This window comes from Tachypleus tridentatus, chromosome 13 (genome assembly GCF_004210375.1).
Source record: "Tachypleus tridentatus isolate NWPU-2018 chromosome 13, ASM421037v1, whole genome shotgun sequence".
Classification (NCBI taxonomy): Eukaryota; Metazoa; Arthropoda; class Merostomata; order Xiphosura; family Limulidae; genus Tachypleus; species Tachypleus tridentatus.
Genome location: NC_134837.1, coordinates 219,614,938 through 219,758,044, shown reverse-complemented (window position 1 = coordinate 219,758,044; position 143,107 = coordinate 219,614,938). Strand labels below are relative to the sequence as shown.

At 33.2% G+C, this 143,107-nt stretch overlaps 2 protein-coding genes and 1 long non-coding RNA gene across 7 annotated transcripts; 2 read left to right on the top strand and 1 right to left on the bottom strand.

The window, feature by feature from the left end:
* The first annotated feature begins 38,556 nt into the window (after positions 1–38,556).
* Positions 38,557–40,997, top strand: LOC143238221 (uncharacterized). Its single transcript, XR_013020464.1, has 4 exons — positions 38,557–38,714; positions 39,326–39,433; positions 40,465–40,569; positions 40,701–40,997. It is a non-coding gene; the product is annotated as an uncharacterized LOC143238221 (long non-coding RNA).
* A 3,965-nt stretch (positions 40,998–44,962) lies between these two features.
* On the bottom strand, positions 44,963–107,581 carry LOC143236717 (uncharacterized). Of its 5 annotated transcripts, none has more exons than XM_076475149.1 (12): positions 107,445–107,577; positions 75,479–75,541; positions 73,327–73,546; positions 70,632–70,810; positions 65,150–65,343; positions 63,863–64,019; positions 62,024–62,059; positions 57,811–57,975; positions 54,505–54,708; positions 49,776–49,889; positions 48,112–48,354; positions 44,963–47,482 (listed from the first exon to the last, which is right to left on the bottom strand). In XM_076475149.1, exons 1-12 carry the CDS (start codon positions 107,497–107,499, stop codon positions 46,215–46,217), a joined length of 2,898 nt encoding a protein of 965 aa, XP_076331264.1. In that variant the 5' UTR covers positions 107,500–107,577; the 3' UTR covers positions 44,963–46,214. The 5 variants fall into 5 exon arrangements, with proteins under 5 accessions (XP_076331264.1, XP_076331266.1, XP_076331269.1 ...); XM_076475151.1 differs by lacking the exon at positions 107,445–107,577 and adding an exon at positions 78,235–78,390; XM_076475154.1 differs by lacking the exon at positions 107,445–107,577 and adding an exon at positions 74,573–74,741 and having other exon boundaries at positions 75,479–75,527.
* A 149-nt stretch (positions 107,582–107,730) lies between these two features.
* Positions 107,731–142,584, top strand: sicily (NADH dehydrogenase (ubiquinone) complex I, assembly factor 6 homolog sicily). The gene is made up of 10 exons (XM_076475155.1): positions 107,731–107,915; positions 115,937–116,036; positions 119,191–119,271; positions 131,266–131,307; positions 132,248–132,304; positions 133,208–133,310; positions 138,860–138,993; positions 139,480–139,581; positions 140,584–140,640; positions 141,661–142,584. Exons 1-10 carry the CDS (start codon positions 107,731–107,733, stop codon positions 141,787–141,789), a joined length of 990 nt encoding a protein of 329 aa, XP_076331270.1. The 3' UTR covers positions 141,790–142,584.
* The last annotated feature ends 523 nt before the right edge of the window (positions 142,585–143,107 follow it).

The window sequence follows — 143,107 nt, the reverse complement described above, 5'->3', positions numbered from 1 at the left end:
CTCCCTTTCAAAGTGGGTGGACATCATATGTTGGTGAATTCCATTATTCCATTGTAAAGACTAGTTTAATAATTGGCTGTATGTGGTAACATCTAGATTTATTTCAATACGTTACTCATGAATTAGCGATGGGAAGCTCAAACAACCATTAAGTGATCGAAACTCAACAAACAAAAGGTATAAAACATCAGATTCTTGTTTTTCTCTGATTTTCATTCACAAGAAGTGTATAATATGTTATTTTAGTTTTATTTAAACAAAAACAAGACAAATTAATGTAAAATGCTAAAGTAATGTACTGCCAAAATCACGTTTCATACTGTTTTCTGATACTTTATCCACTTACAGCTACTGTGTGTGTGTTTTTTAGAGCAAAGCCACGTCAGGCTATCTGCTGAGTCCACTGAGTAGAATCGAACCCCTGATTTTAGCGTTTACAGTTACTATCGAGAAATATTTTATATTTAATAGGTTTTGTTTGATAAGCGTTTATGCAAAGTTATAGATGTACCGTTTATGTAAGGTATAATTAGTCGCAATAAATACCAAAACTATTCTCTTTTAGCTTTAATAATATCCTACATCTAAAAATTAGATATATAATCAAACCTTCGAGCAGGCAACCAAAGAAACTAGGCAAACTACTAACTGCTTATTATTGAACAAATTTAAATGACATTAATGATACCCTTCATAAACAACATAAAACGCAAACAATATCACAAATTTTTGTCTTTACTCAAAAAAGTTATTCATTTTGTATATATATCACGTACTTAAAGATGTTTTGAAATGCTACTATATTTTCAAGAACTTAAATTGTCTGAATTTTCCATTTCATATTTTAAATTTTTCACACGTGTAATTAGCAAATACTTCTATCATTACAACTTATTTAATAGTCAAAAGCTTAAGCAAAACATTGACTATAGACTTTAAGTCAGGATAATTTGAAGAGTGGTTTCAAGCGACAAAACGTTCCACTTAAGTTGACCTTCCTTTTCATCTCATTGGTGTTTCAACAGATCTGTCAACCCATTTATCATTGGATCCAAGAAAATGAAAATCTCTTTTGGAAATGTTTAACACAGCTTGTTATGTCTTTGGTATTCACTGTCATCGTTAAATGGATCTTGTTTCGAAAAGGTAAAGTTGTTGACATTCTGGGTTCCCTAGAGAGACTTTGGATTTTCATTTCCAGAAAATCCAAGACTCATTATAGACCTACAAGATATCTACGTTTACATTTATTGTTTTATTGACAATTCTTATGATGGTTATCACTTCATCAATATTAACTGCTTGTAGCATGGAATAAACTACAAATGTTTTTATCTTGGAATTAGCTCAATTTTATTTTTATATTCATTCTTTATTTATTAATTGTGCTTGATTTCAGTTTCAACATGACTTCACCGTTTGTTTGTTTTGACAGGTGCTGTGATATTTCTACATATTAGTTAGCTTTGTACTTAAGAAAATATAGTTTATTTGGTGAAACCTATCAATATCTTGAATAGTCATTCTTTAACAATTGAAAACTAAATCATACGGAAACGTTCAAGATACAAAACACCATATTGAGCTTGTAGCAGTATTAATTTAATTAAATGATGTTTTTAGTCCTGCAGTTCTCGTTTTGTGTTCGTGTTCTATGGTTGCAGCACTTTCAGAGGTTACATGAACAAGTTGGCCTTATTTTAGTCCTTTGTATAATTGTTTCTGTTTTTGATAATTCTATATCCGCTTTCAGTTTCTTGTTTTTCTATTTGTGTAGCAACTACACTAACAGAGAGTCAAGAAAATATCTGAATAGTTTATGTTTTGTGTTTCGCAAGAAAATAAATATTTCTTGTATTAAGAATAATATGAAACTAATATCTCTTCTAGTACAAATTATGGGAAGGAACGTAAGTTTGACAGCCTGGAACATTTTTAGTTTAGGAAAAACCATTCTTATTAACAATAGGGTGTATTTTATTCTCAAATAACTTTATTCTGTATCAACTGGTTATCTCTGTGAAGTGAGAAATCACTAACAAACATTTTTATAATTTTTCTTAATTTTGCTTCATTCATCAGCTATTATTTAATATTTTGATTCTCTATAAAATCAAAAGTAATCACAATTCACGATGCATAATATGAAATTATAGATGTTTCTGATAATTTTTTTCCCCTACACGATATACTTGATATTTTTAATACCCGCGAAGTATATGTTTAGAGTGGAAAATACACTTTGCTATCATATTATTATAGAACTGAGAGAGCATGCAAAAAAGGACCAGATTTTTTTGGGTTATTCAGTTCCTGTTGGCTTGTTTTCTACAAATCTATTGTGCTTCTTCCAACATCAGGATAAAAGCAATGTCAATTCAGAATTAATATCTCTGGATACCCTCTGTCAGTTTGATTTTATGAAGTTTGTGATTTTTAGAAAATTTTATGTTCATGTCTAATATACCCCATTGTTTTAGCAAAATCACTGAATTAACAAACTATTAAAATTAAACTATGCTTAGAGTGGAAAATACACTTTGATATCATATTATTATAGAATTGAGAGAGCACGCAAAAAACACAGACCAGATACTCGCGAGTATTAAAAATATCAGGTATATCGTGAGGAGGAAGAAATTTGTCAGAAACATCTATAATTGCTAGTTTACTAGTTTTATGGGTATAAGTTAGATCTAAACCACGTCTATTTTGCACAGGGTTTTAGATGTGACGTCAACAGATAGAATATTTTCTGTATACTTAAGGAGACAAACCGACTGAACTATGTTTAATCCAATTATTTAGGTCTCACGTTCTTTTCATGGTTCTTGCAATTCCAGAAATTATTTTTCATTTCTATGATAAAGCTGTTTTATTTTTTGTGTTCTGGTTGGTGATAATGTTTTACATTTGTTCTTATGTTTGTCTCTTTCATTTTTCTAACGAAGATTTTTGATTGAAAAACAAATATACAATATATTTTATTATTTTTCAAATTATCTTTCCGAGCTTTAACATTGCCATTATTTATTTTGAATTAACGAAAGTAACCGAGTTATTAGATTGATAGTGTGTGTATTCTGAACCCATTTTAACAAACATATAACCTACATACTACTGTTGCTAAGCGACATAACATAAAAATCATTGTTGTAACGTATTATTACAAAAACGCACTAGTTTTTTATATATTAGAAAATGTTATATAAGGAACCACTTATTTTGTATGTGGTTTCTCGCTAACTTGTCTCATTAAAAAGATGCACACGCACGTACGTGTATGTGTATTTGTGTATGATTTTTGTTCGCTTGAGTCATTATGTTGGTATATCTTAGATAACTGTTTTTGAGTGTATTCTTGAAACCTCTTTAATCAACCGGGTCTCTACGAAATCAGCAAATATATTTTCAATTTTGAAGTTTATGCATTTTATTTTATACTTTTAGTACACAGAATAACAACAATATTAATTGCTAAGTAACGTAACGTAAAAGCCATTGTTGGAACGTATTGTTACCAAAAAAGGCACTGGCTTTTCTATATTTTAAAATCTGTTATGTCAAGAACCACTTCTATTCTATGCGGTTTTTCAATAACAAGCCTCATTAAAAAGATGCGCGTGCGTGCACGCACAAGGAAAAAATAAGTAATACCTTAGTATGGGTTCAAAATTCCAGATGTATAGGATCTTTCCACTTGGAGCTATTGCAGACACACTTCTTTTCTGTGTGGTTTCTTGTTAGGTTACCTCATAAAAAAGATGAACATAAGCATGAGCGTGAGCATATGGATAAGGTAAGTAATACCCAGTTGCATACTCTAGGGGTCCATATAGTATAAATGCAACATTTCAGTTTCCTAGATTCTTTTCACTTGTAGTTAAAGCAGTCACACACACACACACATTCATATAAACACGTACTGATAATATTATAGAGGTTATCATTATTTAGGAAATAATCCTGTCACTGTTAAAATGGTATCAACAGAATCGATCATTTCAATAGATCTAAAATATTTATCTTAGGATTTAGCCTCAAAATGTTGATGTAATGACAAACAAGAGTGTGAAGATGATTAGCCTAATTTTAAAATATTCACAACATTACTTCTAATTCACGGGTGAAAAATTAAATATCACGGAAATTCGAATCGATTAGATACGTCACTTGCAACTTACAAATTTTAGTGAAATATATGTCTAAAATTAACATCCAGTGAACACAAATTATACCTGTATTAAAAAGCTCATTTTTACTTTTTGTTACGAAATATTTTGTCCATCCAATCACCGTATTTAAAGAGTGCTTAAAATATATCTAAACATAATATATCTGTCAGATAACTTTGAACATATTGTACCTTATGTTTTACCTATGTTTGGAACAACTTTACATATGACATATTTAATATTTTAACTAAGCTTAGAACAACTTTACACATAACATATTCAACGTTTTAACTGTGCTTAAAATAACTAGGCATATTGTACCGTATGAATCTTATGTTTTCCAAATTTTTCTTTTTCGGACTAACAACAGCCAAACTGAAATATCACATTTTTTACTTGAATAATTTGCTAAAATATTATATTGAAATATATAAAAAATTTCTTTATGCTAATGATTTTTAAGTAGCCACCCCTCACCATTAATTAAGTGTTTTCTAGTGTTGTAAATCCGGAGACATACCGCAGTACTTACAGGGGGCCTATTAATTGAATAACGAGTAATGATTAGTAGTGCCTTAATAAGTCACGTTAATTCAAAATACAGATATGATTACTATTTTGATTATGGTATAATGATAACTGGATTATATTTAATTTCTCGTAATACATATAATGAATTGTTGAAACAAAAACTATAAAGTAGAGTTCCCATGTTCGTTTGTGTCTAAGTAAACTTAAAATGAAAATTTATTTATTTATTTACTGGATAAAATCATAAAGACTCGAGTCAAAACTGGGGAGTTAATAAATCTAAAATATATCATGTTTGTCAAAATTGAATAATATATATAATAATATATTGCTCTATAGGTTGGACTGATTTGAGTTCAGTATTAGGCGTTGTGCCAACAGACGCTCGCACTTTATGTGGAGACAGTCTGCTTCGCAAGAGATAAACAAGAGACATTCTGGTTGTATACATGTATTGTCTTATTCATCTCCTACCATTTGTGTGGTGTAGGTAGTCTAGTTGTTTTGCGCCAGAAAACGCTAACCAACCAACTTTATTGATTTCCCATCGTTTGGTTTTCCAAACGAAAACTAGGATTTCCCTAGTGGTTTCCCTCACTACTTTTGTTATCCACCAGTCTAATTCCTTTTTATCGTTTTTGAGCACCTTTCACGATTAGTTTTCGATTTACTTTGCAGAAGAAATCGATTTATCAGTAGCTGAGGTGTGCCGAATGTAAAAAAAGAAATGCTCTTGTGAGCTTTCCAGCTTTCTTGTTTAGCTAATGTAGACTCACGCCTCTTAAACTCTCACGTATTTAAGTATTAGTTGAAATATTCAATAGCGTGTGCTACAATTGAATTTAAAGTTTGTGTTACAAAGTTAAATTTTATTTTTGCTTCTACCATTGAATTTGCATTAACCGGGGTTAGTCTAGTTTAAGTTACTTATTTGAAAGGATAAGGGGTTATCATCTCCTCCGATGTTGTCGTGTACTTGAAAGTTATGTGTTAGGTGTATGATTGAGGGGGTGACGATATGTGGGTCAATAATTCTCTGCGTTCCATTGTGATGTGTATGTGTTGGTGAGTTATCACTGAGCAGATGTATTATCTTCTATACATCACTCGCATGAGCAGATGTATTATCTTCTATACATCACTCGCATGAGCAGATGTATTATCTTCTATACATCACTCGCATGAGCAGATGTATTATCTTCTATACATCACTCGCATGAGCAGATGTATTATCTTCTATACATCACTCGCATGAACAGATGTATTATCTTCTATACATCACTCGCATGAACAGATGTTTATCTTCTATACATCACTCGCATGAACAGATGTATTATCTTCTATACATCACTCGCATGAACAGATGTATTATCTTCTATACATCACTCGCATGAACAGATGTATTATCTTCTATACATCACTCGCATGAACAGATGTATTATCTTCTATACATCACTCGCATGAACAGATGTATTATCTTCTATACATTCACCAAAATCAATACAGCCAAGAAATTTAATTCCATCCCATTCTTCATTTTCTAACGGCTATTTCATCTGACATTAAAGTACAAATAATGTTATTGTTTCCTTAATTTCCCAGTTTTCTACATGTTATAATGTATTAAATATTTGTAAAACCTGATACCCTATTAAAACGTTGGCACCACTTTCGGTTGACAGATGAATGTGATAGAGCTAGATTGAAAGTATGTCTTCTAAAATTCTTGGGTTTGATGAAGATAAGAAACTCAGATATTAAGGGAAAAGACCACAAAAGGGGATATGATTTGTGAACCATTTTGTTTTCCTTTTAATAAAAGCAACGTTCTTTTATAGATTTAGGAATAGTCATCAGTAAAGGTACTGTTCAACATATCAAACCAACTGGTGGATATTACATTATTGGCAAATAATTTCATATCAACTTATTTCAGAGGGAAAATACACAAAAATATGAAATTGGAAATGAAAGACGTCAGCACTTGGTCACTTTTACAATTCCATGAAACATAGATTGACATTTTAATGTTAGGAACAGGCCACAACTTGAAAACTACAGTTATAATAGATTTCTCTCCGCCGCACATCACCTGCTTTATCTACGTATACAAACCCCAGACTAAAGTTCGCCCTAAACGTACCAAAAGACTAGGTACACCCCAGCTGATTTCTAACAACTTTGTTAACCTCGAAACTCTAACTTGCCTGTTCTCTTTCATACACTCAAAAGTAGTTCTGGTCTTTACGTTGTTTTCTTAAGGAATGTCCATCAACTTTTTCTACTGTTGAAATTCTCCTAACCTTTAAAGCAACTACCCACTTCAAAATACACACCATCAGCTGAATAACAAAGAAATTAGGACTGCTAGCTTATTTTCTTAACAACTTCTCTTAACTGCTGACTACATTTTAACTAACGGCTCTTTCCTTGATTACTATCATTTCAGAAGCAGAAATGTCTTCTGGTTAGCTGCTCCTCGCCCTAAACGTACCCAGCTTCCCTCCTCCGCCATTTTCATTTCTCTCCTAACCAATACTTTCCGTCAAACAAGAAATCCAAACCATCAATCTATAACTGATAACTTCAAGAAGCCAACAGACTCAGGCAACACTATTTGGGGCAAGCCAACTCAAATAATCACACAAAAAGGAAAAAATAAAACCAACCCCTGCAGATAACCAAGCTCGACCAGTTACCACCAACAACAAGTCTCAACAAACCAGTAAACTGCACGACCTTTCTCGTCCTGCAAGCCGAACCCACCTGCAGCACCCTCCTCGTTTAACTCACCCAACGCCCTATACATAGACTCCTCTTCTGAATCTCCCATATCTACAGACAAATAATGTGCTCACTCATTTTTTTCCTTGTGTTAGACCCCCTCCAAAATAACCTGTTACTCTCAGCCGCTTGTTCCTCAAAAAAAAGCTTTATCTCAAAATAGACTCACAACATGCAATTTTTTCCTTCTTCACCGATAGTTAACTAATCCTTGGTTAAGCTTAACAGGGCACTGGCTTGCAATTATTATCCGATGCCTAGAATTAGGTGTGGATCTATAGATCACCCGCCGCCATGATGGATCATAAAGCCTACATCGGCTGTTCGTTTTGTGTTGCGCTGTCAGTCCCTGGTTCCCCTCTGCTACTCATCGATCACCCATCGCGTGATTCTTAAAATTATCATTTATTTTTTTCACACAGCAGTTAAAATCTATATCAAGAGTGAGGGTGAGAAGAAAAGTTGTTTTTTTAAGATTAGAATTAAACGTTTTACACCAAATTATTGAAATAAAAACCTTATAACTCGAGCGCTTTCGAAAGGTGAACCTTTTTTCTTCAGGGGCAAATTATATTCATTATGATGATGACGTCCACAGAAATTTCCCCATTCTTCAGCTGAAACTGTTCAATCAGGGTCTACTTCTCTATGTTACTACCAAACCTCCTCATACCTTATCTTGGTGTCTTTTGGCAACCTCACAAACCAGAATACTGTTATCTCTCACTCAAGGAAATCTAAAGTACTTAAAGTCAGGTGCCGCTTAATGCTAACTCATAGAATGAGGTGAAGAGGAACAAAAGTTTCTAACCTCTCCTGGTTATATTTCATTCAATGAATTAACCTAAATTCCCGTCATGCTACTGATTGATATGATTGATGCATAGCATAACCCCTGTAACTACTTTTACACGAGAACTGTCATACTATAGAACTGTTATTCTATCTCGTACAAAAATTCACAAAATAGCTTTCAGTCCAATCAGAACAACTGGTTACTTTATATGGAGCTGAAACTAAACGTAAAACCTATGACAACGACACCATGCAATTATTGCATATAAACAGCAGCTACTGGTACTATAAAGTTTTACCAGTGGCGCGTAAGCAGACTTTTAATGCTATAAACCATATTCATGATGAGAAGAATGCAAATAGCTCAATGTGTAGCTCTGTGCTTAATTACAAACAAATAAATATTTAGTACCTCAGAAACGAACTTTGATGTTTGATTCGAGAAGTAAAAATCTAATACGTAAAAAGAAACTTTTGTCAAAGATATTTTGAAACGTTTTCTAGCACACCTCTAACATTAAGACGTTGGTAAATATCTCGATTTTAAATTCTTTTTTTATAAGTAAGGATGGTCCAGTAGCAGAAAACATAATATACGAACGTTTTTCAGGTTTCACCAGCATATAGAAACACAGAAAACTTAATAACAGTGGTTCAAACAGTGTTATTAAAATTCCAATATAATTTACTTGAGAGTTTACCACTGGGTTTATGTCTACCTTCTGATGATACAGTGTCAATATTTTAAGTTTATCGTGTGACGTAGATAACAACGTCAAGCGAGATTTAATGCAATATAGGAGAATTGTAGCATCTTTGTTTACATTTTTTTGTTGAAATTCAAAGACAGATTCTAAGATTTGTAATGTAGAAACAGGCTAGTAAGGTTAAGAAACAGTTTAACCCTTTTAATATGTTATCTCTTGTACAACATGTCCTCTGTAGGTTTAAGAAACTTTTATTTGGGGAAGTGACAGTTGGAAACGCAATGTATTCATGTAAATACAGGAATAGTTTTCCTGGCAATAAAATGTAGCATTGGCTTTATAACCTTACTTCAAATTCGATTTACTAATTGAGTAGAAGTGTGATTGATTTGGTTTTAAAACGCTGTGAAATCGAGAAGCTGATGTTAACATGTATTAATTTATGATATTTGCCAACAAGACTAATATATACAATTTTTTCTCTTAAAACAAATATATTTTAATATTCAAAACAACAATACAATTTGTACTAACGGTTGTTACAATTAGTTATTACAAATAATGATTTATGTATAAACATTTTCCAAACTCACAACCAATATTTATTCTTCTATCTAGAGTAGAACTGAATATTTTATAAATGGTCCAGGTCGACGAAGCGCAAATTATATAGATACACTTCTTTTGATAGGAATATTAGCTAGCTTTATTTCTCACACATAAGTTTTTTTGCTAAAGTTATATGATAGCTTCGTAGAAGTACTGACGTCCAAAGTTAATTCACTAAATTTGAACGGTTCTTAATGTTCGAAATCTATAAACGTTCCTGGTCAAAACGTTTGTCACAATTACAGCTTCCAAGGCTTATTGTATACTGACTGTAGCGACCACACAATATTATATTACTGTAAACACGTCTTCTGATAGCTAGATTTTACATCATCAAGCGAGATTCATCAATACTCGAAGATGCATTAGTGTGTTCGTAAAACATATATTGTTGATTCTCACTCTCAAGAATCTTCTACAGATTTAGAAAATAAGCGGGACTCGTACAATACACATCTAACAATATATGTCACATGCATCAAACGTAAACAAATGCAAATATTAAAATAAATGTATAACAGTAAGTACGTTACAATTTAAACTGCACATTTGGTCAAGGTGATTTGAAGAGTGGTTTCATGTGACAAAAAGTTCCACGTAGGTTATTTTTCTTGGCCCTCTACGTCAACCTGTTGGTGTTTCGAGACATCAACCAATTCACAAATCACTGGATCCAAGGATTACTTATGGAGAACTTTGGCAGAGTTAACTTTGCTTTCGTCTTTCGTTTCCTCCCTGGGTCGGTCTTGTTTTTAAAAACTAAAGTTGTTGATCTTCTGGAGTTCGTTGAATAAACTTTGGATTTTCGTCTTCAGAAAATCGAAGACTCTCTAAAGAAAATCTGCAAAATATTTACGTTTTCATTTATTATTTTGCCCATATTTTTTACCGCGAGTTTCACTTATCAACATTATCTTTATTCTGAGAGGGAACATCTTTATACATACTTTTATTTCAGAATTAATTTGGATTTTCTTCCTGAATTCATCCTTTATTTGTTCTATATACTTGAATTTATTGTCAATGATTCTGTGATGTCTCTCTACATATCAGTTCGCCTTGTGATTGAAAAACAGTTGTTTATTTGGCATTGTGAAACTTGTCAATATTTTGAGCTGTCGTTCTTTAACAGTTGAAAACTAAATCCAAAACAAATGTCCAAGATACAAACTATAAAACCCTACACTACTGCATACCTTTATTCTAACCTACGCAAGACCGACTCACGCACATCACAACTATACGGCACCCCCATATCACAAACTCTACGCATAACAAAATTATAACCAACATTTGGGAAAATCTACAATAAAATTTATCACTCCAGTAAACACTAAATTTATTCAAAAACCAGGTACAAAACTAAACTAACGTCCATACTATATAAAACCTAAGCTGAAAAACACAACACCAACAATGCAACAACTGCCACGACTTCTAAATTGAAGACAGAAGTAGAATAATGGAAATCAGATTCAAAGAACATAGAAACACCTTCGCACATTTTGTAACACTTCAAATCAAATAATTACAACATAACCATAGAAAACACCCAGATACTAAGTAGGGAGACAAATATAAACAAACGAAAAATAAAAAAACTCAAACCAATATAAAGAAACACTTCTATACCTACATTAATTAATAATCTAGCATCTAAATGCAACGCCCAGTACACCTTTGCTCAAAAAAGATTGTTACGTGTTCGAAAAATGTGATTTTTGGTCATTTATATCATTTTAAAACTAAATTCACTTTGTGTATTGTCCTTAAACTTTCAAGTTTTATTTCACTACTATTCTGCATTACCTGAGTTCATTTTGAGTCGGTTGAGCATGGGATTGTTCTGAGATTTGTCCCAAACGCAGTTTCTGGGGTGTCGTATAAAAGTCAGGTGTTATTTTTGTACCCTACCTTTTGGCGATGCGTTTTCAACTCTAAATATTTTAGACATTATGTCAGGTCTTACTGACGTAGGTTTGAGACATCAGATGGCTGCCTACGACAACACTGTATTGAAACAAGGAGATATTGCAAGACGACTTAGTGCATCCAGGCAGACCATCAACAGAGTTCTCAGTAGAAGAGCTGCAACCGGAAGTGTGAGTCCCAGCTGACCTACGGGCCGTCCACGTGCCATTACAGCACGCGATGATCACCTGATCGTCATCATTGCTTGTCAAAACTATATGATGTCCTCCAGGTTGATTGCTTCTAAGTTACGTGCGCAACAACTGATCCAGATTTCACACCAGACGACTAATCGACGGTTGGTGCAAACTGGATGCAGAGCAAGACGGATGGCCTGAAACCTAAACTTACAGCTAGACATTGCAACAACAGGCTGCAGTGGGCTCACCGATACCGTAATATAATAATCGCACACTGGAATCATGTTGTTTTGGCTGACGAATCCAGATTTCTGCTCTACCCCACTCATGGACGAATACGAGTGCGCGGGCTTCCTGAAGAACAGCTAAATGTTGAAAATGTTCAACCCAACGTAACAGGAGGTAGAGGTTCAGATGCATTCTGTTCTGCAACTGTCAGCCAGTTGGTCATTCTGGATCAAAACGTCATTGGTGCTGTGTATCAAAATAGCCTGGATCGCCACCAACTACTATTTGCCCAGGGTATTTTCCAGGACAATGCACTGGCTCATAATGCTCACAATGTGCAAGATTTCTTGCAACAACGTGGTGTGTTGGTCCTTGAGCAACCACCTGTATGCCCAGATACCAACCCGATACAGCATCTCTGGGATGAACTTGGCCGTGCAGTTAGGAATAAAATGATTACCCTACAACCCTACAGCAGTTACGCCAAGCACTGACTGAAAAGTGGAACAGAATACCAAATCAAAGACTGGTAAGGTTAGTAGAGAGTATGCTACGCCGCCTAGCGGATATTATTGCAGCACGTCGGGGCTTCAAAACTTACTGAATTAAATATTGTGATATGAATGTCATTGTTGCACGTTTACTGAAAGTTTCAGATTGATACTAAATATTTTCACAAAGTGACGGTCTTATTTGGTATGAACTTAGAAGTGAAGAAAAATGTCCATTTTTGGTGGTACATATCATAAGTTCTAAAGAAATTTCTATGAAAAAAACAATCATGAAATATTACACGATTGTTCATATTATAAACATACTTACCAATAATTACCAAAGGAAAGACATTGCACACATTAAAAACACAAAAAATAAGAAATAAGGGACAAACAAGCTCAAAATATCACATGTAACAACCATTTTGAGTAAGAGTGTACATTGTCTCAACATGTCTTTAATTAATCATTTTAACTCACTAAGTTGACAGTTAATTAAGTCATTTATAATTAAACTATCCCAAAAAGTACACTTAACTCGAGCTCATTAGTTAATTATTTCAATTATAATTAAATCAAGTCCTGAAAAAAGCACTCTTAACACAAATTCTTTTATAATTAATTTGTCCTAAAAAGGATGCTTATCAATTTACATTTCCTCACCACTTAAATAATCCTAGAACACAATAATTAAAACTTCCAGAATCAAATGTTTAAATATTTCCAATGGCATGATAACAAGACAATGGCATGTCAACAAAAGACGTATTCACATGAAATCGTCAGTCAATTACCATTATTTTAATAGCCGTGTGTTTTAACAAATCATAATGCATGTCTTCACCTCCCATCAAATAGGGACTAGTTTGACTTTATAACTTGAACTAATACTTCACATATGTTACTTTATTTTAAACTAGTCTTCAGAAAACTGATATTTAAATCTTCCACAATTGTATCATCATGTAAATTCAAATTTTCTCAAGAATGATCAGACTGGCATAAGAAAAACATACAACATACAATCATGCATCATCACTGCCTGTCATGGTAGCAAAACACGTTTTAAGCAACATCTCTGGTGTTAAAATGTGGAACTATGACATCATGGCCGCCTATCATGGCGGCCAAGCAATGACTTCCTAACGAATTTTGTAACTATAATGTGACCGTCTTCGATAAAGTCTTCCTCCCGATAATGACAAACTTGTAGCGCCCTTTAACAGTGCGTCTGAAGTGAGCCCTAACTACTTTTCTCTTCTTTTAGTTATGGGTAAGTAATATAGTTACATATTTTATTATTTTTGTAGACGCCATAGTAAACTACAGTATTACTTAAAATTAAACTAACAGGAATATGGTTGTACACACACAAACATCACGGATATAAAAACAAATTAAATAAAAATCATATGTTGTATAACTTTATACGTAACCTATACACTTGAAACACCGAGGTTTTAATGCCAGCATTTTATATCTCTAGTTAAACATTCTTTTTTTCTCGGTGCAGTTTCATATCACAAGAAATCATTTCTAACACAGCTGCCCAGCATGGCCAGGTGGGTTAAGGCGTGCGACTTGTAATCTGAGGGTCGCGGGTTCGTCTCCCCGTCTCACCACACATGCTCGCCCTTTCAGCCGTGAGGGCGTTATAATGTTACGGTCAATCCCACTATTCGTTAGAAGGAGTAGCCCAAGAAGTGGTGGTGATGACTAGCTGCCTTCCCTCTAGTCTTACACTGCTAAATTAGGGACGGCTAGCACAGATATCTCTCGATTAGCTTTGTACGAAATTCAAAAAACAAACAAACAAACAAAGCTCTTTATGTAGTTTGTGCTTAATAATATAAATGTCTTACTTATAGCAATTACCCTAGTTACAAAGATGGATAGTGTCTCCCTTGTATTCTCTTTTTTACAAAAATCGGAGAGGCAAGAATTAGGTATTTTGGTGGAGACATTATTCAGTAACTTCAATAAATACAAAGAGTTACTGAGCAGTCATGAAACGTATACCTACCACCAAGAATGTATTCACTGTACATCCTACACTAAATCTCAAGTAGATGATCCCAGTTTCGAATCGATTTACTTATTAATTAAATTGCTGATGATAATGTAAAAAAATAAACAAATCATCTTAACCATAATGGATGTCATTTTATATTGTGCAAGACATCTGATAGGTTTATGAGAGCATCAAGATGAAAAGTTCAAATACGCAGAGGTCGCTGATCACATTGAAGGAAACTTTATTGCATTAATTCATCTTATGTCTAAGCAGAAATCGATTTTGAAAGAGTATCTTCATTCAAGTCCAAAAAATAATAAAATAAACACGAAATCGTACATATACTTACAAATACGATTCGTCACCATTTTTTTAATGTACCTTCGTGCATGTCCTCACTACACAACAATAGCAGATGAAATATCTTCCAATAGACATGAAATTCTTTCAGTTTGTCTACGAAGTTTAAATTTAACTAGACAGCAGCTTAAAAACAAGAATTACTTCTCGACCTGATTGACCTTAAGCGAATAACAGAAGAAATGAATGCATCAGTAGTTATCGATACTCTACAGAATCGAAATGTTAAAATCGAAGACTGCAAAGGCCAAACTTATGGCACAACCGCCTCTATGAATTCTAACAGAAAATTAGTTCAAGCATACATTAAGAAGTTTACACAAAATACTGATTACCAAGGATGTGCACTTCACTTTCTAAAACCAGTAATATGCCATGGTTGTAACGTACCTTCCATTCAAAATACGGTGGATTCGTATTGACAGTTATCTTTGTTCTTTAATAATTCACCCAAAGGCAAAGTGTCATTGTTGGTCATGCTCTCGATATCAAGAAAACAACTTTGAAGACCCTCTCTAAAACGTGGTAGAAAGTGACACACCACTTCTGATACAACTTAAGACCTTTATGTTTACATTTTCAGAACACTACATGAAGTTGCTAACTCTCTGAGATACAGATATTTACAACAAAGGAGAGAGTTGCAACTAAGATTAAGAAACATGAAATAAGACAAGTGGATGGTATCATACATTTATTAATTTTATTCATATCGTCATTTTTCATTGCAAGGTGAGATGCAATACTAATGTAATAAAGGTAAGATGTAATACTAATGTAATAAAGGTAAGATGTAATACCAATGTAATAAAGGTGAGATGTAATACTAGTGTAATAAAGGTGAGATGTAATACTAATGTAATAAAGGTGAGATGAAATACTAATGTAATAAAGGTGAGATGTAATACTAATGTAATAAAGGTGAGATGAAATACTAATGTAATAAAGGTAAGATGTAATACTAATGTAATAAAGGTAAGATGTAATACCAATGTAATAAAGGTGAGATGTAATACTAATGTAATAAAGGTGAGATGTAATAAAGGTGAGATGAAATACTAATGTAATAAAGGTGAGATGTAATACTAATGTAATAAAGGTGAGATGTAATACTAATGTAATAAAGGTGAGATGAAATACTAATGTAATAAAGGTGAGATGTAATACTAATGTAATAAAGGTGAGATGAAATACTAATGTAATAAAGGTAAGATGTAATACTAATGTAATAAAGGTAAGATGTAATACTAAGTAATGTGAGATGTAATAATGTAATAAAGGTGAGATGTAATACCAATGTAATAAAGGTGAGATGTAATACTAATGTAATAAAGGTGAGATGTAATACTAATGTAATAAAGGTGTGAAAATAAAGGTGAGATGTAATACTAATGTAATAAAGGTGAGATGAAATACTAATGTAATGTAAGATGTAATACTAATGTAATAAAGGTAAGATGTAATACTAATGTAATAAAGGTAAGATGTAATACCAATGTAATAAAGGTGAGATGTAATACTAATGTAATAAAGGTGAGATGTAATACTAATGTAATAAAGGTGAGATGTAATACTAATGTAATAAAGGTGAGATGTAATACTAATGTAATAAAGGTGAGATGAAATACTAATGTAATAAAGGTGAGATGTAATACTAATGTAATAAAGGTGAAATGTAATACTAATGTAATAAAGGTGAAATGTAATAATAATGTGTACAATTGTATCTTCAAGGAAAAATAATTAATATTCATTTGAATTTTCTTAGAGTAGATCAGATGATTTATTTTTATATAATGCTTTGTGCATCTGCTGATTATTGGTTTATAACTGCTAACGTCAAAGTCAAAAAATTAGTATGATCTCTAAATTCTGAAGAAAAATGTCTCATAATTATATGTAAGCATCAGATGCATCGCCCTAATAGCCCTGTAAGAAGTAACCCCGACCATTACAAACACAACATGGTAATTCCTTTCAAGATATAATCTCTGGAGAATTGATTTCATGCTTTGGAGGAAACATGCGAGTGTTCTTCGAGCTGTGCTCATTGATACAAGATGCCATCATAAAGAAGGACAATGATGAGCATCAAACACTGACAAATCTATTGGTTATAAAATCTCAGCTTGTTCTCCCATGTCTAACTGCTTTCAACAGCGAATTACTTAGATAGCATCAGTTCTATAAGAATAATGAAAACAGCTGTGAATCTGTGATGCAACGTATATGGCAATCTAATGGATAGTGGTTATTTCAAGAATGAAGTCAGAATTTGTCTATCGTCTCTAGATTTTGAGTTATTGTAGTATCTCAATCTTTCATCAACACTGTGTAAAATATCATGCAGTCAACTCAGTACAAAGAATTTATGCTGTGAAGTTAAGATTACTTCAACTGTTTAATGGGTAAAAGGTATACATTTTTTTATAATTTCTTCAAACATTGACAGTAATTATATTGGTGTAAAATTCCAAATATATTGTTCATACATGCTATTTGTTCACCATATAATTGTAGTGAACTTGACCACATTTGCTTTATCCCAATACTTACCTGCTACGTCCAGGAAACACTAGTTTCTTACATTTTCAGTATGAAAAGGGCAGAGTCAGATGCTTCTCTCTCAGTTGCCTCTCACTCACCCGCTTGATCACTACGTCTTCATCTGTGTACAGTCTAAATAAAACCCGATCTTCTTCACATGATATCCACCAGATAATAAAATTCTGGTAACTTTGTTTTTTTTTTAAATCTTTTAATTTCTAGCTCTGTAAACATAAATTTTTCTACATTTTTCAGAAAAAAAACAGTGAAGATCTGTCTGCTTCCAGTTCAAGTAAAGTTCAAAAATGCCAAATTCCCCCAAACAATTTCTGCTACATTTATAAAAATATATAACAACTTCACGAAGGAGAAATATCAAACACAAGGTAATGTCATACCACTGTTTGGGGTGTAAAATTGATAAACAATAAAAACATTTGCCCCTCAATGTATCTTTTTACAGCTTGCACAACTGGCTTGACAGTGAATTAAAAGGAGGGAATTAAGTGCACTAGTTCCCATGATGCAACATGAGTCCACAAATCAAATAACTAACTATACATTTTCCATGACTAATGTTTGTGGATTTAAGGAAAACTAAAGAACACATTAAATATTCAAATGTTATTATATCAGCATGAAATGGTTCCATGTGTCAAACATTTCGAATATATTGTTTTTCTTGTTTTTCTACTTTAACGTGTTTTTTGGTGTATTTACCAAATGAGTTACCAATGGATCCAATAAAATATACAGGTTACCTTAGGAGAACGGGGCCCGGCATGGCCAAGCGTGTTAAGGCGTGCGACTCGTAATCTGAGGGTCGCGGGTTCGCATTCCCGTCGCGCCAAACATACTCGCCCTTTCAGCCGTGGGGGTGTTATAAAGTGACGGTCAATCCCACTATTCGTTGGTAAAAAAGTAGCTCAAGAGTTGGCGGTTAGTGGTGACTAGCTGCCTACCCTCTAGTCTTACACTATTAAATTAGGGACGTCTAGCACAGATAGCCCTCGAGTAGCTTTGGGCGAAATTTAGAAAACAAACAAACCTTACGAGAAATTTTACAGCTATCACATTACCTTCTGCAGACCTTGGATTGTGCTTTACTTCGAAAAGTTAATGTTTTTAATCTTCTGGAATCTGTTCAACAGACTTTGGATCCTCATCTTTATGAAACTAAGGACTTCTTCATGAAGAACAGTATGAATTTTACAGTTTCCTTTACTAATATTCTTTAATTATTTTTGTAATCAACATTTTAATATTGCTAAGGCTTGAATTAGAAACCAGTGTGTACAACATTTATGATAAAAATCACTCACACTACAGGTTTACTTCGATATTCTTCTTAGTTTATTTAATTCCTATTTGAAACCAGAATTGTGTGAATGTGAAATTTCAGATATTTTTGTTCCCAAAAGTCACAGCCCCGTAAGTGTTCATATTCATAATCTTGGCTAAACAATGAGATAAATGTTTCAAACGCCGTTGATATATTTATATGCAATATAGTAATTTAAAAGTTATACTTTAAATGCTTAAATTCGAGTATTAAAAGTTAATAAGCTTAAGATTTGTTTAAAGATCACTTATATAGAGCATTTTGCACATTTCTTTTCTTGCTTAAAAATATTATTTAATAGAAAATAGACGAAGACCTTCAAACAAATTTAATACCGATACCAACAAAGAAAAAACTGAAAAATAATTTAAAAAATAAAATAATTTCGTAAAAATGAATAAATTTCGAAACACTAGATATTTGATATCATATTTAACACTAATATCGTGATTTCAGTCTGTAATATGAATTAATTGATATCAAATAACTTCGAGTTCACTGTTATAAATCCATAAATTGCGTAATGTTCCAAGTACGTATTTTAAACGTTCGTTTCAATAATAAAAATGTTTTTTTTTCCTTGGTATCAAACGTAAGTATTTTATGCGGTTTATTTACATAATATGTACATTTGGTTTTCTTAGTTTTCTTTTTTATTATCTAAAAATGGCTTAAATAACACACTGTCGAACATGGCATTGTTATTATTCTGTTTTTGTTGCTTTATCGAAATACAATGTGCACTTACTATTTATGTTTGATAGGTAGTTATACAAGTTTATGTAACATATAACTAGCTGTGTTATGTATCAAAGTTATACTTTTTGGTTAGTTTTAATGATATTGTAGATGCAGATCTAAAAGCTACATATATAATTAAACCTGTACATAAGCAAAAGAGAAAACTGTACAAACAGCTTATTATCACTTCCAAATTACACCTGGTGGTTCATTTCATAAACATTCTACCAATCGAACAGTATCACATGCTTCTTTCTTTATTTAAAAAAAAAATCATTTTATTTATATATCGGGCATATATAAGAGATGGTTTGACGTTCGACCATATTCTGTATGAAGCGAAGACCTGAAACATTTAATTTCTTAACTTGAATTCACAGAAACACACATTTAGCAAATATGTATATCAATACAAGTTATTTAATATTCGACAGATTCAGAGAAAAACTGGGACTACGTTTTAACTATAAATTTAGTCAGAATGATTTGAATAGCGGTTTCAAGCGACAAAACGTTCCACTTCGACTCTTGGTTTTGGTCCTCTACGTCAACCTGTTGGTAGTTCGATACATCAGCCAACTCACTTATCACTGTCTTCAAGGAAACAACGAATACGTTTTTAGGACTTTAACGGGGTTGACGACTACTTTGTCATCCGCTTTCACCATTAACTGGGTCTTATTTCAAAAAGGTAAAGTTGTTGACCTTCTGGAGTTCGTTGAACAGACTTTGAACGTTCATCTTCAGGAAGTCGAAGACTCTCTAAAGAAGACCTACAAGACATTTACGTTTTTGTTTATCATTATGTTTAAACTTCTTGTCGTGGGTCTTGTTTTAGCAACATTCTTTTTTGTTAAAAAGGACTTCTTTTATGCGTTCTTTTATTTTGGAGTTAATTTAGATTTTCTTCCTAAATTTATCCTATATTTGTTATTTATACTTGATGTCAATGTTAGTATCGCGTCACCATTTGTTTTAATAGGATCTGTGATGACTATTTACATATCAGTTGGCTTTGTAATCGAGAAAAGGCTAGTTATTTGGTATCGTGAAACTTATCAATACCTTGAGCACCAATTATCTATCAATTCAATATTAAATTCAAAAGAATTGTCCGAGATACAAAAAGAACATAATGAACTAGTAACAGCAATAAATAAATTAAATGATGCTTTTAGTCCTGCAGTATTCATTTGGTGTACATGCTCTATGGTTCTAGCATTTGTAGAGGTTACGTTTCGTGTTAACAGCACCAGGGTTGGTATGCACTTTGTCGTTAGTCTAATTATTTCTGTTACTGGTAATGCTCTTCCCGCTCTTTGTTTCTTGTCTTTAATTTATGTAGCAACTACACTAACTGAGACTCACGAAGAAAGTCTGAGGAATTTACGTTTTCTGTTTTGCAGGAAAGTAAAAAATGTTACTTTTAAGGATGACATGAAACTAAAGTCTCTTATTCTACAAATGACGGGAAGTAACGTAAGTTTAACAATCTGGGACTTTTTTAATTTAGGAAAACCGTTTTTATTAACATTAGGAAGCAGTTTATTATCGTATGGTATTGTTCTGTATCAAATAGCTAACTCTGCGAAGTAAGAGATCACCAATAAAGATTTTGTAATCTTTATTAATTTGACTTGATTCCAACAGAATATGTAACAAGTGGAATTTTGGTTCCAGTGCAACTCCTCTTCAAAATAAAAAAATATATATCACGATTCACGATACTTACTATAGAATCAAAGATGTATATCTGATAAATATCTTCACCTTCAAGTTTCTTGTAACTTCAGAAATAAGAAACCTCACCTTAAAATCAATATCTCTGGATGTCCATTGTGGGTTTCCCTTTCTGAAATTTATATCATTATAAAGTGTTTATATCTAGTTTAGTCCATTGTTTTAAAGAAATTAACAAATTAGCTACTCTTAAACTTAAATGTCCCAACATCACCAGTAACCGATATTTTGAAAAATGCTATTTTTCTTTTGGAGTTTTAAAGGACTATTATATACGTCATTGGATTTTTGTGTTTTCTAATATTTTTTTGTAGGCCAAATGATCTAAATTTAGGTGATAGCACCTAGTAACAAATAGTAAGCAATATCAAAATAGGGGCAGCTTTTAGATTCATATTTGTCTATGATCGAATTTACTGACGTTGTTTAGATAGGAAATTAGTTAGTGGCTATACCAAGTTAGCCTGTTGTACCTTATCTAAAATCAAAGCAAAAATTAAATCATGTTTTAAAGAAAACGAATAAAACGTGGGAAAATGGTGATTTGTTTCATAATATTTTCTACAATGAAGTTATCTATTCAGTATGTCTCATAGTATTCAAAACCCAATTCATTTTTACTGTTACAATTTACTTTGCTGATGTAAAAACCACAGATTTTAACTATTTGATACATAATATTTCAAACAGATGAACATTATAAAATGATCCACGTTCCGTGTTTGGGCTTGTATTTATATACAAACTCAGAAATTTGTCTTTTATTGTTTTCTCCTTCTTATCCATTTATTGAAATCGGTTAAAAGTTCATGTATTTTAATGTTTTCAAATATATTGGATGAATTCAAATTTTTCTTTCAATGATTATTTTAGTTTGCTACTTTACCTTATGAGTATCAGTTGCATCTAAATATAAATACCATTGAGATTACAGCCAAAACTAACGTTAACTAGTGTTAAGTTATAATAAAATATATGTTAATCACTATCAAATTTGAACACTCAAGTTGGCTCACTTTGTGCTATTATTGTCACTCGTCCTATCTTTAACTAAGTGACATAAAGTTCTAAACCGTTCTTCGGAGTGTTATTTACATAAACTTTTGTACATCAAATTAATAAATGCTGACAGATTATGTTCCAAAATTATTTTCTTACTTCGTATTATGTTGTGTTTTTTTTATCTTACTTTATTTTATGTGTAGAACTTATGAATAAATGTATGATTGTAACTTCTTTTTATTTCCCTGATTGTTCTACATGAAAGTTCTTACGTTGTGATGTATATTTGTGAAGCTAAAAATAAACAGTATTGTGTGTTGCGTAATAAATATATAAATAGTCGTACGATAATTGGCCAATTTTATTATAGTTGAATATCACTTCCAAATGAGGAAGCCTAATCTATAATTTTAAACACTTTCATATAACACTTTCTTAGCGTTAATTCTTTGCATAGACTTGATTATGATAATGATAAATACAGATATTTTATAAAAACATTTACTGAGCATGTTATCGCAAAAATAATCAATAATAATGATTCTAAAAATGCTGACGTATGTTCAACGTTATTAGTGACATTTCTTATTCACTGGTGTAAGCTTCAAGTGGTTATAAATGGTTTATAACAGCTTAGCTTTAAACTACTTCAATGTCAGTAACATTGAGTACATAAACATTCAGCCCTACATGCATTCACACAAACAATAAAATAAAACTCATGTCGCAATTTATACATGATAAAGCTCATTTGAAAAACATTTGCACATGAAGAAACTTTATAAATTGGGGTTGGTTAATATATTAAAAAGTAGTTCATTAGTGAGCTCCACAAGGGGGGTTTACACCTGGGAAATTCAATGGCGGAAGCTAAAAATGAAAATTAATTTTCCAGCATAGGCTTTAAGTTCAATTTTGACAAATACCATCACACTTTCCAAAAACAAACAAACAGACTTAGATACGCCTGTATTTAAATAAAGTCCACAGTTAAATTTATTAGAACATTTGAAAGATTCTTTCATTTGTTCAATTTCACAGATCCGTTAACTGAAAACCGCAACAGTCTAATGACAATTTTTAATAAATAATTTTGGAAATATTTTCTGTTATAAAACAAAATTAGATTCATCAGTTAACAGTCATCGCCAGACAACGAACGTATTCACCATAAGATTCCATTAATTAAGTTTTGAACTACAATCAAATGGGTGTAACAACAATACCATACTTTTGTGTCCATGAAATATCCTTTGACGAACAAATTAAGCCAGGATCACTTCGAAATGATGCTGTTGTTAGGTTTTCTTATGGCTGTAATAACAAATCTATACTTCAACAGTTCGCGGACGCATATAAATGATTGCCTTTTTTTTCATGAACTAAAACCAGCAGGAAACTGCACTGCTGAGGATAGGAAGTCAATTTTGCATGTCATAAAAGGTCACTTGGCATTTTATAGTGGTCCTACAGATGTGTTAGACATTGTTTGATACTCAAGTATTATCTTGACGTATGTAGGATGGTTCTGATCACGAAGATACATCAAACTGCAAACACCTTTCTCCTTCCAAGGAAGTAATCATAGCTGGTGATGTAGTTAAAATATAACAAAAAATAACGCATTGTACAGGTAAACAGAATGAAAAAATTCAGAGACCCGAATTTTAAAAGCTTTTCCATTTAAAAGAAAAAGATGACGTTTGGTAAAGACTTCATCAAGTGTAAACACAATATTTCAGGTAATAGAAAGCTGGACACTCGTGTAGAGAACAAATGGCGAACTTCCTGAAGCAAATACTTTAATTTTGGAATATAGACTATTGTACGAAAAGAGGTTATTTTCAGTAGAGTTTTGTATGGTTCATATGCACACGTGTATGTGTGATCGTCATAGTTCCAAAGGGAAAGAACCTACAAACCTGAAATCTTGCACCCACAGCATTATTACTGTGTATTTGCGTGCGTATTTTCTGATGAGGCAAATTAGCGAAGAACCACATAGAAAAGTAGTGTTAACACCACAGCTCTAAGAAGAAAGAACCTAGAAAAAAAATGAAAAGAAGTGGTTTCTTATATTGCAAATGCAAATAATAGACAGCTACAACCCACAGTGGTATCTCTACGAACTTATACTTCTGGAAACCGGGTTACGATACCTGTGATGGACAGAGCACATAAAACTCCTAGTGTAGCTTTGTGCACGATAACAAAACAAATAAACAGACAGCAAGACCACAGGCTCAAATCTGCGTGCGTGCACACGTGAGAGTCTCTGTGTGGTGACCGCTATTGTTCTAACAGTAAATAACTTAAAGACCCATATTTTTGCACCTGTAGTAATTGGACCCTGAGGGTGTATACCTGGCTATTACATTTGTTATTTACCTGCATACACGTACACATTTTTATAATGAGACAAGATAATGAGAAACCACATAGAAAATAAGTGGTTCCTCATATAACAACTTCTAATGTATAGAAACGCCAATTTGATTTAGTACCAATGTCATCCTGCTTAAGAACAAATTTATGCACACATGTATACGCGTGACCGTCATAGCTCCAAAATGTGTTCAGAATACATATACTATAAACCTAAGAGCCCAAGTGAAGCCGAGTACTTTTGCTAGTATCTCTATACTTTTTGGCATTGTTTATAATTGGCAAAATGTTCCTCGTTACAATAGCAGTTTAGCCTATTACTCTCCAATGCGACATATGGTGCTATTCTACATGCACGGATGACGATTTTAGCAACCTTTTATTCATAAACTTATGATGATATTCAACAGATCAATAATATTTATACTTGTAAGCTGATTTACTTTTTATATTAAAATGGACTTAAAATGCCATCAAATAATTCCTATATTTTCACATTTCAAAGTACAACTGAAATTGTGTAAGCTGATGACGGATCTGGCTCAATACCTCAGTTCTGTGATGATAATTTTGAGTGTAATATAACAGAAGAAGAAAGCGCTTAGAGGGTTAAACTTGATGAAGTATTACATTTGTGATAACGTGATTGATATTTGTCTAAAATTCACTCATACCTCTGTTCTCTAGCCCGCATATCAAAATATTAATATTACCTTATATAAAATTGAAACAGTTTTGTTTGTTTTTAATGTCGCGCAAAGCCACACGCTAGCTGTCCCTGATTTAGTAGTGTAAAACAGCTAGTCATCATCACACACCACCAACTCTTGGGCTAGCATTTTACCAACGAATAGTGGGATTGACCGTAACATTATAACACCCTCTCGGCCGGAAGGGCGAGCATGTTTGATGTGACGAGGATTCGAACCCGCGACCTTCAGATTACGAGTCGAGCACCTTAACCACCCGGTCATGCCGGGCCTAACTGAAACAAACGAATATAATCATTCCATTAGCATAAAGGAAAACTAAATTAAAAAGAATGGATTTTTGACACATTTAATATCAGATATTACATTAATAATTAATTAATTACATTGTACAATGTGAGTTAATGGATTCTAAGTAATATTAACGTCACTACTATAATTTACAAAAAAAATAAAAATATTCGTCCCAAAAAAAATGTTTAATTTTCTTCTATCAAAATTTACCTTATTCTACGGTGGTTTAGTTAAGTGATATGTATATTAGATTGTCTTAGTTTTTCATGTTTTTTCATGAAAATAAAACATAAGCTAGTCGAAAAGCAGCTTAAAATAACGCAATACATGTTTTTATTTGTTACATTGTCGATAAATAATCTATATTTACTACTTTATATTCGATAGGTATTTAAACATAGTTATTGATGCCCAGTTTATGTAACATATAACTAGCTGTATTACACATCAAAGTTATCTTTTTTTTTCAGCTTTGATAACAACCTACTTGCAGTTCTGAAAGTTACATATGTAATCAAACCTATGCATGACAACACAAAAAATTGAACAAAGTTTTAACTCCTTATTATTACGCAATTAAAAACGATTGTGATGTTTCATTTTATATACTTTGTATAAACCAGAATATTATAAATTTCTTTCTTTACTCAAAACTACCATTTCATTTATAGAAAATATTTTGATGTGCGATACGAAGTAGAGGCTTGAAGCATCATGTTTCTTCATAAGCGTTCTTTTCAACACACACAAAGTTAACACGTAATATGTTTGTTTTTGGAATTTTGCACAAAGCTACTCGAGGGCTATCTTGTGCTAGCCGTCCCTAATTTAGCAGTGTAAGACTAGAGGGAAGGCAGCTAGTCATCACCACCCACTGCCAACTCTTGGGCTACTCTTTTACCAATGAATAGTGGGATTGACCGTCACATTATAACGCCCCCACGGCTGGGAGGGCGAGCATGTTTGGCGCGAACCCGCTACCCTCGGATTACGAGTCGCACGCCTTACGCGCTTGGCCATGCCGGGCCCCAAATATGTTTGTTATACAAGTTATCTAATCGTCGATGGACTCAAGACAAAAGTGGGACTACGTTTTAACAAGTTTAGTCAAGATTATTTGAAGAGTGCTTTTAAGCTACAAAGAGTTCACAAAAAAGTTATCTATATTCATTTTGTTATATATTGTCATGATTTTTGAAATTGTACAATTCTTTGACAATGTATTGCATTTAATAAATTGTTACCAACGTGTGTATATATAATATCTTAGTTGAAAAATCGCGTTACACAATTTTTAATTCTCTAAGAAGGGAAGTGTAACAAACAAATTTACTGTCCTACATTTATTTTACTGTCTACGCTTGTCTCTGTATAGTTTTTTGTTTTTTTTTGCGTGTGACGTAAATTGTTGGTTGTTTATTCCACACGCTACGCCTGTTCTTAAAATGCATCGAAATTCTTGAAAGTAAGAATCAACAATATTTATTTTACGAAAACTCGCTAGAATATTGTTGAAAATTCTAGTCTCGCGTGATTCTTATATAAAAACCGACTCGTTGGGAAACAAATAGTATTATTACTGGGCAGCTAGTCTGTGTGCTATAGACCAAGGAAACTTTTATTGTGATCAACGTCTATTAATCGGAAGACTATAGAATATGACGAGAAACGTTAAAGATTTCGAACGTTACAAACCGTTCAACTTGAGTAAATTACTTCGGATGTTAATACTTTTACGTGAGGCCAGCCGAAAAAAGACAGCGTTACTTCAGGCGAGGTATAACATTATCAACTCAGAATTAATTTGCTCGTCGTGGACCTGGGCCATTGATAAAATATTCAGTTATAGACCGGATGTAATACTCAGTAAGTTTGTAAAATTCTTAAATATAAACATTATTAGTAATAACTGTTATTATAAAATGTATTTTTGTTGTTGTTGTGTATTAATATATATTTGTGTTAAAAAAGCAAATTGTATGTGTATCAATCTTGTGTCTACTGCTGGGACAACGGTAAGTCTTCGGATTTACAACACTAAAATCAGCGGTTCGTTTCTCCTTGGTGGACACAGCAGATAACCAAAGGTAGCTTTTCTGTAAGCAACAGACACACACGTCAATCTTGTTGGCAAATAACATAAATTTAATACATATTAACATTTAATTAACAACTAAATTCAGATTTAAATTTCTGGTTATTGAAAACAGTAATACGTAACATAATAGATCAGATACTCGTCCGAAATAAATTATAATACGTAACATAATACTAACATCAAACAATTCAGTTATCACTAGATTCAAGAAATTAAAGGTCACCTGTTTAGGACTTTAACTGAGTTGGCTAAGTCTTCTTCATCAACTTTGATCATTATCTTATTCTTATTTTAAAAAACTAAAGTTGTTGATCTTCTGGAGTTCGTTCGAAATGTTTTGGGTTTTCACATTCAGAAAATAAAATATTCTCTACAGAAGATCTACAAGATATTTACATTTTCGTTTGTTTTTTTTATTATTATTGTCTTTGTTTGTTTGTTTTTGAATTTCGCACAAAGCTACTAGAGGGCTATCTGTGCTAGCCGTCCCTAATTTAGCAGTGTAAGACTAGAGGGAAGGAAACTAGTCATCACCACCCACCGCCAACTCTTGGGCTACTCTTTTACCAACGAATAGTGGGATTGACCGTAACATTATAACGCCCCCACGGCTGAAAGGGCAAGCATGTTTGGCGCGACGGAGATGCGAACCAGCGACCCTCAGATTACGAGTCGCACGCCTCAACACGCTTGGCCATGCCGGGCCCATTATTCTTGTCATGACCTTCCTTTTAATAACATTTTGTTGTTAAAGAATCCAGTTGTGGTCATTTTGTTAATCAATTAACTTAGATTTTCTTTATTCATTTTATCCTTTATTTGTTAATTATACTTGAATTCAATGTGAACAAAACTTCATTTCTTCTGATTAATGCTGTGATGTCTCTTGACATATAATTGGTTTTCTAATTACGAAAAGATTGTTTGTTTGTTGTCGCGAAACCTATCAATACCTTGAGCACTCAGTCCAACAATTCGTAACAAAATCCAATACTTGTTCAATGGTTCTCGCGCTGTCAAACGCTACATTTCGTGTTAACAGTAAAAAGTTTGTATGCCCTTCGTCATTAGTCTAATTGTTTCTGTTACTGTGCGTTCTCTTCCCGCCTTTTGCTTCTTTAATTTAGGTATCAAGTATACTAACAGAGAATTATAGGGGTAAAAAAAAATTTACGTTTTTTGTTTTGCAGGAATATAAATAATGTTAGTTTCAAGCAGGAGGCACCAAACATTTATCATAGGGGGCCAGATTACTTGGGGAATGAGAAGCGCGGGCCACATGATCATTATGTTCAATACTCATAATCTAGAACGAAATCTCTCTGTGAAAGACTTAACACTAAGTTTAGGATGCCACATTAGCCATGTGGGAGTAACATCAATACACACATAATAAAAAACAAACAAAAATACAAGCAACATTTTTATTCACCAAAAGGTTATCAAAGAAGGTGACATTAGCAAAAACAATTGTCACATCGCTCATAGTGAATACGTATCTGAATTTCACTAAGCCGCAAAAAAGTTAGTGAGATTTATGAAACTGGCGTTTGGCTTTCAAATTATCTTCAATGTTCGGTTTTGAATTGCTGCATCCAATCATTAGAATTGCTTTCAAATGTTCATCAGTCAACCTTGATCGATGTACCGACTTCACACACTTCATTTTTGAAAATGCTTGTTCATAGACATAAGTTGTTCCGAACACTGATACTATACGAGATGCGAACTACTTCAGCTTTGGAAAATCATCTTCAGGTATGCAGCTGTAATATTCAATAAGTTGCCCCTCTCTGTGTTTTGCTTTCAACAAGCCATTTCCTTGCAAATCGATGACCTCCAGCTGAAGTTCCACTGGCACGTCACCAATTACACAATCAAAAGGATTCTGAAAAAGGAGAATGTCACTTTCAATTCTATCGAGATCCGAAAATCTCTCTAAAAATGCTTATTTAAATCACCAATAATCTTTTTCTGAAACTCCAGGTTGACATCTTTTGTGATTCCAGCATGAAACTCATTGAAACACTGAAGATGAAAGAGGTTTCCTCCTTCCAAATGTGCTTCAAACAATGACAGCTTTCTCCAAAATTCTTTAATGATTCTATAGAGATCACAGACAAAGTTATTATTCCCCTGAAGTTTCAAGTTTAATTAATTCATGTGGGATGTGATGTCAACCAAAAAATGACAACTTTGACAACCAGGTTGGATCAGACAGAAGTGGATCGGCTCTATATTTCTCGATAAGAAATATATCTATTTCTCTTCTCAGCTTACAAAAACGAGACAAGACTTTACTGCAGCTGAGCCACCTCACCACCATGTGATAAGGCAAGTCACAGAAATCCGAATCAATTTCTTCAAGAAACGCCTTGAACTGGCGATGATTAAGTGCATGACCCCGAATGAAGTTCACTGCACAAATGACTGGTTTCAGTACGCAAGAAATATCTAAGTCTTTTCCACAGAGTGCTTGCTGATGTATGATGCAGTGTATGAACAGAGCGCTTGGGAGTTGAAGATCTTCCAACTGTTTCCTGATCAGCCCCACCAGACCCTTCTTTACTCCAGCCATGTTTTTTCCTCCATCAACTGTTACACGTCTAAGCTGATTCTACTGAAGGTTATAGTCTTGCAAAGTTTTATGCACTTCCATGAAAATGTCTTCTCTAGTTATTATTCTGTGCATGCTGCAAACTCTCCGTGATCTGAAAGTCCAAATTAACTCCACGAATGAACACGAGAAGTTGTGACGTACTCGAGAGATCAGTAGACTCATCCAGTGTCAGATAATACCATAGGAAGTTTCTCGCTTTTTTGACGTATCTGTAATGCAATGTTCTCTCCAAGTTCTTCTGCTCTCCGTACAACTGAAGTTGCTGAAAGGCTGATACTTTAAAAGAAATTGGCTTTTTCAGGACACAAGTATGTTTATGGTTTCACTTTCCACCATTATCTTCCTGCACTGTATTTAAGACGTGACATAATTAGTCATGTTTCATACCTATGTATATTATTTGTCAAATCATTGTTCCATACTCTAAGATCTACTCTAACATCGCTATTATTTATCTTGTATTTTGTTTTAAGATGACCTCCCTTGAACATAATCCTGTCACTGTAAGAAAAAATATCAATAGAATCCATTATTTCAGATAATCTAATGTTTTTATCCAAGGGTTTAGGTTCAAAATGCTCCTTTTATTAAACTATTGTTAACGTAATAAGGATGTGAATATTTTTAGCTTAAAGTTGAGGCAATTACAGTCTTACATCTAAATAAGTATGTTTTCAACCAAAATATGGCTAAAACATAAATTATTACTGTAATTATATCTAATAATGTACATCACTAAAGCTTTACGAATTTTAAAGATATTTTTATTTGAATAGGTCAGTTGAAATACTGTTTAAAAATATCAATAAAAACATATAAGAAACTTCTATATGTATTAATGTTTCCATGTAGCTACTCCTCACCATTGAGTTATCGTATTATGATAACTGGTGTATAATCAGTTTCATCAGATATACTCGACAAACTGATGAAGCAGAAAAAACGAAGTAGTTAATTTCCAGTAATCACTTACATCTAAGTAAACTTGAAATGAAACTAATTTATTTGTTGTATAAAGTCATAAAGCTGTAAATCGAAATCGGGGAGTTAATAAACGTATAAAATATAAGATTTAGGCCAAGGTTACACAACATATTTGTCTATAAATTTGACTGAGTTAAGTTGCATCGCTAAGTTCGAAGAAGATTCATTTTACTAATGCTGTCAATTTGTTTGTATGCAATTTTTTGATTCTCTATCTTTTACTTTCTGTAGCTATGCTTTTCTGTACTATTATATTCCTTTAATACCCTCGGGCAAATAATGTAGTCCAGTAGCCTTATCATTCTTTAAACTTTCTAATTTTATTTTAACCAGCTCAGAATTTATGCAGTTGTCTTGTTCAAATTGTTTTAATCTATCAGTTGTTCAAGATGAGGAGTAATGCTTAAGACTTCATTAGTAAAAACGCAAGAAAAAGCAGAATATAATAACCTAGCCATTTGAGTAATTTGACCTATCCACTATCTAGGGTAACCACAGCCAAGGGAACGATATTGGATAAGTCATGGTAATCATATAAAAGTCTTTCTTTATCACATCTTAAGAGTCCTACCTTTCCTCATCCCAGAATTTTGATTACACCAAATGTAATTTTAAAAATTCTTACTATTAATTTTATGCTTTCAGCCAAATGTTTTTCATACATCCTTTTGAATCTCTTAATTTCGTGTTTGACCAACTTTCTTGATCTTCTTAATCATCTATATAATACCAGTCAATTTATTTTTTATTTTGTTATACTTTTCTTTATTTTTTTATCAAAAATAATTTCTACATTTTCTCAGTATCTCCAAATAACTAAGCTGCCCAAGTTACAATAGATAATTGTTGTTACATTCCTCCAAAATTAGTTTTTGAAATTTTAAATCAAAATATTACTCCTGATTCCCATATGCAGCAAAACATCAAATCCAATACACTGATGATCATTTGTACCTAGGTCTTCCCCATTTCAACCCACCCTCTCAACTATTTGTATATAAGAAGTTAACAATAAATCTAAAATAGCATCATTTTAGTAGATTTCTTGACCAATTGATCTAGAAATCCAACTTGAACAATTTTCAGAAACCTTTCTCCCTCATGGTTTGGCTATAGCATTTCCCAATCAATATGTCAGAAATTAAAATTTTCTATAATTATGACTTCATTAACAGCTGAAATATTAATCTCACTGTAAAGTTTCTCACTATTTTCATCAGTTTCGGCTTGTAGTATGTAACAAATCCCTACTTAGAGCTTTTTCTCTTGATATCTATTAATAGAAACCAAAATGGATTAAATTTCCTTGTTATTACCCTTAATATTCTCAACTTCTAAAGAATGTAACTCACGCTTTACATATAGAGCCATTTCACCCCTCTCTTTACTACTCTGTTCCTATTAAGTAACCTACAACCATTATTTCAAACACATTCTGTCCTCAAAATCATCTACATTTAACCATGTTCCAATTATCCCCATTATTTCAAAATATTCTATTTCTGTCGTTACCCTAAAGTCATCTATTTTATTTCTTATACTTCTAATAAAACAATAGTAGCAGTTAAACATATCCATACATCTACTTTTGTACTCATTTCCTATGCGAAACTTTCCTCAACATCTTAGGTTTGTTTCATTTAGTTTATCTTTGCCCTCCTCATTATATCGACCCAGTTTAAAACTTTCCTTTGCCTTACAATTGAGTTAATAACCCTTCCAAACATGCCAGATCCTTTCTTACTTTTCCACTGCAAAACGTTCTCTCCTTTCACTTAACTGATCCCACTAGTCTGACAAGCTAACCTGCTCATCCTTAGATATCAATTTTAGCATAGAATTTAGCCCTAATGACCAACTCGAAATTTCATCTACATAGTTAATTCTTGGAAGTATCCCTGATACAATTAACTTATGGCTTTTATCTTTAAATGCTTTTATTAACACATTGCATTTATTAATTAACCCCTATGACTTACTCTTCCCCATATAATTAGTCCCTATGTGCACAGAAAATGTGCATTGTTATCAGTTCCGTTTATTACATTTCTCGTTCTGCGAGTTGTGTCTTCCACATGTGCCCCAGGATAGCACAATATAACACTTTTCTCCCTATTTACCCCACATACTATTCTATCCACATGCCATGTCAAGGACTCGCGTATAATTGTAACATATTTAAGTTCCAAATCTGTAATCTGTATCCTTCTCCACCCCTTTTGCTTTCTCTCCCTCCAATCGTTTCTCGTCACGTAAACCAATAGCTGAAATCTGTTGCTCAATAGAATAGGGTCTTTACAATTAAGTTCACCACTTTTAACCCTAAAACATCATTTCTACTTCTTGAATGTCATTGTTAATCTTAGTTAATGACATCCCTACAAGTAAAAGCTAGAGCTCCTCTTGAAATTCTTCTGCCATTTCTCATAGTTTATCCTTCTAATTTTCTACTTCCTTCCACTGTAGTTAGGATGGGCTTCAACTTTTTTTCCAACCTGAAAACTCTACATATAAGTTAAACATCCTTACTACTAGCTTCCTTAAAAGTTCATAATAGTGTAGCATTTCTAAATAAATTCCACTCATATCACTTATCGCACCTAACAAACTGGGAACGCTTAACTCCCAAAATAGTCTTAACCATTATACTATTTGTAAAATTAGAATAAACAATCGACACTGTGATTAAATGCCAGTAGCTTTTTGTTAACACGTTAATCCTAACTTTGACAGTCTACTAGTTTTATACTGTGTTTATGAAATAAAACGATGGATTTAACTCGTCATAAAATCACACTGCATGTTGAATTATAACTAAGCCTAAAGAACCGTTACGCGTACTAAACCTAATCTAACGTTATACTACACGTTACACTACTAAAATTTAAATCAATAGCTTTTACCTAGTACTTTAGTTCCCAATCTTACTAAATCTATTTTTTGTTTTTTCTTCTTGTTGTTCAACTCTAATTTCAAAAATTAAAATAATAAAACAAATTTCAATATTTAAGATCGACAGTGTAGCAACCACGTGTTACCATACTGAAAATCGTTGAGACTTTAGAAATGCCGAGATTTCTCATTAAATTTTTAACGTTAAACTAAGAAAACAAATGTCAATATTCAAGATATACAGTGTAATAACCATGTGTTACCGCACTGAAAATCGTTGAGACTTTAGAAATGCCGAGATTTCTCATTAAATTTTTAACGTTAAACTAAGAAAACAAATTTCAATATCTAAGATCGACAGTGTAATAACCACGTGTTGCCGTACTGAAAATCGTTGAGACTTTAGAAATGCCAAGATTTTTCGTTAATATTTTTAATGTTATTTCTTTATCTTCCCGTTGCTGTTCTGTATTCATGTGCGGAAGAAAACTTGTTTAAATCAAACCTCAAAAAGTTGAAAACCTGAAAGCAGGTGTTGTTTCAGTAATTTCAAAATTAAAGTTAAAAGGACAAATATGAATCTTCTGATTTATAATTCACCTGTCAATCAGGTTGTTTGTAACAGTTAGTTAAATTAACAGACTTCTGTGGTTTATGAAGGATTCTATGATTCAGGTTTTGTTGCACACATAACTTCACACTTGAATCAAAATGATTACTTCAGCTCTGAAATGCCACTAATTCGGTTATTACTGTATGCTAATTCATTTTTTTATAGTTTGTTTTTAGCTATGTTGTTCTCTTTGTGCTAAAACATTTTGTTAAACAAGTTAGAAGGATAGCCTGGCACGGCCAAGTATGTTACGACGTTCGACTCGTAATTCGATGGTAGCGAGTTCGAATCCCGGTCGCACCAAACATGCTCGTCCTTTCAGCCGTGGGGGCGTTATAATGTTACGGTCAATCCCACTATTCGTTGGTAAAAGGGTAGCTCACGAGTTGGCGGTGGGGGTGGTGATGACTAGCTGCCTTCCCTCTAGTCTTACACTGCTGAATTAGGGACGGCTAGCGCAGATAGCCCTTGAGTAGCTTTTCGCGAAATTCAAAATATTAAACATAAACTAGTTAGAAAGTTGAAACGCTGTTCTATACTTTATTTCAATTAAAGTTTTAATTCCTATACCAGCCGTCTTGAGAACACATTTTTACTTCAAGTGGGTTTCTCATCATCACGAGTTTTATCTTACATTGTTTAAACTCAACATAAATTAAAAATAGTAGATTATGATTTTGCCTTACTAGTAGTAGTTCTTATAATGATTCAAACATATATTAGTTTAAATATTTGATACAAATCAGAAATTCTATTTCAGTATATTTTCAAATTTGCAGTTTATATATACTACAACATTTTATTAGTTCACCAAAGCATTGAATAAATTTTCACAAAAGAACATAGTTTGTTTGTGCTAGTGTATTTGCAAGTATTTTTTTAACGACTAATTACATCAGTAAACTTCCTTAGTGGCACAGCGGCATGTCTGTGAACTTTTAACTCTATAGCTCAGGTTTCAATACCCGTGGCGGGCAGAGCACAGAAAACACAGCATCTTTTCTGATATTCTCACAAGTATTTTTAGAAAGTATTACTTATTAACAAGGAAAATACATTGGTTCACTAATGATCCTCGTTTCTTAACTTTACATTCAAGTTTGTTTGTTTGTTTTATCAAATAACACTTGGAAATGCTTCTATTGTCTTCTTATAGGATCTTTCTTCCAATCACAAGTTGTAAAACATGTGCAAAGTTTACAAGATTTAAACCATATGGTTGATATCTTCAAATCTTGCTTTCCTATTATACTTATAATTTGTTGATAATGTTAAGATATAACATTTTAAAGGATTCCTAAGACTAACCATCAGAAGCCATTACATAAAGTATATTTTGGTCCAAAGCTGAGTACATCTCTAGACTTCTTAGCAACGTCACAACGTTCATTTATTGTTGCTGTAATCTTAATTTGAGAAGACTAGGCTATCTACTAAAGTACCATACCATCTTAAATCGTGTACACAGTCCAACAATGTGCTGTCTGGTGCAGGAAATTTTAAAGCCATACAGTTTGTTAAAACATTGTTTAAGTAAATGACTTTTTAAATTTGTGAAGTTTATCTGAACCTATTTAGTGATTACGTTTAGGTTTTGTGGCGCCGGTCAGATTTTTTTCATCTAGAACTGCTTAATGACAGATGAGGTTTAGAAAACATAGTACGGAAAGTACACTGTACTATGTGATTTTTGTATTTGACAGGTGATTATCCTTGCATGGATTGTCAGTTGCATGCATCTTGAACATTTGTTAAGGTGCACATAAGTTTACAAAAAACGAAACTTATAATCTATAGAGGTTACAGTTTTACTGGGATGTGTGATAACCCTAATCATCAATTGCATAACATTTTATAAAACTTAACTAAGAAAGAACAGAACTGCAAATCAACATCAGCTATACCTAGAAACTACTAATAACTTATGGTATTTAGTTTTCAGTTTTAAAGGTTCACTGTACACTTGTAGTAGAGAATGTTATTGTGACAGTTAATATAGATACAAATGTACTAACGCAAGAAAAAGCCCAAGGTGACAAAAGTCAATGCAAATGAAATCCAAGGTAATGCCGACTCAGTATTAACTTGTGACACCGGTTTGTGTTATTTTGAGTTTCATTTGTATGTTCGATTATTAACGAGAAACTTCTCTGGATTCTCCTCAACAAAAACGTCATCTTTAGACAAAAACAGTAATCGGTTCACTAACCTTCTATCAACAAATTCCACCCAGCCTAATCGTTTACCAACAATGATTACACACCCTTAACTGGCAGTATATGTCTTACTCCAACCACAACTAGGACTGATGTTAAACAAATATTATGAAGAGAAAAATTAACAAAACCACTCTCAATACCCTGAACAATAACAAACTCGCCCATGGCAGAACTCTAATCTAAAGGTAATACACCTTCTACCAACAGTGATTGCGCAGTCCCATTATCACGTAACACATGTATTGGTATGGGATTATCAGTGTTATTTGTCAAAGACACAGAACCAACAGACACAAAAAACCTAAATTCCTTCCTAACTACACCAGTCTTTATAAATGTGACCAAATCAACAACATTAGGTGATCTGGTTAAACTACGTCCATATATGGACACAAACACTATGTGTTTGTTTGTTTGTTTTTTGAATTTCGCACAAAGCTACTCAAGGGAAGTGGTTGTAAGAGTAGAGGGAAGGTAGCTAGTAATCACCACCCACCGCCAACTCTTGGGCTGCTCTTTTACCAACGAATAGTGGGATTGACCGTCACATTATAACCCCTCCACGGCTGAAAGGGCGAGCATATTTGGTGCGACGGGGATGCGAACCCGCGACCCTCAGATTACGAGTCACACGCCTTAACACGCTTGGCTATGTCGGGCCTATAACACTGTGTGTTGTCTCTGTTTCTTTTATGTTGTTCAAAGTACAAGTATCGGACATAACACGACCAGGTATTTTATAGAAATTGCAGAATAAAGAAACATCACTTAAACGGTAGTTCTCTTTTATAAACAGAAATAAGAAAAAGTTTGTTTGATATAAGTACAAACCTGAACACAAGAGGAATCTAACTCCAAAATAATTTAGTTTTAGAAGATTATCACACATTTTGTGAAAAGCTGGAAAAGGGGGAGTGATCCAGCCAACAAGACGTTTTGATATTAAAAGTGTTCAATGACAAGTCCATCAATATTTAATACAGCCGATAATGTTCGCATTTTGAAATTACAATAATTTACTGGTCGGAGAAAATATAAAGAATGATTTTAATAAACTATTTATCATTAAATATAAACCAGCTTTCTCTATTAATTATTTATATTATTAACAATGGAGCTTTTATAACACTATAGACTATCCTTATGTAACCGCTTCATTGGGTCTTGGTAACTCAATTATTGTTTTTAAATCAATTTCTAGCACTTTGTTAACGTCACTTGACACATACATAGTAACTTTCATCCTTTTAATTTTGTGTAGTGGTTGTTACATTGTTGTTTGTTTATATAAAAATCCGAATTTTGGCGTTCTGAGCTTACAAACTTGCCTCCGATGGGGTGGACAGGAGGTATTACTATTATCTTTAGGTTTAAACACCAGAAGATGGTAAAAATTTGAAACCGATACACCTGATGTGTAGTTACGTGTGTTTTTATCACCAATAGTAGATGTTACAGTGAAGTAGTTTTAAACTTTTTTTTTCAAGTTCGAACCAGTTATATTAAATATTTAGATATATTATAGTTTATACTAATCATGACATGTTTATTCATCATGATTGGCTAGAAATTACTCACGGTACGTAACTGGTCATTTTGCACACGAATCTTGTACTCGGTTAAAATAAAAACGCCACTCACAGAAAGATTTGACGGGATTAGAGTATAGATTGTTTGTTAATCTTCCCACTATGGCAGAACTTGGTTGTAAATGTGGAGGTAATTTGTTTTTATTATAGTGTATGATAAAAGTAATTGGTAATGTGTTTATATTAAATCGTTTTATAGTGAAGTAATGGAAGCTGGAAGTATTTGTAGAGTTTTGTTAAATATTGTTTTATATCTGAATTGTTCGGTGTAGATAAAGACTTTGAAGTTGGGTACGCATAAGAACGTATATTTTAAGCTACTAATTCAATATTTAAGCTTTCTTCTGTACTTATTTCACTGTAACTTAAAACTTTGATCGTAAAGTCTGGGTAGGATGTTCTTATTTATAACAACACTAGTAGCTTGCCAACGTCTTAAGCTACGCTTGAACCATTAACCTTAACCGTACTCTCAAATCCTATTGCAAAATCTAACTTCCTTAAATCGTGAAGTTTCCCCTCAAATTCTTTTCCAATGTTGTACTTATCTTAAATGTCTTCTTACTTATGAAAAGATCTAGATGTTATTGGAATGAATATTTAAAGTTGAACATCGCTTGACAGACTGATCTCTACATTAGTTACTCTTTAATATCTACAAATAACTATGGTTTTAATAAACTCGTAACTAACGTATTACTACAGTTATAAATTCTAATACCTACGAATATTTCCTTAAAGACCAAATGTGCATGTGCATCAAAGAGTGCACGTGTGGTAAAGAAGAGGGGTGTAAGTGCACCGCGTGCAACAAAAAAGACGAAACTGAAAGAAGCTGCAAGTGTAAAGGTATGAAAAGGTTCTCTTATACAAAGTTGTTAATATCACTTTACTTTAGGAATAGTTGAATATTAATACTTGCAAACTAATTAGTCTCAAACTCTTTGAGCTTACCCTTCAAAGAAAGTAAACTGAACATTGCAGGTTGACTAAACATTGATTTTTGTTTTACTATGTCTTCACTGAAACTACTTATTTTTCAACACTCCACATAAACTAACGTGTATTAACCGATGACGTCAATATATTGATATTTAAGTTGTTTGTAGAAAACTCTATCTTACTTGCAAAGCATAAAACTAGTTTCTAAACTAGAACTGATTCTGTCGATTAATGACGTGACACATTCCGTATTAAAATGACCTGTAGACAAGTATAAAACTACTTGATTGCATAGTAACAATATAAGTGGCTGTCGATCATTGCACCAACAATATAAATACGTGTATGAATAATTACTCTCTCAATGATGTTTGAGTAATGGTAATCTACTCGGTTCTTCTATACTTCCTCCCCCTTGCTCTTAACTCCTACTTCACCACTGAATATTTTATTTCCTACGTTTAACACTAAACTTGCACATTTCTAACTTGTTTCGTTCCGCTGAACAATATGACCTTCAGACATGGTGAAGGCTAAACCCGTTATCTAAGGACTCTTTAATAGGTAAGTTTCCTTTACCAAACTTGACATAACTAACTTCCAATTGCAACCACACTCAACCATTATCTTTTTTAACACTTTCGTTAACAAAAACAAAAAACGTTACTCGTATCTTGACTCTGTTACTTAACAAAACTAAACCATATAAACTTCATGATAGGAGTTAACTTACCGTACATTACAAATAATAAACAAGTTTTTAACTAGCGATATAATGTAAATGTGCAACTTTCAATGTACGTGTTTTTTCTTAGTTTAACACCAACCACTAAGTTTGTTATTAGACTTGACCATTAACTAAACTTTCTGACATAATCGGCTATTAATCTACACATGGATCTCTCATAACGCCTAATTTATGCCATATTTCTTTAAAGATCCTACATGCACATGTATCGAGAAGTGCACATGTGGTAAAGATGGTTGTAAGTGTACTACGTGCAATAAAGAGGATGAAACTGAACATCGATGTAAGTGTACAGGTATGTAGAATCTCCAGTGTGTGAAGTTCAACTTTTTACCCACAATCAATTGTGTAATTTCTTCATTATCTACTAAATTATCACCTGGTTAAATTTCGATTCTTATTATACATATTTTCCTCCTTTTGCAGAAGGAGAACCCTGCAGTTGTACGTCATGCACGTGCAGTAAGAAAGAATGAATTTTTCCTGTGTTGGGCTGGTTCCTGTCTTAATGCTTTTTTTTTTTTATTTATTATTATTATTATTATTATTGTTGTTTACTTTCTTTATTACATTGATTTGTTTTTCTTCTGCAACTTAATAAATTATAGTAATATTTACTACTGTAGTTATTAATCGAAGTCTCATGTCATTGTAAGTTCATATATACAGTCGTTGTACACCTTAATTTCAACTATTGTAGTAAAACCTTAAGTTTTTACTTTCGTTCGTCCACAAGCCGAAAGTTTAACTAACTTAAAATGACTTACACTTTGTGTAAATAGTGTCTAAACCTTGCATTACTAAGGTCTTTCATGCTGGCATGTTTAAAAAATAAATGCCACTTAAGTTTTTATTTTGAATCCATAACCGTAAACATTACATCAAAACTTTCGAAAGTGTATGCGATAACATAACCTGATTTATCTTACAATTTCACTCCTTTACGTAACTTTTTTACAGAAAATAAGACTTCTTTTTTCTACCATTACATCCCACGCGTTTTAAATACTGACCTTCTCAAATTACAAAGATAACTAATATACACTAAACGTTTCTGAACATAACAAACCTAATTTGAATTTAAAATGCACTTGGTTGTTAATAACTTAACATTTACTCTAACTGTGTTTAACTACATAATATATTTTTAACTAGTGCACTCTTTTCATATGGCGAAGATATGGCTAGACTCACTATAAAATAACTTATGCAACTTATGCAGGTATTAATCATGAAAAGATTTTATAATAGACTATAACTACATAACTTAAAATAAACTTCTTTTTTTAATAAAAGAAAACATCGTACAACTCAACCAAATTAAGTTTTGACGCACGACTTTCAAAACGTTGATCATAATGTCTGTTTATGTGATTTTAATATCTTAACATGAGAAAGCGTAACGGTTATTTCAAAACGAATAAGCGTTTTGGTGTTCAAGTATTTCGTCTGTTCGAAGCTGCCTAAGGAGACACTTGTGTTAGGCCTACAACTTAAGACTAGTATATTTTTGCCTCTGTATATTTCAGTGGAGTTTTCGACTTTTAATTTATTCATCCATGTTTTTCTTTTACTTCCCTCTTATTGCACTTTCAATTTACTTTGTTCATATAAGCTTGTACTGTTTTGTATTAGCACTGCTTACTTCATTTTACCGATATTTTGTGTGACTAAATTTCTTACAATTCTGTTCAGCTCCTGACATTTATCTGGCCACCTGTCTGTGAGTTGAACCTCAACCATAATATTTCATTTTCTCTAAACTGTCGTGATAAAATAACGCTGTGCATGGATAACGCGTGGCTATTTCTATGTGAATTGTACAATATGTACTTTATTTCAGAGTGTGAACAAATGTATATTGAATCGTATATATCCAAACGACAGGCCTAACACTTTTTTTGATAAGGTTAACGAGAAGGTAACCCAGGAAGATCGAAACGTTATCAGTAAGTGTTAATACACATACCAGCTGTCCTGAGACCCATTTTTATTTCAAGTGGGTTTCTCGTCATCAATAATTAGATAGAGAATCATGTTTTTTAAATGACAGTACTGTTAGCAGTGGATCTTCAAGAATTGTGTATACTAAAGCTTGTCTAAAATTAACTTTTCTTCAACCTGACTCTAACTTTAATATGTGGAGAATGAATTTAGAAAATAATTGTGTGATAAATCAAATTACCTTATGTACGTTTTGAGGTGTTTGCCAGTAAAGAATAGATTAAGTCTCTAGCCTCAGTTTGTTTTATGTTTCAAACAAAGTCTTTGTAAAAAGGTTTTTTAACGTACTCTGGTTGAACTGAAAGGTTATCTTTCCTGAATTGATACAGAATTATTTTTCTCAGTCCAACTCGTTACGCATGACTATATGGTTCAAATTAGAAAATCCACGTGCAGGTCTACTAAGCTTTTAAAAGTAATTCGTTTATAAATGAATTCACTGTTGATTAAAAATAAATGAGTTAAGTATCTTTTTGTTTTGCTGAGTTAACCAATGCTGTGTGTGTCTACCAGGGGTATCGAAACTCTGCTTTATTAGCCTTCCTATTATTAATCAAATGGGGCGGTTCGTTACAAGTAAATTTACGTTGTTAAATAGAAGATAAGTTACATAAACTATATACATAATTTTCACTGTTAAATCTCCTACCAACTTTATTTTTTTCTTAACTTGTTTGCTAAGAGCAGATCTACACCACTTGAAGAAACGCGAATTTAGTGCTACAAACTTACCGCTGTGGGTTTTCCCTTGTGGAACACATATTGTAACTTCACCGAACAACTAGGATTAGATGAAATCATTAAATATCTGAGGTAAGAAGGGGAAAACTGTATGTTAAACTTATGAAGAAGATATCGGACAAAAATGCATCAGTTGTATTACTTCGCATATTTCGTAACATCTTATTGTTTAATCGTTTTGGACTCCGAACGTGTATCATACAACTGGAGGTTCATTACTTGTATATTAAAAGTTGCAATTAGTCGGTCATATGTATTTAAATGAGTGTTTAAAAGCCCAAAACAAATACTACATATGTAGTAGTAGTATTCCATTTAGTATGGTGTTTCATTCTACAGAATATTATAGGTATTTCGGATTTAGCTCCACTCTATTCATCCGCAAGACCAACATTTACACACCTAGGAAATAAATTATCCATGACAGAAGTACAAAATGAAATTTAATTTTACAGCACAAACTTTAAATTAAATTGTAGCAAATGTTATCGAACTTTTCAACAAAGACTTAATTGCAACTGATTTTAAGGAAAGTGAATTTACAGTTAAATTTATAAAAACGTTTGATACTTATATTTGCCTAATTTCACAGACCCTATATCTTAAAACTGCGACAGTCCAATGAGAATTTGTATCAAAAAGAAAATTGGGTATCCATTAACAGACATTGCTAGGCAATGAATGTGTGTACATGAGATTTCATTTATTCACTTTTGAACTACAATCAAGTGGGTGTAACAGTAATACCATACTTTTTGTCATCATTTACACTGTCTAGGAAAGATCGTTTGACGAACAAGTTAAGCCAGGATCACTTTAAAATGAAACTGTTAGGTTTTTCTTAGGGCTGTAAGACCAATCCTATACTTCAATAGTTCACGGAAGCATATAAATTATTCCTCTTGCTTCATGAAATAAAACAGGAAACTGCACTGTCCAGCATGAGACATCAATTTTGCATGTCATGAAAGGTCACATAGTATTCTATAATGGCTCTACAGATGCATTAGACGTTGTTTGATACCCGTGTATGATCTTGATGTACGCATGCCCCTATGCAGGATGGTGATGATTACGAAGATACATCAAACTGCAAACCTTTCTTCTTCCAAGGAAGCAACCATAGCTGGTAATGTAGTTAATGTAGAACAAAAGGTAACATTAATATTTTTAGAAATCTTTGAATGATGAAAATGCTAAAACCTTGCTTATCTTACAACAAAGAGAACAATAGGGAGGATTTAATAAAGACATCGACAAGGGTAATCAAAGTATGCCAGCCAAGAGGGAGTTGTTCAAAGAAACTCCTGTAATGAACAAATGGTGAAATTCATCAAGAAAATGCAGTTAGTGCAGGAAACAGATGTGTTTTTGAAGAGAGGTAAAATCTCTAGAGAGTTTCTTCCGGTTTAAATGGATACATATTTAAGTGTACACCAGACGAAAATCACATTATCAGTTTGATAAAGTTATTATGTGTTTTGTAAAAGTACTAATACCTCACGTTGCTCAAAATAATCTTAATTTACAGGTAAGAAACACAGAGAAACGTATAAGTTGATTTTATATAATTATCAATAGTTTTAAATTGTATGGAGTATTAAAATATTTATGCAACACCTAAGACATATAGAGCACTATCTTACAAATGCAGAAATATATTTCAATGTATGCAGAACATTTATCAACTAATTATTTAATAAGTTATGATATTAAATATAAACATATTCAGGAATCCTTACACTTTATTAGCCTAATCTTTTAAATATATGCTTTTCATTGTAACACTTTTAAGCTGCATTAAGAAATACTGAAATACGACACTTAAAAGTTTGTGCTGTTTCAATATTAATCCTTACCTTATGTTGTCACTATGATTCCCACTTTACAACATTTTGTAAGACTTACACTAAAGTTTATCAATTTATTACTAATAATATATGAGACGACAATAAAATAAATTCAGTCCAAGAAATATTGTCTTTATTTTTAGAACAACAGCTCTATATACAAATATTTTGATATAGCTATTTTCTTTCATTGTTACTACAAAAACTGAAAAATAATATACAAATAAATTAAAACGCATGCAGAGAATCGACAAAAAATACTGAAAAACTTGAGAGCATCACAAATGAAATAGATAAGTGATTACAAAACATTCAGCCATCACTTGGATACCCATGTGATTAACGCTGTTAGAGTCGCACTCGGCAAGCTAAGGAACAACAATATGGCCGTAGTTTAACGTCAAGTGTCAATACATTAACCCTTAACGTGAAGTTAATGGTTACTCCAGATCAGTGATTAATTTCTTTGGTAGGTTTTGACTCATAAATAATATTATTTAATAGAATATAAAAAGCTCAAAATGCTATATTTCAGCTGAAATCTAGCTACAGAAAAAAAATCCGAATATTCCATTTTATAAGAACAGAAGTATTAAATTAAAGTATCTTATGATAGTTGGACATTTATTTTAAAAAAATTAAGAAATGTTAATAAAACCAAATGAATTGTTTACGTGGTACTATAACGTAGCCATCGTAGCTGCTTTTATACAAGAACCCTCATTTGATAAAACTATTAATTTATTTGGTACAAGCAGTTACGAAACCGTCTTTGGCCCAATCAAAACGATTGTTTAGTTTATCTAGAACTGACACTACCCGAGAAGTTTGAGACAACAAAACCATGCAATTATTGCACAGAAACGGATACTGGTACAATAAAAAAATAACTCTGATTTCTAATTCGAAAAGTACAAATTTAATACGTTGAACGATTAATTCGTAAGATGAAATTCGAACGGTTTGTACCACACATTCCTAACATCTTCATAATACATTGGTCTTTTATAACTAAGGATGGTCCAACAACTAAAAGCATAATACACGAACGTTTTTCAGGTTTCACCAGCATAAAGAAACACAAAAAAACTTAATAACAGTGGTTCAAGCAGTGTTATTAAAATTCCAATATAATTTACTTGAGAGTTTATCCCGGGGATTGTGTCCACCATCTGATGGAGATAGCGACAATGGAGAAGTTTTACGCCTATCTTCTGATGTGGACAACAACATCAAGCGAGATTTAATACGATCTAGAAAAGGTTTAGCTTCTCCGTTTAAATTTTGCTCTGTTGAAGATTTACAGTCAGATTCTAAGACTTGTAATACATTAATGCTATTACGCTCAGAAACAATTCTTGAACTTTTTTTGTTCTTTGTAAGTCAAAGAAACTGTTTTTTGGGGTGACGGTTGAAAACCCAATGTATTAGTGAAAGTACCGGAATGATTTCCCTGACTATTAAACATAGTCAAACATTTTACGTAGTCATTGGCTTTGTGACCATCATTCAAACTCGATTTTCTCTTTAAGAAGATTCGTAAATGATTTGATTTTAAAATTTCTGCGAAATCAAAATGGCCGAACGATCGAGAATTTCTTCTAGATGGTTTCTCTTTATAGATTTTGGTCAAATCAGGCTGAGATTGTGTCAGTTCAGACAAATTCATAACTAGCAAATTATTGATTGACGAAGCAGTGATTGCTGACGAAGAGCAAGAGGAAATTATATTATTTACACCTGAATCTTCAGTCTCCTTCAACGAGTTTCTTGCACAAATTATTGCAGAATAATCTTTCATAAGCGACGAATTTTTATTTCTTTCAGTTTCATATGACGTAAAAGAATGTCCTTCATCTCGATCTTTTCTTCTAATTTCGCAGAAAGATCTATCTGCACAATGGTCCGATGGAATGTCAAGCAGAAGTCTTGGTATTTGTCTTGGTACTGAAGAATCAGGGCATAAACAAATGCCATTAAAATTGCACCTGTGATGAGTTTTAACTTGTGTTGTGGGCATAGAGACCTCAGAAATACCAAAGAATGAGTTGATGGACGTACTATTGGCAGAATATGCATGTCCAAGATTAAAATGAAACTCAGCTTGACCTTCTGAACTTAAATTCTCAGGACAACCTAATCCACATGGGTCGAGATTAACAAACTCAGTTTCAGACATATTGGCACTTTCGTCTGTAAGTGTATTACACTTTTCTTGGCTAAGAATGACGGAAGGTATCGTACGTTTTTCAACTGTAACATAAGAATTGGCAGAAATCTCTCTGGTATTCTCATCCGGTCCTCTTTCACTAGTAGCTGAATCTGTAAGAATTGAACCATGACATCTTTCAGTTTGGTCAGCTTGTAGATCCTGAGACGTTTCCATTTCTTGGTCATTTGGACTTTCAGACCCATAGGCAACATTATCAATCACGAATAAATTTCCAGAAACTTCTCTAAGATTTCTTTCCTGGTTACGTCGATTCCCAAAAACACTAATGTAGGTTGGTGGTGGTGATAAATAAAATTTTAAAACATCTTCATAAGATGGCGGAGGGTCATAACGTGGAGGATCTGACATCACAATAAGTCGACTTGTTATTCGACTCTGATCTGAAACGTTTAAAATGCTATTACTCGTATTGCTAATAAGTATAATCACTGTATATATCTAAACATTTGTCACAGCAAATGACATTTATTATTATGCCCTTCCAAAAGTTATGATATCTTTACTCCAAAATTTCAATGAAAACCCCAATATTATAGAGACATTTTTAAATTTCGGACCCCAACTAGTTCAGTGACAAGTATGATGGCTCACAATAAATAAATGAATATACAAATATCAAATATCGTCAGCCCTCTAACGGATATACTTAAAAGTTGTTGAAAAGGGAAACTTTTTATACTAATAGTTATTTACTTCTTGTTCATTAATTATGCAAAGACCAATCTTAGATATTCATATTCTTTTTGTATATATAATTTATATGCATCTCACTGTTGTTGTATTATCATAAAATTCTCGATGAAGATAAGCCACCAGTTAAAGTTTATTTCACAATCCCTGTTATATTCTACAGAAATAATAAAAACAAGAAGCTAATGCGTTTATATATAGTTCCTAATATATATTGTTTTTAAATTTTCGCAGAAAATAATCCAATTGAGCGGCTTGTTTGTATGCCAATCCTCTAACAACATAGACGTAATAAAACTATAAAAAAATTGTTACTTGCCAATTTCTCCACTGATTGTATGGAGACTCCCTCTGTTGGTATCTACATTAGATCGTTTCTTGTAAAGCTTCACCAGAATCATAAGAGTGGTTAAGATAAAAATTCCAATTCCAGCTAAGCTAGCTATCAAAACTATAGTATTACTCCCTCTTTCTGATATTTTAGCGTGGTTAGGAAAATAGTAGTTGGGGGTTAAAATTTCCCACCAGTCGCTGTCCGATGAACTTGCTGAGCCTTTATATCCTACAAATAAAAATGGATGATTATTTTGAAGATGGAACTTTTCATTTCAATACTATTGACATCGTTTAGTTTATTTATTATGATTCAATAATGTCGTATACAGACTAACAATGTTTCTTTACATTTGATATTTTTGTTTCTCGGTTTTAGTTTGTTTTGAATTTCGCGCAAAGCTACACGAGGGCTATCTGCGCTAGCAGTCCTTAATTTAGCAATGTAAGACTATAGGGAAGGCAGCTGGTCATTACTACCCACTGCCAACTCTTGGGCTATTCTTTTACCAACGAATAGTGGGATTGATCGTCACATTTAACGCTTAACGAAAGCTTAAATATAATGAACATTAATAATTATTTGTTATGGTAACTTTATTAAGGTCAAGTGTTCCTAAAATTATTTTCTACAATATCAGTGTTTATTGAGCTAATCTAGTATGGGAAACGTGTATACATATGTAATTTTACCAACATAAAAAGATGCGTTGAATAAAAATACTTAAATCTTTAAAAGTAAAACTTAGATTTCTTTCACTATTTGTATTTTTAATGCACTTATACTTTAACGGTTGTACTTGATCATGTCTCACTTTTAGAGATAAAAAGTTGTAGAAAATTAAATCTATCATCCAACGAATATGACCTTTTGTGAGTTTTCTTATAGCAAAGCCACATTGGGTTATCCGCTGAGTCTACCGAGTGGATGACCTTTTACTATCTTCGTTTGATTTCACACCAACCCTTGATGTGTATATTTAGGGCTAAAATCATTCACTGATCTAAATAAAGCAAACTTTCTAGAACTAATAAGTGTGGAAAATGACTTAATATTGCAAATTTTCAAGGCCGTGTGATCTTTTGTATGAATTATTTTATTTCTCATTTCATGTATTTTCAGTGCAACAGAGTTATCTAGAAAGGTAATGGTGTAACACATCATGCTAATTTCAATAATACTGATAAATATGCATCCTCATTTAAAGCAGTAATTAGTAGTTTATAGTTAAAAATTTTGGTCAACTATGAACAGGGAGAGCTTATACAATAAAACGTATATGAATCATGTGGATTAAAAGAGGTACTCGATAATAGGAAAGTTGGTAATAGAAAACAAAAAGTGTGTTGAATTCTTTATCTTCGTTTGCATTTTAGATAACAGACAATTACAAATTTGTTTAAAACGTGAAATTTCAGTTCACGTAAATAATATTCATCTCTCTATTCTAGTAATTAAATTATTCGGATAATTTAATTTTGAATATAATGAAATGTATTGGAAATTAGGAAACTTTTTAATAACAGTTGTCTATAAAACGGATAATAAAACAAGGTTCTAAAATTACAAAGTATCGTTTTGCACCACAAGGTTATAAAAAATATTCTTCCCAATAAGAAACAGAAAATCTTCATTACTCTCCTACCTACCTGAACAAGAATGTTCATCAGAACCATCAGCACAATGATTGAACGCATCACAACGAAGTCTGTGTGTCAAACAACGACCGTTCAAACATTGAAACTCTCCAGTGGAATAACATTCTGAAACGTTCAAAAAATATCATAAACTTCATTTAATACTCAGTCATACCATATCATTAGAACGAGGTCAAGGTAGGTAACGGGTTAGAGGAAGTTCAACTAAGAATTAAAAACTTACTTATTCATTAAGCCAAACACTTGATTCAAAAGTAACAAAGAGTAAAATAAAAATAATAATTGGAAATCATATTTTAATCATACTGTGACGTATTTCCTATCATATAGCTGTTTTAATATATCGATGTTTGTTTAAGTTATATTTACATTTAGAAACTCTAAATATTTGATCAGGAACGTTTATAAAATTCGAACATTTGAAAAACCATTTAACTTCAGCGGTGAAAAACTCGACATGTGACTAGCGAAGAGCGTAAAGCTAGCTAGCTCCCTGTTAAGTGAACTGCAACTACCTCAACTCATGATAAATTTGCTTTTCGTAAATTTTCGATAAGATATCAAGAAATTTTTAGACAAGATAGAGGCCTCAACACTCTTTTTAAGTCTTTAAAACTTGTCTACATAAATCCTTCTTCGTAATAACTGTCATCGTGAATTGTATTATTTTTTGTATATTAAAGTATATTTGTATTAAAAAGAAACTGCTTGTGTCAATCTTGTTGGTAAATATCATAAATTGGATGCATATTGACATTTAAAAACATTAATTCAAATTATCCTTTAACTCAGTTTCATATCATTTGAAATTTCAATATGTGACATAATAAATTGGAGACTCGTATCCAAGATCTAAATTGAAAATGAAGTTCGACCTAAATTCAAATGCAAAAGATAATTCAATTTGTATTTATCAGCACCAAGAAGATATATCTGATTATCAAGGTTTTCTTGAATCACCCTCCCTCAAACAACTGAAAAGATAAAACAAAAGTGAATTGCTTAAACTTTTCAAGGTTTTAGAACTAGAGATTAAGAAATCAATGAGAAAAATGAACTGAAAAAGCGTATTATGAAATACATTCGGAAATACAATTTGGTTTTCGAACATATTGTTTGAGTACCTCGGTTCTCGAACATAAACTCGGTTCCTGAACCAAGCTGTCGTGGCCCGAACACCCGAAATAACTCGACTGATGACCTGAACGACCCTTTGGCCATTTTCAGTCCACGCCAAGCTTGCCCAAAACATTTTACCCGCATCTGTCGCTGAGTCCACACCCCCGCTAAAATCTGCTGTGAACGTTTTCGTTTTTCTTTTTGTTTTTTGTTGTTTTTCTAAATATTCTGATTAAATAAGCCACCATGGGGTCAAAGAAGGATAATAAAAGCAGCAAACCAAAAATAAAAGTTGTTAGAGCCACAACAGAGGTGAAAAAGATCTCATAGCGAAGTATGAGAGTGGTGTTCGCGTATCTGACCTTGCTACACAGTTTGGTATGGCGAAGTCTACAGTCTGCATCATACTGATAAATAAAGATATTATCAAAAGAGCTGATGTTGCAAAAGGAGTAACAGTGCTTACAAAACAAAGATCACAAACAATGGAAGAGGTAGAAAAACTGTTGTTGATTTGGGTAAACGAAAAACAGTTAGCTGGTGATAGCATTTCTGAGACCATCATTTGTGAGAAAGCAAAGCAGTTGCATGCTGACCTCCTGAAAAACACCCCTGGAACGGGTTCTGATACAAGTGATGCCACTGCTAGGACACAAGCCAATGAAGAACAGGCTAACTCTTTTGTTATGTAGTAATGCAAGTGGGGACTTAAAACTTAAGCCTTTGCTTATGTACCATTCTGAGAATCCGAGGGTTTTTAAGAAAAATAATGTCCTGAAAAGTAAACTAAATGTCATGTGGAGGGCTACTAGTAAAGCATTGGTAACCAGGCAATTTTTTATGGAGTGGGTCCAAGAAGTGTTTGCCCCAAATGTAAAGAATTACCTCACGGAAAAGAAGGCCCTTCTAGTGATGCACAATGCACCTGCTCACCCACCAGGCTTGGAGGACGGGTTGATGGAGGAGTACAGTTTCATTACGGTGAAGCTCTTGCTCCCTAACACGACTCCTCTCATTCAGCCCATGGACCATCAGGTCATATCGAACTTTAAGAAACTCTACACCAAAGCGCTTTTTCAAAGGTACTTTGAAGTGACCTCTGGAAAAAATCACTTTAATATCCTCCATTGCTTGAGGATCATAGACATAGCTTGGAGGGAAGTGTCTTTGAGGACCATGAATTCAGCCTGGAAGAAATTGTTGTCGAGGATATTGTCTCACTAGGCAAGTGTATGGGTTTGAATGTGAGTGGTGATGATGTGGAGGAGTTGGTAGAAGATCACAACACTGAGCTCACCAGAAAAGAACTCCAAGACTTTCAGCAGGAGCAGCAACAGAAGGCAACCGAGGAAGTGTCTTCAGGAGGGAAGGGAGGATGTTCCCAGTTCAGTAATCAAAGAAATGTGTGGAAAATGGGGAGAATTACAAAGTTTTGTGGAAAAATTTCACCCTGACAAAGCTGAAGCAAACCGCAGCATAAATCTTTTCAATGACAATGCCATGTCTTACTTCAGAAACATTTTAAAATGCAGACAAAAACAAACCTCATTAGACAGGTTTTTAGTGAGAAATAGGTCCAGTGAGTCTCAAGCAGGTTGTAGTGGTGCAAAGAGACAGAAAACAAAAAGAACCCCAGAAGAAGAGTTACCTGATGTTTTTATGGAAGGTGACTCCCCTTCCAAACAATAATAACCCTCCTACTCTCCACGTTCCTCACCACCTTTCATTTACGCCATCAGCTCTCCTCAGCACAGGTAAAGCGCAGTTAAATTTTCATTTATTGTTTTTTTATTGTGTTTATAGTTTTTGTAGTTGACTTTATGCATGTAAGTATTATTATACAGGTATAAATAAGCAATATTTTTACTTAAAATGCTTCATAATGCGTAATGTTTGGAGGTCTGTAACGGATTAATTTAATTTACAGTATTTCTTATGGGAAAAATTGATTAGGTTTTCGAACAGCCTTCTGGAACAGATTTAGTTCGAGAACCGAGGTTCCACTGTATTAGTCGATGGTGGTTTGTTGTCTGAAAAAGCATTAGGGGAATATTCTAGTGTCCCTATCGGCCAATCGACGTTGCATGATAAAGATAAGTCGGAGATCCAGTTAAAACTCAAACAAACCAAGCTTGAACAAGCTCGTATCGAAGCCAAAAGAGAGAGAAAATAAACGTCTGAAGGCCGAGAAAGCTCTCATTGAAACCGAAAGAGAAATCAGACTGAAAGAAATGGAAATTAGACTCAAATGTGATCGACCAAGATAAAATAACAACTTTAAATTTAATAGATATGTTAAACTACCACCTTTTAATGGAAATAAAGTTGCTAAATGTTTCCAACATTCTGAGAATTTCAATGGTCCACTAAAATATGGCCATTATTATTACAAAGTGTTTTATCTGGTAAAGCACAAGAAACTTACACCACTCTGCCTTTAGAAAGTTGTACGAATTGTGATAATGCTTAAATAGCTGTTGTCAAGATATATAAGTTAGTATTGCAGGCTTGTTGTCAAAATTTTCGCAACCAGGATAATCAAACTTATATAGAATTTACCAACAAAAATGAGGTATATTTTGATCGACGGTGCAATTTTATGCATATTAGTAACAGTTTTGACAAACTAAGACAATTATGTTTAATTGTGGAATTTAAATGCTGTACAAGTGACGACCTCAAAACTTATTTGAACGAAAAGAAAGTTGAAACACTACAGGAAACAGCTGCTCTTTCCAAGTATAACATATTAACACATAAAACTACCTTTCATGAAAAGGAATTATTATCATCTCAACAAAAGCCTGTGTTTGATCAATGTAATAAAGTTGAGTACTCTTCTATAAAAACAGTTCTTATAGTCCGAAGTCTTCTTACAGTGAGGATGAAATTTCATTTAAACCAACGAGGCCTATTTGCAATTTAGAAAAAAAATAACTTTGTCGTGTTATGTCAGGTTGTTGGTATTTGAGAAAGATAAAAAGAGAAGGAGGAAAAACCCAGTGCCTTCATGTCCACACATGATGTAGTTTCACCAGATCATCCGATGTTGCTTACTTGACCACTAATATAAAGGTTGATGTACTTAGAGAGGAATTAAGACCTTTTGTATCTGTTGGTTATCTGTATTTGATAAATGACACTGTCACTCCTATGCCTAATTTGACAAATGACGCTGTCAGTCCTATGCCTATACGTATTCTACATGATACTGGGGCGACTCAGTCATAGTTGTTAAAATGTGTAGTGCCTTTGGATTCGAGTACTGTCACTGGTTACAAACACTGGAACTCTCCAGTTGTGTAACATTCTCAAACGTTCAAGAAATATAAGACACTTTATTAAATATCCAATCAAATCATGTCATCCGAACGAGTAACGGGTTTAAGGAAGTTCAACTAGGAATTTAAAAACTTACTTATCCATTGAGCCAGACATTTGACTGAAAAGCAACAAAACGTAAAAAATAGAATTTATAATAACAATAATTTGTTATAATAGTTGAATTATACAAAAAATAATTTATCAAATTAACTTATGATACAATCAACTGAACAGTGTTGTTATTTTGTTACTGCTGTCTTGTTTGAAAACTAGTTACCTTCATAACGAAACGATCCGTATACGATTGCTAGTCTAGACTTGTTACTGAAGAAACCCTTTAATCTGACATAAAAACCTCCATTGGCTGGAATTATGTATTCTCGTCCTCGAGGAATCTTGTGGTGTCGATAACTTGTAACTGTTTCCAGTACGTTGGACTTAGATGTCAGTCCCTGGTGAATTATTAAAACGGACTTTGGTCCTGATACAAAAATAAATAAAAGTATATATTTTTTTTTTAGTTTTGTACTTCTAGGTAGTTCTACCGCAAATAGCTTATGTTTCTATGTTATTATCAATAAGTTCTAATCAAATCGTGATACCGAAATAGATCAGAAGTAAAAGTAGTTCTGTAATTAAATTAAATTATCTTCCTTACGAACATTGTTCACAGTTATACAACAAAAACTTATTATTACCAAAATGCTTTGATTTATCACTTAGTTACCCTCGTTGTTACCAATACTTCATCCATAATCCCAATAACATTTTACTGAGTTTGGTTAAATAAGAAGATAGCTTCGTAGCTGGATTTTTCAAACAATCCCTGTGTTCAGGCTTTGATCGTTGAGACTCCCAATTATCTGTATAAAAATAAAAATATTCACGTGTTTCTTGGCGGAACTCGTCAATGTTCATCTCAGACACCTCGAAGACTCGAAAATGCAATACATTGTCAAAAGTACGTGAACACCCCTTCCAATTAGTGGGTTAGGCTATTTCAGCCATATCCATTGCTAACAGGTGCGTAAAATCAAGCATACAACCATGCAATCTCCATAGACAAACATTAGCAGTAAAGGAGCTGAAGAGTTCAATGGCTTTCAGCGTGGCACTGTCATAGGATGCCACCTTTCCAACAAGTCATTTCGTCAAATTTCTTCCCGGTCATCTGTAAGTACTGTTATTGTGAAGTGGAAACGTCTAGGAGCAACACCAGCTCAGCCACGAAGTAGTAGGCCACATAAGTTCACAGAACGGGACCGCCGAGTGCTGAAGCGCGTAGCGCTTAAAAATCGTCTGTCCACAGTTGCAACACTCACTACCGAGTCCCAAACTGCTTCTGGAAGCAAAGTCAACACAAGAACTGTTCGTCGGGAGCTTCATGAAATGGGTTTCGGTGCTCGAGTAGCCACACACACAAGCCTAAAATCACCATGTGCAATGCCGAACGTCGGCTCCAATGGTGTAAAGCACACCGCCATTGAACCCTGGAGCAGTGTAAACGCAAACGCGGGTGATGAATCACGCTTTACTATCTGGCTGTCTGACGGATGAATCGTGCGATGCCAGAAAAATGCTACCTGCCTGAATGCATAGTGCCAACTGTAATGTTTTGTGGAGGAGGAACAATGGTCTGGGGCTGTTTTTCATGATTTGGGCCAGGATCTATAGTTCCAGTGAAGGGAAATCTTAATACTACAGCATACAATGACATTCTAGATAATTGTGTGCATCCAACTTTGTGACAACACTTTGGGGAAGGCCCATTTTTGTTTAAGCGTGACAATACCCCTGTACACAAAGCAAGGTCCATAAAGACATGGTTTGCCTAGATTGGTGTGGAAGATCTTGACTGGCCTGCACAGAGCCCTGGCCTCAACCCCACCGAACACTTTTGGGATGAACTGGAATGCCGACTACGAGTCAGGCCTTCTCGCCCACCATCAGTACCCGACCCACTAATGCTCCTGTGGCTGAAGATGAGCGAATCCCCGCAGCCATGTTCCAAAATCTGGAGAAACGTCTTCCAAGAAAAGTGGACATTGTTATAGCAGCAGGGGGGACAATCCATATTAATGCCCATGGTTTTAAAATGAGCTGTTCAACAAGCTGTTAGACCTTACTATTAATAATAAACTACAACGTCAAATAATCATAATTATAATTATGTAAATTAAAAATAGTGTGCGTGCATATATATCTATACACACACACATACTAAACATTTAAATCACGACTATTAATAAAATTAGCATTAAAGTTGATTGAAATAGTGTTTACATAAAATTTAATGAGACGACGTTTTTATGTGCTGCATCTGTTTATAAAGTTTTGGACAACATTTCAAGCTTCGAGAGAAGATATTCGGGTTAATATATGCGTTAGCAACTCGAAACGTCTTCGAAAACTTCGTGAATAGATTTACTGATTAACAAAGTTTCCTCTTCCTAAGTTCTCTTATAAGCTGTAAAATAAATGCCGAGACCAGCTAATACTTCTTTAAAACCTATTTTATATCCATCTGTAAAAAAAAAAAGGTCCCCGCGGTAAGTCTTCGGACTTACAACGCTAAAATCAAAAGTTTGATTCTCCTTAGTGGCCACAGCAGATAGCCCAATGTGGCTTTGCTATAATAAAAACACACGCACATACACATAAAAAAAACTACTGAAAAATAAGATTAAAAACATATCAGAGCAATTAAGAAATGATTTATAGCAATCTGTACATAATTTCAAAGGAAGCAAGATTGAGTTAAAGGAAAAATTATTAAATTGTTTGTTTTAGTTTTTGAACTTCGCGCGAAGCTACACGAGGGCTATCTGCGCTAGCCGTTCCTAATTTAGCAGTGTAAGACTAGAGGGAGGGCAGCTAGTCATCACCACCCACCGCCAACTTTTGGGCTACTCTTTTACCAATGAACATTATAACGCCCCCACGGCTGAAAGGGCGATCATGTTTGGTGCAACGGGATTCAAACCCTTGGATTACGAGTCGATTGCCTCAACCACCAGGCCATGCTGATCCAGAGACATAATTTAAATTTATTTAATTAATTATTAACTAGCTAGAAGAAAGAAGTAGAGATACATAATGGAGTGAAAATATTCATCTGATATATATTATCGTATTCAAATATCGACATTTAGAAACAACAACAATGCAGAAAATAAACTTGTTCACGATTACAGTTAACAGATATTCCTTTTTACCTTAAAAATCTAAATTATCTATTAACTCGTTTAAATTTACTAGCCTAATTACGAAAAGCCCATAAATAAAGTTATTAATTTGATGGAAAATGCTCCATTTCTTTTAACGAAACGTAATGGGAAAATCAGATACTAAAGTACAAAATATTTATTTTGTGAATTTCTTGTTGAGCTGTTGTCGTACTTATATATATGTATGTGGATACTGATTTGTATAATGGATATTTAATACAATAACACAAAACACTTTATGTCAGTCATAATTAAATATTAATACTATCTTCACTAATCTGCATAATATTTTGTTTAACTCTTAATGAATGACGCATCAACTTATATAACTGATTTTTGAAAATACAAGTACGCACCCATGAACTCGAACTCTGCAACACGAATGGAAAGATGAGTTTCATAAGTTTCCGAGATCCTTGGTCGTATTAACCATATGCAGTCATAAGGTTGAAGCTCAATGCCGCTCGACATATTCATCATGGTTATAGCTCCGCCCTTGTCATCAACGGTCCCGCCACAGTCTGGTGGAAAAATGATATACTGACATTTATACACTGACATTATATATAATAATATACTGACAATTTTATAATCACACCAGTAACTTTTGTTGTTGGTGGTGGTGGTTAGATTCGTAACCAATACAATAACATTTATCCCCTAGTTTCGTAACCAGTCCAGTAAATTGTAGTGAACTCTGTGTAATATAATTTGGAGAAAGGTTCCTCTCTGGCGGGTTATGCCAGTAAAGTGCCATTTTGTCAGAAGTATAAGTGTTGGAAGAATGTCTCATAACTGTTGTGTATTTCGTTGTTTCAACATCTTCATAGAAAAGAGAGATACACGTTTGTCTCTTTTCATTCATAAATGTTAATAACCTTGCGTTGAGTTTAAGCATTTTAAAATTCAAATTATTCATAGTCTGTATACGTATTAGTAAATTACTAATGGTTTAATTACTGGTATAAATTAATGACTGAGTGTAAGATATAGGTTTAATTAGTAAAGTTCAGAAACAGCAGAATTACTGTAATGATTCCATGAGGCCAGGGAAACTGGTAGGACACATAAAAAACGTAAATCCAGAACACACAGAGAAAACCCACGAGTACTTCAAACGCCTGAATGAACAAAAATCAAACAGCGAAGAGAAGTCGCTTGATGCGATGTTCAAAACACAAACTAGTATGAATGAACGTGGGCGTCAAGCTAGTTATGAACTCAGTTTTTTTTTGTTAAGAAGTCTCAATCGCACACCGATAGCAAAGAGTTGCTACTAAACCAGCCTTTGAGGTATACCTTTGAACAATACAAGACAACAAAATGGCTGACCGGGAACTTGCCACCTTACCCCTCAACAATGACACTGTTCGCTGCCGCATCGATGAAATTGCAGGCGACGTCAAGACACAATTGACCGCGATCCTCCAGACAATTAAATTTTTACTGGCTATCGACGAAACAACCGTCCAAGACAGTGAGCCATTCTACTGGCCTATGCTAGGTTCCAGCACAACTCAAAATTATATTTTGTGAGTCGTTAACAACCACTACCACATTTCAAGATATCTATAGTCAAGAAGAATCTAACTAACAATGAGATTCAGATTACCAACCTTGCGTCCACTGTTGCAGATGGTGCTCCAGCAATGATGGGACAACATAAGAGAGTACTTAAACTTCTGAAAGATGATAAACCTGATATGATGATTGTCCACTGTATCATGTAGGATGGGAATGACTTGGAAGAGCCTGAGATCGGTAAAGGAGGAATGCATGCGATGAAAAACACTGGCCTAACTAATTTTTCACGACTACGTGCTTGAAGTACTTCTATAAAGTATAAACCAGATTATTTTCTGAGAAATGTCTGGACGTTTAAAAAAAAGAACTAATAGTAAATCATATGTGAAGATTGTACTTTAACACTCCTACGAAAAGTGGGGCCTATTAGGCCCTTCTAATAGGCCCCACTTTTCGTAGGAGTGTTAATAATTGTTTCCATGGGATTGGGAATGCAAGCTGAGTTGGATATTAACAGAGAAAACACTAGATGTATAAGACATCGTGGTGCTGTGCCTGATGACGTTAAGTTTGCTTCAAAAGTCCCCCCCCATTGGCTCAACAGACTTATAACTCTAAGAAATGGGTTTTGGCACACGTGCTGGATATAGTTTTGAGCTTAACAGCAAACAAACATTTGTCTTTCTAATTATTGGTTTGATAGGGAACTAGAAGACACCTGTTGTTTGTACTTTTGATGGTAAAACAGACAGTAATGTTTTAAGTCGAATTGTTAGAACATATTTAAACTTTCTTGATGAAGTACATTTCAGTATCAGGAGTTTTACACGTGATGGGGCTTCAGGAATTATTTCCATTCTAAAAAACTTGACTTGTAAACCTAGAAATTCTGTAAATGTACTGAAGGGTCATTTATTCATCTTCAAAAAGAGTAATGAATTAGGTCTCAGGCATATATAGTGGGCTAAGCAGAAAATTAATGTTTCTCTTGCTTACCAGACATTCATCACCTGATGCTGTTGGTTCTTTTAGTCGTGATGTCAAACCTCTTTATCTTAAAACATCTTTACTAACTGATATTGACTTGTCAATAAGTTTATCTATTTTATTCTGACGTTATAAAGTGAGATATTGACTGCACAATTGACTTTGATAAATTTAGCATTAAGTACCCAATGTTGTTTTTTTCTTTTGATGACAACAGTTAATTAAGACCATTTACATCAATAACTTTTAACTTTTCTAATTCAAAATTTTTATATTATTTAGCTTGACGTGGTTTTTCGTTTGCAAATCACGTAGTTTCTTGTCTCACAAATGAAGCGGACATTGAATTAAATATTTTAAATTTCACAGTCATCAAAACTTCGTCTCCCTCGATAACACAAGCAAGTTTGAAAACTTTCGGTTTTGTTGTTTTTTGTCGGTTTTCAGCAATGTAAACCAAAAGCGGCACGTTATCTCAAGGCATTACGTGTGACTGGTGTATAATACACAGGATGGTGGTTGTTTCTTAACACTGGTTTCGTTTGAATTTCATACAAAGCTATACGAACGCCACCTACGCTACCGTCCCTAATTTAGCAGTGAAAGACAAGAGAGAAAGCAACTATGCATCACCACCCACCGCCAACTCTTGAGCTACTCTTAAAACTAGCACGTTTCCTGTCTCCACTTGTCACTTGTTCACCATTGCAAGTACTCGTATCGTTTTTGTTTGAGACCTTGAAACTGGGCCTACATATACATCTGTATTTATTTAGTTACAAATTAACAATGTTTGGTGTAAATCCTAGTAAATCGAACTGTAAAGTGTGTAGATTTGTCTCGTACGCAGTTTATGTAATTATTCTTGTATAGAGACGATACCTGCGGTGAGATGGCAGCAGCGTAGACATAGACAACGTATCTACTGTGAACTAATAAAAATAGTAGGTGTGCGAAAAGAGTAGGTGCGCCATCAAGAGGGAAATCAAAGCGTCAATGCGGGAGAGGGGGTACAATTATGACTGTAGGAACATATTAATTTTATCTGACGGTAAAATTTTAAAAATGAATAAGCTTTAAAAGGAACAAATATTAGTGTTATTAAGTAATACAACAACTAATATTGTACAGTTTATTTGTCAAACCAAGCACTGACAGAAGCATTTTTACGATGTTGTCAGAAAATTCTACATTTAACTTAAAAACATTCTGATAAACATTTTATAAAACTGTAGCCACCATAAAAATCATATCTGATTTCTATAAGTGGATAGCAACTTGTGTTATTCAATGAGTTTTTTTACACCAGAACAATTTAGGAAAGTACATTTGAAAACCGTGAAGACAAATAATATTTTCATTAAATTTATTGATGTGCAACTTAAAGAGAATGTTATTCATTTTGCTGTTGATTTATCTAAAATTTTAATATTAAAAGTAACTTGGGATCTTCTACATCCTTTCTACTTGGACAAAAATGTTACTTCTGTACAAATGACTGGGTCAGAAGGTAATAATAGAAACACAATAAATAAGAAAAAAGTAAAATAAAAAATATATTAGCTGAGATGCCATATACGTAAAATAAGAGATTAGTCTTAAAATGATGTGTGTTTGTATTTTTTCTTATATCAAAGCCATAACGGGTTACCTACTGTATCCACCAAGGGTAATCAACCCCTGATTTTTGCATTGTAATGCCGAAGACTTATTGTTGTCCCAGCAAAGTACACGTTCATGAAGTCCATTATTTAGACTTATTCATAAGAGTAGGATTAAATTACTGACTTTTCTTTCCAATAGTTCTGTGAAGTCAGTTAATCAGATTAAAACTAACTCCCATCAGCAGCTCGAGAGAAGCCATGCATTTACTGTTACAAATAAATATTGAATAAGCTATCTTCGTTACGTAGCTTCATGAGGAACGTAATCTGTTTTAAATGTCAAAAGTGGAGATATAATACAAGATCTCAGAAGAGTGAGGAGGAGATTATTTAATAGTAAAATACCAAGACAAGGATAATGAGATTATGTAATATTTCAGATGGCGCTACTTACCCGTTGATGGTTGGGTCAGCCAGTCTTTGTGAGGTGCTGTAAATATGTAATAAACAGAAAGATGTTAAACAATTCATGTTCTAGCAGGCGTAAGACAATGCAGTATGTTGGCGAATAAAACTGAAGAAAGGGAGATAAAAAAGATCATAAAAACTAAATATACAGAAACAAACAAAACTACAGGGTGTTAGGAACACATTGAACTATTGAAACAGATTAGAGAGAAAATTGAGAAGGGAAGTTCATTGTTTGAATATAAAGAACGAAAAAAATATTAGAAAAAGATAAATAAAAAATGAGGTAAATAAAAATGTCATAACATAGGTGAAAATAAAAAAGGAGAGACGAATAACTACAACGAGTCGAAATTTAATACAAATTAATAGATACAGTAACAGGAAACAAAATATAAACAAATAAAGAAAACAGTCACGTTAAATCATGAACTAATCTTGTAGCGAAGAAGAAAATAAAAGTAGTTTGAATAACAATTATATGAATATGTCTCGTTGTTTTGGACGAAACGTTGTACAGAAATAATTCTATTATCCCACAAATATCTCTTTCAAAAGTTACTATTGTTCGTAAGTAAAGTGGGAATCTCTTGAAAAGCAAGGTTAACCTGATGACCTAAGAAAGTCAAAACGTTGTTCTGTACTTTATTTTAATTAAAATTTTAATGCCCATACCACCAGTCTTGTAATACATTTTTACTTAGAGAGAGTCTCGTCATCATGATATTTTTTTACAAAGTTCTCAGTGTCCTATTTATTTCTTAGCCAATCAGCTACTTCCACTGTTACTCTTCTCTAACACTGCTTTTAGTTTTGTCAGGAAAGAAATGGTTCAAATAAAAATCAAGACAAAGAACCCTTTACCAGTACAAGTAGACTTGAAACATCATCGAAGAAAGTAAAAAAAAAGCTTATGTGTTTCGATGACACATAAAACAAGTGAATATCTTAAACGTTGTTGTTTAACTGAATGTGAATCAATAATAATTTCATCTGTCAAGCATTTTTCCTCTAGATAAAAGATAAAACCAATTGATTAGAGTCATCAAAGATGTGAGTTTAGTTTTAAAATGAGATATAAATATATATATGTAGAAACAGCTGGTTTGGATTGAGAAATTTTTATGTAGAGGTTTGTTTGTTTGTTTTGAATTTCGCGCAAAGCTACTCGAGTGCTGTCTGCACTAGCCGTCCCTAATTTAGCAGCTAGTCATTACCACCCACTGCTCACTCTTGGACTGCTATTTTACCAACGAATAGTGGGATTGACCGTCACATTATAACGCCCCCACGGTTGAAAGGGCGAGTACGATTGGCGCGACGGGGATGCGAATACGCGACCCTCAGATTACGAATCGTACGCCTTAACACGCTTGGCCATGTCGGGCCCAAAATTTCTTTTCATAACGTTTTTAACTTTGCCTGGGCCTAAATAACTGTTGTTGTTTTGAATTAAGCACAAAGCTACACAATGGGCCATCTGTGCTCTGCCCACCATGGGTATCAAAACCCGGTTTTAGCGTTTTATGTAGAGGAGCGAACAAAGTTTCGACCTTCTTCGTTCATCGTCAGGTTCGTTGTTCGCTCCTCTACATAAAAATTTTCTCACCCATACCAGCCGTTTTTACATATATATTTTTCTCTACAAGTGAGTTTTCTCATCATCACTGATTAAACATAAATATAATGTTTATTCTAACAATTCTCGATACTTTATAACATAGGTGTGATAATATTACAGATTTGTCACAGTTTCTCATATAATTATTCCTGGGTGTATATATGTTTACGGCTGATAATTATTTCTGGATGTTTTTATACTTACGGCTAATAAAAGTGTATTTAGCACGAAATCCAGGCCTGGGATGTCCATCGCTAGCTTGGAACTTCAAAGTTAAGATAGGCCCTGAAGACATGATGATTGGTGGTCTGAAAATGTTACCCCTGTACACATTGATCCGAGTGCTGTCGCTGTCATATACCTATGAGAAACGTTAGCAGTTTATTAAGGGTTCCATTTTTCAATTAATATATATATATATTGAAAAAGTTTTTTTATAATTAATCTCTTATATAATTATTCGCTAACTAAAGAACACAACCGAGGATGGTAGGTGTGTAGAACACTCTTTACTAGTTTACATGGCTTCTAATTCCAGTCTCGTTTGTTTGTTAACGTAAGTAATAATGGCATTTTTAAAATGATGCAGAATTCAGGCTGTTGGTAAGTTTGAAATTTCTTTAATTAGAATTCAACTTCATAGTGAATGATACAGTTTAAGCTTTAAATAACTCTACATTGTTTAAATTATCTTTCAAGGTCCAGAAGACTCTGCATAATGTCTGACCATATGCGTTCAAACTGCGTTAGTTTTGTTTTGTTTTTTTTCAACCTTTTGTTTGTGCGACTTCCTATGGAAGGACTGCTATACTACATGACAGTAGTAACTCCAGTTTAGTGTGCACAAACAAATATAATCCATGTCAAACAACAACAATAATAAAATATTTGTAATATTAATTGAATAATTAGTTTATCGTTAAGAACAAAGTTTCACGGAGTTCCACCACAAACATCGAATCCTAAGTTTTATGGAAACATTGACTGAAGGTTACGGTAATGAGAAAAATTTTCTTCCCACGTAATCTGAAAGTTTGACCTAGTCTGTTAGAACGTAAAACAAACACACATGTATGTACTTCTTGGTGGAAAAATAATATTTCGCCACTTATATATTATCGTGCCTGAGTAATAGATAGACTTGGTATACACAACGAGTACAAGTCTATCGCTACTTATTTTCAAGTAACAATAATGTATATCAGCTCTCTCCACTACTTATATTCCAGACACAGTAATATATATTTAATGTCCCCTTTAGTTATACTCGGAACAAATAAGACCTATAGACTCCATCCATTACTTATACTTGGAACACAATAATGTATTTCAACTCCAGCAATTATTGATACTTGGAGCACAATATTGTATGTTAACTTCATCCATTATACTCTGGACAAATAACACCTATGAACACCATTATTTACTTATACTTGGGAAACAATAATGTATATCAACTTCATCCTTTACTTATACTCGGGACATACTCACCTCAATGTAGGACCAGTAAGAGAGCTGGAAATCAGTAAATATCAACTGTATATATCCTTTATTCTCGATGTTTCTAATAACGTACTCGGCACTGTAATCCCTGGGGTAGTCAACAGGGAAGTGAGGAGACTCAAAAAAACCTGTGATATTTGACTGGTAAAAGTCGTGATGGCCTTTCAAAATGTACAGGTTTTCTATTAGGAGTAAAATTATAATTAAAAGAATAAATAAATTTAATCACCATAGGCTCATAATGTATTACAAAGAATTTTCAGGAACTACCTGTTATGTTAGTTCATTTAATAAAATATATTGAGTGTAGTATTTCTTAGTAAATCACTTTTGAAAGTTTTACGTCTTTCATATAACGTAGCATATGAAACACTTCCTTATTAAGAGAAAGTTCTATATGTACTCGTAACTAAAGATTCTCTTTTTCTACAATACAATAGAGGTTTTGGTATAAACAAGATACTTATAAACCCAATATAAACCAGTATAACCAGTATAAACAAGATACTTATAAACCCAGTATAAACAAGATACTTATTGACCCACGGTATCAATAAACAACTTTCTTTGTTGCAGAAGATTCCGAGATTATGAGGATTACATGTGATTTTATATAGATGAAGGTCTTGGGGTCAAAACATAAACATTTATTATAATTATTTTGCTTTTGTTTAAATCTCTAGAAGTAAAATAATAATAGTGAATAGGCTAAATAATTATCAATTTATTTTGTTTTCTTGCAAAAATATTCCTTAATGTAAAAATAATTTCCCAGTAAAAAAAGAATTCCTTGCTACGCTAAAATTTGTAATTACAGCTTAAGTAAGAAGGCGACAAAAACGTACGTAACGTGAATGAAGCAAAATAATTTCATTTATTACTGACTAGCATAAAATACCCACGCTTTGCTGTGGGACGCTAAAGTCCCCTTATGGTTCACAGGGATCTCAGTGTACCAGTCAAGCGTCTCTATCATATTAATTACTTCTATAGTTACCCCAATGCAACAATTCAGTAATTTATTTGTCTTTTGCCATTTCCCGAACTGAACTCAATTCAACTGATTTTAAAAGCAAATAGCTATAAGTTAGCTTATCAGATTCATTTTATTTTCTTCTTGTGTTTTCGTGTGAATTATATTCATTCTCCGAATTATCCAATATTCTTCATTAATATTTTTTCTTCCTGTTATTTGTTGTCATTTCTCAAACTTTGTCCAATTCATGTATTGTTTGTGCAGCAAGTGAGAACTATATTTTAAAAAATTACAATTTTATATGGAAATTGAGGAAGCAGAATTGTGAGTTTAAGGGCTATTAGGCACAACTATAGAGCAAAAAAATTGAAAATTTTTTGTGAGTCAAATCTATAAAATAATATACCGGTCCACACCCTTGGAATTCCCTTTGTATGCATACAAAGTTTTAGGTCTCTTGGTTCTATCCTCTTCGAGCTATGGTGATCATGCAGACACAACACACCTAGATGTGCATGATTAGTATTATAGATTTACCAAGAAATAAATAAAAAGAGAACGACTCGAACTAATGTCTAAGAATACAATTTATAAAACTTTGCTTAACAGTTTGGACTTTTTTAATAGTTGGTAATATATTAAGCCTTTATTAAAGCATAAATAATTGGTGGGCTAGGTAAATGAAAGGAAACCGTCTATATTACATTCAATCAGTGCTGTCTCTTCCCCAAAACAGGATCAGGACATTCAATATTATTAAAATTAGTATATTTTCCAGTAAGATTACCGTTGGTTAAGAAAAGAAACACTATGATCAAACCAGTCTCTTTATCAAAATATTTTGCTTCAGCAATGCTACCTACATTTTAGGGCATACTGGTGGACCAAATGGCCATTAGGATGTATGTAAAGAAGGCTTAATGAACCTACGTATGAAAGTTATTCAAATGATATTTGTGAAAGTCTCCACTGATATTAAAACTTGACATAAACCATATAGATAATATGAAGAACAAATATTTCACCTGTACAGCTTTAAAACATGTTTTATTGAATACGAAGGACTGCAGTCTAGTAATATTACTAACAATGAAGTACAATTTCCTTTCTGTTACACATACTTAAGAATTATCTTTTTTTTCACTTCATTAATATATGAAAATATGAATCCTCTACATTTAGGTATGACAATCACGAGTTCCTTCTCAAATAAAGTTTGTTTATTTATTTGTAGTTAAGTACAAAGCTACAAAATGGGCGACCTTTGCTCTACCTACCACAGGTATCGAAACCCACTTTCTACTATTGTAAGTCCACAGACATACTACTCTACCACTGGTGACCTTTTGAGTAAAAAGTCTGTGTGTGTGTTTTCTTATAGCAAAGCCACATTGGGCTATCTGCCGAGTACGACGAGGGGAATCGAACCCATGATTTTATTGTTGTAAATCCGAACACTTACCGCTGTATCAGGTGATAGTAAAGAGTGTAAAACGGAAGTTCTCAGAAACTTTAGTAATCTCATAGTTTCATTTGATTTGTAATTTTCACCTTTTTTTTTGCTGTTCTATTGTTTTTCATGTTTTAAATTTATTGTTTTGAAAACAAGAGAAAATATAAAAATAAAAAATTAGAAAACCTAAAAACAAACTAATATTAAATAAATGTTAAAATCATCTTTAATTACAGACGTTTCGAAATTGCTTTAGATTCCATCGTTAGTATTAAGATTTCAAAATGTTAGCTGACAATATTCTAGCTACAAAGAACAATGTTAGCTACCGAGCAAATAGTTTTCACATTCCATCGGAAGGGGCCCGGCATGGCCAGGTGGTTAAAGAACGCGACTTGTAATCTGAGGGTCACGGGTTTGAATCCCCGTGACACCAAACACGCTCGCCCTTTCAGCCGTGAGGGTGTTATAATGTTAAGGTCAGTCCCACTATTCGTTGGTAAAAGAGTAGTCCTAGAGTTGGCGGTGGGTGGTGATGACTAGCTGCTTTTTCTCTAGTCTTACACTGCTAAATTAGAGACAGTTAGCACAGATAGCCCTAGTGTAGCTTTGTGTGAAATTCAAAACCAAAAATTCGATCGGAAATTTGAAAAAGGATTTAATCGGTAACAGTATAATAGACTGTTTGATAAAATATGCGGCATACTCATGATTAAAAAATAATATTGTTCAGAGGAAACATTATTAAGAAATTCTTAAATATAATTATAAACAATGCAACTTTAAAATAATAATTATCAAATAAAAACACTGAGAATCTAGAATTGATTAGATTAATGGTAACACGGGGAGTTATTATTTAGTTGGTGTTTTCTTAAAGAAAAGCACATCGAGCTATCTGCCGAGTCGAGTTGAACCTCTGATTTTCACAGTGTAAATCCGTAGACTTACGGCTGTACTAGCAGGAGACATCAAATAAAAACAATGAGAATCTGGAATTGATTACATTAGTGACAACAAGGGGGAGTTACTGTTATTCCTTAGTGTTGGTTGATCATTGAAAACGTAGAGACTTTTTTAAATAAAGAGGTTCTGGTGCCGAGAATTTTAAAGTTTACTGGAAATATGAAGTAGTTGTTATTCTTACTGTGCAACTGCACAGAAAACTCAAGTGGATTAATTAGCTTATATCCGCTTGTATCTGATAATTCCATTTGCTGGTACGCACATATTTGCTGATGACGTGTAATGTTACCAATATAGATAGTTTTACAGCTACTCCTTGTTTGTTTGTTTGTTTGTTTTTGAATTTCGCACAAAGCTACTCGAGAGCTATCTGTGCTAGCCGTCCCTAATTTAGCAGTGTAAGACTAGAGGGAAAGCTACTCGAGGGCTATCTGTGCTAGCCGTCCCTAATTTAGCAATGTAAGACTAGAGGGAAGGCAGCTAGTCATCACCACCCACCGCCCACTCTTGGGCTACTCTTTTACCAACGAATAGTGGGATTGACCGTCACATTATAACGCCCCCACGGCTGAAAGGGCGAGCATGTTTGGCGCGACGGGGATGCGAACCCGCGACCCTTAGATTACGAGTCGCACGCCTTAATACGCTTGGTCATGCCGGGCAAAACAGTTACTCCAAGTGCATTTATATACAACCCACGAGCACACAGGAATAGGTGGAGTGCCTTTAGATACAAATGTGTTTTAAATTCTAAATGTTTGTGGGTAATATCTTGTGATCAGTCTTGAATTTGGGATTTGGGTTTAAAATGTTGCTAATAAAAGAAGTAATAAGAAGTATTGGGTATTCTGTGGTATTGTTTGTCTTTTAATTAAGTTCTATCATATTTGTTAAAATATTGGTGTGACATAGAGTACTACATTAATGTGATAACCATTCCTTCGTAATGTGTTATGAAGTTTTGAAATTTATTATTGAAGACAGAAGTAATCAGAACAGTCTGATTAGATAACATTAACAACTTTTTTAGAAAAAAACGACAATTTTGTATACACGATTCTAATAATCAGACCGTTGTCTCACTCAAAATTACAATGAAATACAAATAACTTACTACAGAGGATTAAAATAAGTATAGTATCTGTGAGTCTGAAAAACATTCTAATAAACCCAACATGTTTCAAGTATATCAATGTTTCATCCTCAGGAATGTAATGCTTTGCAGAAAAAAAAAATGACCCTTATTTATACAATTATCATATGACCAGTTTCCACATTAAAGAATTTCACTTCGTCTGCTGACACCATCTCCATCAGTTCAACCTACCTTAGTTCATAATTTAAGTTTACTTTTTATATATTTAATTATTTATTTTTGGAAAAGATTAAAGATGATAAACTTCGTTGAGTAATATTGTGTTGGAAGATAAAGACGCGTCCCAGAAAACTATTTGAAAAAGTGATACTTGAATATGAAAGCCGAGAAATAAAAGTTGTTGAATGTTAACGTAGACACTTTATCACAGAGTTTCCTGGAATTTCCGTGACAAAAAATAATAGAGTTTACACAATTGACTTCGGTTCATGGTTTCGTCTTTATAACACTTTGAAAACATGTAGGATTATTAAGCCTCCTGTTTTGTAATTTCTCCAGTTGATAAAACTACTTGTTTCGTAAATTTCTATTAGTAATTGTCTCGAGACGTTCTACATTAATATTTTCAATATCTATTAATATTTCAACAACGGCCCGACATGACCAGTTGGTTAGGGCGTTTGACTCATGATCTGAGAGTCGCGGGTTTGAATCCCTGTCACACTAAACATGCTCGCCCCCGTTGGAGCGTTATAAATTCACGGTCAATCCCACTATTTGTTGGTAAAAGAGTAACCCCAGAGTTGGTGGTGAGTGATGATAAAAAATGCCTTCCTTCTAGCTTTAAACTGCTAAATTAGGGACGACTAGCGCAAATAACCTTCGTGTAGCTTTGCGCAAAATTCAAAACACAAACATCTGCACAGTATATTACTTCCAATTTAGCTATTATATGTTTTTATCAAAAACAGCTACTCACTGACTGCCTTGAAATGCACAGCGAAACTGTCTGTGTAGGGGAAACCATGTAGGAACTCCATGGTGATTAGCTTGGTCTTTGATTCATACTGCACAGTTGAGGACTGATTACTTGTGGTACCACAAAACTCCTGACCGAATTTAGTGTAGGCTGGCTCTTTAATCAACACATAATCACACCTGTAACGCAAGATAAAGTAATGTTGGTACATCTTTCATTTTCTATTAATCAAGTCTTAATTGCGTATGTGACTTTTAAGGATACAAGTCAAAATAAAACTTTAGAAACCATAACTAACCGACCAAACAAAGCAAACATAGTAAATGATCCAGTAGCAGAACGTGTATACATTACCATATGTTCCGCAATTTTATGTATTTTGCAAAATATTTTTGCTGTACTTAACCGCTTGTAGCATATAATATTCGTGTATCCATTCAAAGCGTGAAATGTTATATGTGCAAACTGATATAAATAAACATGATAAGGAATTTTACAATTTATTGGTTTACTATGTAACTTTGGATTTGTTAATATTGGATGTAGTAACTCCTTTCTTGAAGTCCCCTGATAGGACGGAAGTAACACTAAACTCTTGGGTTCGACCTCTTCTCGGTGGACACAGCAAACAGCCCAACATGGCTTTGCTCTAAAACACACACACACGCAAGAAAAATTTATATGAATGTTTCTGTCCTAATAACATCTATCAAAAGGTATTTTTATTAACTAAGTGCATCTTACCAGTTGTTGGTGATATCAAACTTACATTTTGCAAACTTTCTCCACGTCGTTTAAAACTACGTTAGTTTAGTATCTAAACACTGTATTCCACCTATACAAAATAATTACGTAAGCATCTTTTCCAAAGGATAATTTGGGATATTTTTGTAATAAGTGTTGTCTCGTATACGTAGATTATACTACTTTGAAATTATCGCAAAAAACAAAACAAAAACGTAATATGTTTCTTTTCACATTATTGCGCGTCTGGATATGAATAAACTATTGCCTGTGTTTAATCTGGATTTTTTCAGTACCTTAGTATATAAAGTTACGCGCATGACCACACATACTTGGAGTTAAAATCGCTTTAAATCATGATGTCCCCATATGGTAAAAATCATATATTATATTATCAATGTGTGCCATTTCTAACAAATACTGTTTTACAAAACACCTTGCTTCAAAGACCTATTTATCAAGTAGAAAACTGTAAAAAGTTTATGACATCTACAACCTGTCTTGTGAACTTGTTCTATATTTCATTCTGATGCTCTTTCAATACATTCATCAGATCTGATGATGTAAAGGCAAGTGTACAAAAATGCTGTCTAAACACAAACTACTAGGCAGGTTTCCCATGTTAACAACCCCTTACAAATCTGCTAAAAAATTGATATTGACTACATTCAAATTAGTTACGTAAGAAAGGTTTTTTTTATTTTAATGGCTTATATTTATGACGCGCCCAGGTGTTCCAAATCAGATACTTTATTATAAAATTTTAAAATCGTTTGGATGTAAGGGAAAGTGGGGAAAGATGGTTCTCTTTGGTAAAATGGGCAATCAAGCATATCATCGGTATGGAATGCAGTCATTTATAGTGAATTATATGTAACTATTTTAACGTGTCACCGTACATGGACATATTAGCGGATGGGCGCAAATTTATTTATTTATTTTTTTGTTTTCATTGTTTTATTAACTTTATTATAATGTAAGTACTGTAAAGTTTTATGGTGTATATTTCAAGGAATTTTACTTTGTTAATTTAAAAAAAAAAAGCAGAATTACAGACAGCCGAATGTACCGCAAAGGTAGCACAATTCAGGTTCACTGGTACTTTATAAAGTGTAGTGTCTTATCCTCTTCTGATGTCTGCATTCTTTAACGTTATTATATTTGATAATAAGCAACTTTAGCTTCACGAATGGCTTTCCCGAGTTCTATAGGGAATATTTAAGTGATTAGGAAACTTATTCAAATTCAATTGCTAAATACAGCATTTATTTAATATTGCAATTATTATAAAGGGGTCATTTTACCATATTTTGGGTGGGTCTATTTTATCCACTCGTACATGTTACACGACTCTCAAACACAAGTTGTTGCAGTTTAATATAGACATTGTTTTGTGATATTACATAAAATACTGTTGACTAATATCTTACTTTTTATATTAAATAGCTGTATAAATATACCCATGACAAATATATATTTGGTAATAAAACAGTTAATGGGTTTTTTAATCTAAGCATAATATGAAATACCTTCATTAACATCAAGACAAAGTAAACAACTTTAAGTTGTTATGCTTAGAATATTTTTTCAGTTTGTTATCATAACATCGTTTGTGGTACTAATGTACACACCTCCCAGTAGCTCAGCGGTGTGTCTGAAAACTTACAACGCTAAAAACCAGGTTTCGATACCCGTGGTGGGCAGAGTACAAACAGCCCATTGAGTAGTTTTGTGCTTAATTCAAAACAACAACAACTAATGTACATGTACCTCCACCTCTCTTTATGTGTTAGGGAACAGAAAAGAACACGCACTGCGTTAATTTCTTATTTTCGAATGTAATGAAGTTTATATCAGAATCAAACATGAGACAAAACAGTTAATATGTGAATATCTAACTGTTAGCATTAAAACATATTTTTATACAAAATAAATAGTTAACCTGTTTTACCTGCATGACTCAACAGAACTACACTTTGGAATGTTCTCGCTGAGTTTCGTGACAACAATATGGCATGATGGGCCTGTAACTAGTTCCACACTGCACCGCTGTAGGGCAGAATGAGCCAGTTTTTTACCAGAGACCTGGCTGCTTGCATTTCCTCCTTCAATGATTCCTGTCTTTCCGACGTCAATAAAATACTTTTTTCCATCCAGTGAGCTACAGAAGTCTAAATGTACAAAATTTTTATAATAAAGCACTTTGAAAAACACTATATAGGTAATAATCACATTTATTCTAGGAGTTACATATCCGTTTAACTTCAAAACATATATATATATGTCTTCACAAACTCGCCAGTCGCTCAGCGGTACGTCTGCAAGCTTACGACATCAAAATAATTCAAACTAAAAATCGGATTAGCTTATAATAACTTTAAAATATATTTAACCAGTCGAGTAATTCACTAAGCACCACTCACAATAGAAGACAATTTACTTCTGGATTTTATCCCAAAGAGTGATCAAACTAAATACATTGCTTTTGGCTTTGAACCCAAAATTACTTACACCTGTACATATGAGATGGATTTTTATCACAGAGAATCTAATGTTATTGTTTCTACACGTTTTTTTTTAAAAAGTTCAAATACTACAAGCGTTAGACACAAGATAGACACAAGTTAGACATATATGATCCCACCTGAATGGTACCACAGAAAGACAAAGTATATTAATAAATAAACCTCGCGCCTGGACATTCTTATTCAGGTCATTGTAACAGTTTTATTAAACAGAAAATTTAAATCGCTGAAGACAAAAGTGTGAAAAATAAGTTTCTTTGCAGTCCTCTTTATAGATAAACCAAGACAGAAAAGAACATATTTGCATTAATATTAATTGAAAAGGTATCAGAAAAAGTAGAAGCCAAGAAAAGTCTTGTATTGTGAAAATCCTTTTGATGTGTTCATTAAAATCACTGGTGGGCGGGCTTAGCGAGTTGTGAACCCATTATAAAAGTATTAAATCAGAACATATGAAATTATTAATGTAACCTACTATTAATTTCTTCAGAGTACATAAACACCTGAAAAACGGAATTTAAATAACTTGATAATTGTTTTAACCTTTAATAATTTCACTGTTTCCTATTTGTTTGTTTTTGAATTTCGCGCAAAGCTACATGAGGACTATTTGCCCGTTTTTAATTTTGCGGTATAAGACTAGAGGGAAGGCAGCTAGTTATGACCACTCACCGCCAACTCTTGGGCTACTCTTTTGCCGACGAATAGTGGGATTGATCGTCACATTATAACGCCCCCACGGCTGAAAAGGCAAGCATGTTTGATCCGACGGGGATTCGAACCCGCGACCCTCGGATTATGAGTCAAACGCCTTAACCTACCTGGCGATGTCGGGCCCACTCTTTCGTGACGCGGGTATAGTACATGTGATAAAAAAAGGTATATTTATCATATCACTATCAGTAAGCGTAACATATAAACACAAAATTTGAAATTATTATATTTTTCAATAAAACACAAAAACACCAAAGATAAACTGTACATAATTTCATAAATGGAGAATCGTTTCTCCTCTCTGAAATTTTTACAGAGATCAAACAAGTTGTTTTGTTTAAAATATAACTGACTATAAAAATACTAAAGATTTTTCAAATGTTTTATTAGCTTTCGAAATAATTATTTTAACACCTCCCCCCGCTAGTACAGCGGTAAGTCTACGGATTTATAACGTTAAAAATAGGGGTTCGATTCCCCTCGGTGGGTTCGGCAGATAGCCCGATGTGGCTTTGCTATAAGAAAAATACAAACACACTCTTAATAACTGTTCGACACTGTTTGTTAACACAAGTAGCCTAACAGAAAAGAAAGTGAAAAAGGTACCTTTATCAAGACAAAGCGTCAAAGCATACAAGTTAATATGCTTTTTATGGATTAGTTGGAATTATCCCTGTATGCTTGACCGAATAATGTAATTTCTTTTCGATTTTACGCTCATGGAGAAAGTGCACTTACTAATCACTGCGAGATATTTACTCACTAGGCGAAAAATAGTAATACTGCACTCTTACGCAAATTTCATTACCTTCTGATAGAAAAATGACAATTATTAATAATGCTAAATTGTTAAACAAAACCCACCTCCATCTGGCAGAGAGTTACTTCCAGTTGCTACGAATACCAGTAGTGAAAATGTCTTCAGAACTAAAATTTACAGAAACTTGTTTATTTGTGGTTCAAAATCAATGAATGCATTAAAAAAGTCAGTAAATTAATTACATTTTTGCTGTTTTTCATTTTTCTCTTAACTAAAATATATATATTTCTCAATGTTCTGATAAAATTAAATGTAATTAATATATTTGAGAAAAGTACAGTTTAATTAAATAGATTATTTTATAACTACAAGTTGAAAATACAGCAACAGTTTTATTTTCCTCTGGTAACATAAATGCTGCACATTTTCTGAGTTTCTATAGTACAGAAGAGTATCTATCTAACATACACAGAGATGCTCTATATATTCCATTACTCTAACTACTCTTTGACTGCTATTTTCTGCTTTATCCCAGCGTAACGGATAAGTGTTGTTATTCAAGATTTAGGTTTAAAGCAAAACATTAAGCCTGTAATTGAAAAGAAAAAAAAGCAGAAAATCTCCTATTTGTTTGTTCACTGTTGTGTGCCAGACTACGAATCTATTGATCCAGTATTCGTTTCCCGTTTCTGGAAAAAAATGTACTTCGCAATTTGTGGTCGAGGGTGTGTTATAATGACAGTCCGAGAGTTGGTGGAGGGTCCTATTGACTAAATCCTTTCCCTCGTATCTATCATTTCAAAATCCGAAACAACTAGATAAATCTTGAGCAGTTGGAACGAATATTATAAAAGAAACAAACCTGACAACATTAACAGTCACGAGTCAAACGTGGTTCAGTTGATAGCTCCGTATATCGAGATGGTGAGTGCCAAATAAAGGCCAAGATAAAATCTCACTATCGCATCAGACTAGAGTAGGTGGGTGCTGTTGACCAGCCTCCCACCATCTAGAGACTAGTCTCTGAGCTCAAAATTATTAAGGATTGTGTAGTTTTGCTCAAACATTCTAAAAACTTAACTTACGAAAACACTAGATATTTTATTACTCTCTCATCAGATATTCCATATAAAACCTTTGATAAATCGATAAAATACTTTACAATTATTCATATGTGTTTTAGGTAAAAGTTATTTCCACCTGGTTGAATTATGATAAAGTGGGTGAAACATACATTTCTTTCAGTTACGTAAAGTTCACATGCGTTTTTCATCTCACACAAAATACATCTGTAAATGAGAAACTGACCAACAATATACAAATGATTGAAGAATGACGACTAGGAACATCTGACTTACACTCCACCTAGTGGCTTACCACGTTAAGCCAAGACTAAAACCTGTTTTAGAAAAAAAAGTTAACCAATAGTGATTTAATTATTTCTCGAATTAAACTTTAGAGATGCGAGAATTTTCATAAGTTTCGTGACATATAGTTTAGATTACTAGGCTGTATCAAGTTAAATTAGAAAAAACGTATTTAGGACACACCATTTTAATTAGTACAAATTATTCCACGTTGGCACATATTCAAAATTATATATATTATAATGATGCATCAAACAATCTTAGGAAACATGTACACTGTATTAAGATACTGCAAAACGTAGAACCTCTCATGCACAAATATTTTTTATTAGGGTATGTTAGATTTTCCAACGATATTTTGAATAATTTAATCTCTCGCACCTAGAGAAGAACCAAACACTAAACAATTGGGAATAGTTATTGATATATTTCTTCTGAAACCGAAACCTAAACAACATTCAAAATCCTTCATAAATAAAAACAGTACAGTACTACTTAAAATTTCAAAATAGCTGATGTGTTCAGAGGGTTCTAAGAATTTGAAAAACCAGAAGAGTTCGAAATGTTTGGACGTAAAGCTAGAAACTCAAAGTTTTTTTTGCACTGTCACCCCCAACAGCAACATTCGGAACCAGAAACTCTCTTATACATGTATTTGTTACTCATCTCGTCAGAAATGATATAGACGAGGCACTTCGTTCTCCTTTAATTTCATTTTTTTTTTCACAAAATTAAAGCATAACCTTACATTTCCCAGACAGATAAGAACATGGGGCTAAGACAAAAGTATTCAAAAGCCGTCGTATGCACATGTAGATATAATACAATTTGTATTCGTAATCAAATATTCTGTATAAGCTTGCACGAAATGTATATAGAAAAATGAAGAATACACCACGAGACACCAAACATTAATCAACTGTGTCAAACTCTTAATACTAAAAATATTTTTTTGGATTACGTGGTTAATATAAATTAAGTGAATAAAAATCTTTCCTTTTAAAGACTTGACAATTGACTATTAAATTAATACATAGCGCAAAAACGAAATGAACAACACCAAAGTTAACGATTTCTAGACATTTCTTCTACAAGATAGGGAACTAAATTAGATTATGTGCACCCCTCCTTCATTGTATTTCTTTACAAGCATGCTGTTGTCGTTAGTTGTATAATTATGTACAGGATGCAGGAGACATTTCACTGTAACTTTACCAGTTTGAGTAATAAAACTAGCTTTCGTGTTTAAATAATGAAAGCCACCATTTTCTCTGAAAACTATAAACCTGTTTACTTTCCTTTTTAACTATTCTAAGGAAAAGTGAAGTTTGTAATTTCAGAAAGATTATCCAGTTTTGTCAGAATTTGCTATTTTAGCTGTTAACGATCGATATTTTGCATTAGATGGGACAATCGGTATAGTTTTCATTATGAGAGGTATACAATAAGCTGAACTCCTGAAACACAACCGAAAAGGCTTAATAAAAACTTACCTGACCACAGCTCCATCACCAGTGAGTTATGACGGTTGTGAGAAGTTGAACAAACCTAGATTACAGTTTATGTCCTTGAAAGTTTCGATTATCACTAAGACCGGAGCATATCGTTAGTGGACTTGCTTGTATGGAAGCTACGCAACGTGTGTTGAGTTACAAGGCAAAAGCAAGCCTTATAAACGTGATAATCTTATTTCAGTGAATACAAGTACTGAGCAAGCAGAAAGGGGTTTTGTCATGTGACTCATAATAGGATTAAATACCGTAAATATTACACACAGGTTATCTGCTTTCACGTGTCTTGACAGGTGTTCATTTGAGGGCTCTAAGTATGGGGAAACTACGGGAAAAAAAATCTGTCTTTTTTATTTTAGATAAGTGTTTCTTATATTGTTTCTAATGTAAAAAAGTCTACTTAAATATTAGCCTACACTTCGAGAAAATGCAGCTTCAGTGTTATATTGAAAATGGTACATATATCATATTCGATGTTTAGGAAACATTGCTTGTTGTCTTTTATATTAAATGTAGTGCATATATTACAATTAAAAGAAATTCTACATATATATATATCACATTTCATATGAAAAACAAAATGCTGCTGCATTTTCATTTGTTTTCTTTTTGAGAAACGCAGAATAAAAATTTCATAAATCAACTTCAAGTTGCTCTTTAAAAAAATAAAAAGAGGGGAAGACATCGAAGCGTTTTATAAATTTGATTGTTTGTTCTTTTTTCTTAAACACAAAGATACATAATGGGCTGTTTTTGCTCTGTCCATCGTACATATCGAAACCCGATTTCAACGGTTTAAACCTTCAGACTTACTGTTGAGCCACTGATGGACCATTTCATAAGTTCAGAGCTGAACGTTCTCTTTTGAACGGTAGTTTGTTGACTAGTTTGTACACTAGCATGCTCCCCTGCTGATGCAGCGGTAAGTCTACGGATTTACAACGCTAAAATCAGGCGTTCGATTCCCTTCGGTGGACTCAGCAGATGACCGGATGTGGCTCTGCTATAAGAAGACACACACTAGCATGCATTATAATTATATATTCCTTTTTTTTCATAATTAAAAGATTGCGTTTTGAATCCTTCTATTACAAGTTAAACGATCAAAGTAATGTATATCTCCGATGGAAAATTATGTAAATTTAACACTGTCTTAAAGGTTTAAGGTAAATTTGGCTTCGTTTACTCGTGCATTTTTCACACGCTGTTTAGAACGTGTTTGACGGAAACACGTGTGAGCTACAACGTGCTCAGCAGCTTAATCTTTCAAAAACACTTCTCGCGCTTTCTAACGAGAGCTCTCAAAATCACGCGCTGTATCAGTGTCTAGCAAGAATAATGATTTTATGAATAAATTAAAGTAAGTAAGAGATGAAATTCCCAGATTTAACGTGATAGTCACTTCACCTGAGAAAATGTTTGAATTAGATACAGAAATTTTATTCGAGAAACTCAAGAATCCATCACGTCAACTTCCAAAATGCAGCTTGCATTCAGATAAACTAAACACAGCACATAATGAAACTGATACAATACAGACCTTAACATCTTCCAAGCAATGCCCTAATAACATTAACCAAAACGAAAGAAATGCTTTAAACAGTTTTAAGTCGAATAACAATATCACAGTAAAGCCAGCACACAAGGGTGGAGCCATTGTTATCCTTGACAAAAATGACTATCACGGAAGCTAAATGGCAACTAGAGGATATTAATTTCTGTAAAAAAAACTCTCACATGATCCTACAATTCAGAAAACCATAACTAATAAACCTAAAGAACTCTTCAAAGACAATAAAATAGACAAAGAAATATTTCCGTATTTAATACCCAGACAAGCTTCTCCAGGTAAATTTTATCTCTTATCCGAAATACACAAACCAAACAATTCTGGTCGACCCATAATTTATAATATAAATAAGACTACTAAAAACCGTCCGCTTTTCTTGACCAACACATAAACTGTATTCCCTGTACCCTCCCTCTCTTACATAAAGAATACTTCCCACTTTCTTAAACATCATAGAAGACATTAACACTGACAGACAGTTACCACAAAATAGTCTTCTCTGCAGGATGGACGTTTCTTCTCTTTACACCAACATCCCACCTGATGAAGGGCTAGAAACTCTAAAGTCCGCATTACACATCTCTAACCCATCAGAATTTCAAACAATAACCGATCTTGCCAGCCTAGTTGTAACTCTGAACAACTTCGAATTTAATAACGAGCACTACATTCAAGTTAACGGTACTGCAATGGGTACAAAGATGGCTCCCATTTATGTTTTACAACTCGGCCATGTAAAACCCCATATATGGAAACGTTACATAGACGACATATTTTTCATTTGGACAGCTGATCTTGAATCATTTAAAGAATTTATCACACTTGCAAACTCCTTTCACAAAACAATCAAGTTTACTTGCGATTATTCGTCTACACAGATTAACTTCTTTGACGTCACAGTTTTTCTAAAAAACGGAACTTTACAAACTGACTTTTACAAAAACTCTACAGACAGACCGCAGTATCTTCATTATAAAAGCTGTCACCCCTTTCACATTAAACAAAACATTACTTACAATCAAGCTCTTAGAATAAACAATATATGCTCTGATGAAACAGACTACAGAAAACACACTAAGGATCTAAAACAAACCATGTTACAGAGAAGGTATAAAGATACCCAAATCGATAAACAAATTGAGAAGGCTAACAACTTTCAGCTGAAAAATATCCTAAATAAGAATAATACTAGGCTTTCAGATAGAATTCCTCTTGTTATTACCTATCAGTTTAAACTCAGAAATATTTCACAAATTCTGAAAAAAAAAAACATTTCATCTAATACAGCTTGACAGTCGTCTTAAGCAGATATTTCCTGAAGTTTTCATTTTCTCCTTCCCAAAAAGCAGAACTTTAAAAGATATCTTTGTTCACACAAAAATAAATTACATCCCATCCCAAAATGGTTGTTGTCCATGCAATAAAGCCCGTCGTCAAACCTGCAAGTTCATATAAAACCACTGACTCATTTTCCGACAAGCACATTCAAAGAAATTTTAAAATACCTAAAGAAATCACTTGTGAAACAAAAAACACCATTTATCTTATACAGTGTAAAAAAATCAATTATCAGTATATAGGACGTAAGCAACTCACAGAGACCGTATTAACACTCATTACGATGTTACTCTCACTGGTATTGAAACAGGTTTCAAAACTAAAGCAGACAGAGAAATAAAAGAAGCATATTGGATTGTTAATGTAACTATTGTTCAACCTTTATGAATTAATCTAGATCCCAGGAATCAGTGATCTCTGGTCATTAGTTTCATCTCTGTCAGAAATATAACTTTATTCTTTACCTACTTTTTCATGAAATAATATTTTTTTCCCGTTTTTAAATTGATTTGTATGCTATATCTTTCTCAATCATTTTCCAGGGCCAGTGATGTCGAGAAAACCCACTTGAAGAGAAAAAAATGCAAAAACGGCTCGTTTGGGTTGAGAAAATATTCTACGTAGAAGAGCGAACAACGTTTCGACCTTCTTCGGTCATCGTCAGGTTCACAAAGAAGAAAAGAGGTAACTGACCGGAAGCTGACCACATTTTTGGAAGGGGTTGTGTAACTGAGTGTCGGATTGTAGAGGGCGGTGTTAGATGTTTGAATATATAATTTTATATTATATATTTTATTATATTTAATATAGGTATAAAGGCGTTCCTTTATATTGGTTTATTTTTGGTTTAAGTTGTTGTATAAGATTGTTGGACAATCTGGTTTATGAGGTTTGGGGATGCCGTATATCCATTACGACCAATAATGTACACATATGGATCGTTTAATTACAATCTTGGTAAATACATAGCATGGGCATTCTCCAAATATGTTACATCAGCCAGCTCATTCATCAAAGATTCTTTTAATTTCAAGTCTAATCTAAATCAACTTAATCATAAAGCCTTAATGGCCAGTTTCGATGTTATATCCCTCTTTACAGAAGTTCCAACCACTGAAGCCTGCAAGATAGCCTTAGAACTCTATATCCAAGACCCGAACCCAACTATAGACATTCCCAGCAACCACTTAGCAACCCTCATAGAATTCACCACGATAAAGACAAACTTCATGTTCAACAACCACAACTATATACAAACAAATGGCCTAAGCATGGGCAACCCAGTATCACCAGTTCTAGCCAATAGTTTTATGACACAAGTTGAAACACAAGCAATTAACACAGCATTACATCCACCACTATACTGGTACAGATGTGTAGATGGACACGGTTGCATAATTCAGACCAACAGAACACATACTTAATTTGTTCAATCACATCAACTCTATACATCCCAACATTAACTTCACATGTGAACAGGAAGAAAGCAATCAAATATTATTTCTTAACCTCAAAATTACAAGAACCGACACACAATTCAAAACATAAATCCACCGAAAAATAACCCATAGTGGACTATACATTCCTTGGGACTCAGCACATGAAACAAAACAAAAACTTAACATACTAAGAAACCAAATAAACACAGCCATAAAACTATGCTCACCAGATAAAATTAACGATGAATTAGACAAAATAAAACAATACTTCATCAACATCAATAAGTTTCCTCCACAAACCGTAGAAAACATTATACGCACACACCTTAGAGAGAAAGCAAAATCAACCAACAAAAGTAAATATATCTCACGAATCAAAAAATCACGAAACCATATACTGCTACATACCATATATTCCCGACATCAGCAGACAAATAACCAACATTTGGCAAAAACTGGTAACAAAATATGACATTCCAGTTAATACTAAATTTATTCAAAAACCAGGCACAAAACTAAGGTCTATACTATGTAAAAACTACACTGACAAACACCACGCCAACATTATTTATAAAATACAATGTGATAACTACCACGACTTCTATATTGGAGAAACAAGGAGAAAAATGGAAACCAGATTCAAAGAACATAAAAAGTCACCTTCACACGTTTTCTAATACTGCAAGTCAAATAAACACAACATAACCATAGAAAACACTCAAATACTAAATAAAGAAACAAACATAAACAAACGCAAAATTAAAGAAGCCTTATTTATACAACAACTTAAACCCAAAATAAACCAATATAAAGGAACGCCTTTATACCTATATTAAATATAATAAAATAAATGATATAAAATTATATCAAACATCTAACACTGCCCTCTACATTCCGACACTCAGTTACACAACCCCTTCCTAACATGTGGTCAGCTTCCGGTCAGTTACCTCTTTCCTTTTTTGTGAACCTGACGATAACTGAAGTAGGTCGAAACGTTGTTCGCTCTTCTACGTAAAATATTTTCTAACCCAAACGAGCCGTTTTTGCATATATAATTCTCCAGGGCCCTTCACTAGTCTAGCGGTAAGTCTACGGATTTACAACACATGAATTCAGGGTTAAATTCCCCTCTGTGGGCTCAGGAGATCGCCCGATGTGGCTTTGTTATAAGAAAAAAACACATACACTCTCCAGGTACTTTTTTCACTTAAACACCTAAGCACAGTTTATAAAAACACACACATATTTTATCCATTCTAAAATTAAAATACCACCAACATCTTTACATGTATATTATCGCCATTGGCTACATAACACCGGAAATGAGACGCTTACAATACTACACAGAGAAATAGACAGTTCTCGGAAAGTTCTATGACCTCTATGACGTTACTGAACTAAATCTTTATATATCACTTGTTCAATTACACTGGGCATTCCCAGATTGCTCCTGAAGAAGAAAGCTCCACCTTTCGAAAGCGCTCAGGTTGTAAGGGTTTCTATTTCAGTTTTATCTAGATTTTTTGGACCTACGTGTTTTTAGCACATTATGAAAATATTTGAATGTTGTAGGATATGGGTTGTTTGAAACCTTAAACAAAGCATATGTAGCAAATCACTGAAAGCAGCTTAAACTAAATAATTTGTGTATAATAATCAAACATTAATCACACAAGTCTTTCTGGAAACTGGATTGTCCTTTATTTCACAGTCTATCTCAGTAAAAATAATGATGTGATAAATTAATGGGTATTTGTATATCAGTTAAATGATAATCGCTTTCAAACAAAAGCTTTAAGTTCTAAATAAACATCTCCAGTCATCCACTCAAAACCTAAATACCTATTATCATAAAGAAATACTTTAACAGTGCTGTCATCCTGATAATCTGGATATTTGAGTTGTTTAATACAAATAATTTAAAATGGGCAGATAATAAAGATGAACTTATGACCATACGAGGTCTGTTCAAAAAATACGCGGCAGGGGAATCCGCTTGGTGTCGCTAGGTTTGCACAGATCAGCTGATTACGATGCCATTTCCCGATTGCAGATATCTTCATTTGTGTATTAGCTACGCGGTTTTAAGTGAAGTGCAATTTTTTCGTTTGGCGGATTTCAGAATGAATGACCTGAAGGAGCAACGACTTGCTGTGAAATTTTGTGTTAAACTTGAAAAATCTGCGACTGAAACTTTTGCTATGCTTAACACGGCTTACGGTGATGTTGCTATGAAGCGTACGGCATGTTTCAAGTGGCATGAACGTTTTAAGGATGGTCGACAGTCCATTGAAGATGATGAGCGTCCTGGACGTCCTTCCACGTCAACTGACGACCCACACGTCGACAAAATCAACACCCTGGTGCGAGCAAATCGACGTCTGACTGTCAGGGAGCTTGCTGAAGAGTGTGGGATATCAGTTGGATCTTGTTACGAGATTTTGACCGAAAATTTGAAGATGCACCGCATTGCTGCGAAATTCAGCCCTCATAACTCGTGAGTTTTTGGCCAAACACTCGATCACTGTTCTTCCCCACCCACCCTACTCATCTGACCTTGCTCTTTGCGATGTTTTTTTTTCCCCAAACTCAAAAGACCCTTGAAAGGAAGAAGATTTGAGACGATTTCCGAGATTAAGGGAAATGCGACGAAGGAGCTGGAGGACAATACAAAAGAAGCGTACCAAGACTGTTTCAACAAGTGGAAACACCGTTGGGATAAGTGTGTGCGTTGGGGAGGAGAGTACTTTGAAGGGGTCCCAGACCTGTAACTTCTAAATAAAGTACATTTTGTTTTATGACGTCAGTCCGCGTATTTTTTTAACAACCCTCGTACAGCCAATAAGAGAGGCCGTTATTGATTGGCGGTTAGGTTCTGCCACGGTTTCATCTCTTTGTCTAACATTAACTGCAGTGAACCAATCCACCGTAACTCAGAGACGGAACTAGCAAAGCGTACAAGTCTTTAGAGAGTAAAGCTTAACGAAACACGTTAACAATTGGAAATAAACTTAATTTTAGCGCACGGAAATAGTGAAAGTCTAAACAAAAATAGCACTTTCATTCTGCAGTTTATGACTAAAACAAATTAGATGGGTCTTTGGAAAACGATCACTTTGAAGAAATTAGAGTAGCTCTGTGAATGAGTACAAATAAAGATCACATAAATAATTTCAGGTTTACATTAAACCTCCACAAAGTCCTATGCAAATAACGTAGATCATGGGGACGGTTTGTACATATTCACAACAATAGCTAAACACAAACGCACTTTTTGTCTTTATACGGAAATGTAACGTTTAAAAGGAACAATATCTGGACTTATAAAGATTAAAAAGGAAAATATCTTGGTAGCAATAAAAGGTTTTTTCCCATTAACTTAATAACTTAAAACAATCGCTTTGGCACTTATCATGAAATTATAGTTGTAACTACATTATCATACGTGTTGTATATACAAATTTCAAGCAAGCAGGAAGAAACAAATCCTTTATTCTAACTAAAACCTAATGAAATACAAAACGTAGAACGTATTTTTTATTCGTTTGACACGTCCTGGAATTAAGCTTGCAAAAGTAATGTGAATGTCTTATATATTTCATATGGATCAAGAAATTTAGTGACTCTTTTGTGTATCTGCAATCGAGAAGTTAACTTTCCTCAGTGAGGATCTGATAGACGTGAGTCAAGACAATTAATTTTTTAAAGAATTAATTCTTTGCTGTTTTGGTTTTAGCGTCTAGTGAAGAACTGTAAATGTAACTGTTAGACCTGAAACCACAATTTCTGCAGTTTGTGTAATCTTATCTCTTCTATATCTCCAAATCATTTACGTTATTCTAAATTCTGCAACATTACTTGTAAATTTTGTTTACTCTTTCAACGGTAAGTTTATAGGCCTCTTCTTTTAGAATTTGAACATGTATATTTTGTACATCAAAACTCTACATTTCATGTTTTGCACACAACATTATTAAGGATTCAATAATTCTTTTTTTCATTTCTTTAGTTTCCGGGAACATCCTAGCACTGACTTCGTCATGTTTATTTCTATGGATCAAGAAATTTAGTAAATTTTGTTTATGTGTTTGTATAAAAGTAACGCCTGTGCTCAGCGTTTTTACTCCTAAAATCTTTGGCAGTGTTACACTCCAAATCACTCACATTACTAGAAATAATTGAATATTATTTCAATGATTTTCTTCCTCCAGTCATTTAAATTACTGACATCTTTCTACATTATAAAATAAAACTAGTCAGTTCTTCTTCGTTTATCTCTTTTTGTTTTTCAAAGTCATTTGCATCATAAAGCATCACCAGTAAAATTTTCTTTCGTTTTTCACTCACTTGCATATTATAGATCACATAACGTTACTTATAAAATGCTCTGTCTTTCTCTCTAAATCACTTTTATAATTCCAAGTTATAGTTCTTTACTTGTAAGATATTTCATTTCTCTCTAAATGATCTGAGTAGTTAGGGGAACAATTAACCGCCCAAAATATGCTTCCACAGTAGGGGCGCTAAGAGACTGGAGAGAAAAAGATGCTATTACTTAATACGCAAATTATACCAACACCTAAGAGTTTCATAAGCTGTACATAATATATACAAGTAAAGGTTAGATACCTATTACGTAATAAGCCGACATCTGAGAGCTACGTATTTGTTACGTAATAGGTCCCAGACAGTGCGGCTATCTTAGAAACATAGTTTCATGAAGTGACACCAGAAGGCGAGCTGGTATAATGAATGAGCAGATAATTCATGAGCTAATAAATAAATAAATATTTTCATACAATTTGCATAAAGCAGTTTTACAATTATCAATACTAAAAATGTTTATTACAATTACAGTTTTATTTTACAAGTGAAACATTAAATCTGCAATTTTAATTTTTAGTACTTATAAACTTTATACTTGTAATAACATATTAAATTACGTGCATATTACAAAGGCTGACAATGCTTTCATGTGCGAACGGTGTTATTATTATAAGGTCTTACTAAGAATAGTGTTACTTTAGGTGGACGGTGTTTCTAAAGACGGACAGTCTTACTATACTTAAGTCCATAGGACTTTTTACAATTTTCACTTTGTCTCAAAATATGTGTATACTTTTCATTTATTTACTGTATGTGTTAGTTTGATGGCGTTACTAGGTGGATTCTGTTACTAAGGTTCTATGAGTTTATGGTAAACTATGTTACACAGATTAGTGTTGTGGGGGAGAAAGGTATTTCTATAGAATGTTGATCTCGTCGAGCGTCTCAAGCGTCTGAACACGTAATTACGTCATCAAAGTCTAGATTTAATTACATGCTCTAAAACTTTAAAAGTAAGATAATTATTTTAACGAGACAAATATTATGACATACCGTATTACGTATGTCACTTTTTATCACACGTATTATCTTATTTTATCCAGTATTTGAAGTAAATATTTTAGGGTAAATATTTTAGCCAATAATTTACTTTGCATACTTTTATAATTATCTGTCCTGAAAGCATTTTATCATATCTAATGTTTCGTTTTTATAAATATTGAACGAGACAGTTACATTATTATTTTACAGTCGTTTTTTTAATGTTTTAATACATAATTACTGTACAATAGTATAGTTTTCGCTTCTGTGTTTAATTTATATAACATACATTTTGCAATCATAATAATAAAGGACACTTATTTCAATCTCTAAATAATACACAGTATTTTAAGATTCAAGCTTACAGTTTCACTCTACTGATGTGTAAAAAAACATATTCATTCTCTGTGGATGTAATTCTGTTTTCACTCGTGTGTCTAATTTTAATAAATCATTAGTAAACTTGGTTGTAATTCATTTTGCTACAACTAAATATGATAATTGAGAGACTTACTGTTTAACCAATCACTTTACTATTATAGAAACGTTTTAAAATACAGCAACTATTTTGTATGGAACACTCACTTGAATTACAAAACATACCGTACAACTAAAACTCATGAACGAACTTTATGTATAAATTAAAATATTATTTTATGCAGGTTTATAACTCACACTAATAGTGTGTAGGAGTTCCAACTCAAATGGCGTTGATAAATTTTGATTTTAGGAAACACAAACTGGCAGAATATAAGGTCAACAGCATTGAACGTAAAGACTGGGAATTTAAAAAAAACACTTTTAACGCACAGAAATACTCTTGTTTCGGTTAAATACATAATTAGTAGCTTGTAATTATCTGTATAGGACATCTTATGTGATTTTATAATGGTGATTCAAATGTATATATAAAATATTTGTTGACAAATTAGAAACTCCATGACACAAGAACATTTAATTTGTTTAGTTTACTATAGCAACAAATACATTTTAAACAAATGAACTTAGTAACCGAAAAAGAGAGAGTTGAAATTCATAATCTTAGAAAAACCTTTAATTATAAATCAAGCTACTATTACCACAGTTTATAAACCCAATAATACATTTACTATTTTAAGTGGGCCCGGCATGGCCAAGCGCGTTAAGGCGTGCGACTCGTAATCTGAGGGTCGCGGGTTCGCATCCCCGTCGCGCCAAACATGCTCGCCCTTTCAGCCGTGAGGGCGTTATAATGTGATGGTCAATCCCACTATTCGTTGGTAAAAGAGTAGCCCAAGAGTTGGCGGTGGGTGGTGATGACTAGCTGCCTTCCCTCTAGTCTTACACTGCTAAATTAGGGACAGATAGCCCTCGAGTAGCTTTGTGCGAAATTCCAAAACAAACAAACAAACTATTTTAAGCAGATATTAATACAAGTAAGTAAAATTTAAGACTTGACAAGTAACTCACTTACTCAAACATTTCTCAACAAAATTACAATGAACACTAAATATACTATTTATGATTCAACAAACATCTTGGTTTGTAAAATACTGACTTATGAATTATACTCAATGAATATCAGATTCTAACAGGAATGTTTCAACAACTAATGCAAGCCTCCATTTATATTCCTTATATAAAACTCACGATTCGTCATAGCCCAATAGGATATCATTAATATATGTAACTAAAATAACACATACTGAAATATTTGTCAACAAGTTCGAAAAAGACGACCTCATGTGCGATAAAAAAACAAAACAAAAAACAGTCGGCTCTAGAATAATAATGTAATTGTCTCGTTCAATATTGAAAAAAACGAAACATTAGATATGTTTAACACAGTTTAACTGAGTAACACAGTTCGCCATCTGCCCATAGAATCTTAGTAAAACAAGCCAAACAGTAACATCATTTACCTGTCTAAAACACATGTAGTCCCCAGTGGCACAGCTATATGTCTGCGGAATTAAAACGGTTAAAATCCGGGGTTCAATATCTATGGTAGGCAGAGCACAGATAGCCCACTGTATGGTTATGTGCTTAACTTCACACAAACTAACTAAAACACATGTAATATATAAATGAAAACTATACACGTATGTTAAGACGAGTTAAAATCTGTATGAAGTCGTACAAAACTATAATAACACTGTCTGCCTATAGAAACACCGTCCGCCTGAAGTAACATTAACCCCAGTAAGGCCTTGTTATAATAAAGCCGTTCGCACAGAAGTAATATCAGCCTTTGTAAAACGTATCTAAATGAAAACTATAAAGCAACTGTCAAATCTGTAAAATGAAATAAGTATTCTATGAAGAAATCATTTACTGTCATACACAATACAACGGATAAAAATCACAAGTATGTCGTTGGAGAAACAACATAAGAATATACTTTATCCGCCAAACCACACTGGTGATACATGTATATAAAGTAAAACAATAAAATTATATGTCAAAGTGTTGCATGATATTTCATAGATGTTATCATGATAACTCCGTTATTACAAGGACAGATATTTGTAAAAACGTATATTATGCAAATATGGTAAAATATTATTGACTAGTCAATCACCCATGAACTTTTGCAATATTGTCGTTATTAGCATCATTCGCCTATAGTAACACTATCTGGTTTCTAAAATGTACGCAACTAAATATATAAATGAAAGTATAAAGTCGATAGAAACTATATATTAGAACAGATTTAACGTTTTACTGATAAAGCGAAACTATAATTGTGAAAAGAAACTTTTCAATACTGATAATTGTAAAAGTACATCATGCAAATTAGATAAAATATTAATTCTAAGGTTGATTGCCACTATAAAATTGACGTCACGTTAATATACACCAACAGTTGATGGTTCGCTGTACGCTAATCATACCAACTCATCCCCAGGTGCTACTTACTGGAATTATTATACTAAAAAAGCTGCGCCGTCTGGTGTGTCTTACATAACAGATAAGTAACTCTCATGTATCGACATGTTATGTAATAATTATGTATCCCTCAGGTGTATATATTACTGAATAGCTATATAACACTTAAGCGGTGTTCTTTGATCTCCACTCACCTGTCAACCCCCTCACTGAGGAAGTCGAACAGTCCTATTAAATACTAATTAATATTATTTTACATCATCGAATGTTACTGATAAAATATTTTCGTTTTTCTCTCTAAATCACTTCTATTACTGCACATCATAGAAAGTTAATTTTTTCATCCAAATAATTTACATTATTATACACCATAGAATGTTATTATACATTATTATACACCATAGAATGTTATTATACATTATTATACACCATAGAATGTTATTATACATTATTATACACCATAGAACGTTACGCGTAAAACGCTGATATTCTCATCAAGTAACCTTCATTGTAATTGTAAAAAAAAAAAAATTCATTTGCGAACATAAGAACCGTAATATATTTTCCAAACCGTGTAAGGTAATTTTGATTGCTAAGCAACTTCAATCTTGGATTCTACCATTAAACAACTTAGGAACTTGTTAATATCATGCTAAGTGCATTCAGAAGGGGTTTATCACCAAACTTGACTTGGCTAAGTGAGTTTTTAAGTTAAATTGATTCTCCAAGATATGTACCAACTGTTTTATTCCAGAAACGATAGCACACAGTACTAGTAATTCTTCTAATGGGGAGCTCTTGACGATAGCACACAGCACTAGTCATTATTCTAATGGGGAGCTCTTGACGATAGCACACAGTACTAGTCATTCTTCTAATGGGGAGCTCTTGACGATAGCACACAGTACTAGTCATTATTCTAATGGGGAGCTCTTGACGATAGCACACAGTACTAGTCATTATTCTAATGAGGAGCTCTTGACGATAGCACACAGTACTAGTCATTATTCTAATGGGGAGCTCTTGACGATAACACACAGTACTAGTCATTATTCTAATGAGGAGCTCCTGACGATAGCACACAGTACTAGTCATTCTTCTAATGAGAAGCTCTTGACGATAGCACACAGTACTAGTCATTCTTCTAATGGGGAGCTCTTGACGATAGCACACAGTACTAGTCATTCTTCTAATGAGGAGCTCTTGACGATAGCACACAGTACTAGTCATTATTCTAATGGGGAGCTCTTGACGATAGCACACAGTACTAGTCATTATTTTAATGGGGAGCTCTTGACGATAGCACACAGTACTAGTCATTATTCTAATGGGGAGCTCTTGACGATAGCACACAGTACTAGTCATTATTTTAATGGGGAGCTCTTGACGATAGCACACAGTACTAGTCATTATTCTAATGGGGAGCTCTTGACGATAGCACACAGTACTAATCGTTTTTCTAATGGGGAGCTCTTGACGATAGCACACAGTACTAATCGTTTTTCTAATGGGGAGCTCTTGACGAAAGCACACAGTACTAGTCGTTCTTCTAATGGGAAGCTCTTGACGATAGCACACAGTACTAGTCATTCTTCTAATGAGGAGCTCTTGACGATAGCACACAGTACTAGTCATTATTCTAATGGGGAGCTCTTGACGATAGCACACAGTACTAATCGTTTTTCTAATGGGGAGCTCTTGACGATAGCACACAGTACTAGTCATTCTTCTAATGAGGAGCTCTTGACGATAGCACACAGTACTAGTCATTATTCTAATGGGGAGCTCTTGACGATAGCACACAGTACTAGTCATTATTCTAATGGGGAGCTCTTGACGATAGCACACAGTACTAGTCATTATTCTAATGGGGAGCTCTTGACGATAGCACACAGTACTAATCGTTTTTCTAATGGGGAGCTCTTGACGATAGCACACAGTACTAGTCGTTCTTCTAATGGGAAGCTCTTGACGATAGCACACAGTACTAGTCATTCTTCTAATGAGGAGCTCTTGACGATAGCACACAGTACTAGTCATTATTCTAATGGGGAGCTCTTGACGATAGCACACAGTACTAATCGTTTTTCTAATGGGGAGCTCTTGACGATAGCACACAGTACTAGTCATTCTTCTAATGAGGAGCTCTTGACGATAGCACACAGTACTAGTCATTATTCTAATGGGGAGCTCTTGACGATAGCACACAGTACTAATCGTTTTTCTAATGGGGAGCTCTTGACGAAAGCACACAGTACTAGTCGTTCTTCTAATGGGAAGCTCTTGACGATAGCACACAGTACTAGTCATTCTTCTAATGAGGAGCTCTTGACGATAGCACACAGTACTAGTCATTATTCTAATGGGGAGCTCTTGACGATAGCACACAGTACTAATCGTTTTTCTAATGGGGAGCTCTTGACGATAGCACACAGTACTAGTCATTCTTCTAATGAGGAGCTCTTGACGATAGCACACAGTACTAGTCATTATTCTAATGGGGAGCTCTTGACGATAGCACACAGTACTAGTCATTATTCTAATGGGGAGCTCTTGACGATAGCACACAGTACTAGTCATTCTTCTAATGGGGAGCTCTTGACGATAGCACACAGTACTAATCGTTTTCTAATGGGGAGCTCTTGACGATAGCACGCAGTACTAGTCATTCTTCTAATGGGAGCTCTTGACGATAGCACACAGTACTAATCGTTTTTTTAATGGGGAGCTCTTGACGATAGCATACAGTACTAGTTATTCTTCTAATGGGGAGCTCTTGAAATTGTTTAAAGTTTTCACGGATATATGTCTGTTTATTATCTATTCATTGAACTCCAATGTCTTTTTTTTAATTTGAAATCTCTAAGTAACACATGCAAATTTTAAGTTTAAGGATATCACAGTGATAAACGTGAATATTTTAAAATGATTATATTCCACATAGTTTTGTTTGATTGTAGAATTTCTTTTATTCGAAAGCCTCCAACTGGTACAGTGACATATCTGTAGACTTAAAACTTTAAAACCAGATTTCTGTATACGCAGCACACCGAACACAGATAACGTATTGTGTATTTTTGTGTTTAAGCACAAAATAAGTTATTCGACAAGAAGTTCTGATATATGGCAGATTAATCAATAAATTAGTAAATGCCTAAGTACTTGATAAATTAATCTTGCAACAATTATTTTATTAGTATTGAAGGCACTACCGTTATTAGAAAATACAAAAAACAAAGAAAGAACCAGGTATAAGTATGATTGAAGTGGATCATAATAGAACCTTGACAATGTTCTGATGAACTGAGCTTACCCTAGTGGTTAACTTGCCAAGTTGTAAATGAGAAAGGCTCAAGGTTTGAGCCACCGATGCGCTGGCAAACGGTATGCCAACAGACCATCTGTGCAACAAACTGATTACTTTACATTACATGCATTAGCTCTTAATCAAGGATCGCTGCCTAAGTTTAGATTTCGTTCAATTGAAATTAACAAATAATAGTCTTACGTGTTTTTTGTTTATTTCTACATTACTATATACTTTGGGTATAATATCAGATTTTCTCCGAATGCGTTTCATGTTTCAACTGAGAAATTTTAACTTGCATAGATGATTTTCCTCTTAATAGAGTAGGCTAATAAATATTTCTTGGGGAACTTTCAAGTATCTCACAACTGGTTGTATTCACGTAATATTTTGCTTATAAGCTGAAAGGGAAATCCCAACAGAAAAAAAATGCATCCATAAACAGCAACATGTTTTATCTCAGAGGAATCTTACAGATAACTACAACAGTTCCTGGAACATCGTTGCTGTCTGGTTGTCATCTTTTCTTTGAAAAATGTTGATGAATGACTTTTTCTTGTCATGATGCTATCATATTCCAACGTGGTACAAGAATATCTCTATTTCAGAACCTGAGAAAAGCTCACAAAAGAGAGTCATAAGCCTTATTTGGTAGAATAAATTCAGGAGTCTCTAATAGAATGTTAGGTTTTTTTCGCATCATTCGATTTGATCACTCTTCACGTGTGTCTGGAATGTAATTGTGTGACATCTTTTTCAATTATCTTTTCCCATACAATTTCTGCATAATAATTTGGTTTTACTTCCGTTTTCGCTAAAATCTGAGTCTTTTGTCTCGTTCAACGCAATTATTTCGAGTATTTCGTGCATTAATCTTTAACTTCTTTACATAAACAGATTTATTACTTTTATTATGGAATTAAATTTACGCGTGATAAACAAACACAATGTTAACAAGAAAAATCATGAGTCATAAGAAATGAAAGACAAAACATGCATTATATCTTCTCTAATTTCGTTTCTAACGAACTTTACCATTTTTTCGTCCAACAAAAATCGAGGGAACCACAACAGAAAATTGTAAGAATTGAAATTTTAAAATTAAATCATTTCACTAGATGAAAATAATATAATAACAAGAAAGAATATTTTCAAATATACCACTGAAGTTCATTCGTTCTCACTTATACTAGTAAAAAACATTCCCTGAAATAAGTGCTTATATTTATTAATTATTTTATATTCGCACTTACAGACACAATAATAGGCATTTTGGTTTAACTATTAATGTCTAAAAGTTACTACAATAACGCGTATATATATTTGGTGGAGGTGAAATGTATAGAATATAGCTTATTTCAAAATAACTGGATAAATGTTTCAATTCTTTATTCAACGTAAACACTTTCTTCGAAAGCAGACTCTTCAGACATTGATAATATTTCTAAAATGACATTATGGTTGGTTTCCAAAGTGTTTAAAATATAAGCATAAAAACCAATAATTAAAGGAGAATAACACGCATACATATATATGTAACGTTACTACCAAGTAAGTGTTTGTTGAAATAACTTTATCTTTCTTTTTTGTTTTTGCTTATTTCTTTAGTTCACTGTTTGTAAACACTTTTTAAGATGGAAAAGTAGCAAATTGTTTATCACAAATGCTCCCGCATTGGAATATTCACGTCGATAAATTCGTGGTTTCTTTTCAGTGACTTTCATAATAGTGGAACACAATATATACATTATACAGATTTATAGATGACTTCCTTCATTGTTATCAAGTATTTAAGTGTAACCCATGTTTGTCACCATAAATGTTCGCCAACAGATCATTCTTTCTCTTCGAAAAACTTTATATATCTTAATAATGTTTTGTTTTAAATTTATATTTCGAATTCGTCATTAAAGCACAGAAAATTGTACACAATTTATATTGTGGAATCGATTAAGCGCTAAAAACGAAGTTTTCCCTTTGTTATCTTTTCGGTTAATTAAGTATTAATAACCCTATTTTTTTCATTTCAATCTATCTTAACACTACTATTTTTTCCTCCGTGTGCATTCAATCACTGTTTCAAGTTCTAGAACAAAGACTAATTATTGGATTTATTAATTGATGTTAATAACGTTTTCATGGATTTTTTCATCACTTTTTTATCACATTACACAAAATATACTCGAAAACTATTTCGTCTGTTAATAAAAACAAATTGAAGTTCACTGACTCTTTCTACAACGCACCTTACAAAATATAACTAGTTTGTGAACTTATTTATTTTAATTGTATTGTTTAACACATCTGATTTATAACATTTTCTAAATATATTTTGGTGTTTGCTTATTTGTGGTAAAAAAAAATAATAGCATTAACAAGTGAAATATCCAGGTGGCTCAGAAGTAAGTTTGAAGGTATGTAGTTTTAACATTCGAGGTTCGATTCATCATAGAGGACGTAACGCAGATCGCTCAGTGTGTCATAAATAAATCACATTAAATATTTTATCCGTTATTACACATTACTCTTCGGAAAAACAAAACAAATATTTTTATTTATTACTAATAAATGTTTTGTACTTTTTTTAAGGCTCTAAGTCATAGCTTATTTTAGTTACTCGTTTTTATAAGTTTTTTTTTATTTTTAATAACAAGGTATACTTCGAAATTAATGGTGTTTCTGTTAAGATTCTGTACCTAATTAAAACAAAGATTTTAAAACTTAATGACATATTTTTCTTAAAAGCAATTATGTTTACTAATAAAGACAAAAATGAAGAATATTTCGAAAACAATTTATTTATATGACTCAGTCGTTTCTAAACACCTTTATTCCATTGTCAGCGAAGTCTAAAACAAAGTATACCAGATTTCTCTGATGATGAAATTAGTTTATTCCGAAACATGCGACCTCCCTAGCGATACAGCTGTATGTCTGCGGATTTATAACGCTAGAAATAGGAGTTCGATACCCGTGGTGGACACAGCATGGATAATCCATTGTGTAGCTTTGCGGTTAACTTGGAGTAAATAAAAATCGAAACATTTGACTTACATAAGTAAAATATCTTTCGTCTTAACCATCGTCTTTGTTAAAACAAGTTATGTATATTATATAGAACTTTGTTTGAGCACAACATTTTAAAATAGGCTATTTGAACTGTTCATTGAAGGAGGTCAAAAGGCAATTTTTGAGTTCTTGCCCCTCAAGCTTATTGTTGAGTCATCATAAAGGCAATACATTGTAGGAAACTTGTTCTTTAAAAACTAATGAAAACTAACTTTATTTATTACAAATATTTCGACAAATCAAACTAATTAATTTCGTGACAATAAAAATATTTTTTTTAATACTGTTACTGTTTTACATGAAAAATACCTTCTCTTTTTAGTGTCGATATGTACATTTAACACAAGTACAACTCTAACATTGTTATAATTATCTTAATTTTTCCCCTATACGTCAGTTAAGGAAAACCATTACATAATACGTAACACGTGTTATCTCAGTACTTAGAACATGTAATTACGACAACAGGTGCCAGGAAATCTTACTTTCATAGCACAAGTTGAAAAACACCAGTTATTATTATTATTTTTTACGTTGAAAGTGAATTCAAGGTCAACAATACAAAGAGATATCTTAAGATTAGAATATCCGTGAATGTTGTATCCTTGATACGTTTATTTTACACTTTCGACGGATAGTCGTTTCAGTTCTGTCTAGATTTTGTTCTTAGAATTCGGTTGTCAAAAAAGAAACCTGAACGTTATGTCACATATTAGTCGGTATTATAAAAGTACACGCAACACAGAGAAACAGGTATAACCAGTTACTTTTAGTTTATTTGTTTTTTAATATTGTGCAAAGCTACATGAGGGCTATCTGTGCTAGCCATCCCTAGTTTAGCAGTGTTAGACTATAGGAAAACAGCTAGTCATCACCACCCACCGCTAACTTTTGGGTTACTCTTTTGCAAACGAATAGTGGGAGTGATCGTTACTTGATAACGCCCCCACGGCTGAAAGGGTGAGCATGTCCATTATGACAGGGATTCAAACCCGCGACCCTCAGATTACGAGTCAAGTGCCTTAACCACCTGGCCATGCCGGGCCTGTTATTTTTAGTATTTTAAAAAAAATTGTAAATTAAAAGCACGTAATAAACATAATGAACACGTTCCGGTTTCTTTCGAAAGATTTAAAAAATATTCAGTTCGTGATGCGTTCCGGTTTCTCATCTTGGAAGTTTATAACGTTAAAATCCGGGCTAGATATCCGCAGTAGGTATAGTGAAGTTAGCCCATAATGCATCTTTTATACATAAATAAAAACGAGAAAGAAATTCTTTGTTGTTGTTTGTAGAATCTCACGCAAAACTTCTAGAGGGCTATCTTTACTAACAGTACAAAACCTCTAGAGAGCTTACTAACAGTACAAAACTTCTAGAGGGCTATCTTTACTAACAGTACAAAACCTCTAGAGGGCTATTTTTACTGACAGTACAAAACTTCTAGAGGGCTATCTTTACTAACACTACAAAACCTCCAGAGGGCTATTTTTGCTGACAGTACGAAACTTCTAGCGGGCTATCTTCACTAACAGTACAAAACTTCTAGAGGACTATCTTTAGTTACAGTACAAAACCTCTAGAGGGCTATCTTTACTGACAGTACAAAACTTCTAGAGGGCTATCTTTACTAACAGTACAAAACCTCTAGAGGGCTATTTTTGCTGACAGTACGAAACTTCTAGCTAGAGGGGCTATCTTCACTAACAGTACAAAACCTCTAGAGGGACTATCTTTAGGGTTACAGTACAAAACCTCTAGAGGGCTATCTTTAGCTATTTTTACAGTACAAAACCTCTAGAGGGCTATCTTCACTAACAGTACAAAACTTCTAGAGGGCTATCTACATCTTTAGTTACAGTACAAAACCTCTAGAGGGCTATCTTCACTAACAGTACAAAACTTCTAGAGGGCTATCTCTGCTGACAGTACAAAACCTCTAGAGGGCTATCTTTGCTGACAGTACAAAACTTCTAGAGGGCTATCTTTAGTTACAGTACAAAACCTCTAGAGGGCTATCTTCACTAACAGTACGAAACTTCTAGAGGGCTATCTACACTAGCCGATCCTCCTTTTTTTAAGTGCTAGAAAAGATGGTAAATAACTAGTCAACAGCACCTACCGCCAACTTGTGGATAAAACTAATCAGTTTTTGGTGTAAGACCGTAATTATTATAACGCACCCACGTCCTCAAAATGCAGGACACCATCTTTTTTCCTTTTGTTGTCGTTGTTACTGCTGCTACTGTTTTGTTACTGTTAACTGGTGGCAAACGACGGAATCTCAGATCTACAGTCTGGCACGTTAACCACTGGGTCACGCTCGTTTCAAGAAAAGATAAAATTTTATGATAAACACGTGATGTCAAATTTCTTTTCAGGAAAGCATTGTGTCTCTAATATTTTATTTGCAACCATTATAAAATTATTTTTCTCTCCCAGTTAGAGAATACTTTTGCTCGACTTCCTGCATGTGCTCAACGATGGTTAATTTCTCAGCGTGAAAAAAAAAAAAAAAAAATCTGCAGCGTGAAATAAAAGAATAACCAATTCTACAAATGTCACACGTCTTCCACCTCAAGAGTCAAGATCACAATTATTAAATCTCATGACAATAAAATAACGAGTAGATTGTTACCAGTCTTACTAAGTTAACTTCTCAACTACCAAACAGTAAAATAAGATTTAAACCATTCTTTCATACATCTATACATTTAATATGGAAATTGTACTTCACCATTTTTAATGACAATACGTTGTATTCACCCCAAGCTGGTACAACGGTAAGTATACGGATTTACAACGCTAAAGTCAGGGGGTTCGATTCCCCTCGGTGGACTCAGTGAATAGCCCAATGTGGCTTTCCTATAAGGAAACACACACTAGCGGTTCACCACTAGCGGCTCAACAGCAAAACTCTATGCTTACAACACTATAAACCAGATTTCAATACCTGTGGTGGGCACAACACGACGTGTTTATTCTGTAGCTCTTTTGTTAACAAGAAATAACTATTGGAATCATCGTTAACTAACTTGTTTCCTTGAAAAAAATTTCCCTGTTGAACATTCGAATGTTTCATTCCAGTATTGCATACATTTCCTTTGGAATATTTTGATTTCAATCTTCCTTGAATAATGCAAAATTTCACATGACAGCTTTGTTTAAACTATCTTTCCTTATCAGTTTCCTTATATATTAAATATACTCTCTCCACTAAGCTCACTAAGTTAGGTAGATAAAAGGCCACGAATGTTTTGCAATATCTATTGTATATTTCTTAACTATTTATTGGAACACCAAAAGACTACAAGTATAGTTGACCCTCAATGGCTATATTAAGCAATCAAATTATTAGTATACAACTAAAAACGGTATCTATAATTTCATAAATATAAACTAAAATACACCACAACGTTAAAATAAATTATCAAATGAAACTTAATAGATATAGAGTTATAATTACGTCTAATATCTGAGTACGAAAGTATTAAGGCCTTGACGGTAGTGTCGTAAAACAAACAAAGTGTACTTTAAAATGTTATTGTAGCTCTTTTTAATAGAAACCCTTTTTGAGCCTTATAGTGTGGTATAACTCATTACTATTCTCATTGTGTTATGATATTGCCTTCAATTGTATATTCTAATATGCATTCTACATCACAAAAACAGTTATTTCATTTACTACCAGTCCCCCCCCCGCTGGTACATTGGTAATTCTACGGGTTTACAACGCTAAAATCAGGGATTCTATTCCCCTCGATGAACTCAGCAGATAGCCCGATGTGGCTTTGCTATAAGAAAATACATATACTCACACTACCAATCTAAAGACAACTTCATACGATTATCCATATTCTTTAAAGTAGCCGCTGTCCAAAATTTAACAAAAGTTCAGAGTGCAAAATGCGAGTTTGTTTGTTGAATTTCACGTAAAGCTACAAGAGAACTATGGAGTAGCTGTTCTGAATTTTGAAATGATAAACTACAGAGAAAGTAGCTCAATAAAACTACCCACTGATGAACATCTTTTTGTCACACCAATTTGTGTGATTTGACTGTTACTCTGATAATGTATTCATAATAAACTACAGAGAAAGTAGCTCAATAAAACCACCCACTGATGAACATCTTTTGTCACACCAATTTGTGTGATTTGACTGTTACTCTGATAATGTATTCATAATAAACTACAGAGAAAGTAGCTCAATAAAACCACCCACTGATGAACATCTTTTATCACACCAAATTGTGTGATTTGACTGTTACTCTGATAATGTATTCATAATAAACTATAGAGAAAGTAGCTCAATAAAACCACCCACTGATGAACATCTTTTATCACACCAAATTGTGTGATTTGACTGTTACTCTGACAATGTATTCATAATAAACTATAGAGAAAGTAGCTCAATAAAACCACCCACTGATGAACATCTTTTATCACACCAAATTGTGTGATTTGACTGTTACTCTGACAATGTATTCATAATAAACTACAGAGAAAGTAGCTCAATAAAACCACCCACTGATGAATATTTTTTGTCACACCAATTTGTGTGATTTGACTGTTACTCTGATAATATATTCATAATAAACTATAGAGAAAGTAGCTCAATAAAACCACCCACTGATGAACATCTTTTATCACACCAAATTGTGTGATTTGACTGTTACTCTGATAATGTATTCATGGCCTTCGAAGTACGAATTGCATTTTTTTTTCTGCAACTGGACGTGAACCACGAAATTGCAGATGTAGAGTTAGGCAGGTTGGAGAGGCTACTTCTAAAATTGACCTATCTGCAATACAACTTTTAAAACCATAATATGTTCTATTATTTATCTTTTTGAAATATAAATGAAATATTTTACAAAAACATGCTCCAGTAAAGGCTCCCTATTCATGATTCATTGCATCACAGATTGTGGTTTTCTGAAGCACTTACTTATGGTGTTAAGTGTTTCTAGTTGGTTTTTACGAAAATTGCTTTTTAAATTAGTTTAGTTCTGATATATAAACTTAGCTTATTTTTGAACCGAATTTATTAACAATTAGAATGAGAATTCAAGGTATAATAATTATGTGATGAACATGGTTTTAATTCCAAGTTCACGTTTGTTACCTGGTTGTACGTTAATCTAACGATCTTTTATGCGCACAGTGGGCTATAAGACTACGTCAGCAACCCTTTTGGGCCAGTAAGAGCCATCCCTAACTTTGAGCTGTGAACAAGGAAGAAGTCAACCAGCTAACAGAGCTCACTGCCTGAAGCATTTACTTTTAATCAAATGAACAGCAGAATGAGTGTTACTATTATCACGAACTTGGGCTAAGCTCGACTCATTAACTATGGATCCAGGTTCTATGTTTAGGGTACGGCTACCGCCAAAAATATTCGCGCCCAGCATTCTGTAGTAATGAGTGCTTAATAAGAGTAACAATGAAATCTCTCTATTTGATATGAATCGCTCCCGGGGCTAGCAGAGAGTGGTGTTGACTAGCTGCCTTCCATCTTATCTCTTCAAAATTAGGCACAACAAGTGCAGGTTGCCCTTTTCGTGTAGTAATCAACAGGGAACAGTTATAACGTACCTGAATAGCAGTGAAAGGCAAATTCCTTTAATTTGTTGACCATCAAACTAACAAAAGAAGACACAATTAATTTCCAGAATAGCAGTATAATGCAAATTCCGCTAATTTTAGAAACTTATATTAAAATTACTAGAAAGCAGATAATACATTACATGTTTTTCAGTATTTAAAAAACAACAAAAGGATTTTTATTTACGACTCATTTTAATTTTTGTCCAACATGTCTTCTGAAAGTTAGGCAAGGTAACGTACAATATCAAACATAGAAGCAAGAAAAAAAATGCATATATTTAACATTCTTATCATCCAATTAATAATATATTATATAAATCATTGTGACACTGATAATCTATCTGACAGTCCTAAAGTTCAAAAAACTTTGTAAGAACAATATACTGTTTTCTACTGTTTGATTATCCTGTTGTGTAGCTTTGTACTAACACAACAACAAAAAGAATCATGACCATCGCCAGTGTCCACTCTGATGGTCATGATTATGAATCTCGGCTTCTAACACCATGTTTAATCAAAAGAAAAGCATAAATATTAATTAGATCTTTATCCAAGAACTTTACAAGAATTTGATCGAATGATATTACTGGGATTCATGTTTTTCATCAGATTATGCTTTAAAAAAATATACCGTCATTAATTTCGAGCTATGGCTGGAGGTTTGTGGGACTGGCTTCACATTCTTGTTTGTTATAGTACCAAATGATATGTCCAACTTCATTAAAATGGTGTTCTGTATTAGAAGGTAAACGTAATTTCCACTGTACAGATAAGAACATTGCTCTTGATTGGCTTGGAGCGTGATTTTGAAGCCTATTGCTATCCATAACACTCTGATGTGCTAATTCTTCCATTTCTGAGGAAAACAATGAAATATCTATTTTTTTAAAAGCTTTTTTTTAGATTCCATTTTTGTTAACAATCTCAGAAAGGGCTTCAACATATACTCCAGATTTAAGCCAGTCATGACGGTATAAGTGTTTAATGATTGGGAATTCACAATAAACCAAATACGGAAGTGCTGAAAGAAAGACACTTCTTATCTGCGGCGACATTCCCATTGCATTATCGTATATACATAGTACATGTACTCTCTTTTATCCATAATTTTTTATTGTCAAAAAGTAGTGCATGGCTTATACTCAAAATCTTATAATAAATGCAAAGTAAACCTATTAACACGAATACTATCTTTTCAGGAAACTTTTGAACTGTAAATTCTTCAAATATTATTTTACATTCTTTGTTCATATTATGTTATAATCTGGAACACAGTCTTATCTTAAACATTATTAACAATATTATAGTTTTGTTCCATTTTTATAGGGACCAGATTTGTAATGGTACTACACCACTTACGCCCTTGTAACACTGCAATGGGTGTTTTAAAATGTGTTCATTTTATGCTGACAAGAAAGTAAAACCTTGAACTTGTTTCCACGTGTATGTATAATATACCTTTGACTGAAATCTTAAAAAAACGTGTTTAACCAGATACTTCAAGGACTGCAAAATGCTGTTGGGACATATAATACAATATGAAGTTGATCTACATTGCACTTACACCTTGTAACAGTCCTGTCACCACAAAACTTGTCTTTCCGTTTCATTGCTAATGGTTTGTAACTTTACACAGCTAACATTTTTTGTAACACTGCCTAACATGATTATTTTCTTTTTCTTATAGGGTATTGAATAGAACCTGTCTCTCCTTTTATGTTTAAAAACGAATAAAATCAATATGCATGTATATCTTATTCATTAGTCTTACAGTACAGATTACTTGACAAAATAGTTTAAAACTCACACAAACACTTTTAATATATACGATTTTACTGTCTAATATTTAAAGTTAACAATTGTTTTCATCTGTTGTTGAAAAAGGAACTTTAAAGGACTTTCCTAAGATTCTGTGTTGATATGTCTTTCAATGAGCTCTTGTTAGAAATTCTATTTATCAAAAGACATTTACAAAACATAGTGGTTTCGAACAGTAAAGAGCTCAGCATGACCAGGTGCTTAAAGCGCGCTCAACTCGTAATCTGATGGTCGCGAGTTCGAATCCTCGTCACACCAAACATGCTCGCCCTTTCGGCCATGGAAGTGTTATAAAGTTACAGTCAATCCCACTATTCGTTGGTAAACGAGCAGCCCAAGAGCTGGCGACGGGTGGTGATGACTAGCTGCCTTCCACCTAGTTTTATGCTGCTAAATTATAGAAGGCTAGCGCAGATAGCCCTTGTGTAGCATTGTGCGAAATTCAAAATGAAACAAGCAAACAATCGAACGGTAAAAGGAAATGACCTTCATGTGGTGTAGTTAACAAATTTTCAAGGATGTCGCTCATTCCTGCTAAGTAAAATATAAAATATTCTAAGTTGGTTAACAGAGATATGTTTACAGCAGTTATATGTAAAAATTATTTAAAAAATATGTATAAATTATGTATTTGATGAAACACGAATCTTCAAAGTCGATTATTTGCACTACGCCCACCAAAGTGATCTAAACTAGAATTCTATCGTTATATTTCTTCACGTTTGCCCCCAGTGGCTCAGCGGTATGTCTGCGGACTTACAACGCTAAAAACCGGGTTTCGATACCCGTGGTGGGCAGAGCACAGATAGCTTTGTGCTTAATTCAAAACAGCAACAACAACCTTCACGTTTATCGAGAAAAAATAACAAAACGTCTTAAAAACAAGCAACGTGAGATAAAACGATCTGACTCCCACCTATGCATATTGTGTGCAACACAACAATATTTTTATGATCAAAAAGTTATTACACCGTCTTTGATTAAAAACAATCGCAAAATAGACACAGATTTTACAAAACACTTGACTTTGAACATCCACACTTCCAGAGAAATATAATTTTCATTTAATCACTATGTTTCGATTTTATCTCGTAATCGACTTAACACTGAAATAACCAACTGTAAAATGCTTATAGACTACCGTCAGCAAAGTTCAAAAAGTAGAAATGAACCTGTCTATCTAAGTCTATTGTAGCGTTTCACTTGATTGCTTCCAGTTTTCAAAACCTGTAGAGTTTTACTTCTCATTACAAGGATAAGCACGCTGTGTTTTTTTTTTTTCTATTTTGTAAGACTCCACTAAGTATAAAAACACAGGCTTTAAAATGTGGGTCAAGGAGTTGTTTCACCCAAATAATTGATTAATATTAATTTTACGTTGCTAAAAACATATAATTTAATCTTAACAGAAGTTTAAGTGGCAAAACGTTATTATATCATTGTGTTTAAAAGCACATTCATTACACGCATAATTTACGCAACTATCGAAAAAGCGGTATTAAAATTAAAGAAAGAAAATTTATTTAAGAAAAAAAAATGACCTTTGAGCTTAGTGACCAAAACTACAATGGAACTTACAGTCGACACCTTTTTTCTAGTTTTTATTTTAAACATCTAATGTGCGCGCTTTTGCTGTTTAAAGACTGGTGCTTAAAGTTTCGTAATTTTAGATGAATTAGTCACATATTTAGTGAGTTTGCGTCTTCAGATTTGAACTCTTAAAGACTACAAACTGATTAACTTAACTGTTATCTTCTGTAGTGTGTTTTGTACGTTTAAATCATTTACATTTCACCCTCTTCACAATTTCACAGTGATGACAAATAATACATACATACAAATGCACGCTCTATGTATTGTTTAGTCTTATAATTTCTTACGTGTACGCGGTGCTATTATTAATTTGATGTTTCATACAGTGTTGTTTACACCATCTAAAACTTTCGTTTTTTTTCATAAAAATTAGGATATTTTATACGGAGTGAATTGTTTTGTTTATTTTGCGATTAAGCTCAAAGTTAGAAAATGGGATATCTTTGCTCTGTATGCGACAGGTATCGAACCCTAGTTTCGAGCGGTGAGAGTCCGCAGACATACCGCTGTGCCACCTATATGAGGTGAAGGAGTTGCTTACTCAATAATATGAGTCTATTCAGCAAATAAATTTTGAACGAAAATATATCATAAAATAGCATTATATTAACTAATACTGGCTTAAATATGTTTATAATATAATAAAAATACTGTTACTAACATATACATCGCCAGATGGTTAGGATGCTTGTCTCACAATCTAAGGGTTGCGGTTTCGAATATCAGTCACACCAAACATACTCTCCCTTCAACTGTGGGGAGTTACACTGTGACGTTATCAGTGATGTCGAATATCGTTTGGGTTGAGAAAATATTTTACATAGAAGAGCGAACAACTCTTCACAACCTGTGAACCTGACGATGACCGAAGAAGGTCGAAACGTTGTTCTCTTCTATGTGAGGAGTATATTACTGTGACGTTATATCCTATTATTCGTTGGTAAAAAAATAACCCAAGAGTTGGCGGTGGGTGATGATGACTAGTTGCTTTCCCTCTCGTCTTACACTGCTAAATTACGAATGGCTTGCGCAGACAGCCCTCATGTAGCTTTGAGCGAAATTCAAAACAAACAAAGAATTAGCATATTATATTTATAAAAAGTTTATAGAAATAAATCATGACTAAATCATTATCACATAAAAAATGTTTAACAATAAAGCTTCATTATTCGAAAACTTACAAAGAAGTAGTATATACATATATTAACGTACCTTTGAACACATTTTGTTGATAAACACACATTGAAAACTGATCGTAAAAATACATGAAACCAACAGATAAAGTGATTTTCGTAGACTATTTCTTCAAAAAAATTTTCTTCATGTTGTTTCTACAAGTTATAATTATATGATAATTTTTCTGCACGCCTTGTCCTTTCACTCAAACTTCAGCTTTGTACACTCGCTAGTCTATCTGTGTCAAGAGGAGCAATATCGCGTAATTTTTTGCTTTTTTCATGTGACTTTATTTTCCAATAGGTGGGATATTGTACTAAGTATGTCAACTCGAGTTGTATTCTTTTCAAGGTTATTTCGGTTTTCTGGTAAGTTAAAGTTCAGCTATCCTGAATTTTTATACAGTTACAGTGGTTTGGCAGAATTTACTGCAAATCGAAAGTTAGGAAATACAGCAATTAATAAGAAGCGACAGACACCAGCAGAATACTGCGCAGACGTTTTACGGTAAGTGTTATGTAAGCTAAACCGTTAAATTAAAAAGTATTAGTAATAAAACATCATGATGAATTTGGAGATGTTAATTTTCAGGCAAATTGAAAACTTGTTTAGGAAAAAAAAACACCTAAATCTTGGGAATTTGTTAAAGCATTAAAATGTGAAATTGGAAACATTGGGAAAATAAATTTATAACAAAGTCTGAACTCTCTTTACTGTTGCTCTCAGTTTAAATTCTACAGGGTGGTCCGTAAGTCCCTACCCATCCACATTGTGTCTAAACAACATTATAATACTAATGATGAGTTGAAAGCAGCTGTTACCGCAGCATTTGAAGCAATAACCCCTGCTATGTTGAGGAAAATGTCTCAGAACATGGCGTCGCATAATATTATGCAGCGGGAATGAGGGGCAGCACACAGATACATTGGATGCATAAGATATATGGATGGGTAGGGACTTGTAGGCCACCCTGTATAAATAAACACTAGGCAACAACAACAATAACAATTCTGAGCTACTTAAAAACAAAAACCAACTGTCTCTGATTGATTTGACAATGGTGATTCAAAATATTGTTACAATTCATTGATCACTACTAGTTTTGAAGTTATGAAAGATTTCAAAATTGCCTTCTATATTGTAAAAATAACATTTTCATTAGTAACTTTGTGTATTCATTGAAAATTACATTAGTAGATGTATAATGTGAACTCTTTTGATGATTTTCTTTCATGTTCCCAACACAAACAACAGAAATTGATGGCTTAGTATTCCCATTGTTCAAAAGAACTATTTTGAGACAAAAAAATGTCTTCTTTTTGAGGATGATGTTCACTACCTAATTTTTACAGAAACAGAAAGTATCTTGTACACTGTAGTGAAAAGCTAGACTTTGATGACAACTTTGGTCAATTGAAACTCTTGTCCCTAGAGCTAATAAATTCCATTTCTGTAAACGAGACAAACTGCTTTGATGGCTTAATAATAAGAGATTGATCAACCACATGCATCACCCTTCATTTATTATAATTAAAATCAGTATGCCAGTTATTCATGCAATTTGCCAAATGATCCTGATTCTCAGATCATCATCTTCACAGCCAGTAACATCTAAGACCTTAATACTATCAGCAAATTTATGTAATTCATTGACTGTTTCTTTGTATCTGTTAGGCAAAAACTGGTATTCATCAACAAACTAAAGTTTCTTCCTACCTCTAGGCCCATTAAAAAGTGCTACAACCTTGCTATGTGGACTAGATATATAGTCTTAACAAAACAATCTAAAAAATATGATATAGATCATACTCTAAACAATAAAATTCATGTTAGTGAAGATATAAGCACAAATAAAATGTTGAGATTCAAATAAAAATTAACATATTTGAATCTATAAAATATATTTTAGGTTTGTGTTTACTATAGTTAAGTAGCTGACAAAAGTCTTTTTTTTTAATAACTGCTTATAAGCATTGTATTTGCTATATATTTTTATTCACTTCAGTAGTTAAAACAAAATAATGCTGTTGGAATTTTGCCACCTTGTAAAATTTGCTGGCTTAAGTCTGATCTTAGTTGGCTTGTACACAGATACATCATAGCTGGATTCCCGAGGTACACCACTTGCAGCTTTTATCCAGAGTAACTGAATTCCATATATAGTGATCCTCTGCTTTCTTCCTTCCATTCATTCATATTTTGATCCATTGAATCAACTTATCTCTGACACCCACAGAGATTACTTTTAACAAAATTTTATGTGGCACATTGCCATATGCTGTATGAAAGTAAGGTATATCAAAGTCTACACCTGTATTCTTGTATATAGAAGCAGATGCCTCTTCAAAGAAAGTCAAAATATTAGTAAGGGAAGACTTTTCCATTTTGAAACTGTGTTGACTTAAATTCTCCTTGCACATCCATTTTTGAGAAAAGCAAAAATTTAAACCTGTCCTTATGTAACAATATTCTTATTAAAGTCTTGTTAAGAACTAGCTCCTGCTACTACTAAAGCTACTCATTCTATTCGTCAGTCTTTTGAGATAAACTGTTTTAATTAAATAGAGCTATCCTGTCTTTACCAAATCTTAAACTTGTGTATTCACATAATTATAACAGAATATAACATAAGGAAATCATGAGTCTTTATTTTTTAACTCCCTAATAATCTTTTAAACTTTAAAACATTCATCTGTTACCTTCTTTTATGCTTCTACCCCTTTAAGCATCCTAGTAACCCTCTAAATCATTTCCAGTAAGTCAGTATCTTTTCTTAAATAAGGAAACCAGAACTGTACAGAATGACTTTGATCAATAGGTAGATTGGAATAATGTGTACAGTTCTAGTTTCCTTACTAATTTCCAGACTAATGAACCTGTAATTTCCTTTAACTTGTACTGGAAATATTATTACATAAAACCAAATACATAGAGAATTACATGTATTGATTCTTACATAAATTATGTTGATAGGGGATAATTATTAGTCAACTTCATTTTGTTAGCAGGATATTTGAACCTAAAGTCAAATATACAGGTGTCCAAGTATTTTTGAAACAAACTTGTAAAATAATATTGGTAAACTATTCAACATAAAGCATGCTATTTTCCATGCAAGAATAGTAATAAAGTTTTTTTACAATCATCACAGTTAAACATGTCAAGTTACATGCAGAATGTTTAGTTTGTATCCGTTGTCCTTCCACGTGTTTTGCAAGATTACAGAAATAACCTCTATGAAGGCTTCTTGGACATGATAATGCAGTTTATTCTTACTGGCAACCTTATTAGCATACATTTTGTCCTTAATTATTAAACATTTTGTTCATAATGAAGTCCACATAAAGCAATCCATAGACATGATGTCTAAAGAGCATGGATACCAGCTGAATGGGCCTCACTATCAAATCCACTAACTTTCTTCTTTGTAATTGTCATTTTGTTCCAGACTGAAATCTCAAACTTCTCAGAATCTAATACTTGCAATTAGTACTGTAAAAAAACTTTAACCATTATTCTTTCACATCCAACAAAACACATATCTATAATGATTTTTTAATATGAATTTTCAAAAAATTTTCCCAAAATTTGTATCTTTCTAAGCACAAAAGAAAACTTAAATACTTATTGCTAGGTGTAGCAAGGCCTGGTGGTTGGGGCACTTGACTTGCAGTCTGTGGGTCATGAGTTTGAATCCCCATCACACCAACATTGCTTGCCCTTTCAACTGTGGGAGCATTGTAATGTGATGCCTGACTGTACTATTCATCAATAAGAGTTGACTGTGGATAGTGTTGACTAACTATCCTTCAGCTTGTATATCTCTGCTAAATTATGGATGGTTAACACAGATAGCTTTTGTTTAATTGTGCAAAATTCAAAACAAAATGGGAAAAAAAAACTTTCTTGTTGTTTTAGTTTAAAAAATAGGTATAAAAATAATTCTTTTTAATATCACACAAAGATTGGCATTAAATGATATTCTGATTAAAATAGCTTCTTTAGTTGTCCCTAAAAGGACTGTTTTGTGAACTTTATTTTTCAGTCCAAGTTAAGCATATTCTTGAGCTGACTTGCTTATGTTATTTCAGTGTTAAATAAATTTAACAATGATAAGAATATTGTTTAATTTCAAAAAGATGTGGGTCATTCCATGTCAAATCATCCAGGGGACTACAGGTGACCCCCACAGAATGCCTTGAAAAAATTCACATGTGCTCATCTACCCATATAATAAAACATTGCCAAAGATTAGATAAATATCTCTAATAGTTTCTGATTTACAGCCCTGTAAAATTTAATTAATGTCTTGTTATTTTTGGCAAATTCATTTTTGGGCAACTTTGGCTACTTAAGGCTGCAAGAGTAATGGTGGTAGAAGGCTGAAATTTGCTACACTGACTGAATTAATCTAACAGATTTCAAAAATGGTCTCAAACCAAGTTTATCTCTCTTAGGATTTGCATAGTGAGGCAGTAAAAACACCTGAAAACCCAAAATTGTAAAAAAACATTGGTTTATGTAATAAGCCATAGCTCTAAAACTTAATATAGTACAAAGCTGAATTTTGTTTTCAAATTTCCTATAACATATCAGTTGATAAATCAGCAACTGTTGTAATTAAAAGTCTGTTAGATCTCCTGTAAAAAATTTAGTTGCATGCACCTTTTTATGATTTAGCTAAAAATAGCCCTACTTCAGGCCACAGTTTGACCATGTCATCAGTTATTCAGCCTTTTCAGATTTTACCATATATTCTTACATCTCTGAATATGATCTACAAAAGAAATCAGGATGGTGTTCAACCTACTTTTTGAGTTATAATGTTTTAAAGTATCCTCTGACCATACATTGTTTACTTCCTATGTTTTAATTCTTACCTGTTTGTGACTCCTACGAGAGGTGTTTGTTTAGTGAAGTGATAAGATTAAAATTAGAGTTTACTCTTTCTGGAACAAAGAACTAGAAAGTGATATGAATCAGTTGCTTATAATTGACTAAGTTACCCATGGAAGTTTTGTTAGAGAAGATTATGGAGTTTAAATTCTGCATGCAAGAGAGAAAATAAGTATAATATAGCAGAATTTATTAAACTGAATCTTTTCCCTTGTCAGATGATTTGTTATGGATATGTGTGCTAGTAATTTAAATTTGTTTTTATTTTTTTAATGGATAGTTGCACAGATTTTAAGGGTCATATTTACGTTGGAACAGTTTGTTGTCTAGCCACAATGAACTAAATGGCCTTCTGTCACTTAATGTTATGTTTTGAAGTGATAGAGCATTAGACTTTAAAAGCTCAAATGTTTAGTTATTCTTTAGGTTAACTGTATGTCTTTTACAGTTGTAGACTTGCAAAGTAATAAACCTTTTGGTCTGAATTTGTTCAAACATTTATTGAGGGATGCATAGAGGTGAGAAAGGTTGTATGTATCTTAAGTTTGTGCCCATAGTGATGGAGTGAACTTGATGGTTGAATAACCTTCTGTCACCTTTGTTTGTTTTGTAGTTTTTTTACTTCTCTGTATTTCAAACTGGTACTTTTTCTCATTTTTCTTTTTATGAAGTGATAATGCTGTATTAACATATTAGCATTTAAGTAAGGTACAATAAGTGGTGTTTGCAAATACTGTGCATTTATCTCCTTTTGTAATATTATGGTATTTATATTTAATTTATTCATTGTTCTTCATATGTGTAGGCTCCATACAAAACATGATTGAGAAAGCCAAAATGTTGACTTCATATTAAAATTTTTTCCTTCAAACTATATAATACCTGTTATTTTCAGGAATGATATTGTGCAGTATTACTTGTTATATGCATATATTGATTTCAGTGTCCTTCAGAACTTGTTCATGCAATACCTAGAGGTTACAGCCTACTCTGTGTTGTAATGAGATTAGTCAATCAATGGATAGCACCAACTACCTTGAATAAGGGTGAGGTTTTTTGAGTGCTAAAAAACATTACATTTGGTTAGTTTCTATGGAACATCATCTTTAGCAAGTAGGCTAAGAACTCAAGAAATCCAGGCAGAGCCCACCGTATTTAAACAAATACTCACATTACATTCATGTTTAATATATGATAAATATTGTGCATTTTATTTTACACTTTGTGTCTGGTCTCGTTATTTTATTTTACATCAATTCATTTATTAGTAGGTTTTGTTGTGAACAAATCTCCTGTGGTCTTTTTCAATATAGCTGTAATGTAAGTTCAATCTCACCTGGATAAACTACAATGGTGTAAGATTTCATCTTTTTTCTTCACCTTATTTTTGATATGGAAATACAGATATGTGTTTACAGGCACTTGAATAAACATGGTTCTTCTAGTCTGTCCTTGCATACCTACCCTTGAAAAAAAGCAAAAAACTAAATCAACTCTTTATATCTTTTTAGAAAATTATCAATTTCACTTTTAAACTTGTAGAGTCTTAGTCCATATTACTCCTTTATACTGATGGCAACTCAAGACAATCATGTTGTTTTAACTCTCAAAATAAAGAGTTAAGCACAAAGAAATCAGACACTTTTGTCATATTGATATTCTAGATAATCTTCAATTAGGTCACCTCTTGCATTTTTTTCTCAAAAGGAAATAAAAGATCTTAACATTGTTCCTGTAAGGTAAACATTCCAGTCCTGGAATTATCCTAGTAACTCTCTTGTTAATCATTTCCAGCAACTTTGTTTTTAGAGTTGTACAATTAATGGATATAATTAATTACCTACAACATTGATTATTATTGATTGATTAATTGATTAGTCTAAATTACAACTAATTGACTTATGAAAATAATAAACTGATCAAAATAAATGTTTCCAAATATTACTATTTTTGATTCTTCCAACAATTAAAATATTAGCAGAATATTTTCTTGTTATTGCTTTTGATTAATTTAAGGTTCTTTAAATGAATTGTGGCATAACTCACAAAAATAATGAACTAATAAAACTTGGTGTTTTCAATTATTACAGTTTTCAATTATTCGAATTTATAATTTTTATGTGAAGGTATATGCTATGTCAATATAATTGTTCAATTATCTTGAAGTTTAACTGATTAGTAAATTTCACTGATTTACCTTCAAAGTAGTTCTATATACTTTTTAAACAGATCTTTTATTTTCAATTGTCAACACAATTTACTCCTTCATGCACTACAAAAAGAGAACACTCTTTGATACTACTAATTAGTCTAAGTTTTCTGTACTCTTCACACTAACAATTTTATCGGTATACTTATGTCTGCAGCAAAAGGCTCAAGTCTGTCAGATTGGCAATTCAGTGCTAGCTGCTTCTAACTTACTTTATTTTAAAAACAGTTTCAGAGTGAATGGATTCACTGACAGTTTGTATTTTTTTGTCATCCTGTGTATTAATGTAATCTTGTACTAGACTGACATGAAATACTGTTTACTTTTAAGAATAAAAAGTTCAATCCATGTAAGGAGAGTTGATTACATTATATTAAGACAATTTCAATATGCAAATCAACAAGTCGCATGACAACTACTGCTAATTTAAAGTTGTAATGACATATCAGAGTTACATTTTGAAATAGTTTGACATTTTGTAAGTAGAGTAACATTTCTGAACACAATCTGTTTTTGTTGGCAGTATTACACTACTTATTGGAGATTTAGAAGACTGGGATATCCCTTGTACTTAATGCTAGTGAGAAAACAAATATAAATCAAGTGGGTTACAAAGACCATTAAGAAAGGGACCTGAAACAAGTCTTGCCCCATTTGTGGTAAACAAAGTGTGGTGTATTAGAAAAGATGATAATTCATGAACATGAAGTTCAGTAACAAAAGCATGTCCATATGCTCCAGGCAACAGTAAGCAACATAATCAATAAAAAAATTTTATTAGGAAAAGAGTCACAGTAGCTGCTTTCACAATATATCCATTTAACCACTGCATACCTCAAGCAGCTTTGTAATGAAATAGTCATTTATTCTGTACCCATGTATCTTGAAATAATGGCTACATCAACAGACAGTGCCTATGGATATCAGTGCTATGGGTTTGTTAAAACAGGCACTAATAGACAGTTATTACTGTAATCTAGATGGATTGTAGAATGCAAATGTGGAGAAGTTGTGTGATTTGGACAGTTGTAGGATTATTGTCAATATGCACAATTGTCAAATAGAGACTGACTGTACATGATGAAGTTCCAAAATCATTTTACTATACTGTTGTCAATCTCTCTATAGATTAATGTTTGTACTTTCTTCCAATTAACAATACATGTATGTATAAACATTTCTAAATGAAAATAGGAATAATATATTGCAGCAGTTTCTAGATTTCAGTCTTTGAACTTTCTTCCAGAAAACCCAAAGACAAAATAGAAAGAATATTGCTGTAATTCATGCCAAAAAAAAAAGAAATTAAGCCTGCTATTAAGGTTTGTTAACAGCATAATCCTGACAGTTATTTCAAATGCATATGTGCGGCAAGTGGTGTCAGATGATGCATTGTGAGTTGTTTTGTTTTTTTTTCTTCCAGAAAGTATGATTATGAGAACTATTTGGCAACATTGCTCCTTCCTAAAGAATCAAGATCTGCAGCTATAGCAATTAGAGCTTTTAACACAGAACTTTCCCAGGTTAGTATTGAGTAAAGAAAATATTAGAGTTTCTTGGAATATTTTTGCTACCTCCACTTTCAGTGCTAAACATTTCCCAGTAGTAACTGCCTTTTTTTAACCTTTTCAAAGAGGTATTACGTTATTTAAAATTACTGTATTTAATTACAGAATTGAATAAAAAAGGAAGACAGTTGTAATGTTTCACAAAACATAATTTATTCATGACTATGGTTTTCCAGTAAAGGCATCATCAAGTGCATTGGTAAAATGTTACAATTGTCTGTTTTTTATTCAACTTTGTAATAATAAAATTGCCACGTGCTAGTGGTTTAAAGTATCAATTGTATACTATATTTAATAGTGACATGTAGTATTACATTACAATAACAGTTATAATTTGAATCACATTAATACAGTACAGTACTTCCCTCTACTCATAAGATTAGCTATTATCGTCCATTCCTGCCACCTATATGCAAATGTTTTCTTTGCACAAGCCACAAGCCTTCTGCTCTCTATATTGAAATGAAGTGATTTCATTATGTCTTTCATTTCATCAACCATCATGCATCACCTCTCCACCAATAGGAGCATAGTATACTCATGTGACATGTGACTCCATCTATGGATCTCTACCAAACTATCACTTCTATACTCATGTGACATGTGACTCCATCTATGGATCTCTACTAAACTATCACTTCTATACTCATGTGACATGTGACTCCATCTATGGATCTCTACAAAACTATCACTTCTATACTCATGTGACATGTGACTCCATCTATGGATCTCTACAAAACTATCACTTCTATACTCATGTGACATGTGACTCCATCTATGGATCTCTACTAAACTATCACTTCTATACTCATGTGACATGTGACTCCATCTATGGATCTCTACAAAACTATCACTTCTATACTCATGTGACATGTGACTCCATCTATGGATCTCTACTAAACTATCACTTCTATACTCATGTGACATGTGACTCCATCTATGGATCTCTACAAAACTATCACCTCTCATTTGACAGTACTTGTGCTTGAATATGTTTATTTTTAGATCTGATATCAGTTTGAGATACAGTTTCTTCACAAAGTGGTTATATTTTATAAACTGCCCAGTTTTATTAGAATTACATTAATTCTACATTAGTAGTTGCCCCCTTTTGTTTTAATTCATTCACCTTTTTATCGACTCTTGAAACGCGAATTCTGAAGTTAATGTCAACACTTTGGGTGTTTCAACTTTTATGGGCACTACTTGTTTGTGTTGGCCATTGGAAGTAATCCTGCAGTTGGGCATGTGGACCACTCTTAACACATTCATCTCCCATTATTTACATCATATTGTAATTTAGACTTCCTTGGGTTTTTACATTCTATCTGCCACTGTTCTTTAAGATTTAGTGTAACTCTAAGACAGGATAAGCCTGTATGTTTCCTTTTATTTCAGGGGCCCATACTTCATATCTTCCTTACATGGATTTTGTCCTGTGGTGAGTGGTGCTTGATAAGATATTCTTCAGTTCAGATTCTGCACTATACAGCCATGTTGACTCGTGCTTTTCATTCCATGGCTTTGCAGTGCTCACCATTGAGATGATGTGTTTCACAAGATTGCTTGAAGATGAATAACCTTGTGATATTTCTTCATAAACCTGTCCATTTCAGACTGTACCACCCATGGATTTCATGGGTAAAGCAGAAGAGAATAGTTGTCCATCCTACCTTGATTGAACAAACCTGGATGGTCTGCTTTTCCAAATAGGATTTTGTGATCACCTATTATACTCTTTCAGGTGGTGATGTTTCTCCAGACTCTCCTATGCATTTTCACCTCCCTTCTTCAAGTGGAGTATGAAAGTCTTTACTAAACAGTTCCAAGATGCTTGAGTGGTTGACCATGGAGGGACTCTGTTGAATGTGTTCCACAATTAAAAAAAGACAATACCATTCAGTACACAGTAGAGCAGTGGTGTTCCTCTGGTGTAGACAGTGTGATATCCTCCATTATGTATTATGCAATTTTTCTGAAGTGAGACTTTGACTTGCAATTCACTCCTTTGATTGGAGCTCTCATCCTACCCTGACATGGATGTCAGTGCCCTGTGGCTGGGTTTTAGAATTAGAGTGAATCAATCAGCATATGTCCTCACACATCTTCAATGCTATCTCCTCCCTTGATTGTACTTTTTCTGTTTTGTTGGCCACAGCAGGGGTAAGGGGAATTGTTCTAGTTCTACTCTTTTGCTCTCCATTGCTTAAATTTTCCAAGGATGTTACTGCTTGCTTATCAGATGGTTCTGGTCAGTTTTGCTGTTAGGGAGCAGATTTTGTTTACATAGACTTCTGTTTGATATTGGATGTTTGGTTCTTGGGTCGTGATATTCTGCAAATAACACATCACGTTCTGAGTTTGGAGATGTTCTAGGTTCTCTCTGATCTCTGGGACTTGTAGTAAAGACAGTATATGATCCTCATTCTTTCCCTGCATAGATATTTGTTCCTGGCAGCATGGGCCTAGGATGTAATTGACTTACTGAGTAGGATCAATCTCACCCTAGCCACTCTAAACTGTGGGGGTCATCCCTTGTTTACTGCTTTTCTGCTTTGTATGATTGACTTGCATATGTCCATATAAGGGCTTATACTATTATCCTTTTTCAATTCTCTCTCACTTGGATGTACTCTCACCATTTTTCCACTCTTTTTCTTCACTCTGTATGGATGGGTGAAAGTATACATGGTCAGAAGTGGTGCAGCTCACCTATTCAGATCTTCTGATCTGCCTCTTACATCTATGGGCATTTTCTTTATATGCTTTGGGAGGAAATGTCTACTCTTTCCTTCCACCAGTCACTCCTCTGAAGTACTGTATCAGAATTTATAATTTTCTTATATTGAAAAAGTATTTCTTATAAGTGTAGAATATAGTTTAAATTATAACTTATTTGTAATGTGTAGTCATGGAAAATGTCTGTTGCTTAACTACAGAGCTCAAGCTGGCTGGTTTACAAGGTACAAAAATATAATTGAAATGCTATTAATGCAACCATTCATAGGGCTTTTTTATTTTATAGCTTGCAATTAGATTTCTAACTTTCTTTCACAAAAATGTTTTCTCTATGTGCATTTGTATGTAGTTGGAATTTTTTTTTTTATAGGTGAAAGATATGGTGTCTTCAACTCATGCTGGAACCATGAGGATACAATTTTGGAAAGATACACTAGATCAAATATTCCAGGTGTTTGTTATTTGTTTATAATTTTGTGTTTCACAATGTTGTTATACTTGCACTGAGAGTGATGCAGAATAGATATGTGTGAAATAATATAAATATATTCCATTTTTCATTTTGTAGCTATATGTATGTGTTTATATTGTCTCTAGTTTAAAACAGTTGAACCTAAAGTATTTTATTGTTTGAAGATAATTTGTGATAATTTTATGTTTAAAATAAATAGGCTTCAATATGCTTTATTTTGTGTTTTGCTTTCTTCTAAATTTATCATTAACTCAGTAATTAGAAAATGGTGCCCAATAGTAAAAACTTCTTGTCATCCTCTATCCCACCTTATTTATTACCACAGCAATGTGTTCTGGTCTGGATAAGTAGCTTAATTAGTGTGGTGTTGTCAGATTCACTGGTTTTACTTTTAATGATTGGGTAGGAACAGTAAAATAGCTGAACACTTATCAGAAAACATGTTGTAAAGGAGAAGGCTGACTTTGACCAAGTCTGACATAATTAAAGAAACTGGTCAGTAAGTTGCACACATTAAGTCTTTTCACTACAAACAAGCAAGGCCCAGCATGGCCAAGCTCGTAAGACGTGCGACTCGTAATTCGAAGGTCACGGGTTTGCTCCCGCGTCGGGCCAAACATGCTCGCCCTCCCAGCAGTGGGGGCATTATAATGTGACAGTCAATCCCACTATTCGTTGGTAAAAGAGTAGCCCAAGAGTTGGCAGTGGGTGGTGATGACTAGCTGCCTTCTCTCTAGTCTTACACTGCTAAATTAAGGACGGCTAGCACAGATAGCCCTTGAGTAGCTTTGTGCGAAATTCCAAAACAAACAAACAAGCAAACACAGTAAATAATAAGTAGTTTGCCATCAGCAAACAGAGGAGTACATGGATTTTTAATTGAAAACTCTCAAGATGTCAAGTAAAGTTACAGTTAAAAGGTAAGTTCTAGATGTAAAATAATTATTTCAAACATACTATTGTATAAGGAAAACAATAACCCCATTTCTCTAAGAATGTAGTTGTCACCCAGGTAATCAACTCAGGATCATTTAACAAGCGAAAAATGGATATTGTAATGCAAGGACATCATTTGACTTGCCAGTAAAAACGATCACTGTATGTATCTAGACAGGTTGTGCTATGTTACAGCAGTATTTAACAATATAGAGTACAAGTGATGTTTTTGTTGACTGACACAGTTCTATAAGCAGCTAGAGCAAGAAAACTTTTGTTTTTTTCTTTAAGTTTACAGTGCTGACTAAAGTAAGGAAACCATTTTCAATGAAGAAGACAAACAGCTTCACTTGTTCCTGTGAATGACTTTCTGTATTAAGTAAAAAAGGCTCAAAGTACATAGGAATTCTGAAAATTAATTTTAACTAAAGATATTTATCTTATGTACTGCATTAGATTTAATTTAAACTAGGAATTTACAGTTCTCACCCCTATAAGAACAAGACTATTATTTCACTAGTTTCTTGAAATTTAAAGTAAAAAGAATATTTACTATGTTTATATGAATTTTTAATCAATATTGAAACTATATCAGAAAAACTATACTTTTTAGTGGCAATTTCTAAAATATGTGTTAGATTATTCAATTCTCCAAAAATTACCCTTCAAGGTGGATTCATGTATGTGGTGAGCAGACCTCCCAGAGTGTTCTGTTTTTTCAGTTTACCTCCTCTGGGATCTAAACATCACCCATGTGTGGCAACCCATGAAGGGGAGGAGAGGATCCTGGTGGTTGAGAGGTCCAACCCTAACACATCTCTTTGTCCTTGAATTCCTGTAGATGGGGGGCCACCCTGAGGCTGGTCCACTTGAGCTAGGGTTGTGGACATTGTGTCTGATCCTGGTGTTTGGATATAGTGCCCATGAAACCCTGGCATTGCTGCACTGTCCTTATTTGGTATTGTAGTGCATCCCCTTGTAAGGCTCCATGGTGGGTGGAGTCAGTGGGTACTGAAACATTCTTTATTATGGATCCCCCAAATAAAAATAGAATAGTGAAAAACAGACCACTGGTAAACGACTATGTCTTCAAAATTCTGAACAACAGTCTTCAACTTCTTTGACACCTATACCTCATTTTCTGATATTACATTCTTTAACAGACAAATCTTCAGAGCAAATGTCTACCTTTTTTATTCAGAAGGGATTAGAGGGACTTGTTGGCTATCCTAAGTCAGTCATGAAGTTACATTCTGGGGACATCTTGATGGAAACATCTACTTTAAAACACAGTGAACTCCTTTTGCATTCAAAGGCCATTGGGAATATACTCATTGAGGTTACTCCCCATGCTACTTTGAATTCCTCATGAGGAGCTATTGTTGAGAGGGATATGAAGAACATCCCCAAGTCAGAGATCCTTGCTGGTTTCTCCAACCAAGGGGTTTCTGCAGTGATGCATATCTCCATTCTCAAACATGGAATTATGATTCCTGCCAGTGTCCTAATTTTGACATTTACATCACCACATCCACCTGCCATGATCAAGACAGATTATCTAAATTTCAAAGTTCTGCTATATATTCTGAACCCTCACAGATGTTTCCAGTATCAATGGTTTGGTCACTCAGAGATATCATGTTGTGGTTCCTTGATGTATGCTCATTGCAGTGGCATGGACCATGATGCCTGAGAGTGCAAAATGGATCTCATTGTGCTAATTGTAGTGGCTATCACCCATCTTACTTTTGTTCATGCTCTAGGTGGGTGGAGGGAAAAGAGGTACAGCATTTGAAAATGTTTCACAACATTTCTTACCCTGAGACTTGATTTACTGTCTACCACTCCATTTCAGACATATGCTGCTGCACATCATTCCACTGCTACAGTGAGAGTGCAGAAAGATCTCTCTGTGTATTTGACAGAGTTGTTTTCAAACCACTTGAAGAATCTGTTGCCTTCCAGGGTTAAGAGAGTTGATGAATCAAAGTCAACACCTATCTCTATCCCCACCACATTCCTTCCAGTGACTCCCCAGATCCACTTTCTTTGGCTCCAGAATTTGGCATTTCCTTGGGTCATTTTTCTTCAGCCTTGTGATCCAGAACAATTATTTGTTCACCCTCAGTCACTGGAATCTTCATCTACCAACCAAGGGCAGGATCAATGGAGGTCAATAGACCTCTTTCTTATAAAGAGGATAAAGAGAAAAGATGTGGTCAAAAATGGAAGGGCTCTCTGCCCAGTTCTCCTCCATGTAAATAAAAATGACCACATTGATACAGTGGCACTGTCTAGGTTTCCATTCTAATTTAGGTGACATCAAGGTACTGATTGATTCTTATTATCCTTTGTTTCTTTCCTTTCCTTACAGGTTGTGTGATGGATGAGTGCATGGAGGTGTGGCACTGCTGGTTGGCCAGTATGTGTCAACTCTATCTTTGCGACTTGATACACCCCTGGAGCCCATAGCTATGCATTTGTCCCCAGGTCATACTATCACTCTGTTTTCTCTACCTGTCTCCTGGAGAGACCTATGATCAATCAGACCTTTGATGCTCTTGTTGAACAATTGCATTCTCCCTTTTTAATCCTGGGGGACATTAATGGGCATAATCCCCTTTGGGAAGTTTCTGATAATTTTAGGGGTCACACTGTAGAGCTTATGCTCTCGGATCACAACCTTTCTCTCTTCAATACTAGTGTTTATACTTATTTTCATGCACTTAGTTTTTTACTGCTATTGATCTCTGTGTCTGCTCCCCTTCACTTTTTTCTCACTTTTCTTGGAGGGTTGACAGTGACCCATGGGGCAGTAATCATTTTGAGAGAGACTGGTCATGGTGAATGCCATCCGACCCGCATGCCTCAGTGGGAGCGGGACCAGGCCAACTGGCCCTCTTTCTCTGCTCTCTCGGAACTTGATCCTGCTGTCAACTGTAAGTCATTGATAGATGACTGAGTGGGAGCAGTAACTGATCATATTGTACAAGCAACTGCTCAATCTGTTCTTAAAACCTTGACTTGTTTTCCATCATATCCTTGTCTGTGGTGGAATCATGCCTGCCACATGGCACAGAAAGCTCAAAAATGTGCCTGGGATACCTTTTATAAGTGTCCCACACTTTCAAACTGCATGGCTTTCCTGTGAGCCAATACATATGCTCAGCATATAAGGTGTCAAAGCCAGAAGGAATCTTTGATTAAGTTTACAACCAACATGTCTTCTACCACCAGTTCCAAATGCATATGGGGCAAGATTTGGAAGGTCAGTGGGGAGTATAATTCTGTCCCACTTTCGATCTTGCTCTCTGATGGCCAGGAAGTTATTAATGCCCAGAGCATTGCCAGTAATCTCAGTAAAAGTTTTTCTCATGCATCTAGCACTTCTGCTTCATCCCCCAACTTCTTATCCATGAAGACTCGGGCAGAGTGATCACCTCTTTCTTTTTGTCTCTATGAGTATAATTGACCTTTTACACTGATGGAACTCAAGCTTGCTTTTCATTGGTCTAGTAGTACATCAGATGGATCCAAAGATATACACTGCAAGATGCTGCACCATGTTTCTACTCCCTCTCTTGCTATTTTTCTAGTTGTATTTAATCAGATCATGCAGGAGAATGTTTTTCCTGATTCTTGGCACCATGTCATTGTCCTCCCTTTCTCTAAGCCTGGGAATGATGCCAAAATTATTTCAAACTTTCATCCATTTGCTTTAATGAGCTGTCTTTGTGAGATCTTAGAGAGGATGGTTAATGCTCATCTTGTTTGGTTCCCTGAATCAAACAACCTCCTCTTACCCATCTTGTGTGGATTTCGATGGCAGCACTCCACCATGGACCACCTGATTTGACTTGAAGCATCAATCAGGGAAGCCTTTCTCAAGTGGCAATATCTTGTTTTTGTATTTTGTACCTTGAGAAAATTTATGATACTACGTGTAGGTATGGCATCCTGCAAGATCTCCATTAGTATAGGTTGCATGACGATTTCCCCCTTTTTATTAAAATTTTTAATGGATAGAGGATTCCAGGCCCATGTGGGTTTAACACATTCTCATTCGTTCCCACAGGAAGTTGAGTGTCACACTTTTCATTATAAAGATTAATGCCATCAGTGGACAACTCCCCCTGCAGTTGCAAGTGATCTCTATGTCAACAACTTGCATATCTCGTCAATCTTCGAGTATGAGGTTTACTGAGCGGTAGCTACAGACTACCCTCAGTTATTTACTTAAGTGGATCTTTTCACTCTTTAAAACTGCCTTCAACAAAGTATTTATCCCAATCCCAAGCTTTGTTTCAGAGAAGTTGAATTTCCTGTGGTCCCCGAGGCAAAGTTCTTGGGGCTTATGTTTGACTGTAAGCTGACTTTTGTTCAACACATCAAGCAGCTATGCATCAAGTGTACAAGGGCACTGAATGTCTTTTATGCCCTTTCTTCCACCTTTGAGGAGCAGGTTGATATTCTATGCTAAAGATCTATCATGCTCTCATTCAATAAAAATTGGACTATGGATCTCTGGTCTGTGGCTCTGTCAGGACCTCATCATTGAAGATGTAGGACCCTGTTTACCATCAGGGGCTTAGGCTATACACGTGGGTGTTTTGGACTTCTCCAGTCTACAGTTTGTACACTGAGTCTCATGAATCTTCTCTGCATCTCCACCATTTGCAACTGTCTTTACTGTATCTTCAAAACTTTGATCTTTACCATAACATCCCACCATTTTGGCCTTTGTTTCCAGGTACAGTTGGATGAATTGGGTCTGTCCTTGGATGACATTGCTGTATCCACTGGTCAGCCAATCCTACCATGACTTATTATCATCCCCATATGTGACCTTTCTTTGAGTCATCTGAAGAAGGTGGATACTCCCAACTGGGAGTACTGTCTTCTATTTGCTGAACATCTTTTGAACTATCCTTCCATTCCCTTTTTTATGGATGGTTTGAAATTAGGTAACTCTGAGGGATCTGCCATGGTTTGTTGTGGTTTGTTGGTTGCACATAGAGTTCCATCTACAGTTTCTATGTTCACCACCAAATACTACAACATTTCTCTTGCTTTGATCACATAGAAGCTATGTAGTACATGAGCTGTACTATTTAAACCAACTCGCTTAGCTCTCTACTGGCTCTGGAATTGCTTCACATTAGTTCTTGCCATGTTCTTGTCAATATTCAAAAACAGTTGGTTCATTTTTCTTTATTATCTACTTCTATCCAGTTTTTCTGTATACAGCCCACATTGATATTTGAGGAAACGAGCTTGCTGACACTACAACTAAATCTGTCTGCTCTGGTGCTATCACTGCCATTTCTGTTCCATAAATGGACTATGGTCCTGTATTCAAGGCTTGGCTCCATGCCAGTTGGCAGTCAACTTGGAGTGAGAAACATGACAACAAGCTTTTCAAGATCAAGTCTTCTGTTGTTCTTTGACCATCCTGCTTTCATAAGTATTGGAAGGAGGAGATTGTTCTTACTAGGCATTGCATTGGTCACAGTTTCTTAACTTATCATTTTCTTTTATCTGGGACTGATGTACCAATGTTTGGTCTGGGTGACACTCAAGTCACAATAGCCCATATTTTACTGTCATTTCATCCTTACAATTATGAGCAATGGCAGTATTTTAGACATATTTTTAAAATAGGTTCATCCCTGATATTGGACAGTGTCATTGGTGATGATGATGGTATCCACCTTACTAATATTCTTAAATTTTTAAAAGCCATTCACCATTTACACTCTATTTAAGTTTTCATGAGCTGTTAAAAGTTTATTTAGTTTTACATTGATTCATTTTTACATTTTATAACGAATTTACTTTTATGTTTTTTACCAGTTGTTGGTGCAGATAGTCTAGTAGCTTTTCACCAATAAATGCCAAACAACCTACCCTAAAAATTAAGTCAGTTTAATATGAACAACATGTTCTTATGCACATACAGAATGAATGTATATTTGTATATAAGCATATGTAAAACATACATTAAATGTGCTACACGTATTTTTCTTTTCTAAGATCTATTTTAAGTGTTTTATCAAAATATGCTATGTTGAATTGCATACAAAGCTTAGTTGATAAATAGTTTTATAGGTATCATCAGGGAATGGTGAAAGTGGATAAACATGATTGCTAATTTAATTTTATCTAAGTTAAATAGAATTAGGCAAATAGTGGAATATGCTAATTCAATAATTATTGAATTTATTAATCAGTTCCATTGAAATAATTAATTTTTCCCATGGTAATGCCAACACAATCTGCCAGGGATAATGCATTGTTATTGTTACATTTTTGTTCACCATATTTTTATAAATGGTCCTTGGGCCAGTTGCACATATTAAGTGCTCTAAGACTGTTCACTTGTATCTATTTACATAATTATTTACCATTTTAATATGAAGAACATGAAATATTTGCACATTGATGAAATTAAGAATAAATGGTAAATTTAAGTTGCTGTTTTTTTCAGGTTTGTTTTCAAACAGTGAAAAATAGCTTTATTATACTAGTCTATGAGGGTATTAGATAAACTTGTATTGAAAATGTAATTCTAAATAAATGACATTCATTAATTGCATGTTATGAAAGCTAGTCTTTAAAGAAACAGTTTGCACTTTAATGGTTAAAAATGTCAAAGAAATAATGAAAATATGAGGAAAACTTTATGTTAAGTACTATTCAAGCTTTAATCTTCACAAATGGGCTATATTAAGATTAACTTGCCTGTTAAAAGTACCATAAGGTTTTTCTCATATTACATAGAATCATAACTCAGTTTATTTTAAGGAATGTATTTTTTGTGCTTTAAACAAATTCACTATTTTCTTTGCGATTTTATAAATTTAGAATATTTAATAAAGTCTACACAAGACTAGTATTCATATTTTTAACTTGTTTTAGTATTTTAAAAGATATCTTCAAACTACCCTTCATTTAATTTGGTAAGTTAAATAAGATGCAACAATTTAGAATTAAGTTTTTCAGATTTGCAGCACAGTAAAAACTTTTATTCAGCTGAAGATATGATTCCTACTCCCACTATATTTTTTACAAGACTACTAAAATTTTTAAATTTTTGTTGCTGAAAAGGAACATTAGATTGTGACATTGATTAAAATCAGAAACAAAAACTAAACATTTTAATATTTTCATTGGATAGTACCTTTCTACATGGCCTTTAAAATACTCTCACCAGTATGGTAAAGCACTTCATGTCCAACTAGGGTCAGTAAGGTTGGAAAAAAAAAACAGTATAAGATTGCAATAGAAAACTGAATTACTTTATAATAAATAAACCAGGTCTTTCATAAAATAATTGTATTGTTGAAGAAAATAATATAGAATTTTTAGAGAGAGCTGAGATATCTAACTTTAGTATACTGTTACTAAATAAATAAATTTTTTAAATAAAACTAATAGTTCTTAGAATTCATGTTATAATACATAAAAATATTATCACAGTATACTGAGACAATTAATTTACACAAATTCATTCAGATTGTAGAAAAATGTAGTACAGTATTTACTGTTTAATAAATAAACTTGTCATGATACCAGATTATAATGGTCTATAAGGTGAAAGTTGGAATATTATTAAATATTAAGTTCTTTAGCACTAAATCTATTTTTAATATGTATATATTGTTTTAATGGCATGTAAATGGCTTTTAACTTTAAGAGCAATCACATAATTCTAAAGCATTTGGCATGAAACTACACAAGGACTGTAGTATAAACTCTCAAAAGAAATTTGCAGCTCTGGAGTTGGATACATGTGTATATAATGGGTTGTAACTTGATTGGCATTTTAAACTTTAACCAAATGCAGAATATTACTAAATGTTTTACAACATTTAACTGTATAGATAACATTTAAATAATGTTTTGCAAATAATAAACAGAAATATATTTACCAAAAGTAAAAGCAAAGAATTATAAGATAACAGTTTTTTGTTGTTTCCTGCTGTGTAACTGTTGTGAAGCATAGCTGTAAGTTGTTTAACATAGTCACATAAATGATGAATAGCACATGTTACACTGCTATTGAAGAGAGCAATTTTTACAAAATATTTTTAGTAGACATAGAATTATACAATAAAAATAAAGCACATTTATCTATTTTTATACTATTATTTTATTTTCCCTACATAATAATAACTATTTTTTTTAAAAGACTCTTGTACTCTGTTAGTTTATGACCAAAAATTGTTGTAATGTTTGTTAATGTCATTTGTTACAAACACCATAAGAGATTGGTGTGATGATGTTTTTAACTGTACATGGCGATCTAAAGATTTTTGTTAAATCAGCTGATGAAGACATACTTTATTATAATAAAAAGTTAAAGTTAACATAAAATCTAACTTACTAAATTATTTAAAGTATTACTTCACCAACACTATATGGATGGGTTTTCTTCAAAGTATCCATCAACAACTTGACTACAAAGCATAAGATTGTTGAGTGAGATAGCTGTCAGTGTGGTATATGAATATACCATGCATTTCTGTCTGCTAATATAATGTCATTTATTTTAACTTTATTTTTTGCTCTATATATGTGCAGGTTTTAAATAAAATATGATCAAGAGAGGGGTTAAGTTGATTTCCTTTTATCCTCTGGAAGTAATAACTGTCCTTGTCCAAGTATGGTACCAGAGTTGGATGATTAGTGACATTTGCTAATTGATTAATTGTTGGGCTCATTAAATGATTAGATTAAACTAATTAGTTATTCACACAGGAGATGGCCAAAATAAATGTAATGCTAAACATTAGGTTTTGATAACCCTACTAGACAGAAAACATACAACTTGTAGCAGAGCTTTATTCTTAATGAGAAACAAACATAATGACAATATTTTGATTACTAAGCATGCAAGTTAACATGCAGTTAACCCTCGACCAATAGAAGTGTGACACATCCTCTTATTGTAGCTGATTTCTTCTAACAGTTTCACCCAATCTTCATTTCTCAATTTGGCACAATGGTGTTAAGGCTTAGTGCTTAATTTTTTATTTTCTTTCATACATTTTAAAAATTTTAGTGTTAGTTGTCATGCACAGCACCCTTCCATGGTTCCTAGCTCCCGTTGTTTATCCATTGGAATCCATCCATTCTTGTGATGGAATAGTCTTAATAATTCTGGAGTTTTGGGCAGAATTCAGTAAATGAAGCTCCATAATGATAAGAAAACTTAGAGATAAAAGGTGTAGATTCAGGTGCTCTTCCACATGTGGGGCCCTAGACAATTGCCCAGTTTACCCAATAGATAAAAACCACCTGTATTTGTGACAATATTTTGAATACTTAAATAGTTGGAATAATTTAAAAGAGTAATAATTTGAAACCCTAATTTTGATTAGTTAATTATTTTTGCTAGCTGTGACAATAATTAATTAAGCTGAACAAACTTGAAATTAATGAATAATAACAACAGAAAATTATGGTGGTGTTTTTTTTTTAACTTAGGTAGTAAAAAGTATAATCAAAAGTAATAATAATTGGAAATTCTAATTTTTTTTATTCATTGATCTAATTAACTGTGGCAATACTTTGTATAGGTGTAATAATTTAAAATATTAATAACTGAAAAAAAATATTTTTGATTGTTTGATTATTTTCATATAAAAATGATTTTGTTGAAATTTTGATTGATTATTTTGTAACACAAAATGTTGCTGTTCCATCCTGGAACAATGGTAAGTTTAGGGAATTACAACTCTAAAATCATGGTTTTAATTTCCCCGTGATGGACACAGCAGATAGCCTGGTGTTGCTTTGCTATAAGTAAACACACACACACTAAATGTTGCATGTAGGTAATCAAGTTAATTGCACATATGTTGTGTTAATACATCTCTTTTAATAACAATAACTTTACTGTGCACAAACCACTGATGTGCAACTTAAAATAAAATGATTCTTATATCTTGTCACTGACCCACCCAAACTAATTACACAAATGTATCATACAACAATGAGTTTCTAAACTTCTACCACTTGAAACAAAAAATGTAATGCTTACTGATTTGTTCTTCAGATTTTTTTAATGATTTTTTTGCATTGATGTACAGTGTTCCTTTGGACAAATTTTCATTGCAAATTATTATTTTACCTAAAGAAAACTAGTAGAATGACAACCTAGATCCTAAACAGTTTTGTTTCTGGTTTTATCTGTTAAATTGTTCCATGTTTGTCTCTGAAATCCAACCAGTCATAGATAAATGACAGGTTTGTAATGTGACTTAGTTTTTGTGAATTTGTTTCCTTTTATTCTTTTTATCAAATTTGTTTCAGCTTTACTCTTTTTGTACATATAAACCTCTTGTTTGACTGATTTAAGTCGGCTATTCAAGGCTACACCTTAGCCAGTAAAAATACACAATTTTTACCACAACTTCTGCTTTAATTTACTAATAATCATATTTTTAAATTGACTTACAGAAATATTATCTGGCCCAGCTGTGTGTATAAGGGTAAAAGATAAAGAATGTTTACTGCTTTAAGTTTTTCAAAACAAATGTCACAGTCACTGTAGACAGGACCTATAGTGACTCATTACAATCGGAGGTGTGGTGGAACTGAAAAATAGTTGTACTTAGATTTATTTATACAACTCATTTAATGATAAAGAATTTTTTACAATAATTTCATGGTCCATAAGAACATGCAAGTTACATAAAATTCAGTATTGCAATTAATGTTTTTAATTGTTGTTGTTGTTGGATTATCACTTATATGACAAAGATTACAGATTTCACCTATTTGATGATTTGTTTATGCCATGAATTTGTCTGTTAAAAATAATTGCTCACAGACTGATAGTAAAAAAAATAGTTGTTTTATATAACTATAGGTGTTTACCATTTGTTGTGGTTTATAGCTTTTCAATATTTTTATCTGAATATCACTGTTAAACAGTATATACTGCTAAAACTAAATGCTTGATTCCTAAAGAACAGTAATATTAGTGCTCTTGTTTTTATTAATTTTTGTTTGATTTTCATTTTATTACAGGGTCAACCTCCACAACAACCAATCGCTTTGGAGTTAGCAAGGGTAATTTGTTTAAAACATTTTTTATTTTCAGAAAAATGAAGTACTATAGTTTAAATATTTTTTAATGTTTGTTTGTCAAAGAGCTGTAGATGTTTCATTTGGGTGAGCAAAAATGTATAAAATAAAGTATATTTTCTCCTATTTCTGTACATAATTAGTGAAATTTGATAATTAATCAATAATCAAGTTTAGTAATTGTTTATGTTCAACTAATTTACTATTTTTCTTTGAGACTTAGAGGTAGAATAATTAAAAATAGTAATAATTGGAAACACTATTTTTGATTAACCAATTATTTCTGTAAATAATGACACTAACAGATTAATGTAAAAAACTTTTGGTCGAAACTATTAATGAAAAATCATTTTGATTACTTGAATGGTTGTACTACACAAAACATTAATTCTTATTTGTTGATTATTTTCATGGCAATCTATTTAATCATGATTTTGATTAATTAATAGTTTTACATGACACTAATTGATACAATCAATACTCGTAGCTAATACCATAGAATATGGTACAAAAGTACATATGATAGGTGTGTTTAAATAGAAGCTGTGAATAAAATTTCTTTTGAAAGTTCATATAGGAATTAAGAATGGTAACTGATATGAAACTCAATTGATATTATGGAATTATAAACTTTTTCCTTTATATGCTGGGCAGGTAATGTAGTTTTTATTTATTTTTAAAATAATGTTTTTAGAAGAAGCACTTCAGACAATAATCATTGTAATCAAAACTTACTTAATCTTATTTATCTAATCAGAAAAGATTGTTAGAGAAATAATTACATGCATCTACAACTAAAGTATCAAATTTACTAAAAGTACTTGCCAAAAGTATATTATTATTACAATTTATTTACATTTCTATACATCTCTTTAAATGGTATCCATTGGTGCAGTATTATTGTAGTAGCATACTTTTCTTCCAGATCTTGAAACGTCAAAAGTTATCAAAGCTTTGGTTTCAACGTATGCTTGACAGTAGAGTAAGTTTTTGTATTGTTGTTTGACATAATTTCTCTATTTTTTGTAATTTTGTTACATAAAAGAAGATAAGTATGAATATATTAGAAGGAAAGTGATGAAAGAATTAATGTGGATTGGGATGAGTGGCACATGTTTGTTAATAGTCTGAACTAAATAATTATATTTCTGGTACCACCTGTAATATATTCAAGCATTCTTGAAGAGATTGCACTTTGGATATACCTGAGTTATACATTTTTATGAATTGATAGTATAAGAAAATAATTAGTCATTTATATCTTAATAAATAAAGGGGAAACATAAAATGATTCTATAATGAATTTATAGCAAGAACTATTTATTCAAAATTTGCTTGTTGAGAAATTACTACAAATCTTCCATTTTTGATAACATTTAAATTATTAGATCAAAATGTTTTTTTCCCGAGATCATCAGGCAGACTTTACATAATTTGTAAAATAGAAACATTTATTAAAAACAAAAGTTTGTCTTTACTTAAGTTTTTGAAAGTTTCATAAATATAATAACAGTTTAACAGTATACAAGTCCTAATTGTTATGTAGTCAGAAATCAGAATTTGGGTTGTTACATAAAACAACTTCAAACTGAAGCCACTGTCATACACTTTTTTATTACAAACTTATTTTATTTACCAGAAGGAGTGTATGAAATATATACATACTTCTTGGACATATTTATGAAATAAATTTTCTGTAGAACAAATTGTCTTCTCATTTTATTAGGTTATATTGAGTAATTTTCTAAATGGCAGACAAGTACAATTAGCACCTGGTATTGAAGTGATGTAACATTCAAATAAACAGAGGAACTTAGAGTTGTCTGGGTTTACAGCACAGATTGTACTTCAAAGAGCTAAGTATAATATGTTGTTTGTTTTTTAGGAATGCCTGCTTTCAGAAACAGGTCACCAAACTATAGAAGAACTTGAAGATTATGCTGAAAGATCTGTTTCTTCTGTTTATTACTTAATTCTACAGTCTATGGGTAAGTGAATCGTCTGGTTCTTTAGTGTATTGCTTCTATATATATTGATAAGTGAAAAATATATTTCTTCTACTTATTACTAAATTTTATAGTCTATATGTAAGTGAAAAACTAAGTTTTGTTTGTTTATTTCTTAATTCTGTAATGTATGGAAAGTAAAAAGTATATCTTTAGTAAATATATATATCTTTAGTAGATTATTTCTTCTACTTATTACTTCGAAAAACTAAATTTTTGTTTGCTTATTTCTTAATTCTGTATATATATATATATATATATATATATATATATATAGGTAAGTGAAAGATCTATTTCTTCTGTGTAGTACTTAATTCTACAATCTTTGTGTAAGTGAACAACTTTTGTTTGTTTATTTCTTAATTCTACAATCTATTGCTAAGTGTTTTCAATATGATACCATATCTCTCACATGACAATATTTTTTCAACTTGTGTTGCTCTCTATGTTTGCAATTTTAATCACCACTAGTTTTGATGCTTCCATTTACTTTCAAGTAATTTTTCTTTTCTTGGGTCAATGGAGTGTTTGGTTTCCAAAGCCAAATCCTTTCGTTCTCTATTTGTGTGCAAGATTCTGTCACTTTTGGGAACCTGGGCTTCCTTAGATTTCCACTTTATCATCCTCTCCTTTCTCCTAATAGAGTAGAGAAGTTCTTGTCATTTACCAGTTCTTGTCTGCTTAATTGGTAGAACACAAATTTTCTTTTGAGTATGACTGATTACACTCAGTTGAGAGTAGGGTAGTAGTACTCTATTAATGTAGATGGTGAGTATTTTTCTCATACTGTAAGCCAAAAGAAAATTCCTGATGTCACCTGATTTTGAACAGGACAAATCCACCACATGCAATTTCCCCTCCAGCTGGCTTACCCTCGCCTTAAGGTTTCATGTATGTTGTCTCCCATGAGGTGTGTTGGAGTAGCACAGGACCACTGGATGTAAGTTCTCATACACGTGGCTGGTAGGGGCCCTCCTCTATCTGAAAACAAATGACATTTCTGATGCCACCTGGTTTAAAGCCAAAGTTGATCAAACACATTTGCATGCCAGCTTACTACTGTTGACTGAATGTCAGGTTCCCAGGAGGCCTGGTATTAATTGAGTGTTGGGTTTGCACACATGCACTGTCTGGGTTATCAAGACTGAAGTTGTTTTTCCCTTCTGCTTCTTGGTATTGAGGCAAAGACAGTTGTGTCCCTTCTCCCACTGTAGACCAGAAAACAAATACTAACTGCTGCCTAGATTTGGACTGGAGTTGACCCACTGAATACAGTCTGATGTACTTTTGCCACTCTACACTATTTTGCACATCCAATTACAAACTGAATATGCATCATTTCCACCCAATTTAGTGACACGTTTTTACAAGGAGCAAACAGTATATCTGACACAGAGGAGGTACAGTCTTCTACAAGTGTAAACCTGTACATTTAGGTATCACATTACTTCTCTTCAGGTGCCTTCTGAAGAGTGCTCATTGGTGCTTTTGCATTGTTCCTTCCAACATTTACAATGTGCAATTTTAGCTATTATTTAAGCAAAGGTAATATATTGTATCAGAAGTTAGCATTTTCCTTCACTAAAAATGTATTTCTGATAGATACTCAGCTCCACTGACACTTACTACCTGTCCTCACCTCTGGTGCATTGTTGTTTCTTACTCTGGATGTGAAGATAGTGCTCTGTAGTACAGAGGAAGTGAGCTGTACTAGGAGAATGTGTCACACAACCCTATTGGTGGAACGTTTTTACATACTACAACAGGAAATTATGTAATGTTAGATGAGAGCATCAAGGCTAATGGTGAGTAAAAATTGCACATATAGAGGGCAGTACAAGTCTAACTATTTTGTGAGAGAAGGGGGTAAGTATCTATTTAAAATTCATTTTCAGCACAGGAATATGTTAACTTTTCTGCCAATTACCCAACAAATACATTTACCTAATATATGTATATTAATAACATAGTGGTTTGGTAGTGATTACATAGTTAATTTATTTAACATTTATGTAAAAATGTGGAATACAAGAAATGTTATTTATACATAGTAATATTAGGCAATGGAACTACTAACATACAGTCAATTTAGTGTATCACAATACCAACATGGTACATTTCTGTTACATTCCACTACCTTTCTGGCAACATGATACTACCTTCCATTGCTTTCTACTTCTTCGTACCTATAGAGTATCCTGTTTATATGTTTCATCTTCAACCAGAATACTTTTAATATGTTCATTTGCAAAAAATAAGTAAGAAGTAAATCATTTATTCAATATCTTTGATACAACATTACAATTTACAAAAACAAAAACAAAAAGTTATTCTCTTTATCTCTTCCAAACTGTTAAATTCACTCTAACATGTGTCAACCATCAGGCCTTTCACTCCTGTGACAGTTACTTTTATGATTTTTGACTTTCTGTGACTAAACTTCTCTTGCTCATGACTTGACTCTTATTCACTTTCTTTCTGTTCTCACTTGTCTTGTTGCAACTATTTATATGCCTATGACTTAAACATTCTAAGAATTTTGATAGTCTCAGCATCAATGAGTTATCGACACAACATTTGATAACCTTAACAATGATTAGTTACAAACACAAAATAATTAATAACACCTACACTAAACAGTCTCTTATATCTGACATGAACCCCTCTTCAAGATTTTTTTTCTCTATAAACAAAGTGTTTCCATTTCATGTACTACATCTTTTCATGCAGTCTACACCAATACTCACAGTTTCTGTCTTTCCTAGTATAGGGTTCACAGTAGAGCTTAATCTTGACAAGATCCCTTCTCATAACCTTTGACTTCTTCTGAGCATTGTCCCTTAGTTTCTGTGGTGAAGGATCTTTCTTCTGTATTTCCTTCAAATTTTCTCTACCTGGTATGTTTCCTATCACCTAGTTGCATATTGGTTCCTTAATACACATAGCATCAAGGTCTCCTACATAATTTAGAGTATGAATCTTTACTTTTGTTATGGGAAACTTTCTCAATGTCCCATTAATTATCATACATAGGCATGTCTTGCTTCTCATATGCTGTACTCAGTGTCTTGTAGAACCTTCATTTTCTTGTCCCCAGTATAGCCTTCACATATTGGCATATTATGACTTGTTAGCACCTCTCGATATTTGTAATATGCTCTGATCACTATTGGCACTGTTGATCCATTTGCTAATTTGAGCTGACCATTAGTTGTGGAATGGTCAGTCATGGAAATGGCATTTTCTTCTTGTGATGAATCTGATGAGTTGTCTTGATTCTCTTTCTTCTGGCAGCAGCATTCACAATTCCAGCCACTCTTTTCTTATTTCTTATGAGCAATATATTTACAAATAGCTGCTTTATGTTGATTTTTTACTGTTGCTGGTAATGGACTTGCACTCCTTTACAGTTTGTCCTGTTTTATAACAAACATAGCATTTCTTCTTCCTTCTCTCTGTTAATTTCTTGTCACCTTCGTTAGACTGTTGCTTCTGGTTCGTCATCATTGGTTTTGAATTTAACGTGCCATTTATACTCCCTCTATGGTCTTCCACATATTGTTCTACCAGCTTTATCATCTTCTCCACATCTTTTGTTGCTTTTTCCTCTGAGAACAGTGACATGTCTGTTGAGCACATGATCTCATACTGTACTCCTCTCAGTTGATCTGCTAGTCTGTCAAAACTTTTGTCATATCTGACCAGGTCAGTCCATCTTTTGATGTATTGCTGAAGACATGCCACAAACTGAAACATAGTTTCTCTAGTGTCAGGTTTGATTTCTCTGAACTTTCAGTGAAAACGTTTCTCTGTAACTACTTATTGTTTCATAAAATAATTTTCAATTTTTCATAGTTCATGGCTTCTTCTGATATCATGCCTACATGTACTTGTAGGCTCCTTCCTGTAGGAAGTGGACTGAGCAGAGGCATACCTAAAGTATTTGACACATGGGGTAGATCCTTCCTTTGATACCCCACCAAAACAATTTTAAAATGTAAACACATAGAAAAATATATTATGTTTACAAGTAGATTTTTAAATAGTACAGTACTGTCATAAGCAAATTGGAAATAAGAAAAATGCAGGACATTTAAAATGGAGTGAACAGGTAATAGTGCATTTTATTGTATACAAAAAACACAGTAAATCCAATTTCAATGCTCAATCTGTTTTTCAAAGGTAAATATAGAGAAATCACAGTCTCTGCTTCAAACCTTAATTTATGCAAATTGATCAATGACCTCATCAAAATTCACTTTCTTTGCATATTCATGTTCAGTTTAAAGTAAAGCCAGATTTGTCAGTCTTGTCTAACTCATGGTCGTGCAAAAAAAAAAAAATTATATCAATTTCAATTTGGAAAAACTTCTTTCACATAAAGCAATAGACACATATGCAGTAAAAAAATTTCAAACACAGTGACAAGCTTGGCAGAGATTCAAAAAATCCAATTTCACAATAAACTCTAGAAACTGTAATGCTGTCCATTTCTTTGCCTCTTTAATGCTGATTTTGGCAGCTTCCAAATGCCTCTGAAGTTATACAATTTCCATACTCGTGTCTTCGTCAGAGAATTAAATGAAAATCTGAGTCCAATTTTGAATATACTTCTGAAGTTCTTCTTCTGTTGCAACCAACCAAAATGTTTGGCTGAATAACAGTGAATATTGACAGTTTGATCCATTGCCCTAGAACAAATCTCCAGTTCTTGATGAAAGTGATCAAGACATTAAAACATAGCCCTTTTTTCTTCTTCTGGCACCATCTCCTGGCTGTCACCCATGGTGGACTGCTCCTCTTGCACCCCCTTTAGTATGCCACTGATGGTCTAGTCAGTCACCTTTGCACAAGTTCTGACTTTGGACAAATCTTTCATATCTCTTCAGAAAAGCATCTGTCACCTTTTTGTTCATTAAATTTGGGCAGCTTGAATCAGCTGGCCCTGACTCCATTGTCCTTCTTCCTTCAGCTATGTGAGCTTTGCAATCTCAATTTATTTTGTTATTCTCTCTCTTTTTCCAGCCTTTCATTCCTCTAATACTCTTCTCTCTTTAGTTACCACTCTACTCTCTCTATTTCTTGTTGTTTAACAAACTCTTATAACTCCATTTAACTCAGTGAGAAAAAAGCAAGGTTAACTATAAATCTAACTGAATCAGTACTGGCTAGTTTTACAAACATTTATTGCAATACAAAGCATCCATATTGTTAATTTGATTGAATCTGACAGTTGGCAAGTGGTTATTTTTTTAATCCATTTGTAAGTTTTATAGTTATGGCTTTTATATGCATATTTATTCCACAATATGCTGCTTTGCAAAACTCAAATAAAGTAGAATATGGTTTAATTTTTCTCGGGTGATAGAAAGTAAGGGTTTTAGAATATTAAGTTCATGTAGCACATGGCAGCATAGTCAACTAGATTTTCTTATGGCAAAGAAAGCAATCAGTTTAAATGTTTTCATTTATTTATTTTTAATATGTTGTCTCTCTCAGGACATATTACATGTAAGCTCCCTTATTGCCAGGAATAACAGATCTTCAGTGTGACCATGCTGCTAGTCATCTAGGCAAATGTCAGGGGATTACTAACTTGTTACGTGGTGTTCCTTTCAATGCGTCGAGAGGACGAGTCTACCTTCCTACTGATGTGCTCATTAAGGTTTGTTGGCATCATGTATACTTTCAGAAAATAATTATATAAAAATTATTTATGGTGTGTGTTCTCATAATTAGTTCATCACAGATTGCGAAAAAGAAGGGCTTAGAGTCTTCCTGAACTGTGGCTTACATTAAAATCCCACAGTTAACTTTTCAGAGAGATTGTGTTATTAATAGCATTTGTATTTAGGTTCAGAGAAAAAGATTAAATTTAATAAAAACTAGTTTAATGGTATTTTAAAGACATTAATTACTTTATAAACTAAACACTGAGGCTATATTTAAAGTAAAAGTTGGACATTCAGATTTTTCTTCACATAAAGTCTTGTATTCAAGCAATATCAAACATTGTTTTTCTTCTCTGTTTCTCTGAATTGACTACTATTTCCAAGAATTTCTTTTTAGCCTGTATTGTAGATTATAACTGGTTGTGAAAGATTGCTTTTAATATTGATCTCTAAATTGTATTTCAACCTCTTTTATAAAGCACAAAGTTTCTCAGGAGGAAATTCTTCAAGGATCCCAGGAAAAGTCAGTAACAGATGTTGTTTATGAAATTGCTTCCTTGGCACATCAACATTTAGAAACTGTGAGTATAAAGATTTTGTAAAAAATTTGTCATTATTTTTTTTCTCGATGCTGTTTTATTCTATAAAACGTTTAGGCCACATATCAAGCCTTTGTTTGTGTTACTGCAGTTTCATTCAATACAAGACAAAACTTTTTATTTATGTATTTGTAAGTGTTATTTTTGGAAAATCATTGCAACTTACATCTGTATTGGAAAGTTTAGCCTATTTTTAATGTTCTCATTTTTTGAAAAGATATTTTTGATGCAGAAGTTACAGAGACATACTATTTTTCTATAGTTTCTTCCATTTTCCAACAATTTCCAGTCAATGGCTATTTCTTAATTTCTTGGCAGATTGACTTAACATGTGGTAGGGTTATTTATACTATAGTCCAATATGCCTAGACTCCTCTTTTTTTCTTCTTTTTTTTCTTTTTATTTAGGCCTCATTAAGAATTTTACGAAGTTAAAAAACAAACAACCCAAAAATGTATGTTTTGGGCTTCTGTGCAGTAATATTTACAGCAATCTGTATGGAAGTTGACACAAATATAAATTTTTATGTGCCTATCACAATGAAATACAAAAAGTGGATTTACCCAATTTAAGTCTTTCTTTTTTTTTTTTTAGGGGGCCCAAATCTTACAAAAACCATACTTTTTGTGTTTTTGATCAATTGCTTAGCTGTATTTTACTAAATTTACATAGTAACTTTTATACAAAGATACTTTTTGTAGGTCCCAAGAAGTGATATAGGCAGTTTTGATTTCTTTTTCTGTCAAAAATGGCCAGGTTGGGACTGCTTAGAACAAACATATCATATATGTTGGCCTCTTTAATTCTCTTTATACTTTCATATGTTTTGCATGTATAATCTTATATCAGTAGAAAACAGTTGTGTTATTTTGAATTAGTATCAATTCAGGGAAGTTTCAGTATAAGAAAGAAACAATTTTTAATGTCTACTAGTTTTTATTGCTTTGTAGGTTAGGTTTTACTTTGTATTTCCTTTTGTTCCAGGCTAGGTCCTTCAAGAAAGATGTTCCACCAGCAGCAAGAGTTGTATTCCTTCCAGCAGTAAGCATATTCCATAAATTATGTAACAAATCTTTAAAATGATGACTAAAATCTCATTATCATAGAAAAGAAAAAGCATTTTTGATAATTCTCCATTTGTTGGATATGTTATGCTATGTATATATATTTAGAAACACAATTTGCATTTAAAGTTATTAGACTTAGCTGTCCCTAGATTTGGCTGTTTTTAATCTTAATTTGTGTGATGTATATAATAATTGATGATAAACAAGTCATTATTAAATTTCCATGATTCCTTCTGAGAGTTTGCTCAGATGATAAATTTAGTATGTAGGCAACATTACACCTTCAGATATAAAATATAAAATTTCCTAATCCAGTTTGGGTCAAGCCTGCATCATACTAGGTTAATATTTAGTTATCTGTCTTGTTACAACTTAATTGCTTGCAGACTGTCTGCAAGTCTGAGATACAAATTTGTGAAGGTAGGTAAAACAGTTTTAAATGCTGTAAATTCATTTTTATCATCATTAGCACAGAGATTACATTTGTGAAATAGTTAGTAGCTACAGAGACTTTAATTATTATATATGTTTCACCAGTTAGTGTAGAGTTGTTTTATATGTTACTATGTAACAAATAACATTCATGTGTTGTGTTGTTTATCCTTCGTACTGTAAACAAATTCTTCTACCATACTCAATTATTCAGTGAGTGGTAATAATTTAATTTCAATTATGAGAACAATGTTTTAAGTTGGCACTTTTCAATTCTTAAGGATTTCCTTTCTTTAAAATCTAGACATATTCAATGTTAATTTTCTTGTCTAGTAACTATAAGAAGTCAAAGGGTACTCTTAAAAATAATTTAAGTAAACTTGTACTCTTATTCAGTGTCTTATAATAATATTATAAAAAGTTTATAATGTTAAAATATGAATAGTATATTGGAGATAGAGATCATGTAAAAATTTGTTTTAGAATTATTTTTTTTACTTTAGGGTATGAAATAAATAGATTGTGGCAGTAATTGCATTCACTATTTTTTGTATCTTAACAGGTTGCTTGTGAAAGTTATCTTAGAAAAATACAAGAAGTCAAATTTTGTGTCTACGACCCACAACTACAGAAGAGGAATGGACGCTTGCCTTTAATCTTGTGGTGGTGTAAACTAAAAAGAACCTTTTAACTAACAGAAATATGAATTTAGAATTTTAAAAAACTTTGTTTTATTCTGTAGAATTTTGAACTTCTCTCTCTAGTTTTGTAACAGAATCCATACCCTTAATAGTAATAAAATAACTTGAAGATATGAAAATAAATATTCTGTTTATTATTTGCCAGGTTAAAGTCAGTCTAAATTTTTGTAGTCTAAATTCTTTAAAATACAAAACTGTGTTTCCTGAGTTGAAATTTCCATTGAAGAAAAATTGCTTGTTTCCAGTCAGTTTTAATGTTCTGATCCAGACATTTCAAAATGTAAATAAATTGAAGGTGTAGGAGAAACTTATAGCTGAAAACAGCTAACCTTGGAATTTTATTAACGTTTCCCATCACCTTCAAAGATTTCATTTATTCTGCAGTAAGATACTACTAATAAAACCTTGTATTTAATATTTCTTAATGCATGCATCAATGTATTTTTCAGATTTTTATAAGAAATAAGAATGTCAATTAGAAATTAATTCATGTATTTAAGTATGATTTTTTTTTATTTCATGAAATCTTTCACCCTTTATTAGGGTTTGTAATGTAGAGTTTATCTAACCTCTTATGAATATAAGTATTGAAAATGTATGCTTACTAAGTATCACCAAAAATAATCCATAAATATTTGATGATTTATAATCTCCAATATTGAATTGTTACTAAAATTTATTAAAAACAAAAAGAGCAAGTTTTCCTATTTTTTCTAAAGTTACACACATAAAGTAAGATAACTTGTTTGTATGCTTCAAATTAAAATTAGTGTTATTACATTTTACCAATCTGTAGAGTTATTATTTTCAGACAATCTCAATATTCTAATATCATGCTCAAAAATTTAGTAGTAAATTTGATCAATTTGAATATTTTTAAAATATAACTCAAACAGAAGAGAGTTCTTTAGACTTTTCTAAGTAGTTTCTTGTTATTGTTCTTAGATACTTCTTGTGAATGTAAAGTATGAAGAAGTAATTAAACATGCTTTTTAAACTATTAAGAGTGCTAAAATTAAGAAAACCATAGACTCTCTCTACTCCAGACGTTTTTATAGGTATACATTATGTTCTATTTGAAAAAAAAACTACATTAAAAACCTGAAATAGATCATCACCAGTGAATTATGTAAAAAAAATTGTAAACTTTCCTAATTTTTTACACTTGAATGATGTATTAAATTCTAAATGCTTAGTCTGGTACAACAGGAAAACTGTTTAGAGAAATTTAAAAAAAAACAACTTAAGGTATTCTGCATGATTACATTATTTCTTTTTTATTCATAAACATGAAAACTTGTGGATAAC

Coding starts and splice junctions, on each gene's coding strand:
- LOC143236717 (XM_076475149.1), bottom strand. CDS start 107,499: ATGTATTTTTACGATCAGTTTTCAATGTGTGTTTATCAACAAAATGTG. Junction 73,547..75,478: donor TAACTCTCTGCCAGATGGAG/GTGGGTTTTGTT, acceptor TTGTACATTTAG/ACTTCTGTAGCTCACTGGAT. Junction 70,811..73,326: donor AGTTCTGTTGAGTCATGCAG/GTAAAACAGGTT, acceptor CTTGCGTTACAG/GTGTGATTATGTGTTGATTA.
- sicily (XM_076475155.1), top strand. CDS start 107,731: ATGTCAACTCGAGTTGTATTCTTTTCAAGGTTATTTCGGTTTTCTGGT. Junction 133,311..138,859: donor CTTAATTCTACAGTCTATGG/GTAAGTGAATCG, acceptor CCTTATTGCCAG/GAATAACAGATCTTCAGTGT. Junction 138,994..139,479: donor CTACTGATGTGCTCATTAAG/GTTTGTTGGCAT, acceptor TCTTTTATAAAG/CACAAAGTTTCTCAGGAGGA.